Below are 121,896 nucleotides of genomic sequence, written 5' to 3' on the forward strand. Positions count from 1 at the left end.
AAGCCTATTTAGGTTAGTGACTCACTGTGACCTGCTTGTCTCATCTGGTATGGAGCGAGATATAAACATTTCTGTTAAATTGTTTGTAAAGATGTAGCCACAGGTGGAGTGGTTTGGTGAAGAAAAGCAGGTGAAAAGTAAACATTTCCATTTGACAAAAAAAAAAAAAAACTAAACATAGACACACTGTAAGGACATGTTACTGCTATCTGGTTATACTCTTTCAATGCAGGGGCTCATATAATCAATATCCCAATAAACTGTAAACCGGTTGCCTTCAAAACTACATCTTTTGTTGTCAAGAGGCAGCAAGAGGCTGTTTGGAGCAGGCCAATCTGGATGTATGGGGCCAAAGAGTGACAAAGTAAGAAAAATCCCTCCTGTGGTTCTTATCAGAGCAGAAATAAGAGAACAAGCGTGGCCCCACGAGCATTAGATAATTAACCGCAGCTTACCTAATGCATTCCCGCCCCATTCTTCTCCCTGGATGGCTTGGCAGTGTGAATATAGATATGAATGTCAATGTAAATATGGAAGCTGGATTCATTGAGTAGGCAATGAAGAGCACTCTGGTAGCCTTACATCTTCTGTTTGTTTTGCCTCTGCCCTTGGAAAGGTACTTGAATGACCTCCTGATCTCAAGTAGCCCTGCCTCACAGTCTAATCATCTTTTGTCATGCAAACATTTGCTTTTGTCAAACAGAAAGACACTCTCTGTGTAGCCTTCATGATTGTCCATGGTTCAATATTCAATGCAGGAAGCCTTAGACACTGGGAATTAAAACATCATTCATCATTGTTTCAGGCAGCAGTGCATGTCTAAAATGGTTTTGATTTTGAAAATGCAACACAAACACTTCGAAACATGGTCCCCTGGTGGGATACAATCAATTGCTAATCTTGGACATCATCATCATCTTAATAAGACAGTGTTATTAAAAATTGAGTACTCTGTTTAACACTGCATAAACACCTTTTCCGCGACAATTCTCTTGTTGTGTTTACTTGAGGAAATGACATTTTGAAATCAGCTGACCAGAGAATTCCAGCTACAATTCAGGCCTGCTCAGATTTCAAAACAATGTGGGTCTTTCCACTCTGCTGTTTTTGAACAGGGCTGTCATGCATTCCTCCCATCTTTCTATAAGTCACTACAACATACAACATTATTGTTCGTGTTGCCTGAAGGCCACTGAGGTTGCTAAGAGGGCATTCAGTTTAATAGAGACAAATCCTAGCTCTGTGTTTATTTAATGATTTAATAGTTTATGAGTAGACAGCCAGAAATATATATCATAGCTCCAGTTTGTCTCATACAAAAGGCATTTAAGACCAGTCAACAAACTAAGCCCAAAAAGTGAAAAGAACACTTAGAGACATGTCAATAAAGGGATATGAAAGCTCAGTGTTGCAATATATCTGCTGCTTAATTACAGTATAAAGTAAAAAGGCTGTAATAACAAAACGAAAGGGCCATAACCTACCAAAAAAATGAAACTAAAACCTAATACATAAGAACTCAAATTAAATGGCAGCTCCATTAATATTTGATGCCAAGATGACATGCTTCCTTTAAGAAAGACCGAACAGAACAGAGGGGCTGCGTTCCCTTCAGTGAATGCCAACGGGATGCAGAGTGGGCAGAGTGTATTACAGCTCACCTGCTGATGTGAGCAATCAAACTGACCTATTGAAATGTCAACTGGAATGGCATTCGAGGATGCTGCTAAACAGAAAAGCAAGTACCGGTAGTTTGTTTTATGTAGAAAGCTGATCTGCTTTCCTCACAGTCTTCAACTGCTCGGCTACTCCACTACATGGATGAAGTTCTCAGCTATGCTTCTCATGTCCAAGTATGTTTTTCTAGGGCAGCATTATCTTCACCTCATTGTGGTGCGCCAAGCTGGCACCCTAAAGCCAACAATTATCAACAACGATCCTGATAAGAACTTTCGATAAGCAACACAAAAGTGAGAATAAGGCTCTGTATTTTTTTTTTTTTCATTTAACAAAACAAAAGCGAACAAGGGAACTGCTATCTTGAATTGGCTATGGACAACTTTTATCTAACTTATCATTCTAAAGTAGATACTGATTGCACAGAGTAATAGCTGTAGAATAATGACACCACCCCTGTTGGGTGAAGACTGGTTCCCTATAAGGCTTGCATTCACTATGCTACCCGGTCTGCCACCGAGCCTGATTTTTCCTGGAAAAATTAAGGTGGACTTACAGCACAAAGGAAGTGTGTCTGCCATTGCGCTAACAAAACAGGAAGAGGCATTGTTTTGCCAGGTTGCTGCCCCCAGGTAATGGTGGAACAACTACACTGCAAAAGAGTAAGACCCCAGCTAATGGTGGAGGCAGAGAAGGTGAAGATAGAATCAAGAGTGAGCAGACAGGCATTCACTCGATGGAGAGCGCTGGTGTTGTGTCAAATTATGTTCCCCTATTGATATGTGTCTCCCCTTATCAAAACTGGTATTCTTTCCACAAGATCTGTTAGTAACAAAACCTGCATACTTTATTAATACAACCAGGTGTTTTACTCTGCCTTTTCAACGCACTGAGATCAGGGTTTCACGGTCAAATTGGGATTCTTACAGTTGTTTTTTGGTTTGCACAGCAGCCATGTTGCTATTGGTGTCTTTGCAACAATGGCGCCAACAGTAATACCACAGGGAAATGCTAGGAGGGGGGAAAGTTGAAAAGTTGTCTATTTTTGCTCTGACTGGTAGAACCAACAAAGCTAAAAGCTAACGCCACATGCTGAAAGCTATCCACAAATTGTCAGGGAAGTGATCCAGGTGAAGTAATCCGAGCATTTACATCCAAATTACAGATGAATGCATAACTTGTTGCTCATGAAGACAGCTTGAACTTAATGCCCGCTCAAATTGGCTCTCCGCTGCATTCAGCCAGCTACGGACAATGCTACTGCAACTGTATTGCTTAAACGCTGTCTCTGCTTCCCACATCATTAGTCGCAAATTATAGAGTTTTTTGTAGGAAGCTTCCTAAAAAAATAGTGAACTACTGTAGGGACAGTGAAGTAACTGCCCATAATGCATCTGTATTTGTCTGTGGCTCCACCTGGCCGACAGCCCACACACACTGACAGCAATTACAGCCACTATGCCAAAATTGCCACACAGCCAAGCCTAGCCGTAACTACTGCCTGAGCTAGTTGTTGGCTAATGGTATATTTGCAGCCTCTCTTGAAGCCTTCAACACATGCACACCCAAAAATATTGTTACACACAAAACTTAGCCTGAAGTGAAGTCAGGCATGCTGCTGCACTGGAGCACCTGTTCACCTTTTGACCAATTAAAAAGCTCTTTGCTGACTGTGCGTCTCCTGCTCAGTATCCTGTAAAGTCTGAAGTGAGCCACATAAAAACACTGGGAACATGAGTGCCTACAGACAACATGGGGGACACAGCACTTAACTGTGGAGCACGCATTTTTAAGCATACATGTACATGTGCAGCTCTGTTAGTGCCTCAGTAATTCTTTCCTGTAACCTGCACCTTACCTACTTTTCTCTGTTGATTTTGTCACCTTATCTTGCTTACGCTTCTACATCTGACACCTCACCATCACTGTACAAAATGTAACCATTAATGATTCACCATCAAGCAGCAACAGCAGCATTATTGGGTCCAATTCATGAGAGAAAGCCAGAATAAAGACAACTAAGACATTTACGACAAAAACTGTTCTTAATGCGATGGCATTCCTGCGCAAATGGCACAAACACGCAGGCACAAACACAGCCACAGAATCTGCACTGTCATCAAACAGGGAGACAGACACTGATACAAAGATACTCGCAATCACACAAATGAGAGCTGTGTGTTGTGAAGAGCTTCAGCTGATTAAGATATTCATTCTTACCCTCCATAGGCTCCAAAAGTAAAACTCCTCTTTCTCTGCGGCATGCCGGCTAATGGATAGCAGTGAGTCAGTCAACTCAGAGCTGAATGGAGCGAGCACTTGTGTCACTTACGCTGACTGAGCATGTGTGTGCGTGTATGTGTGTGAATGTGTGTGTTTGTATGCTTTGCCTGCCGTCTGAGTTCCACTCCCACAGCCTCGGCTAACGTGCCCTGCCTCTTCCTTGCTCACACGCCTCCTTGACAAACAGGGAAGGGGGGAGAGACGGCAAAGAGGATGAGGGAGGGAGGAAAGGGGGAGGGGGGCTGGAGTGAGGGCTGCTGACCATGCCAGTCTCCCAGGGAACCAGGAGTGTGGTGGCAGCCTTTCACACAAAGAGGCAACATCCTCTCTCTCATACGTCGAAATTACAGAGAACAAGGTGGCAGGTGTTTTTCATCTGAAACAGACTCCCTGAAACCCCACAACCCTGACACAAGTCACAAAATTAAAAAAAAAAATGGCTTCGGGCAAAACGGAGAGGAGTTCTTGGCATTGTGACATTGCTTAGAACAAGTCTTGCAACGCTAGTTCTAGTGGAAGACAGCTGGTCAAACAAGCTGTAGACATCAGACAAACAGTCTTCACAAGTCCCAATCACAGAGCCTAGCAGGTACACGCCTGCATACTGTAGGTGATGACCTCGAAACAAGTTTCTAATCTGTACATTCATCTCTGTCCTAATTCTTTCTTTTGTGAGCCCATCACCTCTGGTATGTGGACAAAAGGAGAGTTAAGGTAGCACAGAGTTATCTTGCGCTACCATTAGCTGCATTGATAAAACTGAGTAAATGTCTGGACAAAGAAAGTGTCTTTCAGCAGGCTGTTGATAAACTGGCAGCAGTGACAACAATGCATTAATGCTGCCATGGATTATTGAATAAAGAAGGATTGCAGTCTAGCGCGTTAACCTGCTATCTGATAGACTTCCAAAGCATTTGCAATATGCTGGATGAAACCTGTTTTCATGGTCAGTGTGAGGCAGGCAAGAGTCAGCTGTGTTAGAAGGGAGAAGCAAAGTTTTTTGGTTAATTTTATCCTAAATCATGAATAAAATCTCTCCAATGCAAGACCACTTTCTCCCCAAGGACCAATGAAGTCGGTATGATAACCCATCACATTAACTGAAAAGCACTCATAGTAACTGAGCAGACAAGCACTTAATTAATCAATGTGCCTACCAAACGAGCACAATCATGCTGATAGACAATTACATCACCTCTCCAGAATTACATCACCCCTTTCCTGTGAGACTGCAATTTTCTAAAAAACAGTTCACCACCGCATCACAGTCCTTGGCTGACTTTGTAATAAACCTCACTCCGTCTCTTGGCTAACACAGACATTTGGCTTCATTGATTACAGCTAAAATTGATTTGATTGACATTATTGGGCATTTGTTTTTAACCATACTGGTTGCTTGGCTTTAGGGATGCCACTGACTGTCTGTCAGTCTGTTCACCATTTGATCCAGACTGAAAAATCTCAAAAATTTCCAGAGGATGATTTACTGACTTGGCGATCCCTTACGTTTCCTCTAGTGAAATTTAAAGAACTACTGCCATTACTTTCACAACTTTTGCTTTCACAGCAGACACAAACATCGGCGTCCTGGGTGAAACTCCTGGGCTTGTTCGACCCGACCATCCATCCCAAACTTCCTCCCTCTGACCTACACTTTATCGCTCTTTATACTACTTCGCCTGACTTCCTTGACTGCAGCCATAATAATTGCTATGGCCACTAGAGGTTGGCGCTAACTAGAAATATAAATGTTGGTCGTAATAAGCTGCTTTCATAGGTGATCTACTGTATATGGATGTTCTTGTGATGAGGACCGGCTGCTTATTGATCAACAAAAAAAAGGGGAACTACTACGAAGCTGGAGTTTGCCTTCATCTGTTGTTCCTTACCAAATGCTAAAGAGTCACCCTAACATACATAAAACAACATATCTTATAAAAAATCAATAAGATAGTACAGTACCAAGTGCAATGTTTGTGGACTACCTTTTAGAAGCCTCGACTTTGGTTTTAAAGCTGCTGAAATCTTGTTTTTTTGGAGACAGAACTTGGATGAAAGGGTGGAGCTGGGGAGGATATCCTGGATCTGACTGAGAATCCAAGGACATGATGTTATTATCGTCTATTTTACATGAAATATTACTAAAAATTACAAAATTAACACCATGCTGTATTGGAGAGGACTTGAAACTACTGATTGAGACCATTAACTCCCTGGGAAACTGTTTACTAAGGTAATACATCAAGTGAGAAGAAGGGTAATTTTCTCATAAGCTTACATACAATCTGACTTTTTTTTTTTTAACCAGTGAAGTCGCCCCCTACTGGCCCATAGAAATAATGTAGATTTAAGACACTTCCACTTCCACAAATGCAGATTTAAGGCACTTCCACTTTCACTTGTCAGACCCAGTACAGCACACATGCACCAATAAATAATGCCACAATCTAGCACAGCTACTTACCTACTAAGTAAGTAAACTACTATACAGAATTGCCACTTGAGAATTGTTCATGAGTGTTGTACCAAATATCAAAACCACATATATCTTATCCAACATGAGAATAAATCCTTAACCAAACCATCAGCTCAATGACTTTTACTCAGCTGACACAATCAGAGACCACTATCTTGATCCCAGCAAACAGCCAGCTACTCAGCTTTGGCACAGCCACAGCCCAACTTTATTTAAGTGCCACTCTATTGATTCAGCGCATCAGTCTTGGTGCTACCTTCAGTCCTGTCTGCTTTCCTGACAATTCAATTAACTAAAGCAGCTGTGGCGTGTGCGAGGCATCTGAATGGCTGCAGCCCAGACAGAGGCCTTTAATCACATCACCTCAGGAACAAGGCACAGTCCTCTGAGCAGCTTTGGCTCCTGTTTTGTCTTAAAGGAAGGAGACGGACAGGAAGACTTTTAAAGAGCACAAAAGAAATGGAGTTCCCTTCCCGATATCCATGTCGTCAGACGAACAGAAACTACTGAAAGACAAACAAAACACCAACCCAAACAAAACAAAGTTAAACATATATTGTTCATGACTCCTGTTTTATTTATGGCTTAACAATTCATACCAATCAGAAATAATTTTTGTTATTGCTACACATGTAAACAAATGTGGGATATCTTCTTCAACATGAGTCTGTGAATGGGTAGCTACCATCCCATAAACTCAATAATTAATTTCCAGTGAAGAGAGGCCAGCAGCGGTAGCAGTAGGGCAGATGTGGAGGCAGAGTTGGTGTGTGATATATGAGGAGTGTATGGAGCCGAGGCAAGAAATTTGCTGCTGTGGAATAAATGACAATCATCTCTGTCTAAAGGGATGCAGACGCTGATTAAACAGGCAAGTTGTGTGAAAGCCTATGTTAAAGGCATCGTAATTCATCATATCAGTGCTTTTAAAAAGGAATCTGATTTTCTTTGTGTGGGAGTTTAATGTGTTTGAGGCTGGACAAACATCATAAATCAACTTTGCTACAAAACAACATGAGGTACAACCCTGCTGGCTGAACAAACACAAGAATAATAAAACTTTAAGTGTTATGCTCTGTGTTTATATTTCATTAATATTTGATTGTCTCTGTAATGTTAGAGTCTCAAAGATGATTCATCTCTCCTTCGTCTGGTTTCAAAGCAGGGCAATGAATAGAATAGGCGAGAATAATACAATCTTTTTTATTTATCACTTTTAAAGCAAGGTGCACAGGGTGCTTTCTCTGCAGAGGAAAATAAAAGCCAATGAGCTCGTAAGCAAAAGAGTGAAAATCTTAGTTTTTCACCTGAATTTGTAGCATCTGTTTATTATTTTGCAATATATGCGTATTCATTTGCATTGGTAAGTGCTTGGCTTGTAGCTGATGTAAAAATAAAATAAACTCCTGTGTGGTCTGAATTAATTTTGAGGATATTTTCCCCTGGTGGTTTGAAGTTATTTTGGAGGTTTTCTATTTGCTCACACGTGCCAATAAAGCAACAAAATCTAACTTCCTGGAGGAAGAGAGTTGATTGTCTCATACCCAGATCATCAAATACTGATGTCGGGTAGGCAGCCTGAGTCAGACGCCAATCCAAAACATCAGTATTTTTCGATTTGGGATGTGACTCAACAATCAACTGCTTTTCTCCAGGAAGTTCACTAGATCACTAGATATTTACTTAAACTTTGGTTTATGGTTGTTGCTGTGGTTTTGATTGAGGATAGCGGATCACAGGGCAGCCCAGTGGCCAGAGTGAATTGTTGGAAGTACACATTCTCATACGTTCACATTATATGTTTATGACCCAACTTTCGTATCAGGAGATGGAGGGGATGGTAGTGGCGTTAGAGGCTACAATGATGCCATGACAGTGACAGCAGTTTGAGACTGCGTTTCAACATTTGTAAGCGTGAGACCACTGGATATTTTTAGGGAGACCTTGGGACGCTTTCCAGCAACAAAAAATATAATTTTGAGGGGAAGTCAGGACACCTCCAGCCTTGTTTGCTTAAATCAGGTGTTTTAAGCTAAAAAAAAAAAATCTTTTCCTGACCCTAGCCAGGTGTTTTTTGGGCCTAAATTCAACCAGAGCATTGCACAGTGTTGTCACAAGATGAAATTGAAAGATTCAAAGTTTCAATATATCTGTGATTTGCAGAAATGTACATTGTCAACATTCATTCTAGGGGGGCCTGATGGGCTTGCTGCTAATTCGTTATAAGAAGGGAGCAATAATCTTTTTGTTTTGTTTTGGCGAATTAGGTCCAGCAGAATTCTTGCTGCTGCTTGGATTCATTGAGAGTTCCCTCAAACAGTTTCTTCCAAATCTGACTGTATAACAATAAGCTGTAAATGTTTAATTCTGCCATGAACTATATTCTCTGTATGTTCTTCCAAACTCGCACTGCTATGGAAAATAACACCCAATTTGGACATATGGCACGTGGAGTTGAGGAGGCACGGGCTGGCAATACTTACATTTCGAGAGCTAGTGAACAGCCCCTTAAAGAACGAGGTTAATCGTCCAACAATATTTATACTGTATCGTCATGAACACACTGCCTATGGCCAGTGTGTATATTCTAAATATTTTCCAGATACTTGACTGAACAAGGAGTACACATACACTCGGATATTTGGACAGGGTGAGTTTGCAGAGGAAGGGGTGCCATACAAATATTTGAAGGGAGTGAATATTCAAAGGGCAATTGTGCTTTGAAGCGTGAGGAAATAAGCTGGGCCTTATCTCTGCCAGCATTTCATTTTCATTACACCTTTCAAAATTCAGTAGCTGACTGAGCGTAAGAGTGCTCGACTGAAGCCACGGCAGATGTAATTATTTAAAGCTGTGGCTATTTGTTAGTTTTGGACAGTTCAAAGTGCTTCATTGCTTTCACATTGAACAGAGGAAGGTCTATGACTTCACAGGACTTTATTGTCACTTCAAAGGAATAGAAAGGACATTTGATATTACATTTTTGCAATGCAGCCCTCCTTCTAACTTCTTCCTCAGTTTTAGTAGACCTCACATCAGTTTCGCATCCTCCTGCCGGATTCGTAGGCACATGGAGGCTCGACCTCTCAAGCAGAAAAATATCACAGCTGAAAATACCACAGTTGAAAAGAAGTTACAGTACTGCTTGTTGACTGTCTGACTGGGAGGAATGGAGCGAGCCCACTGAACCGTCCTCCTCCCAATGAGGTCACGTGGCCCTCAGGCCCCTGGGAGCCGCCACAAACAGCTTCAAGCAGACACTGTGGCCTTTCATGGCTTCTCATTAGAGGGCCAGGATATTATGGGGGACACGTCAGAAGAAAAGAGGTGTTGTTGCAATGTGCTTGAATCGAACGACCCCTATCCCACTTTACGCTCCGCTCTGTTTAGGTTTGAACGCAATTGTCGGTTCTCTTTATTGTTCCCACTTTTTTCACTTCACTGGTGAGAGTCTGGCTGAAATCAGTAAGTGACGAGAGAGTGATTATGCATGTTTTTCACCTTCTTAAAACCGCTCACCAATAACTTAATAATAAATGGGACTTAGTAAGGATTCTTTGAAGTATCGGCCTCAAAACCAATGAACCACAGCAGGTCATCTTCTTCAGACAATTATGATCTGATTCAGGATGAGAAACAGCTACAGGGACATGTTGCTCATTGATCTTTGTTGCAGAGAAAGATCTATTTCAGTTATAATGGATCCTCAGTGCCAGGCTATCTCTCTCCGCTGTGTCCCGGGTAGTGATGGATGCTTCTCTGCAACTAAGGAGGACTTTGTCTTCATGCCAGGTGATCAATAGATGACTCGCCACACCAGAGACGGGCTCAACTTTAAATCCCTCGACAGGGGGAGAAATGCCAGAAAGCTAGAGGGTAAGTTTTAATCCCTTTACTTCCAACTCCTGGTGGGAATAGATCATTTGATAGCTTTCATTTCCACAGACTGTTATTGCAGTATCGACTGATTCAATGTTAGCTGTTTGTAGATTCCAGAAACGGTTGCTCTGGAAAGGTCAATAGAAAAGTTGGTTGAGAAAGTGGGTGCTCTTATATTGTGTGTGTCTTTAAATGTTGTAAGGAGTAAGTCTACGTGTGTGTGCATTTATTACTGAGTTGTGAGTGATGGTCAAGAAAGAAAAATGCAGAGTAACAGCTCCCTCTCCTGGACACTGTGATGTAAATCATACAATACTTGTTATTAAGGATAAAATATACATGGGGATAAATCCCACTGTCTTGTAATTAGCTGAACAACTTCTCATCAAGTTAGTATTGAAAACTTCGTTCTAAAGAGGACTAATAATTAAAAGGGATTTGGACTGCACAGTTAGTATTTTTTAATGTTTCTATAATCTAGTACTGTACATTATTTGTTTGGTCCTAAAGGTTGTGCTAGGATTTAACTTTTCAAAGCAATACATGTTATGTTACTATTGCTAGCAGATGGAGAGTGTTAATGTGTCATTGAACATGCTTATTTCATATTATTGAACGTACATTTTTCGCTCCTTCCATGCATCATTTAAGCGATTTTGAAATTTAGCGACCAAGAAATGATTGCAAAATTTATGGTAATCTTTAAAAAGACACTTTAAATTTTACACATTAAAAGTGTGTTAACAGGTCTTGGGGAGTAATACTGCATATGTGAAAAAAAGTTGTATAAAGCCTTTTGTGCAGAGGTGGGAAGTACAACATGTCAGTATTTGACATCCTGGGAATGAGACTCAACAATCAACTATCTTTCTGGTGAGTTTACGACCAGCTCGGATAAATACCACTGATTCTCCCTTTAAGTTTAATAGTCTTTGAATTATATTAATATGACGTTAGGTTGAGTTAGCTTTGCACAGAAATGGTCGGTAAAAATGTCCTTTTGATTTTGATTACATTTCAGAACCTGTACTTTCTTACTTAGTGAGTAAAGCAGTTGAATCAATACTTCTACTTTTATCTGTGCGTCTACTTGAGTAAAGAATATGCATACTTTTGCAACCTCTGCAAAACATTACCCACGATGCAACTTAGCCACTGGGTGATATCTCTGGAGGCAAATCATCAGACTACATGCAGCTTCACCTGAGGCCACAAAAGGCTTTATACTACTTTTTCACTTATGTGCAGTACTCCCCAAGACCTGTAAACACACTTTAATGTGTAAAAGTGGTGGAGTTACCCTTTAAGTAGTTTCACGAAAAAGCCATCAAGAGAAAACAAACCTAAAACATATTGTTAACTTCTGGTTTTTAATGCTCATGTCTGCTGTCAGGTTCTTCTGTTTGTCATCAGCCAGATATACTGTCAACCTATTGGAGAGGAGAGTATGTGTGGGGTCAGAGCCTCTGCAGGGGAACAGCAGTTGCCTCCGAAAATAGAGGCAAAGGTCTGCATATGTCACCCAGAAAACAGTAGACTGTGGTGACACTGAGGGCAGAAGTGTTGAGTCAGGAAATGTGCTTGGTGTCCTGCGATGTAGACAACCTTAACAGCAAGCAAATCTCTATCTGCAATGCCTCCGTATGTTACAAGTTACATTGCAAGTCATCATGTTGGTTTAAAAGCAATGTTTCTGCAGAAAACAACAGATTGTGTGAGGTCCCCTCCCCTGTATAGCTTTTCTCTATCTCTCTGTGATACGGCTCAGTGGTGCAGAAAAGGAAACGATATTAAATCATTATAGGAACAGCACAAAGTGTTTGTCATTTATGTTAATTTCACACTTAATCAAGAATAACCTTCTCACAATCATCCTGAACAAATGCTTCCAGATGGTGACTGAAAGCTAAATTGTACAGTTCCCTACCACAGCACGCCTGAAGTGCTACATGACTTTGGTTTGTTCTTATGATGGAGTGCTCCTCAGCCAATAGAAAACTGGAGGAAATAGTAATAATACACTACATTTAAGGAATCAAAGCCTGAAATCTGAAGCCAGAGCACTCTTTTGTATGATGATTACTGAAATCCACTTTAGTTTGAAACCATAAATCACTTTCTCTGTTAAAAGGAGAGCACTTTGGTGCCCGATGAAAGGCTGGACTTTAATACTAAAGTAATCCAGTCCCAGCATCTATGAATAGTAGCCTACTGTCTGTATTATTTACATTTATTATTACACCATCGTTCATGTTTCCATTTGCAGCAAAAGAGTGCATTTTTTATCTTGCTTTGAACAAGTAGAGAATCAAAGACTAAACAGAACGAGTAAGGAGGATAAATCAAAAGTCATATATCACATCAATCATGTTCATACAAACCCTGGACTGCAGCAACACAGCAGTGCAGTATGCCAACTTTCACAGCACTCAGCTACATGCCCTGCATTTTAAAATGCCGTCATTAAATATTATAGAGGACTAATTAGTTTTATCTAAATGCTTCCTCTGGTTTCAAACCATAAAATAGAGTTACAATGTTATTATACTGTCCTAATTTAAACCTAATGAAGAGATTACTGTGGGGCTAATTTAGCTCTATGTTGTGAAAATCTGTGGCACATTAAAAAACTAGAATGGCACTCAGTAGAGTGCATACCTTCGCCAAGGCCCAACACTCCCCTTTGATTCAATCAAGCCTGATCACCGTTGGTACATTTCTGAATCCCCATGATATCAGCTGCACATTGGTGGTAGTTGCAGGTTTCTATCCTTACTTGTTACCATATAGCAGCTGAAAAAGTGCTACCCTCTATGAAAACGTATTTAAATCTGCTACATCTGAATTTCTTCTAGGATCCCATAACTCATAGATACCAGCCACCTAAATACACCTGATTTTATTCCCTCAGAAATTAAGAAAAATGCTCTATTTCAACAAATTAATGGGCAATATTCTAGGGCAGGACCCAGCCTTCATCCAAGTTTTGTGGAAATCCTCTCAGTAGATTTGGTGTTATCTTGCTGACAAACCAACTAACCAATGGACACAGATGAAAAGATGACCTCCTTGGCAGAAGGAATAATCAACCCAATCGGCAGAATAAATGTTTGCATTGTACATCCACGCAAACCATGGATATGTTGACACTTTATATTTCTTTATGTTGCAACTAACGTTCCTTTGGGTTCAATTTTCTCTTTTATGTTATGGTCGGGTTAGGTTTAGCTGTAAAAAAAAACTTTGTTAGGGTTTGAGAATCAAGATCAGATCATGTTTTGGCTTAAAACACCTGTTTAGCTTGCAGATGGAGATGTCCCAACTTCTCATTAAAAATAGCAGTTTCTTTTTCCATAAACACAGCAGGAAATTGTCCCAAGGGGTTAGGCTTGATTGAATTAAAGGGGGCTGTTGGGCTTTGCCAGCGGTATGAGAAAAAAGTTCCTCTTCAAATTAAAACACAGTGTTGAACATCAGTCACTAGGTGTAACTCTACTACCCTCCTCTCAACCCCCTGATATGAGAGTCAATTCATAAACATGTAATGTGAACATGATATGACAGGTTTTATAGAAATGTCAATATATAACATAGGCCTATTACATACAAATGTGATCCTATCAGTGGTATGGGAAGGTTAACTGCAATCATTGTATACTGGCAACTGGGCTTTAAATTACTTTTTTAGTCATGGTTGTTTTTCAGGATCAGTGTCTCTTTAGTTATCTCAACCAAGCTAGATTTGGGGGATGAGGATGGACTTTTCATACAAGGTATTTATTCCTCAGAGAAGTAATAAAAGCCAAAAGCAAAGAGCCACCGACTCTACACCTATGACAAGATACTTCTCTGAATGTTAATAAGGTTGACAACAAAGAGTGTGGGTGTGAGGCAAGCACTGAGTAAATTAAAGAAAAAAGAGTCAGTGTTATGCCTATAGGCTCCAGTAGGCATTGAGATTACTGAATGGGCAACAGTACAAAGGCAACTTGTGATGAAAATCAAGAGGAAACATGGAAGCCTCACAGATACAGAGGCAGGGAGTGGGTGACTCATTCAAAGCCCATCAAAGAGACAGTACACTTTCGCTCTAATAAGCTGTTTGCAGTGGTCCAGCTGACATCCTCCTCTGAGCAGAGGATGCACACAAATGCAGTCTGCATATGAATTATTCAACAGGGAGGAAAATGATGCATCCAATTTCTATAAAAAGACTTTTAAGTATCAACATGAGGCTTTAAATGTTGTTTGTTTTGTTGTGCCTGCAGAAGTACCGGGACAGCTCTATAATTAATATATCACATAAGATACACAGTGACTTTTAATATAGGAGAAGAAAAGGGGAAATGTATGATTAAAAACATAATAATGAGCAGGATCTCATTAAAAATACCACCGCTGTACAATCACATAAACCATTCTCTGTTCCCATCAGTCAGGTTTTTCCGGCTTCACAATCACACAACACGCCTTCATTTAATACAGCTTCTCACCCTGTTAATTACAGCACACGCTTGTATTACAGACATCACAGACAGGGCTGTAATTTACAAAGCCGGTGTAATAACATATTAGACAGCAAACTAAAGCATGAGAGGGCGAGAGTGCAGGAGAGAGGAAACTGCGCCGCTGACAAGTGCATCTATCACAGACGTGCATGTTTGACACGGTGCCAAAGGGGCATTCTACATGTATGATGATGAAAGAGTTGGGTGTCTCAGGAGAAGCCAATGGCCTCGTATAAACCAACATATAAATAATCCATGTGAAATCTGGCAAAGCTCATGTGGAAACTGACTGGGTGAAGTTCTGAGGCTTCCCCTGCATGGTTTATTTAATATACAATAGAGGCTCATGAATGGAGAGGATGCAAGGTTCTCTCTATATTTAATAAGCCATTGAGGTGAACAAAACTAAAGATAAAGGTCCAAATTATAGGAATAAAACAACTGGAAGAAACAGAGGAAAATAGGACAGTAGACAACAATATAGGATACAATAGACCGGTAAAAGCTATTTAAAAGATGACTTTGTGGCAGAATAATTGCATGTCTGAGTCACGCAGTACAGGATCAGGAGTTCAGGATAGAGCGTTATGGACTCGCTCATAAAAGTGGAAGTAATCAATAAACTTTAAGGTCACGTCAAAAAGAAAGACACATCCAGTGAAGTGGCATTAAAAAGAGGTATGGTCTTGTCTGTTTTCAGCCTTGTTGCAACATTTTAGCAGTGCAGCCATCGTAATTCTTCATGATATAAGCAGGATAACAGCAGCATGGGTGATGAAAGATTGCACAAAATATATTAGTATGCAGTAGAACTGAAGCTCAGTGCTACTAGGATTGCTTTTTATAAATCAATTTTAAATATCTGTTTACAGGTCTTGAGGAGTTCTACAGCCTCAGACTGTCTAACAGGACGCTGTGATCAACTTTGTCATAGGAAGCGCTTAGAACAATAAGAACAAGGACAGAGCACATCTCCGTCACAATGTCTGCAATATAGGAGTTAAAAAGCTGACATCTGCTGCATTACATTGTAAACTTTGGTGTTTTTTGAACTTTAATGTAAAAGTGTCACCCATGTATTTATTTATATCAAAATGCTGCAAATTATTATGTTAAAATGATATGATGCGCACCCAAAGGCTTTTTATTACTAGTTCCCATCATAGTGGTCTTAAATAATTTAGTTTTTACCATTTAGTGTAATGTTGCATGTCTGCCTTTAAGTCCTTATGTGCATTGAAAACAAAAAGTTGCTCGAAGACATAAAGCCAATCAATGGCTCTGGCACAGTACAAGGGGCCCCTATCCTGAATGGATAGATCATGTCAAGCCAGTCAACATCTCTCTGACCCAGGAGGCCCTCATGTCAACGGATTGGTGAAATGATTGATTGAACGGTTCAATCGATCATTTTGCTGCCACAGTACAAGATGATGGTAAAAAAGAAAAATAATTATGACTTCCATAAGGCAGGTATTCCTGAGAGAGACAGAGAGCAGAAATCCAGATTCAAGTATTTGCAGAATTTACAAATGGGGGACAAACAAGTACATAAAGTTTTCCTGATCTCAACAACTCTCTAAACTCCACGATTTTTAAATGGAGTTTTGGGAGTTTCTATCCAAGTGACTAAAGATCGAATTGAGGTCACTTTTTTTGTCAAAAAAAGGGAAAATGGTGAAATCAGTTTAAACAGCGTGTTCCTGTATTTATTTATTTTGTATTATTTCCTGTATATTCCTTATGTTGGCAGGTAATAAAGAAAAGCACAGAGGAGCCTACACACTGTTATAGCAACATGCCAGGACAAATGAGGACAATATTTTTATTTGTTGCAATGTGATATCACAAAGATGCAAATGAAGGCCAATTATAAAAGATTAATCTTGATTACAAATTGTAACCTCTCAAAGTTAATTTAATTCTGTATATCTCATTGCTGCCACTCACGTAAATCAATTATCCTCCTCAAGTAAATTTATGATCAGCCTAACATCAAAACATCTACAAAAACAATTTGGGCTAATGGTGATTTGACCAAATTCATTACAGACTAATTGCTTATCATATGAGATCTGATTAATGATGACACAACAGTGTATTCAAACTGCCTCACTCCAGGACATTGGTACGAGCCAATTAGTCGCTGCCTTGAGGCCCCTCTCCATTGCTCATCCTCCCGGTCTCTATGTGTTAGAGCCAATACTAAGATTTCCAATCCCACCAAGCCGAGCCCATCTGCTTTTTCTCTGCTAGTCGGACAGAAGGAACACAAACCTCATGAATTAAGAAAGATGTTGTGGTTTTATAATGCTTTAGCGGAAGAATGAGATAATACAGTAAAACAATGCAAGTCTGTTTTCTCTTTGGGGCTTCTATTGTTTTAGATTCAAGGCGGATGAAGGAATATCGTCTTCCTACACCGAGCAGAGACCCTAACCTCATTCAGCTGTAAAAGTAAAGGTCCCGTTACATTTAATTATAGAAGAGGCTGCTGTGTGGAGGGACTGGCTGCCAGAGCACACAAACCACTGAGTGCATAGCATAGTAACAGACACAGAGGCACTCAACTGGAAGCATGAAGATATGAAGGGAAGGGAGGGAGAGATTTAGAGGTGAGAGGATGAAGGAGTGAGGATGGGAAAGGGAAAAGTATAGGGATGGAAAGATAAAAGGAAAAGGATGAAGAAATGGAGCTGCAAATGTGGCGAGAAAAATCCAGGATGGAGGCACTGAAGGATGAAGAGCTGCGAGGGTGGGGTGGGTAAAGCTCACTGGCAAAGGAGAAGACTGATCTGTGTAATCATTTCATTTTAGGGACTGTCATAAATGTTTCTATATCATTGAATGAAGTCAATATTACAGTATATACAGGAAACTGTAAATTTACTCCTTGTTTTTCAGTAAATTGAGCCTCTCTTGCTTTCCTGCCAAATTTACAAAAGTCAGCTGATACAAAAAAAAAAAAAATCCTGGCAGCGTCTGCTGCTCAGGTGCAAGCTTATTCACTGTAGGCACGTGGCCACAAAATAAACTAAAACACCAGTCAGCCCTGCAGATGCACAGATGCACCACCGGAGATCACATGAAGCATTGGAATAAAAAAAGAGAAAACTAACACCGCAGGATGAACACCTCTCCGAACACTTATCTTAACGGTGTGTTTCAAACCAAAACTACGTCATTTGATCACCAGCCACAAGAAATCAATATGCCCTGATAGCAGCGTTGGCACTGGGTATCATAGAGTTTAAAACAGGATATCAGAGAAATTCATCTAACGCTGAAATCGAACTGAAAGAGATATAATGTAACTCCAAAAAAAGACTAAAACTGAGCTGATAGCCTCTCTATTTCTAACCTCAGAATGAGATATCTCATTAATAAGCACAAAGAACGATCTCGAGTACCGGTACCTCATACAAATAGTCAGGAAATGAGATGGATCCAATTTCTAATGTCTACTCAGTCTAGATCATTCCTTTCAGCTCCTAATCTACCCTTTTCCTGATGAGGTTTCATTTTCCACAACCAAAAATAATATGTTTTTTAATGATAATGTGATAGTCTTGCATTTTCAGTGAATACACCGTTGTATCCAAGGGCAACACTTTGTTCTGGAAAATGTTAAGGGCTCAGATAAAGAGACATTTTTGAGACAATCTTTAACATGTGCGACTTTAGGCAATGTAATGTTGGGATTATAATTATAATTTAAAAAACTGCATAATGGCATATCAGAAAGGGCACAACCGAGGCTATTACAGAGCCGACAGTAAGAAAGCATCAGTAGGCTTTCTTCCCAAACATTTTAAATTAATTAATTAATTAAAATTAAAACATTTAAAGAGGTCTTGATGTGAAAAATACACAATCAGCGAGGGAACGCAAGTCCTGCAAGTCCCCGATGGAGAACTGAGAGAAAATGTCAATCTGTCATCAAATGTCACATGAATCTAAAAAACCTTGAACAGGAATGTTGATGTGCAATTAATCACTGAATGTCAAATGCTGTCAAACGGTGTAAAAAATGCAATCTATGTAGAAAGTCGAAGGCACACACGCAGGATAACAATAATATCTTAGTTTTAAATAGTGCCTTCAAGAGACCCAAAGACACTTTATATAGGGCGGGGGAAAGAAGGAAGGATCTGTCATGAAAGGTCACTATGCTGTTATCAGAACAGACACTTGAGAAACGGTGTTTGACATAGAAAATCTCAATATACTCCAATAAATACTTGAATAATACACTAAAACGGACAACAATTTGTTAAATGATGTCATACTTTATATACAGTATATAATTTCTTCTTCAAGTGTTATTATTCTTATATTTTTTTATAAAATAGGCTCAAGTTCTCCAACTTATCTTCAATACAAAAACTGTGAATCTCCACATGTTGATTAGAGCTTTGTCAAGATGTGACTTATATGGAAAACCAGTGAGTTCTTACCCAACCCTAGTTTGAGGTGCAACTCAACACATTTCAGGACATCAGGATATTTGTATTTCGCTTAACTGTTCATTCTGAAACATATCTCAATTTGTATTTTGTGTTTTGTGAATATTTCTGGTCCCCAAAAATATTGCGACACATTTCATTTGCCTTTCACTGCATATAAATGCACATGCATATATGCACCCATATCCCTGACTAATTATGAGTAGTGTATAGGGCTGCACCACGATATGGTCAAAAAGTGATATTGCGATAATTCTGACCGATATTGCGATCGCGATATAATTCACGGTTATTATGGATGATTATATTTTACATCACAATTTTCATTGTCATTGAAAAACTCTGCCAAACAAACATCAAAATGTTTTTATTACACCTGGAGAACAAGCTTTGAAGGCCAGGGCATATACAAAATTTAATTAAAACACTGTTTTGTGACACATTTTACCTTACTATAGAAAATATAATCATAAAATAATTGCAGTTCTTGTTCTAGTACTGTATATATAGCCTATATCTCATTCAAAACGCACGGATATAGTAGTCTATATATATCTTTCAGAAAAAAAGAAGTAAATATATTCAATCCAAACTTCACAATCGTCATGTAGCCTAACGCTGATGTCAGCGGTCCATTTGCAAGAAGTCTAATTGGATTTTTTCTTTAAAAATGGCGACTGTCTTTTAAGCAAACTTTTTGATCTTACAGTCTGTTACAACGGGCGAAAAGGGGCATGAAAAGAGGAGACATATTGCCATGTAACAATGTATAAATACTTTCAGCGACTTCACGCGTGTATTTATGAACAATTGCCAACATTAGCAGTACAACACGCGGTTTAATCGACACAAACGTCCGTGTAGCGAGACTGAAGGTACAACCGTGCTCAGCAGCAGCCACGCCAACGATTCCTACACGGGACAGCACGACTTAACTTCACCAAGACCGAGACGATACACTCTCCTCTCCTCCATATCTCTATTCAGCTGCAACTATATTGCACAGCACTTAATACCCACCGCCCAATGTGGACATTTAATCAAACCCCGGGTACAGAGAGAGTACAGTACCTTTGCTGTTGTCTTCAGGCGGACGGCTGGATGTGAATGAGTTTGTGACGCTGGGTGGTGATGATGAATGGATGCTGCGCTGCCTAGCAACCAAACGACCAATTTAAAAAAAAAAAAAAAAAAAAAAAAAAAAAAGGAAGACAATTTAAATGGGAAAGCACTAAATGCACAACTCTTTTTAATTAACTAAATTATTCTCAATGCTTGGCTTTAGTAATCAGTGACTTGCTTTATATTAACCTGCCTATTATTACATTAAAGGATAAGTTCACCCAAAAATTAAAATTTAGTCATCATCTGCTCAACCCCGATGGAAAGGCAGATGAAGTTTTGTGGTCCACAAAACGTTTCTGGAGCACTACAGAAAAACGGCATCCCCATAAACAGCTGAAGTTAAAAAGGACGAAACAAAAACAAAATGGCTCTTTCTATTCGTAATTCAAGTCTCCCGCAGAGCCGAGATCCCTAATTGACTTGAAAAGATGTTATTTAACCCTTTTAAAAGTCTTCACTGTAGCCGTTATGCCTTAAGTGCAAGTGTGCACGACCATTTGTCAAGGGTTTATATATTGTGTTTTAAAATCAATTTAGGATCACAGGGCTTCTGGAGACTCAGATTACACTGTACAAGCTGTATGGAGCCATTGTATTTATTTATTTTTCAGTTGTTTTTCTATTTCAGTTCTGTGAACTAGCAAACTTCGCTCGACTTTCCTCCGAATGGCTAAGGCTGAGTAGATAATGACTGAATTTTCTTTTTTGGGTGAACTTCTCCTTTAGAATGTGATGTGTCCAGTATAAAAGGATTAAAAAGAGATCAACACAAAAATGTCAGGTTTTATTTATTTATTTATTTGTTCTAATTGTGCAACTTGAGCTCAATGTTGTTATGTATTTCTGTATCACTTCGATTCAGGCAGCAACTACAGTGTCTGTCAGTCTTGTACCACTACATGCTCTCTGGATAGTACACAGATGCATAATACATTCATGGAAGAAGCTAAATCTACAGCACCCTCTAGTGAATTCACTGGGGAAGTGGGTCACAGTTTAGAACAAGAAAGCTTTGCCCTGTGAAGGGAGTTGTGCGGCATCTTCTTCTCTAAAAGGAAACCCTGCTACATCAAGGATTCTTCAGGCATTCTCAAGAGTTTGCCCGACCTGAAATATAAAATCAGTCAGTGGGGTGGGGGGAGCACAGCTCTCATCGTATGTGAGACATCTCCTCCAGATAGGGTGTCTTCATGCAGCCTGTGCAAAGCTGGTCCATCCACAGAGGAGCCTCATGCTGCAGAGGGGTGCGGCGGGGGTAGAAAGTGTACGACAGATCGTAATTCAAGAGACAGCTGAGGGAGGTCATGTAGATGTCTGAGAAACGACACAGATGTCTGGAGAAGTAGGTGGGGTTGTGACGCGTTCTGAAGATGCTGCCAAAGTGAGGGTTGAACAAGTTCTTTATCATTGCCCTGCAAAATAAAAGGTTAGGGTCTAAGTTAGAATGTTTTAAATATGAATTCATATACTTGGTGGTGGAAGACGTATTCAGACCCTTTGCCTGAGTAAAGTAGAAATACTTCTCAGTGAGAAATACCATATTAGAAGTGAAGTCTTGCCCTCAAAATTAAGTGATATGTCCTTTCATATCAAAATAATTATTACTGATGCATTAATAAGCAAACAGCATATTAATAATTGACTTTAACTTATATACAGTTGGTCGGTTTAATTTACTGTATAATAGCATCATTTTATATGTTCCTTATAGGTTCTTAAAATCTTAATCTATAAAGTTAATTGTAACAATAGCTGCCAAGTAAATGTAGTGGAGCAGAGGTATCAAGTAGCATAAAAGTTAAATTTACTCCAAGTCCTCAGAAATACACTTAAGTCCTGTGCTTTAATAGATGTACCAGGGTAAATACATGATAAAGTGAGTGGTGTTAATGAAGATGGTGAAGACTGACATAAGATAACTGCACTCACCTGAGTTCTTCTCGCTCATTCTGCCATTCCTGAAAAACCTGTTGAGACTCTGGGTCCCGATGTGTCTAGGATAATGAAGAAGATAAAATCATGAACTCAACTCAAGGTTCACTGTAGGGTCAAAAAGTCTGAGATCTCTAGTCAAAACACTTCTATTTTGCATTTGTTGTGAATGTATGTCTTATTTTCTTCCTTACAAGTTATAATTTAACCATAACAGCTTGACTACAAAGTGTCCATGACTGGCATGGACTCCACAAGTTTGTGTTAAATCTGATGACTCATGTTATCCCAGCAGGATTTGACAGTGTTCCACAAAGCTCCATATGTTGTCACACAGTGGGGTTGAGGTCAGGTGACTGTGGAGGAAAGTCCATGACAGTCTTTGGTCTTCTCTGCATTTCAAGTAGTTCTTGCAGTGCGCTTTGAGGTGTGTTTGGGGTCATGATGCTGTCACTTGACTTCAACCCCATTGAACATTTATGGGGGCACTTGAAGAAGTGAGAAAGCCAAGCATTCTGTGACATGACAAGAAGCTTTGCAAAACACTGTCAAATCATGCAGGGATAACATGAGTCAGCAGTCCATGTCAGCTCCAGTCTGTGCTGTCATTAAAGCAAATGGGGAACTTACCAAATACAAGGCAGCCAGGGCTTGTAAACAGAAGTTAAATAGACTTAGGTAGCTTAGTGACAGGGAAGTTACTTTGGCATCCTGTTTTGTCATCACACCAGTCAAGAACCAATGATAAGTGAGTGTTTAGATTGTGGTTTGCCAATTTAGTTTTAGTCAGATTATTTAGCAATTTGGGCTTTACCAAACATGAGTAACAGCTGGCTAGAAAATTCAAACATCTGTTACCTTTAACCCCTAGCATACTTTGATAGAAGTTAGTTGTGACTTGTGTTTTTAATGTGCGAGTGTATTTGTTTGGTGAGAAAAAGCTCCATAAAATCCTGGGATTAACTTCTCACCTGCAGGCGCTCCATCAGGCCGGTTAAAGCCTGTAGCCAGGTGAGGTTCAGAGCATACCGGTCTGTGCACACCAGTTTGGTTTCCTGCTCCAGCTCAGGAACTATGGCGGCCGTGCGCCAGCCATGTCGCAACATCAGGTCCTGCCACAACAAGTGAAATTCCTTTAGTCAAACTCTAGGTTGTGCAATTATGAATCATGCAAGAACTTATCAAGGATTTGCATTAAGTAGAGAGCAGCAGTGGAAAACTACAGGGGAATTTAATTTACAGCAGGTGGAATAAATAACAGGGCAGGCCAATCATACCACATGTTTACTGATCCTTAAATCTATCTAAGCAGAAACAACTAAATATGCTCAGGAGGAACATGTTTCATCCCCAGCTGTCTTTAATTTCACCATTCTGGATGGCGTCATTTCATGAGGGAATCAGTGGCATGGTTTATAAAAAGCTTTTTTCTATTTCTTGCTTGAAATCTGCTTGAAAATTTAAAAAAAGGAACCTCCCTCGTCCCATAAGTCAAAATCAGACAATTTTAGATAGGAACCAGCTAGCACCCCAACTTCAAGCATTTTTAAAAACCAAAATTTCAAAGAACATGCTGGTCCTCTGTATGGAGGACTGAAACTGCCCAAATGAAAAGTAAAAAAAAAAAGAATAAATGACTCAATAAAAAAGTAAATATGCCATTAAATGCACCAAAAATAATACTAAAAATAATGTGTATTTTTTTATCTTATGTTGTCTAATATCTAATTTTATTCTATTTTAATTGATTTTATCTAGCTTTTTATTCTGTGTTAAAGGTACTATTTATGAGAAAAGTTGATTTTTGAGTGTCATTCACAAATCGTCAAATACTGGTGCTTTGGGTTTCGCAAATCGTCACATACTGATGCATAGGGATGCTGGTCCACCCGTCCTACAATCCAAAAGGTGTCAATATTTCACAAGTTGGGAATGAGACTCAAAAATCAATTTACAAATAGGACCTTTAAATGCCGCTCTAATGCATGTCTCCACCTCACGTAATGCACAATGCAAATAAAATGCACTCCTTGCTTGTTGTGTGTCTAATCAGAGAGTACTTTAAACTAATACGTATTTGTATTATATGTTTTTGGCTACATGTTCGAATACCTTCTACACAATAATCCATGCCATTTATTCTAAATTTTTTGAACAATATCAGGCAGCAGGGTAGCACCATCTGGTGTTTAAAATTTCCCATGCAGAGCCCCCTCCTGCCCCTCCTAAATACCACATGGTGAGTTTTTAGAATTATCTGTGTTTGTATGTGTTTGAGAGGGCCTGGACCATACGTAATGTGTAATGGCAAATTTGGCTATCACTGTTTGTAAAATCAAATTAATGTCATATAAGCAATCCTGAAAAAAATGACATTTCTTGAAAATGAACAATTCTTTAGAAACAAGATTAATAATGAACAAAAATACACTGCAAATATTAATCACAATGACAACAGTCAGTCAGACACTTACAGCCAAGTCACTATAAAGATGATCTCCGAAGTAAAGAACCTTTGAACCTCGCCAGCCTGTCAGTCTGAGAAAGTCAAACAGGTTTCCCTGAAACACAAAAGAAAACCACAAACCACAGGTTATCCTCTTGACTCACAGGACACAACACGAACAAACATGTACAAAATGTAACATGTAGCAGCTTCACACAGCTATTAAATAGAGAGAAATAGGTCTAAGCTCAAACATCAGGCAATGTTTAGCTTTTAGAGGAGTCAGACAGTAGCCTAAAGTAATACAGACCTGTTTGTAGATCTGTCCTTTGTCTAAACTGTTGATCTTTTCCCACCGAAGGTCTCCATTATCATCCAACCGTCTGAAAGGTCTGTAAGAGTGACAATATTAAGAACATTTCTAAGATTGCTCTCCAAAACAAGAAACTGAAGTGAATATATAAGGTGTATCAATGTCCTATGAACATTTCTGAATCACATTATCGGATTCTGTTCACCACTTCCTCCAAAACATTTACTCACTTGATACAGTCAGTGAAGAAGTGAGGTTTGTCTGCCTGCACAATGACAACATCAAAGAAGTCTCTCCAGTTTTTTCCTACCATGTGTTTCATCCCTTTATCCCTGCGCACAGGAAAAAAAACATACCAGATTGCAACAGAACAGTTTACTATGAGTCAGAGTGGACTCACGAAGACATGTGCCACAGAGAGCTGACACTTACACAAAGCTAAAGGGACTGTTGGTGATGAGAAAGAGCTTCTTTCCATGACTGACCAGTCGATGCAAAACAGCATCAGTCTCTTCTCCTCTCAGAATGAACTTATCTATGAAGAGAATCAGGACAGAATGTTATTTCGTGTGAGACAATGTATTGGCTTGATGCAAAAAGAAGAAAGGGATTTCTTACCGAGATCTTCCATGACCCATTTGTACATGTAGCCTTTAAGGTGAACCATGCCAATTGCTTCCTGAGGATTAAATAAGTGTTACATAGAGCGGCCAATCCGTGTTATTCAACAATTTCATGGCACTTTGTCTGATCTAGCATAAGTATTTTCTGCGAAGATCTACAAACTACAAAAAGAAATGGTCCATTTTATGAAAATGCTTAAGAAGCTTATAGTTTGGATGTTATCAAAACAGATGTAATGGTGAAATAGCAGACACATTGATCTTTGTTCTACCCATCAGAGTCCATTGCAAATTTTGTCTGAGCTCAGCAGATTCCTGAGCGTCCAGCTGAAAAATCACAGTGCGTAAAAAAAAGTCTGATACAATAGATCAGTATACTTCTCAGTGTGAGCTACAGGGTGAGGCCACAGCTCAAAAACAGGGTGTAACATTTAATACCGTGAGAGTCCAGGGAAATACTCACCGAGACGTCCCTGAACAGGTGAACTGGATCGTACGGAATTTCGTTTGTGATGAAAAAATCATTTGCTACAGCCAAGAGAGTCATCTCTGGGATGGAGAAGATGTCCATGAACTGCTTCACTTTTGGTCCCTGTGATAGAAAATATATTTTAATGTTTGATATTTTGCATGATTACGAGGGATGCAGTTAATGTTTGTGAACTTGTGCTATTAACAATTTTCTACCTGTGGAATTTAGATGACTTCCTAATCCCATTTAAAAACCATTACTCACTAAGAGGCTACCTTGAAAACAGAGCCAAGTCTCCAAATGAGATTGGAACCACACCAAAACTAATTTGGACGACTGTTTCAAGGAGAATAACAAGACTGGGAGGCATACTTCCTGCAGCAGGAAAGCACTTCAATGATCTGATGGACAGAAAATTGTTTGAGCCTGATTCAAAACATCAGAGTCCAAATTGCTCCTAATTAGCATCAGGTCAGATTAGCGTTTGTGACTGTCAGACTCTATAGAGATTTCAGCTTTTCCTGACGGATGGAGTACAGCTTATAAAACGCCCTGACAAAAACAAATTATTTTGTTGGACACAGAGTTCGTCTGGCCAGCTTTTTAGGGACTGGAACACTACCTTCCTGCTGCTTCATGTCGACAATAGAACAAATGCGATTACAAGGTTCAACATCGGTACTTATGTAATAGTAAAGCCACGAATAAGCAAAGCCAGACACTTGAAATATCTCTGGACAGGCACAGATTTAATCCTGAATTACATCCCTGTTTGAGAGAGACCAGAGGGGATTATGACAGATGTGTTGAGCACACAAAGTTAAGAAGAGCTTTCCCATCTGTGCCAAACCAAACATGTTTCACAGACAAGAAACATTCAGAAAATATCAGAATGCAAAGTGAAATAACTGTAAAGAATGTCAGGCAGCACTCTGTATCCAACTGTTAAAAATGACTACAAATATTCCCAGTCCATCTGAGCTGAATACCCTGATATAGACTATTATGTTGTATATTTATACCACTGAACACTATTAGAACCTCACCTTTCCATAGAAGCCACTGTCTTGCTGCAGGGGGATATGGTAAGTTCCCCCAAAAAGCTGAAGGACCTCCTCGTCTGATATTGGGCTCAGTCCCCTGGAGACATGAAATATAAATTAATGCACAACATCTTCAAAACCCGTACAGCATCATCAAACAATACAAACCGATTATTTAATCTTCAGTGGCAGTGATGTGGATAAAGAAACTTTATGGATCAATATCAGCTTTTAAATATGATGGCCATGATTGTGGAAGGGTTCGTACAACTTTTTATGAGTAAAGTTCAAGCACATTTTAAGCATTGTCAGGATACCCTAACCAAAAACTTCCAGACTTTTGAAGCCTTTATCGTCACATCTTAATTGTTAGTATGAATGCAGTTGTGTTCCTTTATTTAAAAGTTTCAGAGGGAGGTCACTGGGGACCTGAACAGGTACAGTCTTCAGTTCTGTTGCGCCACGTCTTCCTCAGCAAGTGAGGGACGCACAGAGAAATGGTGAAGAGAAAGAAAGCTTGAGCTGGCGTCTGAGTGGCTCAGTTAGTAGAGCTTGTGTCCCATGTACAGAGACTTCGTCCTCACTGCAGTGGCCAAGGGTTAAAGTCTGACCTGTGGTCCTTTGCTTCATGTCCTCCCTCCTCTCTCTCATACAGTTTCCTGTCATCTCTCTAAGCTGTCCTATCAATAAAGCCATGAAAAGGCCAAGTCTCTAAAGTTTTCTCAGGGAGAACCCCTAGGGAAGGACCCCCCTCTCTTTGGTTTCAAAATCCTCACTATTTTTGAGATCTCAAGGTTGGCGAGTATGTTTATACCCACAGCAATCAATCTATATTGTCAACTTTGTTTATTTGACCAGTTGTTCATATTAACTCTGATTGCATGTTTTGAACATGATTAATAAATTCTTGCTAACTGACGCCAGGAGACAACAAACAAACCTCTTACCGATACACTGTTCCTGACTGAATGTAATGGAAGGCATCTATCTTCATCAGAAGACCCTACAGCGGGAGAAAAGAGTTTCACTTGTATTTGTCTGTCCAGGAAAATGTAAACACTGATCTTTCTCCAGTAGCACATTTTAGTTTGAAAAGTATTACCTTTTGGATGTCATAGTGAAGACCTCGAGCGGCAAAGTTGGGGATGTAATCATATTTGCGGATGCCTTCAGGGTACTGTCGAGCAGGAGCACAGAATTGATAAATTAACCAGGAAAGCAGTTTTAATGTCTGTACAATTAATGCAGCTACTGTAAAACACACCTTAAAGTGTTCAATAAGGAAATCTCTTGCTGTATTGTAGATCATTGTGTCGAGCGCATTTGAGTACAGAGCCAGCGTGTAGTCATAGTCGAAGCCGTAGATGTCCACTTCAGCCAGGTTGACCTCGTTGTTGGCGAAGATGGTGGAGGAGTTGAGGAGGTTACAAGCACCAGGTGGAATCAGGTCTGAGGACAGATGGGAAACTCTCATTTAAGCAAAACAAGACAAATGCAGACCAAATCAGACAGACAGCTATAATAAAGCATGATAAGGAAACAAAACAAAAGTCACATTCATATTTGAGGGAGGGTAGGATTAGGTCATTCACAATGTGCAACTCATATTTTACGTAAAAAGAAAAGCTGTCATGTTCTCTTTTATTACGAAACCTGCTGATTATTCACTTGCAGGCAGGAAAGAAGTAATTCCACTGCTGTTTTCAATCTAGCAACGCTGGCAAGCTCATCTGAGGTTGCGTAATGGAGAATATCAACTGCCTCGCCACTGGACTGAAGTCAACTCCAAAAGAACATTTTAAACAACTCTCAAAAAGTCAGAGTACTTAAAGGAACAGGGAGCAAAACATTCTGTACCTCTTGTGCTTGTTTTCATTATCACATGCAGCTAACACATGGGCACAGATTAAACAGTTTACAATCTGCCCGGGCCTCTAATACCCTGGCTGGAATATGAGCATAGAGCTGTGTCATCATCAGTCTACAGTGTAGGAAAAAATGGGTCACGGCTTTCTGTCCTGGGACAGTTCAATGAGGGCCGCAGCTGGGCATAAAATATGCATGTACCAACCCTGACGATGGTTTTCCTGAAGCTACTCTATACCTGGAAATGCCTTTATTTCCATGCTGCTGAGTCACATTTCTACGTTAGATCTATGAAATTACCAGCTTTAACGGTGCAAAAAGTGATTCTGGAAAAAGATTGTTGACCGTTGAGGCTCATTCCCTAGTTGTGAAATACAAACAGTTATACAAAGAGTATTTGATGAGCCCCTGACCCAGACCGTCCGTATTTCATGACCTGGAAATAAGACTCAACAATAATCTGTCTTTCTCCATGATCACTTATAGAACTTTTAATTGAATCCCATTACGTTTAGAAATTCATGCTTTGCTGCTGCATCTGGGTCCGTGTATTATTTGTTCATTTGATATTCAACTACTCTTTAGCAATAACCAGTGTATGTGTGTGGGTGTGTGTATGTTTGTGTGTGTGGGGGTGTATGTATGTCAGTATGTCTATGTATGTACGTGAGTGTGTATGTAACTGTGTATCTGTGTGTATGTTTATGGGTGTGGGAGGCTTGGGGTTTTTATGATGTTTTGTCTTGCTCTGTTTGTTTGTTTTTACCCTCTGTGAGGCACTTTGTGCTACAAAGCTGTATGAAAAGTGCCATATAAATAAAGTTGATTTGATTTGATTTGATTTGATTTGAGAAACCAAAATCGTTATATGTGAATGTAACAGAATAAATGTAGATTTATTACATAGTAAAAAAAAGCCCGTATCCAGTGGTGGTCTGCAACTAAGTACATTTATGCAAGGACTCAACTCATAATACAACTTTTAGGTACTTTTAACTCTACTGGAGTATTTCCATTTAATGCTTTCTACTACACCAGATTTCAGAGGCAAATATTATACTTGTTAGTTCTAGCGCTGTAAGTAATTGCAGCACTATTGCTTATATTTAGTTACATGATCATGATTAAAGGGCTTATTCTATGCACCTTTTTTTTCCTGTTATCTAGATTATAATGTCTAATTTCCCATTTGATCTAGCTGTGGTGGTAATGTTCTTACTGTGGTGGTCCACCACTCCTGAATGAATTTAGAGGAAACACTGCACTCGTATAGGTTAAGATTTTACACACACACACACACACAAAAAAAAAACATATGATCATTAATTAATGATGATGCATTGTTAATAAATCAATCCAAGTAGTTAAAATCCAGCTCCATCATAACAAGTTGCAATATTATAATGTGTGCATGTTAATGCATCAGTAATAATAATCCTACATCTGAATAGCACTGTAGGAGAACATTATACTCTGTGATGAGTACTTTTACTTTTTGCAACTTGTGTGTATATGTTGCTTAGAAGTATTACTTATACAGATTTTTTTCATTACTTGTTACCGATATCTAAATATAAATGGTTATATAAGGATCTCAATACTGTATTTTTGTTCCCCAACTGTATTAACACACAAAATATACGGACGGAATAACAACTTTCAAAATCTAAATATTTGGATAGTGGTTTTGCAATATTATATGTTAAAGGTCTGAAATAACTTCTAAAAAGTCAGAAGCTCAAGATCTTGTTTGACTGATAATTTTCATGCCTAAACAAACAAACCCTGTTTTCATGACTGAATAAACTGACCTAGAAGTACAACACAATTTCATGCAGTTTTTCTTTGTTTATATTTGGCGGACCCTGCCACCTTTCTAGCTTCAAACAGTGTTCTGGAGACGTATTTTCCTCTCATTAATATTGTAAATATTATAATCCTGCTTCTGGATTCCTTCTCAAAAACTACATAGCAAACAGGATCAATTAAACTTCGTGTTGTCATAAAGTTTAATCACACTTGTAATTGTCAAATTCCTGTATTTTTCATGCTACAGCATTTCTCCTTTGTTCATCATGTTTATTCATTTAGAGCTAGCATGTAGCCACACCGAGTCTAGCTAGTAGTTGTGTCAAAAATAACTAACTTCTCGACAAAATGAGACTTAACTAGTGGTCTGTCCTGCCCTACATAACATTTTGAGTTCTTGCAGACTAAATAGTTTAAGTTACATTAGAAAAAGTAACTTATAAGTTAGCGTTTTTGTTAGCTCGTGTACGTGTGTTTTTAGCCATAATAGAGGAACCCCGGGAGAACACATGAACCCAACTTCTTTATGACTTGTTATTGACTTTTGTTTGAAACGACATGACGTTAAAGTTTATTAAACTTAGTGTTAAAAAATGGGTTTGGCGTGGAGGAACTGTTAACTAAAACCGACAGCGTTATCTGTCGATTTGGCAGCCCGTTACTTGTACAGAGGATAAACACAATCCCCAGACGAACAAAATGTCTTCACTCATGGTTTGACATCGTTGATGCTGGGAACTTGCGATCCTGGTGACGTGGATGGTTAATTATAACGACATGGAGGAGGCGATGAGTGCTTACCGTGAACTAGCCTTTTCATGTCATTGTACCGAGCCCACAAGTATGACCTCTTGTCCACTGGAGCTGCTGTGGCGGAGGTGTACGATCGTCTCCTTACACCAGTGACACCCGGAGCACCCGCGGGCTCCTTGGGTCGCTTCTTGTCCGCAGGCGTGCATCTGTGAGCAGGCTCGCTGGAGGACCGCGCGTCGTCACTGGGCCTGTCCGAGCTGGAAACACAACTTTTTGTTTTTTCTCCGGACAGCGTGCATGTGGTAGAAAGTCTGTTCACTTTAGGGGATCCCACGAGAGGGGGAGTCCTGTTTCCTGTTGTCCACAGAGTACGGGTTAAAGCTGTGCCCACTGTCTTTAGAGACATGTTTAGGGCTGCGACGTGCACACCTCTAAAAACTGCTGCTGCAGCACTCTGCTACTTGCACATCAAAACATCCTGTACCCATGGCTTGAGTGTAACCACGCCCCTTGGTCGAAGGGGGCGGGGCGGTAGTCCCTGCAGCCAATCACAACTGCACGACCGCATGATCATAACACACAGTTTTTCACATGGGACAGGAGGAATTTAATTTGTGTGCTGTATAAATCTACAATATTGAGCTTAAAATTCAATGTATGCAAATTCATATTAGACAAACACAAGTCAACAATGACACAGGATTTTTATTATTACATAATAATAATGATAATAATAATAATCCTAACTTTATTAAAATAGCACTTATCTAAACAAGGTTACACATTTCTTCACATAAAATAAAGGTAAAAAATCAGCTTCACAGAATACATGAGAATAAAACAAATTGAAGAACATTGGCTCTGCTGCACAGAGCAATGATTTTAAGTCTGATTTGTATAATTTTTTTGTAATAATTGATTAAAATACCAATATCGATGGCTCAAGAGGCAGGTTGCGTCTTTTCTCATTGAACATCTGGAGTAACCATGAATACAAGCTACCCAGCGCAGCTTCTGACAGTCCTATCTTTCTACATGGAGTTTGCCTTTGATAGTGATCAATAATCAGTAAAGATGATGACAAGTCTGTCATCATCAACTCTGTTTGACTGTATATGAGCAAAATGTTCTATTTAATTGCAGGAGGAGGAGCACTGTGGTGCATCTCTGTGTGCGTGATGTGATGCGCAGATCTCAGTCCACTGATCAGGCAGGCCATCATTCGGATGACGAAGGGATGGGGTGTGGGTGTGTGAAACAATTCATCTTTAATGAGGAACATATTAGTTGCATAACCTGCAGCAATCCTCCAGCGTCAGGGCGCATCTTATTCCCAGCTGAAGCACAAACAACATTAAACAACCACTACTTCTGATGAAAGTCTATCCGATGTGGCACAAATGTTCACAGACAAGTTAATGTTTAAAAATGTTATTGATGTTAAGTTTAGTCTTGTTCATTGATTTTCTATCCCAAAAGTAGAGACGGCGGGCGACCTGAAGAAATGCACTGTTACCTTGAGTAAACATTTGGATTTCTCTTGGTTTAAACATTGTTGGGAACATTTTGGATAATGTCAGTACACAACTCAACAAAATATATAACAAAGGTGTAGTTGTTTTTAGACATTTTAATGCAGAATTCCTACATATTATATCTTTAATAGCTTGTGAGGCATTCACAAGTCTGAGAGGGTATCAGAAATTAGGTTTAGGTTGGATATTCGACAGACATTCACTCCAGAGACACCCAGCGGCGTCTCTTACTCAGTTTTACAGTGTTGGCAGCAGGAGGAGGGTTAGTTTGCCTCCCAGAACCTTGCGCTGCGCTGGGGGCTGGGTTAGGAAGCATCAATAAATTACTCTATTGTTTGTTTGATTTAGACAAAAACAATGTTAATTCATGCTGACTTAATGTTATTAGTGAAAATTATGATCAAAAAATAATACTAAACTGATTTCATGTAGCACACTTATTTTGATTGCAATGTGTAATATATTTATTTTGCAAAAATATTTTTATAAGACAATGGCTTCTTTTTTCAATAGCTTCCATGTCATGTGACCCAGTGACTCCAAACCAATTTCAAATTGTATTACTAAATGGGACCAATCAGACACACCTCTGTTGGTTACATTTTACTGCTTAGTCTATTTTATATGAATATTCATTACAAAAATTCAGTATTTCTTTTCAATGCTTCCATGTCATGTATGTATGTATGTATGTATGTAGGTATGTATGTATGTATGTATGTACGTATGTACGTCTATAGGTATATGAGGTTGCTTCTTTTGGGCTTCTTTTTATAGGCCTGGCTGCTTGTTTCTCTTGTGAGATTTGGCAACACTGTGCAATGCCCAGAAGAGGGTGATAATATCCCATGTAAACTAAACACTCTGCACACATTTGTAACACAATGTGGAGTACAGCCTGCACATTGTGAATACTATTACTAAACTACAGGCGAGAGGTTGTGAGGATGGGAGGGAATGTGCTTTAGTTCTGAAATGGGGCATTCAGATGATATGGGGGCTTTTCTGAGCTGAGATTGTCTGTGATTTACGGAAGCCCTAAAGGGCCATGCATTCATACATTTTATTTCCTGTTTTCCCGTGATAACGAGTTAATTTCATTTGTTTTCTCGAGATCTCGAGTTATTATCTCGAAATAACAAATGCCGTTTTCCCGAGATAACGGGATAATTTTCTCTTTTAATGCTATTTCAGCCTGTGTCAGGCCTTAATTGAAAAGATATGTGACGCGGTGATCGATATGCTCCTGCTCCTCTGACATTGCTACACTGAATGATGTTTCCTGCAATGATTTAATATACTACACTATCGTTTTGCTTTCTCAAGATCTCAAATTAATTATATCATTATCTTGGGAAAACAACGTTTCGTTATCTGGAGATCTCGAGAAAATTATCCCTTTATCTCGGGAAAACGGCAGTTGTTATTTCGAGATAATAACTCAAGATCTCGAGAAAACAAATGAAATTAACTCGTTATCACGGGAAAACAGAGGAAATAAAATGTATGAATGCATGGCCCTTTAGGGCTTCTGTAGTGATTAGATCTGCCCCTGAATTAATTTTCTGGACAAGTGACTTTTCTGCCTGGACAAGCAACAGGTAAATTTACTTTCTGAAGAACAATTATTTACATTAAAAAAAGGTAATGTCACCCCCTAATATTAGCTCTGCATATTAGCAATCTATGTCTATACTGTGTGTTTTAGGGTGCTAGTGTCAGTTGCTTGTCAGCTAATTGCCACCTAGCGAGGTGCAAAAGCTGGATAATTTAATTAACATATATTGAGGAATATTAGCTACTGTCAATTTTAAGCTTAAGGATGACAAATTGTTGTTTATATGTTGTAGTTAATGTAGTTATATGAAGGTACATTTCATCAAAGTTAGCTAAGTTAATGTCAGTACCGACATAAACGCAAAAAGCTGCGGTACCCAGGATGCGAAAGCAAAGAGTGGAGATGTGCCCCCGCTTTCATGAAAAACTGACATATTAAACAGGTGGCTTTGCCTGGCCATGAGCACATGGCACATTACTTTAACTTTGAGTTTGAATAGTTGCAGATCATATCTATAACCTTTTTCCCCAGTCAAACTCTATTGCTTGTGTCTTTTGAGTGTCATGGGCTCCGCTGTCTCTGTCTGACTATGATACACTTGAAAGGAAAATACACATCTACCCTCTTTGTGTCATTTGTTTCTCCAGCTCCACGGTGAGAGACGGTGCCAGCACAGCTCACTGAGTTGTCGGTCAGTAACCTGCAAAAGCAAAGAAGTGTAAACTTGTCTTTGTATTCACATTTCGAGAGACTGTTTTTCTGCTCCCACACAGAGTTTAAAAGCCAGCCAACTCCTCTCCAGTTAGTTAGAACTGAAGAAGCCTCTTGGATGAGAGGTGAAAAGTCCAGTTGCCTACGATACAGCACCTAGATGTACCATGACCTGGATGACTGAGAACCTTCATCAACTTCTTATTCATTTGTTTTTGTTTTTTATCATTCCTAAGATTGTTACTGAACTTTTTCACACTTAGCTATGTATAACTGTTAATGGTATTTACTGTTTTTTGATCATTTTGTAATCACCTCAGTGTCTTAGATAACCATGAGCGACGTTGGACAGTTAATATTTGACTGCAGGTTATTTCAAGGCCATGACCAAAATGACAAAACAAAACAGACAAATACTTCACAGCAACCACATTAAGTCTATTAATTAATCTAATCTGTTTGGCCTCCACAAAGCAGCACGTGCCATAGAAAATACAAGTCACAATGCACAAAGTGTTGTATTAATTTGTTTATTTTCCTCATTGAACTTCTGTTTTGTTTTGCTTGTTTGTTTACTTTGTCTGTGTGTATTTCAAGTAATGCTAAGAATGAGAGTAATCAGCTCAAGGTCTGCAGTGGGAGACAGTGCCCGGAACCAGCATAGTGACTTTTAGTAACCTGCAAAAGCAAACAAGTGTAAACCCCCTGAGGGTGAACCTGGGCATGTGCATCTCCAGGAATGACTCTTTTGTGGAATAGGGGGCCTCAGGATGTAGGACGTCATCATACAAAATTACCTTACATTCTTCACTTTTGCTTTGTTGAGCATGCTCATGCCAACACTGTGCATAATACATGACTACATGACTGTGTGGACAAATACCTTTGTGGTGCTTAGAATGCTATAGTTGATTAAAAACAAATATTGCCCAAATTGATGGCTCAAGAAGTTCTAACTGTTCAAAGAACATATTGTTTTATTGTAGAATTTGAATAAGTTGTAACCCTCAAATTTCTTTCATGTGTAATATTGCAAAGCTAGGGACAGAAAAATGGATGTTTCCAAAGAATGACCTAGTTATTCACAGCAAAATTGTAACGGTCCTGTCATTTCAGTTTATTTTCATGTGTGTGCTATGTGTTTTCTGGGTTTTTGTGCTCCTCTCCAGTCCGCTGTCCCTCCACATCTGCACTTCATCTCCTTCTTCAGCCAAGCTTTAGTGTTTTCCCAGCCTACCAGCTCCTATTCTGTTCCTAGTGTTTTTCCATTCATTACTCTCACCTGTGTTTCTCTGCCGCACTCCACCTGCAGCTCATACCCTTATTAGTGTGATAATTATGGATTTTGTGCAATATTTTTTGTTTGGTTTTGGTCTGTGTGTCTGAGTCCCTTTGCAGAGGTTGGGTGCGGCTTCCATGATTGGCTGAAGCTCCTGCTGCTCACACGCACCTGCAGCCCATCTTCTCATCAGTGCCAGCTCAAAAGCCTTGGTCTTCTCTGCACTGGCTGCCAGATTATTTTCACTCCACATTGTGGTATACTGATAGCTAAATTCTCAGCGTTATTTCTAGCACACTTTCTTGTGAATTACTTTGTTCTTTCTGAGTCTAACTTGTATTTCTCTTCACCATTCCTAGAGCCAGTACTACTCCAAGCTCCAGCATCTCCACCACCCTGCCACCCAGCCTCTCGCAACTCAGCCACCAGCCAAACCATCTCAGATTCCCCCCCTCACCTCACGCTCCCTCGAGCCTCCAGCCAAGCCTCCACCTGAGCCACCATCTTCGAGCAGCAGGATCCCAGCTAAGTCTGCAGCCAAGCCTCACACCAGCCTCAGCTACTCCTACTACTTGATTGGCTAGTAATACTGTGTTTTGCTTGACACTTATTGGTTGCATGAACAGATCTAATTTAACCCAGACCAGTTTCTTTTTCTAACCCTAACCAAGTGGTTTGATGAACAAACTGTGACTGGAAACCTACAATAATAAAAGAAAGTGAAAATAATCTTAAAGTCTTAAAGAGTCTTTAAAAAATTCACAAGTCTATGTATTAGTTTCACACAGACACAAACCCCAATCTCTTTGTTTAGACTGAGTAAAGAGCTTTTAATGTACACCAACATAGTTTCCAAGAGATTGTTAAAAAATGCAGCTGCTGTGTACAATGTTAATAAACCAAATACACTTCCATCTAGTTCATTTCCACAAACCAGTGACAATTCAGATTTCCAAACTCAATAAAAGCAGATTCAACATGTCGGACATTCATCACGTTTTGATTTTCGCTCATTTCTTTTTTTCTCATTTTTGATGATATAACGTCAATCAACATCACTATCTTGGGAAAGGGTCAGCACTGGTTAGACAATATCTTTGTTCATCAAATATTATATTTTACTCACAACATGCACGTTTTTGTGTATTTTATCAGTTTAGGTCTCTTAGTTAGGCTCAGCCGGGCCGGTCCTCTACATTTCAGTACGAAACTGCAACGTGTCTTCCTTCATCTTTTTCTTGTAGTCTTCCTCAAACTCTTCATTCTGGGCCACAGTGAAATGGTTCTTCCAGTCACCAACCTTCCCTGCAGAACCATCAGTCAGGTATTTTAGCTGAAGGTGGAGAGGGAATTTTGTTTCATTTCACGTATTAAAATCACTGTTGATTGTACCTTTTCTGATGAAGGAAGAAACTTTGAAATCCATCTTTGTGAACGTTGAGTAGTTGGCCATTTTGTCTGATTTCATTTTATCAAACTGCACTCTGTTCAAAATTCTTTCCTTTTCCTCAGCTGAAGGAGACAAACCAAGGAAGGAGCAGAGTTTGTCTATTTCCCGTCCAGTGTCCTGGAAGAACCATGGTCAAATATTATCATAGCACTATTACCAGCTCGAACAGAGCTTTAGAAAAGTAACGTGAACAGGAAGAGATGCTGGAGTCACACAAACATGTGCACAGACAAGCCACAAAAACAAAAAAATCACCTCAGCCAGATCTTCATAGAACATGTAATGAACGTTTGAGTGACTCTGTTTCTTCCTCCACCAGCCGTTCACATGGTCATACCAGGATCCAAACAGCACTACAGCAACAGAACAATAAATGAAAGCACTTGATGAGTGTGGAGGAAATCTGCGCATCTCTCATACAAGCAACTTTAATTATAGTATTTCATACATACTCTTTCCCTCCATGAACCTCTGAAGGTAACTGCTCCAGTCTCCAGGCTCTGGGTGGACCATGGTCATACGTTCAAGATGGAAATAAGACACCACACTGTCCTTTGAATTGCGGGCTGCATAGACTATCTACACAACAAGAAAACTCTTATCTGAAGAGCAGTGTTGCATTAATGATGAAATACCTCTACATATTATTAGGGTTCAAACTAGAACAGATTGCTATAATCACCAATCTCATTTTGAAATAACACAAAAATGACTGACTCTGCAGTTTTGGTCCCAGAAGGACTTCGGTATGAACTGGACTGGAAGATGAGTTTTAATCAGTCGAGGAGAGGTGGAGAGGCTTTCCACCACGTCTGTTCCTCTAAACGCAGATGGAGTTTCCCCTGGTCCTGTACATTATTAACAGGTTACATGTCAATGATTCTTACAGTGTACTAAATACAAAACAAAACATCTACACACCAACAGTTCAGATGACCAAAATTTAAACAAAATAAATAAAATGACCAGTTTGTAAACAATGTGATATGATGAGGTACACACACTTGGCAAGCAAGAAGATGTATACATTTTTTAAAACATTTTTATGAATAGTGATTTTAGTGTGCCCAAAAATCTGTCAAGTGACACTAAACATTTTCCTTGGTCGCACTGTTGCACCTGAAATTTAGCAGGTCTTATTTAAAAGAAAGTGACACTTGCCTTTGAACAAATATTAGCCTGTAAACATATTTTCTGTCGGTTATTATGTCAGTTTTCTGTTAATTTTTTTTTAGTCACTAGCTTTTTATTGTTTTTTATCATAAAAAATGCTGCAGTGCTGTTTACGCCAAAACCAGGTGTTTTTTAAGGTCACCTGGGGACATTTCCAGCTATTTTTGTGGCAGCCATAACCTGCTATTTTTCACAGGAAGTCGAACCATCACCATCCATGATCATGGCATCTATGGGTGTTTTCCTAACCCAAGCCAAGTGTTTTTCGTGCCTAAACCTAAGCAGAGCCTAAACACAGCATTGTGACAACAGAGAAATAAAAAATTCAACCTAAGCAGACGTAAAGTTGCAACATAAAGAAAGGTTCGGTTTCAACTTATCTGTTGTTTTGCAGAAACGTACTTAGCTAACATTTTTTCTGGTGATTGAGTTGGAGTGTGACCTCATTCTCTGCGCAGGACGCCATTACTGCACCATATTTTGAAGATGCAAATAGTCGTTGCTGCTACATTAATGTTATGCAATGTTAAGAAAAAGGCAGGAAACCATGGTTTGCACCTGTCTGACAAATATGGTATGTGATTGTTAATTTGACCTTTGTTTTTCAAGGGGAAGGTGACCTCCAACATTGGCACTCTATTAAAGATTGGGATGAATGTCTGACGCTTTGGAGACGTCTCATCAAAATACAGCAGGTCAAGGATGCAGCTGAGCCAGGTGTTTCCTAAAAGAAAGATGAAGTAAATAAATGAATAATCAATGAATAAATAAATCCCAATCCCTCACCTCCATACACACATCTATTCAGGAGCCACGCTATCAAGCAAAACACATCCTGTTCATGTTTGAGGACTGACCAGCTCTGGGGTACGATGCTATAAGTATATCATCTGGCCTGGCCTGAAAGTTTTGAAGGTTCTCCCAGTTGTCTGTGAAATTGTGCGTCATTGAGACTCCATGAAAATCAAACAGTTCTGGTCGTGAAGGAAAATCCACGTCCTTGAGAACCTGGGGAAAAATCAGCTTTTTAAGTGAATATGAATAAGATTATTCAGTTAAATGAAATTACATTTTAGACTGACTCTGAAAACAATTTACACTTCTACAAGTTATCTGAGAGACGACATTTTAAATTTTGTTCTGATTAGCACCGAACCCCACTGGAAAGTGATCATATTTTGAAAAAAAGCACATTATAGGCATGAAAATTGAAATCCTGGTTATTTGAAGACATACCGTGGCCATATTTAACTACCCTTTCTCCTGTTATCATACGCCTTGGCTCCGGTGTAAGTTGACAGTCCCACTCCTGGAAAAAAACAAAAAAACAACATCCTGCTAAGGTAAATATTGCATAAGTATGTTTACTGGTTCAATAATATGTTTATATGTTAATTCCCTAAATATGGACAAAAAATAACTAAAATGTGAACTTAAACCAACCACAATTTTCACTGAGTGACTAAGACTAGCCCTAAACTTAAATTCTTGCCAAAATTAACATTGACTTGTGTTTGTAATTTGCTTCTTACATCCATCATAGAATAAAAATAAGGGGTCCAAGTATTTGTCTGTTTCCTCACCCACCAGCCTGTTGCATGTCTGTACTGGGAACCAAACAATCAACCCAATTGCCAGATACTCTGACTTCCTGTGAAAAATAGCAGGTTTTGATCGCCACAAACAATGGCTGGAAATGTCTCCAGATGCCCTTTAAATATCCAATGGTGCAACTCAAACTCAGGCTGCCCATTTGGCATATAATGACGGATCACTTTCAGAGCGATTAGATGAACGATAAAATCACTGACAGCCAATCAAAATCCCTCCGAATGTACAGGGCATCACATTCACAACTCATTAAACGCTTCTATAAGCTAATATTAGGCTGCAAAAATTACACATTACAGTCAAACTGTCTTTGCAGCTAGTGGGGTCTCAGAAGTTCATTTTGTACTTACCGATCGTACTGGTCAGCTACTTACTGAAGAAAGTTCAGTAAATCTGAATTGATTGAAGCCACAAACTGAGGAGAATAGTAAACATTTCAAGTGAAAACACTGTGGACTGTGGACTGAAGGACATCATGTGAGTACTACATAACCCTTATCAGACCCATGAGACTTACTGTCTAAAATAAGTTAACTCTTCACTCATCTATACAAATGGATTCTTTTGGGAATACATAAAACATAAAATAAGCAAATACACTTCAGTCTGATTAATTTTCACAAACTATGACATAATGCAGATTCCAAAAACATATGAAAGGAGATTCAACATTTCTGACATTAATCAAGCTTTGAGTTTGATGGTTTTATCACATCAGTCGAAATCAGTGTAGTGGGAAATGTCCCACACTGTTTTTACAATATCCGCATCAATCACTTTTATCACCTGACTCAGTAACATCAAGCTTTTCATTTTGAGCCACAGTGAAATGGTTCTCCCAGTCGCAGGGACGGACTGGGACTACAATAAATAACAGCAAAATAATATCGGCCGGCCCACAACAATCGGTACGCGGAAAGTCATCAACGCCTGGCACGGGTGTCACAATACTTTAATCATGACTCATGACACTATACCATCCAAATTACAGCAATAGCACTGATGTTGACTAGATGTTGTGTTAAGAGCATAGTATTCTAGTCTTACTTGAATATTCACAAAGAAATGAAGGTCTCATTACACTGCAGGTTGAGCGAAGGTTGAGCTGGCGTGGGTGTCATCCTCTGCCCTTGGTCTAAGCTCAACCTGAATAAACAAATGATGGAATGGATTTTTAAAAAACAAACAGGTTTTATGTATCCAATTGATTATAACAGCATATTATATCATCTATTCCATGCAATCTTATGATTACTTTATTACTCAATAATCTTAATTAATGTATGCAGTAATTAACTTACTGCACAAATAATAATGAAAATACACCACTACAAATGTAACTTCTGTATTCAAAGTCTTCAAAGTTTGTAAGTATTATCAGAAAACTGTAACGTTACCAAAACTTTAAAAAGTAAAAGCACACCAGTTTTTTATATATACAGTATATAGCCTATTTCTTAATATTACTGCATGTGGCATTTTACACCTAAAATGTTTAAAGAGGAGCTGTTTTAACTACTATAATCATTATTTCACTTTATTTTATTTCATATAATTTTTTGCATTGCACTGAGCAACACAAACTGGGTATAGATAAAAATGTAGCAACACCTGAATAACATTTGCTAACATCAGCCAGCAAGTAACTCTCTTTCTCCCTCTCTCATGTCATGTTTCATACTTACTGAACATTTCACTTAGTTTGCGACATTTAGCGGTTTCACTCTCTAAATGTCGCATTTTTTCCCCCCTCGCCTTCTCAGCCCCACCCTTTTCTTTGCGTTTTTTTTTACCGATGTTATCCATATTTTTTCCTTATAAGTGCTTCACTACTACTACCAAAGATACTCAGTTATCGTCTTTGTTGCTACTGCTTCTTCTTCTCCTTCTTCTTCTTTTCAATTAGCTGGTGGGCACGGGCGGCTGCCGGCTGGCAGCCAACTTAAAGACGCATAGTTGCCACCTACCGGACTGGACTGTGAAACAGTAGATTAGCAGGAAAAAAAAACTGGTGATGACTGCGTGGCGGCCGCCGGTGTCGTGCCAATGTTGGTATCCCCGACAGAAACTGTTTCCCCTGGCCGCGGGAGCGCGCATTCCTTCAGCGAAGGCGGAAACAGCGCTGCGCTTGCTTTAACCCAAGTAAATTAAAACTAACAATAATTGCATTGTTTAATTCAATGTTCTGGTGTTGTAATTATCTACGAGGTTTTGCAACATGGCCCACCCATCAAAATAAATGCTTTTATTCTCTTGTACGTCATAACGTCGTACTACGTACTGAACGGAAAAACCAAGGCAATCATTTCGTCATGTGATTGACATATAACACGCTGTAATTCAAGTCCTGGTATGGAATTTGTCGAACTAAATAAACGTCGATATCCAAAATCAAGATCGTTGTGATTGTTTTCTGGCTTCAATTACGTCTATTAAATCTACTTCACTCGAAATGTACCATAATGGACAGATGAAGCCTGACCTTTGATTGATTTATTTAATGTGTAGGCTACTTCAGATACTACTCTATAACCTCTGTGATTATGAACAAGTTTCTTCTCTTCTAGCCAAAGATACTGGGGGATACAAATTCTGGCAGACAGGTTAACAGTCTGAAATAATATGTTTCCCCCCTCAAAATGGACAGATGAAGCCTGACCATCAAATGATTTATTTCAGATACTACTCTATAACCTCTTTGATTATGAACACATTTCTTCTCTTCTAGCCAAAGATATGGGAGGGGAAACATATTATTTCAGACAACAACCTAAAGGTCAGGCTTCATCTGTCCATTTTTTTTTTTTTTTTTGGTGTGTGTGTGTGTGTGTGTGTGTGGGGGGGGGGGGGGGGGGAATACAAATTCTGGCAGACAGGTTGACAGTCTGAAATAATATGTCTCCCCCCATATCTTTGGCTAGAGGACTTGAAACCTACAATAATAAAAGAAAGTGAAAATAATCTTAAAGTCTTAAAGAGTCTTTAAAAAATTCACAAGTCTATGTATTATGTTTCACACAGACACAAACCCCAATCTCTTTGTTTAGACTCAGTAAAGAGCTTTTAATGTACACCAACATAGTTTCCAAGAGATTGTTAAAAAATGCAGCTGCTGTGTACAATGTTAATAAAGCAAATACACTTCCATCTAGTTCATTTCCACAAACCAGTGACAATTCAGATTTCCAAACTCTATAAAAGCAGATTCAACATGTCGGACATTCATCACGTTTTGATTTTCGCTCATTTCTTTTTTTCTCATTTTTGATGATATAACGTCAATCAACATCACTATAGTGGGAAAGGATCAGCACTGGTTAGACAATATCTTTGTTCATCAAATATTATATTTTACTCACAACATGCACGTTTTTGTGTATTTCATCAGTTCAGGTTTCTTAGTTAGGCTCAGCCGAGCCGGTCCTCTACATTTCAGTACGAAACTGCAACGTGTCTTCCTTCATCTTTTTCTTGTAGTCTACCTCAAACTCTTCATTCTGGGCCACAGTGAAATGGTTCTTCCAGTCACCAACCTTCCCTGCAGAACCATCAGTCAGGTATTTTAGCTGAAGGTGGAGAGGGAATTTTGTTTCATTTCACATATTAAAATCACTGTTGATTGTACCTTTTCTGATGAAGGAAGAAACTTTGAAATCCATTTTTTTGAACGTTGAGTAGTTGGCCATTTTGTCTGATTTCATTTTATCAAACTGCACTCTGTTCAAAATTCTTTCCTTTTCCTCAGCTGAAGGAGACAAACCAAGGAAGGAGCAGAGTTTGTCTGTTTCCCGTCCAGTATCCTGGAAGAACCATGGTCAAATATTATCATAGCACTATTACCAGCTCGAACAGAGATTTAGAAAAGTAACGTGAACAGGAAGAGATGTTGGAGTCACACAAACACGTGCACAGACAAGCCACGAAAACAAAAAATCACCTCAGCCAGATCTTCATAGAACATGTAATGGATGTTTGAGTGACTCTGTTTCTTCTTCCACCAGCCGTTCACATGGTCATACCAGGATCCAAACAGCACTACAGCAACAGAACAATAAATGAAAGCACTTGATGAGTGTGGAGGAAATCTGCGCATCTCTCATACAAGCAACTTTAATTATAGTATTTCATACATACTCTTTCCCTCCATGAACCTCTGGAGGTAACTGCTCCAGTCTCCAGGCTCTGGGTGGATCATGTTCATACGTTCAAGATGGTAATAAGACACCACACTGTCCTTTGAATTGCGGGCTGCATAGACTATCTACACAACAAGAAAACTCTTATCTGAAGAGCAGTGTTGCATTAATGATGAAATACCTCTACATATTATTAGGGTTCAAACTAGAACAGATTGCTATAATCACCAATCTCATCTTGAAATAACACAAAAATGACTGACTCTGCAGTTTTGGTCCCAGAAGGACTTCGGTATGAACTGGACTGGAAGATGAGTCTTAATCAGTCGAGGAGAGGTGGAGAGGCTCTCCACCATGTCTGTTCCTCTAAACGCAGATGGAGTTTCCCCTGGTCCTGTACATTATTAACAGGTTACATGTCAATGATTCTTACAGTGTACTAAAAACAATACAAAACATCTACACACCAACAGTTCAGATGACCAAAATTAAAACAAATTAAATAAAATGACCAGTTTGTTAACAATGTGATATGATGAGGTACACACACTTGGCAAGCAAGAAGATGTATACATTTTAAAACATTTTTTTTATGAATAATGATTTTAGTGTGCCCAAAAATCTGTCAAGTGAAACTAAACATTTTCCTTGGTCGCACTGTTGCACCTGAAATTTAGCAGGTCTTATTTAAAAGAAAGTGACACTTGCCTTTGAACAAATATTAGCCTGTAAACATATTTTCTGTCGGTTATTATGTCAGTTTCCTGTTAATTTTTTTTTAGTCACTAGCTTTTTATTGTTTTTTATCATAAAAAATGCTGCAGTGCTGTTTACGCCAAAACCAGGTGTTTTTTAAGGTCACCTGGGAACATTTCCAGCTATTTTTGTGGCAGCCATAACCTGCTATTTTTCACAGGAAGTCGAACCATCACCATCCATGATCATGGCAGCTAAGGGTGTTTTCCTAACCCAAGCCAAATGTATTTCGTGCCTAAACCTAAGCAGAGCCTAAACACAGTATTGTGACAACAGAGAAATAGAAAATTCAACTTAAGCAGACATAAAGTTGCAACATAAAGAAAAGTTCGGTTTCAACTTATCTGTTGTTTTGCAGAAACGTACTTAGCTAACATTTTTTCTGGTGATTGAGTTGGAGTGTGACTTCATTCTCTGCGCAGCACGCCATTACTGCACCATATTTTGAAGACGCAAATAGTCGTTGCTGCTACATTAATGTTATGCAATGTTAAGAAAAAGGCAGAAAACCATGGTTTGCACCTGTCTGACAAATATGGTATGTGATTGTTAATTTGACCTTTGTCTTTCAAGGGGAAGGTGACCTCCAACATTGGCACTCTATTAAAGATTGGGATGAATGTCTGACGCTTTGGAGACGTTTCATCAAAATACAGCAGGTCAAGGATGCAGCTGAGCCAGGTGTTTCCTAAAAGAAAGATGAAGTAAATAAATGAATAATCAATGAATAAATAAATCCCAATCCCTCACCTCCATACACACATCTATTCAGGAGCCACGCTATCAAGCAAAACACATCCTGTTCATGTTTGAGGACTGACCAGCTCTGGGGTACGATGCTATAAGTATATCATCTGGCCTGGCCTGAAAGTTTTGAAGGTTCTCCCAGTTGTCTGTAAAATTGTGCGTCATTGAGACTCCATGAAAATCAAACAGTTCTGGTCGTGAAGGAAAATCCAAGTCCTTGAGAACCTGGGGAAAAATCAGCTTTTAAAGTGAATATGAATAAGATTATTCAGTTAAATGAAATGACATTCTAGATTGACTCTGAAAACAATTTACCATTCTACAAGACGAGAAATAAAGAAGACTCAAATCATATGGTTCTCTTGCAAAAACAATGATTGTTATTGGAAAGGATGCAAACAACATGGTTAACTTTCAGTTGTAGCAGCAAACTTAAATTGTCTTAGAAAATCATTTCTACATGTCATCTTAATAAAGAGTAAATAGTAGAGTCCATAAGAGTCTGTGGAAAAATCAGCTTTTAAAGTGAATATGAATAAGATTATTTAGTTAAATGAAATGACATTTTGGATTGACTCAGAAAACAATTTTAACTTTTACAAGTTGTCTGAGAGATATCATTTAAAATTTTGTTCTAATTAGCTCCATGTTGTATGTTAAACATGCACCAAACCCCACTGGAAAGTAATCATATTTTGAAAACAAGCACACTATAGACATGAAAATTGAAATCCTGGTTATTTGAAGACGTACCTTGTCCATATTTAACTTTCTCCTGTTACCGTATGCCTTGGCTCCAGTGTAAGTTGACAGTCCCACTCCTGAAAAAAGACAAACCATCCAGCAGAGTCTGCCAAGGTAAATATTGAATAAGTATGTTTACTGGTTCAATAATATGTATATACACCAATCAGGCATAACATTATGACCACCTGCCTAATATTGTGAAGGTTCCCCTTGTGCAGCCAAAACAGCTCTGACCTGTCAAGACATGGACTTTAGACCTCTGAGGGTGTCTTGTGGTGTCTGGCACCAGGGCGTTTTATAGTGGATCCTCTGGGTCCTGTATGTTGGGGGGTGGGGCCTCCATGGATCAGACCTGCTCCAGTACGTCTTATAGATGCTCGATCAGATTGGGATCTGGGGAATTTGGAGGCCCGGTCAACACCTTGGGCCTTTTTTTGTGTTCCTCGAGCTGTTCCTGAGCAGTGTTTGCGGTGTGTCAGGGCACATTGTCCTGCTGGGGGGCCACTGCCATCGGGTAGTGTTGTTGTGATGAGGGGGTGTACTTGGTCCACAACAGTGTTTGGATGGGTGATACGTGTCAAATGGCATTCACATGAATGCCAGCATTCATCAGAACGTCGCATTGTGATGAGATGATCAATGTTATTCATGTCACCTGTCAGGTGTTTTAATGTTGTGGCTAATCGGTGTATGTAAATTCCCCTTCAGGAGAACATATTTAATGTTTGTATAGCTCAACACTCTTCTTGAGTGTTAGCAATTAGCTTAGAGGTCCAAGTACAGAATGTCAGTTATACATTCTCAGCCTGGATGACTAAACACATAGCTCAAGGCAAAACATTGACTAAAATTAGACTGACTAACGTTCACTGATTAAGACTAGAACTAAATTTAAATTCTTGCCAAAATTAACATTGACTTGTGTTCGTAATTTGCTTCTTACATCCACCTTAGAATAAAAATAAGGGGTCCAAGTATTTGTCTGTTTCCTCACCCACCAGTCTGTTGCATGTCTGCACTGGAAACCAAACAATCGCCAGAATAAAGGTTAGCCGAGTATGTTTCTGAAAAACCACAGGGGAGTTAAAACTGGACGATACTTTATGATGCAATTTTACGTCTGTTTAGTTTGATTTTTCTTTTTTTTCTTTTGTCACAATGCTGTGTTTAGTCTCTGCTCAGGTTTAGGCAGAAAAACCACTTGGTTAGGGTTTGGAAAGCATTATGTCTTGACTTGAAATATCTGTTTTGACTGCCATACTCACGGACGGAGATACTCTGACTTCCTGTGAAAAATAGCAGGTTTTGATCGCCACAAAAAATGGCTGGAAATGTCTCCAGATGTCCTTAAAATATCCAGTGGTGTGACTGTAATGGAAATTCTCCTTGTTGAGGTAGAGAGTTGCAAATTCTCAGAAGAATTTTAGACTCAGCGTGATGAATCAGATCTCTTTAATACATGCAGCATGGAGAGAAGACCCGAAGTGTTCTCTGCAGCCTTCCAAATGTTTCCGACTTAAATACAACAGAGATGGGGTTACATACTTTTACGACAGTTGATAATCACTTCTTCAATGACCCCCTGATGTTTGTACTGATCACGCCTTCCCCAGGCCAGTGACCCTTTGACGTTTAATTGGATTGTAGATGTCATCCTATCTACCTTCCTGTAAACACCTCAGGCGAAGAGAATTGCCCCTCATATGACTTTCTGACCCTTGAAACCTAATGGGGAAATCTCCCCTCCTCTCACATCCTGATATGTTCTCTACAGTACATTGATTACAGAATTCAAAACTATTTAATTTCTCACATGACTCAAACTCAGGCTGCCCATTTGGCATATAATGACGGATCACTTTTAGAGTGATTAGATGAACGATAAAATCACTGACAGCCAATCGAAATCCCTCCCAATGTACAGGGCATCACATTCATAACTCATTAAACGCTTCTATAACCTAATATTAGGCTGCAAAAATTACACATTACAGTCAAACTGTCTTTGCAGCTAGTGGGGTCTCAGAAGTTCATTCTGTAATTACCGATCGTACTGGTCAGCTACTTACTGAAGAAAGTTTAGTAAATCTGGACGTTTCATACTGAAACATTTATTGGAGCCACAAACTGAGGACAATAGTAAACATGGCAAGAAACACTGTGTACTGCCAAACCAATTCTGAAGGACACTATGTGAGTAGTGACTTCCTGTCCAAAATAAGTTAACTCTTCACTCATCTATACAAATGGATTCTTTTGGGAATATATAAAACATAAAATAAGCAAATACACTTCAGTCTTATTAATTTCCACAGGAGATTCAACATTTCTGACAAGCTTTGATTTTGATGGTTTTATCACATCAGTCGAAATCAGTGTAGTGTGAAATGTCCCACACTGTTTTTACAATATCCGTATCAATCACTTTCATCACCTGACCCAGTAACATCAATGTTATCATTATATAATCATCGTTCAGGACTCTAAACTTCAGTACGAAACTTCAGTGTAGCATTCTTCATTTTCTGCTTGTAATCCTCATCAAGCTTTTCATTTTGGGCCACAGTGAAATGGTTCTTCCAGTCGCCAACTTTCCCTGGAGAGGACGAAAGAATCATTCAGGTCATCTGATAAAAATATTTAAAACATTGTTTCGAGCAGATTTTTTAGCGTACCTTTTCTCATGAAAGGAGACACCTTTTGATTCATTACTTGGACGGTGGAGTAGTTGGTCATTTTGTTTTGTTTCATGTTGTCAAACTTCGATCCAGTTGTGACTTTTTCCTTCTCCTCAGCAGAGGGAGACAAACCAAGGAAGGAGCAGAGTTGGTCTATCTCTCGTCCACAGTCCTGCAGAAAATGAAAGAATCTGAGTGTCAGCCTCGTGAAACATAAATTAAAAGTTCAGTGTGGTTATCATTCTAATCAACATGCAGTCTTAAAACTAACTTGTTATTAACACATCACAATCTCTGTCACTTCTCAGCTCACCTCAATCATATCCTCAAAGAACATGTAGTGAAGTTTTGAATGAGTCTGTTTCTTCTCCCACCAGCCGATCACATGGTCGTACCACGATCCAAACACCACTGGAACCACAGAATAATGTATGAGGGGACAATGGAAATGAGATGATATTGTTCCTCCTTTACAGTAAAAGCACTTTAAACCCACTCTTTCCCTCCATGAAATCGTGCAGAAAGGTGCTCCAGTTCCCTGGTTCTGGCTGGAGGGCGTTCATGCGGCCGAAATGGTAATAGGACACTGCATTGTCCTTTATGTTACGAGCCACGTAGACTATCTACAGAAAGAGAAAAAACACTAAATCACAATCTGTCAGCACCATAATAATAATTCACGTATTTCATGTGTTAAGCAATAAAATGTAACTTCCTGGAGAAAGATGGTTGATTGTTGAGTGTCATCCCAAAATCTTCAAATATTGACGCTTTGGGTTGGACGGCAAATATAGACAGCCTGGGGATGAGACTCAACGATCAACTCTTTCTCCAGGAAGTTACATTTTGTTGCTTTAAACACTGTGTGTGCACTGCTTTTACCCTGCAGTTCTGCTCCCAAAAAGACTTGGGTATGAACTGGACCGGTAGATGAGTTTTAATGAGACGAGGCGTGGTGGGAAGCTTGTCTGCCAAGTCTGTACCTTTATGAAGAGAAGCATTATTCACTGACTGATTACATGTGATAGATGGACTTGTTTAAACACATTATTCCAACATGTATACATCTAATTAATCTAAAATGCATGTTCTATGCTTTCATATGTTAACAACAGCTTTTTCATTAACATTAGGTTGGGGACCTAATTTTTCTGTTGGACCACCGACTAAAGTAAAGGAGAGCAACCAAACAAGCAGGTAGCATAAGATGTCGCTGTTGTGTAGATATCAAGGGTGCTAGCAAAGCAATATATTACATGAAATAAGCACAGTAGAAACATCAGATAGGTCTGACCAACATGTTTAACTATATATTTTTAAAGGTTACAGTTAAGGCTGAAAATGACAACAGAAATGCAAATCAGCTGCCAGTTTTCTACCTGGAAGTGACCGTTGTTGTTACTGCAATGTCTAACAGAATCTACAGAATGATAATGCTGCTCTGTAACTGCTGGATGTATAAATAAGCAGCTGTTAGCTGTTCGCCATATCAACTTAAAGGCATATTATACAGGATTAGCCGGTTGCTGTTTGTACAAAAAACATTCAGAGTTGGCTCCTCCTTCCCAACTCAATGGGCGAGACAGAGAGAGAGAGAGAGCAGCAGTGGTCGAGCGAGCTAGAGAGTGAATGAAGAGAGGGAGCGGCATTTAGCTTGAATGAAGAAGTGATATTATATTATATTATATTATATGATATTATAACATATTATATTATATAAGTCTAAAAAGAAATTACAAAAAGGATATTAAAATTCAACATCAATTCAAATATCTCTCTCTCTCTCTCTCTCTCTGTCCCTCAACCCAGCTGGTCGAGGCAGATGGCCACCCACCATTGAGTCTGGTTCTGCACTGAGGTTTCTGCCTGTTAAAAGGCAGTTTATTCTCACCATTGTCGCCAAAGACTTGCTCTTGGGGGGAAATATTGGGTCTAGACCTGCTCAATTTGGAAAGTGTCATGAGATGACTTTTGTTGTGAACTGGCACTATATGGAATTAAACCTCTGCCTCTGAGTTGGGTTGCCAGGTATGACAATACATAACCCACACAAACTAAGAAACACCCACTTGATTTGGACCACTATGAAATTGTGAGATTGGGATGAATAACCAAATGGGAGCACAGTGCGAGGAAGGGTTAAAGATAGGGAGATTCCTGTGAAAATCTTGAGTGTTGGCAGGTATGAAGTTGGTTTCTAAGGCAAAAATAAACGCAGCCACACCTCTGCACAATGCTCCAGGTTTTGTGTGAATGCAGCCGAATTGGCAGGCTTCATCCTAGTCACTGTTTGCCTCTCTGCCCTGCCTGTGTTTGTGTATAGCCCTGCGCTCTGTCAAACACACAGACTTACAGCTCATGCAAATGCAGGCAGTGGAGTGGTAGGGGTCCCTGCAGACAGATACTTTTTGTAAGAGTTTGTTTGTGTTGTTTGTTAAAAGATCTGTCATTGTTGTGTTCACAACTTGTATCTGCTGCCCTCAAGTGACCAGAAACATTATCAGCCTTTAAGTTGATATGGTGGAATTGATATTAACAAACAGTTGCCTTTTTACACATCAAGCAGCCCTTTCACCATATGACACACAAACTGAGTGCATGTGTGCAAACAAAACTGATACACGGCTTTGTCCGGTGTCTGTTAAATTTCACTCACTGTGGTTATACACACAGAACAATAATAATGAGAGATTATGGAGACAAAGTGCACCAATAAAGTGATCATGGTGTAATATAAAGATATCTGAGTGATTGCGAGCACATGATTCTACCTGAGGGTTGCAACGGGTGATAGATCTCCAAAAATGGCACCCTCTCCTGAAGAGGAGTGGACGTCTGGCGCTCTGGATATGTCTGCCCAAAATACAGAAGATCCAAGATGTAGGAGACCCATGTGGTTCCTGAGATTATATGAGATCATACTATATCAGTCAATCAACAGAACATGAATACAAGTATAACAATGATGCCCTAGTCTATACTCCTATACTCACAACCCCACCTGCTTTAGGGTAAGTAGCTATGAGGATATCGTCTGGTCTTGCTTTGAAGTTCTGTACGTTGTCCCAGTTATCGGTGAAGTATTTGGTCATAGAGACTCCATGGAAGTCAATCAGTGTTGGTCGTGGTGGCTGCTCCATCTGCAAAATGGCTTGTTTTAAAATACTAATATGCCATTGTGAATTTTGCCCATGCTGCCAGGACTGAAGCAAATTAGTGAGTAATCATCTGGTCCAGTCTAGATAACAATTTATCATATTTGACCAGTAGCCAGTGCAACATTGATTAGTGAAGAGCCATAGAGCAGTAAAAACATGCATTGGGGTGTGGCTCATACAGGGAAATGCAAAAATTGCCACATTTCCTTCTCAGTTAAGTGTTCCCCACTGAAACAAAAAAAAAATACACACTGAAATACATAAAAGAACAACGACATCGCTAACATAAAGAAATGTTCAAACAAAATAAATCATATCCCTTTAACTTTTTTTCTTTAAGGAAAAACTTGGCAGATGTACTGTACTGTAGACTGATTAATATGCTTCTTTGACTATCTGGTTCACAACTTAAATATTCACCAGATTGGGTATGAGGTATGAACCTGCACCCTTTAATCATTCATCCTAGAAAGGACTAAACATTTATGAAAATGTTGGTAAAAGGTTCATTGTGACCTGTAACTTTTGAAGCTTTAAGACATGTCATTCTGGTCAATCAATGATCTGCGAGATCAACTTTCTTAAAACATGCATATTAAAAACCATAGAATGTTGTCTTCTGTGAATATTTAAGTTCAAATTAGCCTGCTGCAAACTCACCCTGTTGAGCTGGTATTTCTCCAAAACAGTGATTGTGTCTGTATCATCCAAACTAAAGAAGTCTGTCTGTTGCGTAACACTCACTGCATCATGCTGCACAACTTCCTGAAATGAATGTAGGCGTGTACTGTACCAGGGGTCATTCTGAGTCTGCCCAAAACTCTGCACTGCTGTCAGGTCGGAGGTTTGATGGAAGTCAGGTTGAATCAGGTCATAGAGCATTATTGAAGATGTAAGTGTTTCACAAAATAAAACATTCCTCTTTGTTTGTTTGAATTATTTTATCTTTGCACGCGCAGAATGAAATGGTAAATTTTGTTGCATACATAAAAAGTGGTATTTCATCAACCATATCAAGATCAAAATACAATACCTTTGATAGTGTTGTATTGTGTCCTTTAGCAGTATCAAAGTACAGTAATAGTGGAGTCATACAGCACCAACCAGTCACTGTGAGAAATGCACTTATTCACTCTCTTTGGCTCTCTTAGGCTCACATTATTTATCTTAGGCTGTTTTCACAGCCTAAGATAAATAATTTGGTCTGGACCAAGGGACAAATACTATACAATAATGCAATTTAGTTCTGGTCCCGTTCTTGCTCACACTGACTTATAATAGACAAACCTGTAGGAGTAAACGTGAAGTAAAGAGGTCGAAAAGAAATAAAAAAAAACCCTGATTATAACCATTTGTACTGACAGGTGAATAATGAAGGAGACGGGAGGATATGGGAGTCAGGTAACCACGATTGTTTGGGTGAAGTCTGAGGGCATCTAGTGGACAGGAATGGCAATAAAACTTAACAGAGATGCGGGGATGTAGGAATGTGGCCCCGTGCAGGTCCTCTGACTGCTCTAGTAAAGAGGCAGCACTGGTAATGTAGCATATATTTTTCGGTGCTTGGTCAGGGTCGGGAAAACTGTGTCCACATTGCTGACTTTAAGTCACTTTAGCATAGCTTGCACAATGCTGACAAAGACAATTATCCAGAGATTACAGATGAAAATATGTAAATATAATAGATTTGTTTCGGAGATCATTGTGTTACACTCCTTCTTGAGAGGGTTCCTGCCTTCTGCTTGCTAAACTCAGATTCCTATTCATTGTACTGGCTTATCTTGAACATTCAAAAGAGTTCATAACCTTCATTAGAAGCTGGTTTATATATTCATTAATGAGTGTCCATGGTTCATCTAAGCCATTGTTTCTATAAAGCCAATACAGGGTTGACGCTGCGTGTCCATCATTATTAGTCATAGTCTAATGTATTATGGGTCCTCTCGCCACAGGCATTGGTTTAAATATAAAATAAAGGATGTCAAGGTTAGAGCTCAGACTGTAGGAAACCCACTGATACTGATACTTCTCTGTGTGAGAGGATTCTACCTCTTTTTCACTCTTTTGTAGGCAACGTTCATGTAGACAGACATACGTATTTTTCTTTATAAAGATATGTTTAAGTCCTGCATACCAACTTTATAACTTCTACATACAACGATTCTAAAAACTGTCTGGCTCAAAACAGGAATGAAAATGATGTAGAATCATGCTGCTACCAAAACTGTATTTTCAAAATGTTATAGTTTCTACCACAGCCCATAGTGCTGACCAAAATGGGATATTTTTCACTGGAAGTCTGGCCATCCACAGACATGTTTGTGGTGTCAAAACTGGCTGCTTTGTAGGAGAGCCCTGGACATTTCCAGCCCTGTTTGTGGCCTCCAAAACAGGTATTTTAAGCCAAACAGAAAGTTGAACTAAAAACCAACATAAAGTTGCGACATAAAGAAATGTACAGTCTGAATTTATTTGTGGTTTTGCAGAAGTGTACTTAGCTAACATTAATCTTGATGATTAACTTTAGAGGCATCCCATAAGGGCATAATGTCTTGCATGAAGGAGCATGTGGAGGTCCCGCCATCAGCGGATCACTGCTGGCCAACACACGTCCATGGATTTTACCCTGCCGTCTGCTCCCAGGCAGACTTGGATATGAACTGCCCCTGACAAATTAATTTTAATGAAACAGGGAGTGGTGGGAAGCCGGTCTGCCAAGTCTTTACCTCTGTGAAGAGAATCATTAATCACTGACTAAAAAAGACACAGATAGACTTGTTTACACACCATGAGTAAGCCAAAACAGTAAGTTGCTTCTAAATTTAAAATACCCATATGCTGGCTTGAATATTGTGCGTACAAACAGGACTGACAAAACTAAAATTGGTCAAAAAATTACAAAAAAAAACTGTCAAATAAACCTACAATAGAAGGCGCCAGCCAGTACAATAGTGATAGTATAGTAAATAGAAATCCAGTTACGTGTTCCCCTCCCAAACCAAATAAAATACACATTGCAATACACAAAAGAAAAATGACAGCCTGCTGTTTGCATTAAAATGATGTCTGATTATTATGCTTCTTTGCCTTTCTGGTTCACTCTGGTTTTCTCCATCATTTAATCATTAATCCCAGCAGGTACACAATCATGCATTAAACCATTAGAGTGGCTCACTAAAATGTTTGCTATCTATTATGTGTAACCTTAAAAGCATAAAGTCAAATGACGAAGCCAAATAACTTTAAGTGCAGCCTATTTAAAAACCCTTACATGTAGCTTACTGCACATTCCCTCTGCTGAGTGGGTGTTTAAGTTTACTTTGCCTTCTTTCTCAGGAGAAAATCTGTTTTGGTTTAAGATAATTATTGCATCAAACCAGGCACAACATTAAAAAAACACATTCATTGAGAACATATGTGCAGACTTTAGCCTGAGATAAAATAAACCAGTGTCTCAGTCATCCACACAACATATGTAACACTCACTGTGACACAGCACAACTACTTGAAAACAACATGGGCTTGTAAATACTGTGCCATGGGTCCTTTTATCAGTTTTTTTATTTGACTGTGAACCACTGTTTTATCAGGTCAGAGGTATAACCGTTGTCCTCACAAAGTCAGGTTAAAGCAGGTTTCACAACTCTATCAAAGCTATAAGTAGTTTAATCTTTGCACACACAGAATGACAAAGCAAACAGGGTGAATGACTCAGATGTGAGAGTAATATTGTTTTGTTGCGCACATAAGTTTTGTGGGATGGTTGTGGCCTAAAATGCCCTCTGTCAAACTAAACTAAATGCCTGCTTTCACAGCAGCTTGTCTAAAAAAATTGTGATTTATGTTGCGATGTTTTTAGGTTTTTTATTTTTTTTTGCAGTGAAATTGTTTTGGAGAAAGTGTAAATGCATAATTAGTTCTGATTTTTTCATATAATCAAACACACGCATGCGATCAATCTTTGGTTTTATTAGACATCCAACTTGATGTTTTCAATAATCTTTAAGCCGTGTTTCAGTATCTTTATTTGAGAGAGACACAGACAAGCAGGCAAACACCTCTATACCATACCTAATGTGATATGGTTGCCAGTGTAAAAAATGAATTTGTGGGGAAAGTATCAAACAAATATTATGGTATTTTTGGCAAATATTGCCAAAATATTTTTCAAGCTGTACTGTGAATTACTTACTGCTCAAAGTCAACAAAACCAAGGAGCTGTTTGTTGATTTTTGAAAAAAGGAGGCAGAGACACAGAGTCCTGTCTACATCAGTGGAGCTGAGGTCAAGCCGGTGAGTAGTTTTAAGAATCCCCGTCGCAGAGATCCTGCCATGGAAAATTGAGAGGGTTAAATTCCCATGCAAAGTCCATCTGTCCTTACTGATAAACCTCGTTATTATCTCTGATTATGAGCACTTTTCCAACATTTTGTCAAATTCTGCAAAATGTAGGCTACCTTTACATTTAATGCTGCATTTGTACAGCATACAGAAAAAAACTGAATCGTCCAATCTCCACATACATAGCCTGTTCAGACTTCAGTGCGGAACTGAAGTGTGTGGTCCTTCATCTTTTTCTTGTAGTCTTCATCAAACTCTTCATTCTGGGCCACAGTGAAATGGTTCTTCCAGTCACCAACCTTCCCTGCAGAACCACAGAGAATCAGTCAGGCATTTTAGCTAAAGGTGGAGATCTGATTTTGTTTCATGAGACACACATTTAACCGACTTATTTATCAGTTTACCTTTTCTCATGAAAGGAGAAATTTTGAAATCCATAATTGGAATTGTACAATGGTTGACCATGTCGTTCTTCATCTTATCAAACTGCACTCCCCCTGTGATTTGTTTCTTCTCCTTGACTGAAGGAGACAAACCAAGAAAGGAGCAGAGTTTGTCTATTTCCCGTTCAGTGTCCTGGAAACACAATAGTCACATTATTATTGCTTTATAGCCAGCTAGAGCAGAGCTACAAAAAAAATTGCTGAAATAGAAAGAACCCACAAAAAGAACTGAAATACCTCGATCATGTCTTCATAGAACATGTAATGGAGGTTTGAGTAGGTCTGTTTCTTCTTCCACCAGTTGTTCACATGGTCATACCAGGATCCATACACCACTAAAGCAATAGAACAATACATGAAAGCACATCAATAAAAATCTGTTTGTCTCTGTTCCAATAAAACAACTCAATTGTATTTCATACACACTCTTTCCCTCCATGAATCTGTGGAAGTAGTTGTTCCAGTCTCCAGGCTCCGGCTCAGCCATGTTCATGCGATCAAAGTGAAAAAAAGACACCATATTGTCTTTGGCATTGCGGGCCACGTAGACCACCTACAGAAATGGAAAACAATCTCTAACAAATCTTTAAACATCCCAACAACACTCAATAAATAAGCTCTGACAAAAAAAAGCCAAGTTGGTAACATTGGTGATGGAGGCTTAGTTTTGAGTGTCTGTGCTTTTCTTGGTTGGTTTGTTCTACAAACAGCCAGTGGTGGTGCTGATACATCGAGTTGTGAGCTGTAGTTTCCATGGTAAACACACCGACCTCTTCAGCTCTCACATCCTTCCCACAGGCCTGCTGGGGACAGGGGTTAAAAAAATGTTTTCCTTGATTTAAAATGAGTTATTTAACATAAAAAGGCTGTGGCATTTAACTTACTATTATGTTTTTTTCATTCTTTAAATGCCACCAGAATGCAGGAAACACAGTCCCTGAAACTCAAACCTCGCTTGGGTTTTGAAACTGTCCTTTTTTTGAGGTCTCAAGGTTGGCAAATATGTCTCTGGGTTAGGAAAAATGGACAAGCTGGATGTCAGCTGTTGCAAAGCGGCTTCTCCACAATCAGCCTGGCAGCAGAGGCAAGCCCCCCCATTTGCTACAACCAAGTAATGTTAGTCCTGGATGTGTCTATCATTTTACCAAGCTCTGTGTGAGTGGAGGGGCTGAGCCTGCTGGGACAGCCAAAGAAGTCTGTTAAGCAGGGAAACAACAGCAATGCAATGTAACTGTATTCACACCACCCGCTGGCTGTTTCTTTTATAAAACAAACCGGAACAAAAACAGGAAGGCCTGTGAGGAGCGGGTGGGATTCTTTAAACTGCTCTTTCAAAATCTCGTCTGCTCTTAATGTTTTTTTTCCCAGTGTTACCAACTCCAGCTATATAAGTCCGTAATGCTGCTGAAGCTACTTTGTCCGATATTTCAGCATCTTGTCATTGTATATTTACATCATGCAAATAACACACAAACCACTGACCTTGCAGTTTTGCTCCCAAAAGGATTTTGGCACAAACTGGACTGGAAAATGAGTTTTAATGAGCCGTGGAGAGGTGGGGAGGTTTTCTGCCATGTCAATTCCTGTAAGAATATTAGAGATATATTAAGCCAAAGTCTGATCTTAATGTGCTGAAGTTGTTTCTTGACTTCTACACTCTAGTGTAGACTGACGTAGTTATATATCTGACAGTATCATATTACTCTTGTGTATACTTTCCTGACTTGCTGTGATTTTTCTTTCCACTGTGTCTCTTTAGTTGAGATGGTATTAGTTTAAATGCAAAAACTAGTTGTGGGCACTGTGTGTACACTGCAATTGTCTGTATTTTGAGTTTGAGTTTGTAAGAAAGTTAATTTTTGAATCACATTCCCGGCTTATCAACTACTGACGCTTTGGGATTGTATTTGGAATATGGTGTGTATGTTTGATCATCTGTTCAACCTGGAACCATAGACGGGATGTTGATCTCCAAAAAAGGCACTCGATGTTCGATTGGGATGGATGTCTGACGCTCTGGAGCTGTTTTGCCAAAATACAGCAAGTCAAGGATCAAGGAGACCCACGTGGTTCCTAAGAGAAAGACACAGGCAGAGAGAGGAAAATAAAATCCCAACCGCTCTCCTCTATTCACACATTTAACATGAGCTGTAAAACCATTTATACTGACTGCTTATATGTACTGACCTGCTTTGGGGTATGTTGCAATGAGTATATCATCTGGCCTGGCCTGAAAATTTTGAATGTTCTCCCAGTCGTCCGTGAAATAGTGGGTCATTGAGACTCCATGGAAATCAAACAATTCTGGTCGAGAGGGTAGATCCGTCTTTTAAAAAAAGAAAGAAGCATTCAAACCATATGTTTATTGTGTGAGAGTGATCAAATCACAGCAATTTGACTGTGCGCCAAGGAATTCAAACACTGTGCACCAGATGTTGCAGACAAAGAAGTCAGATTGTCTTAAAAAGTAACTTCAACAAGTCATCTTAACAGGAGAGACAAAAACAAATTCATAGTTATTGCCTGCATTTAAAAATACCCCAGTTAATTCTCAGTAGCTCAGCATTTCATGTTTACCAAGTAATGAACAACACTTAAAAGTATAGCACGCTGAAGCATTAAAGAGAAATTCATTCAGAGACATACCGTCTTCGGATCAAAAGACATTTTGATCGCTGCTGGTTACCCTGCTGTATTTTGTGACACTTCTACTTTCCTACTGTAATTCTCAACTGTTGCCCTGCCCCTCTCTTGTTGTTGCACAACACTGTCTCTGTTGTATGTAGGTCAGATCCAGATGCCCCTGGGTTATTACCCTTTGGTCTCATTCCCCTCATCTCAGTGTGATTATGTTTACAGCGACGTCGTGCTGGTGCACATTTCAAGAATCGGAATAGGAAAGATTTGTAGACAAGCATCAACTAGAAGTTTTACTACTTCCATGACCTGATTTGTTCTTTTGAACCATTACAGGAGTCAAGTTTCCAAATTATTTCCAAAGCTTTGGGCTTTAACATACTGTGTGAACATGTAAAACATGCTTGTGTTTGCTACAGTTTAAAGCTGCTTTAAGTGTTATTTCCTTAATTAAATCAGTGTTATATAGCTCTATATTTCAACAGTAATCACTTTTATACAGTGTTTGGTCAGTAACCCATGTCTCTTCTGGTTATTTATTTTGGTATCCCTGCCCCCATTATCCAATCAGGACAGAGAACTCCAAAAAGAGGAGGTCCCGTCTGCTTGGGGAACAGGCAGAGAGCAGGATCCTCATGTTTTGGTACCGACACCGGCAATGGCGGAAAACGGAAAGCTACCAATTCCAGCGCTCAAGGAGATGGCTTATACTACCAAAGTGGCCAAGAGAAGAAAAACGCTTGAAGAAAAGAAAGAGGCAAAGAGAACTGACTTGAAAAAAAGATAGGATGATGCTTTCATACCTTGTTAATAAAGTAAGGTTCAGAAGTAAAGCAGTAAATGCATGTATTTCAGAAGTTAGGTTAATTCATAGGTTTGAGTTAATTTGCTAAAAATGTATTTACAAAATGTACACAGCAACTATTTACATGTTTATGTTTACACAATTATGTACATGTTTACAATAACCTGTTGAATTTGCCTCTCTGATTCTCTTACATTGACCTTAGTCCAAGTCCTGCTGGCTCCTGATTGGTTAGTTCAGCTTGTGAGTGAGCGCCAGGAAGTGTTGTGTTGTGTTGTGACGCTGTCCGCGCATAGAAAACAGTAAAGCAGTGCTGGAGAAGTTATCCGTCCCCGTCCTGCTGTCTCTTTTTATCAAGGAGACATATTTTATCTGTTGAGCCACAGACTTAAGAGAAGGAGAGCTTGAGTTTATCCCAAACTAGCAGTTAGTCCAAGATTTGGCTGTTGTGTAGATATCAAAGCTATTAGCAAAGCGACACACTACAAAAAAAAAGCACAGCAGAAATGTCAGATTAGTCGGACCATCGTGTTTTACTGAAATAGCTTTAAATGTTACAGTTGTGGCTGAAAATGACAACAGAAATATTGATTTTACATATCTTCAGCTAGTTTTTCTATCCAGAAATAACTGTCACAGTGATTCGGTCTACAAATAAAAAAAACAAACAACATTGCTCGTGTAGTGTACATTGTAATGACGGAACGTCACCCGTTGTAAAAATGGAGCAAATTGACTGGGTTAGATTATGTCTATACAGACAGGACTTGTTAATAGGATCAATTTGTAGCTCAGGTTAAACACCTACTAACAACCTATCCAATCCCAGACTGGCTGCAAGACTAATTATATCCGGGTTAGGCGAGGTCACTTCCTCTTCCTCTCTCCACTCACGCTGGTCGGCACGTAGCAGAGAAAATGTAACGTCCAGCATTCTCAAAAACAACTCATTGTTCTCTACATTCTCTGCACTTATCGGTGAGTTACGCTTTTATTAATCTTGAAGCGACATTAAAGAACTCCCGTCGGCATAACACTTGGTGTGGTTTGCTGGTGCTGCTCCTGCTAGCTTTGTGCTCGCCACAATACAAAAAAATCCTTTAGGGGAACTTCTAATTTAACAGAACTGAACTGAAAAGGCCAAACTTTGTTTTGTATTATGCATTTACGTTTGTTTCTGTTGCAATACAAAAACCATATCAAATTTACCCATGTGTTGTCAGTGTTCATGTTCACTTTTCCTAAACCTAAGTAGATTAGTTGCCTAGAATTACCCAAACAGTAGCTACATTAGCAAGCTAACAGGACAAAGGTTATCTGACAACTGATAATGCCAAAAGTCGACATTCAGTTTTTTCTGATCATTCTGTTATTTCATGTCTCACAGAAGACAACAAAACAAACAATATGAATGAGGTGTTTTATTGCATATATACAATATAGACATGAATAAAAAGCTTTTGATTCATTTTACTGATCACACTAATTTCTTGGTCTCATTTGTGAGTGTCAGTTAAATTGGCGTAGTCATACAGCTGCTCTTTAATTACACATTTCATTCTTGTGAAGAGTCAGAATAAAAGATATTGGGCTAATATGGTTGACACGATTAAGGCAAAACCCACATTTTGTTTATTTGAGGATTTTTGGTTTATTAAATCATTGGCTAATTTTTCTACACAATCTTTTCTTGTTATGATAGACATAACGGCCTATACACGGCCTGTTCAGTCCAGTTCAGATTTCAGTGCGGAACTGAAGCGTGTGGTCCTTCATCTTTTTCTTGTAGTCTTCCTCAAACTCTTCATTTTGGGCCACAGTGAAATGGTTCTTCCAGTCACCAACCTTCCCTGCAGAACCACAGAGAATCAGTCAGGCATTTTAGCTAAAAGTGGAGATCTGATTATTTTTTTCTTTCTTTCTTGTCACACACATTCAGTTATTTATCCGGATACCTTTTCTCATGAAAGTAGAAATTTTGAAATCCATAGTATTGACCGTTGAATAGTTGGCCATGTCGTTCTTTTTCATGTTGTCAAACTGCACTCCATACATGATTTGTTTCTTCTCCTTGGCTGAAGGAGACAAACCAAGAAAGGAGCAGAGATTGTCTATTTCCCGTCCGGTGTCCTGCAAACACAATGGTCAGATATCATTACTGCATTATAACCAGCTAAAGGAGAACATTACAAAAAGTAGGCCGAATTAGAAAAAAACCACAAAAACAACTGAAATACCTCAATCATGTCTTCGTAGAACATGTAATGGAGGTTTGAGTAAGTCTGTTTCTTCTTCCACCAGTTGTTCACATGGTCATACCAGGATCCAAACAGTACTAAAGCAACAGAACAATACATGAAAGCACATCAATAGAAATCTGTGCATCTCTGCTCCAATGTAAACAGCTCAGTTATTATTGTTCATACTTACCCTTTCCCTCCATGAATCTGTTGAAGTAGCTGTTCCAGTCTCCAGGGTCTGGCTGGGTCATCGCCATGCGATCAAAGTGAAAAAAAGACACCATACTGTCTTTGGCATTGCGGCCCATGTAGACTATCTACAGAAGAAGTAAATCAATTAAATTATAACTTTACATGAGACATTATATACTTCGAAACAACTAAGGCCAAGTCCACACGTACATGGGTATTTCTTCAAACGTAGGTTTTTCAATGCATCTCTGACTTTTGTCCACATGCAAAATGCATTTCAGGTCACTGAAAACAGACCCTTTGGAAAACTACCTTTAGGGTGAAGATATTCAGATACTCTGTTTTAAGTTTTTATATCTGAACGGGCAGAAACTGAGACTTTTGGAAACAATGACGCAGATGCCAATATTCCTACCTTATTTGGTCTTATCAGTCACAAATCACTGACCTTGCAGTTTTGCTCCCAGAAGGACTTTGGCACAAACTGGACTGGATAATGAGTTTTAATGAGGCGTGGAGAGGTGGCAAGGTTCTCCGCTAAATCAATTCCTAAAAGAAGACGTAAACATGGAATTAATCAAATCCCTGATCCTGCAAAGTGCCTAAGTAGTTTTCTTATTGACCGCCACAGTGTTGTAAATACAGTGTTTTGTTAAAAACATGATACTGATAAAAAGAATATGAGCCTTAGACTGTTACAAAAGTTAAGTACTAATTGATTGTCTCTGATGCGTGTTTGTAGAATATGGTGCGTGTGTTTTATCATTTTTGATCAACCTGAATCCATAGACGGTTTGGTGAACTCCAAGAAAGGCACTCTTTGATAGATTGGGATGGATGTCTGACGCTCTGGAGATGTTTGACCAAAATACAGCAGGTCAAGGATCAAAGAGACCCACGTGGTTCCTGAAAGAAAGACAAGATGTTCTTGTAGCATGTGTGAATACAGGCACAGGCTTAATGAAGTCCTGTTGTATGATTGAAGGGCAGCGTGAGACACACACATACATCTGATATAAATGAACTCAGACACCAGCATGCTTAATCAGTTACATATATTGTTGTTGATGGTGAATCGCTGACATCCATTATCCAAACCCCTCACCTCCAGACACGCACATATTTTATGTCCTATTGAGGATTTGTGTTCAGGTGCACTGACCTGCTTTGGGGTATGTTGCAATAAGTATATCATCTGGCCTGGCCTGAAAGTTTTGAATCTTCTCCCAGTTTTTGGTGAACTGTTTGACCATTGCGACTCCATGGAAATCAATTAGTTCTGGGCGAATAAAATCCATCTATAAAAAGAAAAAAAAGAAAAAACATACAAGATTGGACAATAATCAAACTCAAGCAATTTGATTGCGTGCAACAAAATACAAACAACATTATTTTGTCAGTTGCAGAAATTGAAAAGGAGGAGAGATATGACAAATTCAAAGCATATAAAAATACCCCTGGGCTCAACTGCTCTGCATTTCATTTTTAGCAAGTAGTGAACCACGCTTGAAAGTAAAGCACACTGTAGCTTTAAAGAGAGAGTAATTCAGAGACTTACCTTCTTTGGATCAACAGACTTTTTCTGTGTTCTCCTCGTAACAACTGTTGAATTAAAGTGTAAGAAGACTCAAAGAGAGATCAGAAACACAGGACAACTGTTAAATACATATGGAACGCTCGATACAGGGTACAAAGACGAACGGGCACTGAGATAAGGTAACACACAGACTGAGCGGACAAGGGGCAGGGGCAGTTCAAGGAGGGACAGATTAAAACAAATTTGGGCGGGGTAGAACACAAGGGCAGCGGAGGTGAGTAATTCTTAATAAAGCAGACAACAATGAATGAATGAATGAACATAACCTAGGGAGCAGGGTGGGAAGTCACAGTACAGGTTAGTCCACTTAGTCTGATCATTAAACTGGGGGTAGAGTCCAGATTGTGGCAAAAAGAGAACAGAAGGCTTTCCAAAACCGGGAGACAAACTGACCAAAATATGGCACCAGTCCTCCAGGGCCAGCAGCTCCCTGTTTCCCACACTATAATTTCTTTCCGTCGGAGCATCAGCAGCAGGAGCTTCAGTCTAATATTAGGGAGTTAATTAGTTAAATGAACAACAACCCAGTATGCACCTATAGCCTACCTTAGCTAAGGTAGGCTACAGTACTAACTAGTAACTACTCAGAAAAGTACAATTGACTTGAAAATGTTCCTCAAATACATTTAAAAGAGTAAACTTGTTCGTAACTTGTTTCTACCCACCTCTACCTATGCTTTTGACCTATTTTGTGATCATTATGTCATTAAATGACTCACACACACAAAAGACAACAATATGAAGATGAAAAGGTTTTATTGTTTTATTGCAAATATACAATATGGATATGATTAAAACCTTTGGATTAATTTGACTGATCACATTAATCTCTTCATTTGAGAGTTTCAATGTAAATGGTGTCACAGCTGCCCTTTAATTACACATGAACTTTAATTAACATGAACACTCACAAATATTTGGGTACTATGGGGGACATGATACTAACTCAAAGCAACATTTTTGGTTTATTTGAGTATTTTTGGTTTATTTGTTCATTTTTGTACACATACATTCTCCTGTTTTTACATACATATTCTCTTTCGACCTGACTATAGTAATTTGATATGCACTGTGTTTCATAACATGCATTTCATAGCCTTAATTCAGATGATAATCACAAGAGGACACCCTCTACACTGATCACATCAGAGGCAAGTATGTCCAGTCAGTCATGGACCAATCTCCACATACACACAGCCAGTTTAGTCCTGTTCAGACTTGAGTGCGGAACTGAAGTGTGTGGTCCTTCATCTTTTTCTTGTAGTCTTCCTCAAACTCTTCATTTTGGGCAACAGTGAAATGGTTCTTCCAGTCACCAACCTTCCCTGCAGAACCACAGAGAATCAGTCAGGCATTTTATTTAAAGGTGGAGATCTGATTTTGTTTCTTATCACGCACATTTAGTTATTTATCAGATTACCTTTTCTCATGAAAGGAGAAATCTTGAAATCCATAACATTGAATGTTGAATAGTTGGCCATGTCGTTCTTTTTCATGTTGTCAAACTGCACTCCATACATGATTTGTTTCTTCTCCTCGGCCGAAGGAGACAAACCAAGAAAGGAGCAGAGATTGTCTATTTCCCGTCCGGTGTCCTGCAAACACAATGATCAGATATCATTATTGCATTATAACCAGCTAGAGGAGAACCTTAAAATAGTAGGCCGAATTGGAAAACACCCACAAAAACCACTGAAATACCTCAATCATGTCTTCGTAGAACATGTAATGGAGGTTTGAGTAGGTCTGTTTCTTCTTCCACCAGTTGTTCACGTGGTCATACCAGGATCCAAACAGTACTAAAGCAACAGAACAATACATGAAAGCACATCAGGAAAAATCTGCTCCAATATAAACAACTCTATCATTATTGTATTTCATACATACCCTTTCCCTCCATGAATCTGTGGAGGTAGGTGTTCCAGTCTCCAGGGTCTGGCTGAGTCAAAGTCATGCGATCAAAGTGAAAATATGAAACCATGTTGTCTTTGGCATTACGGGCCACGTAGACCACCTACAGAAGAAGAAAAAAATTGCATAATATATAATTATAACAATACATGAGACATCACATACTTTCAAACACCTAAGCTACTAACATGGGTATTTCTTCAAACAGCTTTTTCTATGTCTTGGCCTTTTGTCCACATGCAAAATGCATTTCAGGTCACTGAAAACATACCTTTTGGAAAACTGCTTAAAGGGTGAGGATATTCAAAAGCATGGAACCATGGCTGGATCTAACAATGAAGCAAAAAACACTCGACTTCCCAGGTATAAAATTACCCGGATCTTCTGCATTAGACACTTACCGAGCCTGCTAACTTCCGGATTATGCCCGAATAACTTAAATGAGAATAAAATGATTTAATCATGCGGCTCTTCTCAACTTTCCAAATGTTATCAGATTTATTGGCTCAAATTATTATAGTGAAATTAGTCATTTTGCGGAAGCTGTGACAGTCAAAACAAATTATTCAGTGTTTTAAGGCTGTTTCTTTCACAATGTAAGCTTCTGAGCTTGCTTTTTTGGGCCCCAGTACATCACATGAAGTTGTAATTACTCGGTCTGGTCCCTACAAAAGCTGGCTTCAAAGCCCGGCACTATTCCTGAGGACTGGGGCTGAACAGGCAGAAACTGAGACTTTTGGAGATGATGCACACCCAGATTCCTCCCTGATTGGGTCTTATGAGTCACAACGAATCTTTCCCTTATTTGTCACTCCCCTATCACAGAGACAGAACATCAGCCTTAAATAACGGTGGTTACTTTAACGTGGATAACAGGTATTGCTGACCTTGTTGTCTATACTAGCATCTGCTGTGCGGTTAAATTCTGCGTTTATATTTCTATTGCTGCCTAAATGTGCAGGAGGCAAGCTGTTATTTGAGTAGGCTGGTTCAGTCCATGTGTCTAATGTTAGCCCTACATGGAGCTCCGGTTTTGGGTGAGGCAATCAAGAAGAACCACTGCATGGTTGGATAATTAGGAATGGCAACAAAACTTTAATGTCCAGATTGCCCTGATCAACCTCAGAGAAATACTACGTCCACATGTAAAATGAGCAACAACTGAATGAGGGAGCCTGTGGATTTACAAAGGTAGCATGCACGTTGTATAACCTGAGTGCTGAGGAACGACACCAGAAATCTGCTAATGCATTTGGACCTTGGACTTTGTCCTACCATTAATGCATGGCCCTTGACACTTTCCAAAGAACCCAGCTTCGATGTGTTAACACAAACCACTGACCTTGCAGTTTTGCTCCCAAAATGACTTTGGCACAAGCTGGATTGGAAGATGAGTTTTAATTAGTCGTGGAGAGGTGGCGAGGTTCTCCGCCAGGTCAACTCCTAAATGAAAAGGTAAAGAGTCAAAACCCTGATCCTGTTAAGTGCTTAAGCAGTTTTGTTTTAATTGTCTTCCACAGTGTGATAAACAACATTTAGTTAGAAACATGATACTCAGATGGACATTTCGGAGACAATGGCACAGTTCACTGAAGTTTGAGCAAAAGGTAAAACATCATTGCATGGTATACTGAAGGTTAAATAAGATAAAGAGTTTGATTGGTTCTGATGCATTTTTCTGAAATAAAATGCATGTTTGACCATCTGTTCAACCTGAATCCATAGACGGGAAGGTGATCTCCAAGAAAGGCACTCTTTCATAGATTGGGATGGATGTCTGACGCTCTGGAGCTGTTTTACCAAAATACAGCAAGTCAAGGATCAGAGACACCCACGTTGTTCCTAAAACAAAAGACACAGAGAGAGGACGGTCATATAATCCAAATCCTCACCTCACCTCTATATACACATATTTTTATGCGATAAATCATTTACACCAGCTACTCAGATGGACTGACCTGCTTTGGGGTATGTTGCAATAAGTACATCATCTGGTCTGGCCTGAAAGTTTTGAATCTTCTCCCAGTTTTCGGTGAAATATTTGGTCATTTGAACACCATGGAAATCAAAGAGTACTGATCGAGTGACCTCCATCTACGACAAAAAGAAAAGAAAAAATAAAAGAAAACAATCAAAATATACTTGAGTGTGAGAATAATCAAACTCAAGCAACAGAATACAAAAACATTGTTCACTGTCAGTTGCAGACATTGAAGACAGATTGCTTCAAAAAGTAACAGTCATCTTAAAGAAAGGAGAGATATGACAAATTTAAAGCTCTTGCAAGCATTTCAAAATACCTCAGTGTGCGCTCAATTGCTCAGCATTTAATGTTTAACAAGTAGTAAATCACGCTTGAAAGTAAAGCACACTGTTCCTTTAAAGACAGAATAATTAACAGAAATACCTTATTTGGATCATCAGACATTCTGACCGCTGCTGGTTTCTTCACTGTACAATCTATCTACAACTTTTCTCCTGGTATATAAGCACCCTACCTTCATACCTCCCTCCTCTCATTGCGTAACGTCTTCCTTTTTTGGTTGCGCAGCCTGAGAGGTAATGTGAAAGTCCAGCCCCTTCCTGATTGTTTCAGATTTCCAAGGCTTTTACCTTTTCATCAGCCCATATAATCCCTAAAACAGGTTTTAATGCCCTGGTCTGTTATTTTTAACCATTTCAAAGAATGAATGGTCTTTAAATGATTTCAAAAGCTTTGAACTTGAACATACTGTGTGCACTACAGCTCTCTTCTGGAAAATTAAAGATAAGTATTTCTATGGTTTCCTGGAGAACTTCCGCTTCCCCCATATGCTTAGATTAACAACAATACTCATGCAAGCATGTGAGGGATTAAATAGTTTTCCATTCAGTAATCAATGTACTGTAAAGTCCATGTCAGGATGTGAGAGGAGAAGGGGAGAATCCCCTTTTGGGGTAAGGATCAGGAAGTCATATGAGGAGCAATTCTCTCTGCCTGAGGTGTTACAGGAAGGTAGATAGGATGACATTTACTGTCCTAATAAAACGTCAAAGGGTCACTGTCCTGGGAAAGGCATGATCAACCTAAACATCAGGGGGTCATTGTTTTTGGGAAGAAATTATTAACAACCGTTGTAAAAGTATCTAACCCCTACTCTGTTGTATTTAAATCAGAAACATTTGGAAGACTGGAGAGAAGACTTCAGGTCTTCTCTCCATGCTGCATGTATTAAATAACTGGTAAGGGGTTAGAAGATCAGGCAAACAAAATCCGTCGACGAGATGACAAACAGACTAGGGAGGGCAGTACAATGAGGGACAGGTAAAACAAATCTGAGCGGGGTAGACAATCGCATGGCAGCAAAAACACAAGGGCAGGAGGTGAAGTATCTGAAACAGGCATGAATGAATTACATCAATCAATAAAAAAAAACTTGCCCTAGGGAGCATGCCATCTGCCATTTTCTTGGCAGAGGAATTGTTGCCTCAGGGTTGTCAGGAAACCTTATTTTCAGGTGCACACAGAACAGGCGGCCACATAATCACCAACTTTCTCTCCCTTATCAGCTGCCAGAAGTGTTGTTTATTGATTAGGTGAACTGCAGCACTCCAGGTGGAAGGTTCCTTAATGCCCCACTTGACTGCCCCCACCAGATGGCAGGATGTTGGTATGAGAATTTGAGGTTGCATTAGGGTCAAACAGGTGAGACAGAGCATCATATTTAGTGTTCTTGGACCCAGGACAGTAAGACTATTGACTGTATAATACTGAATGTTTTGATAGAGAGGCCCCTAGGGGCAGGAGTTACAGTGACTCCAGTTGTTTATTCTCCAGAGGGTCTGGCTCTGGTACAGAATCTCTACCTTGACTCACACACAGATGAGAACAATATGAACAAGATGAGAAAGTTTTTATTGTTTCATTGCAAATTTACAACACAGATACAGATAAAAAATCTTTGGATTAATTTCACTGATCACATTTATTTCTTGATCTTATTTGAGAATTTCAATGTAAATAGTGTAGTTTTAAAGCTGCACATTCTTGTTATATGAAATGTTTTTCCTTCAGACATGACTAGTCATTTGGTCTGCACTGTGCTTCATGATATGTAGTTCAGATCCTTAATGCAGATAATAATCACAAGAAGAGGCACTTTGCAATCACATCAGAAGCACACTTGCGTGCCACATGTCTAATCAGCCATGGACCAATCTCTGCATATACACAACTTGTCTGGCCCAGTTCAGACTTCAGTGCGGAACTGAAGTGTGTGGTCCTTCATCTTTTTCTTGTAGTCTTCCTCAAACTCTTCATTCTGGGCCACAGTGAAATGGTTCTTCCAGTCACCAACCTTCCCTGCAGAACCACAGAGAATCAGTCAGGCATTTTAGCTAAAGGTGGAGATCTGATTTTGTTTCCTGTCAAACACATCAGTTTACCTTTTCTCATGAAAGGAGAAATTTTGAAATCCATATCTGGGGCGGTAGAATAGTTGGCCATGTCGTTCTTTTTCATATTGTCAAACTGCACTCCGTACATAATTTGTTTCTTCTCTTCGACTGAAGGAGACAAACCAAGAAAGGAGCAGAGTTTGTCTATTTCCCGTCCAGTATCCTGCAAGGACAATGGTTAGATATCATCATTGTATCATACCAGCTAGCAGAGAATTGACTCAATAGAAAAAAAACACAAAAACAACTGAAATACCTCAATCATGTCTTCGTAGAACATGTAATGGAGTTTCGAATGAGTCTGTTTCTTCTTCCACCAGCCGTTCACATGGTCATACCAGGATCCATACACCACTAAAGCAACAGAACAATGGAAGCCCATAGGTGACTTTATGGATATGATAATGTGATCTTGAAAATTAAAAAAATGTCATTCCAAAAAAGCCTTCTAATTTTCCACATATGTATTTGTTTTTGAGTAAAATGAAAATGTCATAATTCAATTTGCATCACCATTTTCACAATTGTTCTATGAATAAAAAAGGAAAAACTGTTTGAAATTTAATTATACAGACTCAATTATATAGACTCAATAATAAAGGCTCCATAGGAATCCTTCCATCTCTGTTCCATCTCTTATTTTTTATTATTATTATTATTATTATTGTTGTTGTTGTTGTTGTTGTTGTTCATACATACCCTTTCCCTCCATGAATTTGTCGAGGAAGGTGTTCCAGTCTCCTGGCTCTGGCTGGGTCAAGGCCATGCGATCAAAGTGAAAATAAGAGACCATGTTGTCTTTGGCATTGCGGGCCACGTAGACTATCTACAGAAGAAGAAACCAATGTAAGCTTTTAGAGCTGCAAAAAGGTAAAAAGGGTTTTGGTAGAGTAATACAAGCCCTGGTATTTGTAAAACAAAATGTAAGTATTTGTAGGTAAGTAAAGAGTAGGTTAATGTAAATGTGTGTAATGTGGTATTTTCTGCTGAGTGGGTTTCCTCCAGGGGCTCCAAGTTTCTCCTACCATTAATACATGGCCCTTGACCCTTTCCCAAGGAACTAGCTTCAAGGTGTTAACACAAATTACTGACCTTGCAGTTTTGCTCCCAAAACGATTTTGGCACAAACTGGATTGGAAAATGAGTTTTAATGAGGCGTGGAGAGGTGGTGAGGTTCTCGGCCAGGTCAACTCCTAAATGAACAGGTAAAGATTGAATGAGACAAAACCCTGATCCTGTAAAGTGCTTTAGTAGTTCTTTATTGACTGCCACAGTGTGGTACTAATAGAAAGCAATCGAACCTGAGACAATAGCAGATCACGTTAATTGAAGTTTGAGCAAAAGGTAAAACCTCACCACATAGTATACTGAAGGTTAAATGAGGTTGTGTTTGAAGTGTTTGTTTCTGATGCACTTTTCGAAAATATGGTGCATATGTTTGATCATCTGTTCAACCTGAACCCACTGACGGGTCGGTGAGCTCCAGGAAAGGAGCTCTTTCATAGATTGGGATAGATGTCTGACGCTCTGGAGCTGTTTTACCAAAAAACAGCAGGTCAAGGATCAAAGAGACCCACATGTTTCCTAAAAAAACACAGAGAGAGAGGATGGTCATATAATCCAGCTCCTCTGACTCACAGCCTAGTGTCATGGAGGTCCTGCTGCCAAGTGATCCCAAGCCTCTGCTGCCCAGCATCTCCACTACACAGCGCCCTTGCTGACATCCTGTCAGTTCCGGCATGGCATCAGATGCCTCTCCAGTTTTGGCATTGGGGGTCCCGGCTGAGCATATGCATATGATCATTAGGTGAGAATAATCAAACTCCAGCATTTTGACTGTTTTGACTTGAAGTTTTCTTCTTACTTCAGATCTACAGCACTGTTCTGGCAAATGATCAGTATTTCTGTTTTCTTCCCCCTCCCCCAAATGTTAAGATTAAGATTCTTCCACAGAGCCTGTTTGGGTAGCCTGTAGCCCAACAATGTTTTGTCAGAAATATGATACTAACTAGGTTAAATAAGAATGAGTGTGCATATTTTTGTTTGACTGTCCAACCTGAAATTCTAGACGAGCTAGTGGTCTCCAGGAAAGGAACTCTCTGATAGATTGGGATGGATGTCTGACGCTCTGGGGACATCTGACCAAAATATAGCAGGTCAAGAATCAAAGAGACCCACGTGGTTCCTTAAAGAAAGACACAGAAAGGAAAATAAAATGTTTCCACCACCTCTCAGCTCTATCCAAACACACATTTTATGTCCTATAGAGCATATGTGTTCAACTGCACTGACCTGTTTTGGGGTATGTTGCAATAAGTATATCATCTGGCCTGGCCTGAAAGTTTTGTATCTTCTCCCAGTTGTCCGTGAAAACGTTGGTCATTGAGACACCATGGAAATCAAACAGTTCTGGTCGAGTAAGATTCATCTTCCAAAAAAGAAAAAAGAAAGAAAAAAGAAAAAGAAAAGAAAAGAAAACATACAAAGCATATGATCATTGGGTGAGATAAATAATCAAACTCCCGCATTTTGACAGTGTGCAGCTGAATGCAAACAACAATGTTGTAGACATTGTTTGGAGTGAAAGCACCAAGCATGTTTCAAGAATTTGAACAGGAGAAAAGTGTAGATAAGACTCAGCCCATATAATCCTTAAAACTGGTTTTACTACTTCCATACCCTGATCTGTTATTTTTAACTATTTCAAAATGAAAATAGTTTTTAAATGATTTCAAAAGCTTTGGGCTTGAACATACTGTGTGCACCTAAAACAATATCAGCCACTTGGAAATTGTCTAAACAGTGTGAATGTGTTCAGCTCAACATATATGCCATTTCTAATCCTTTTGAGTGCCTTTGTGGTAATACTACATGGGAAGAAAAACACAAAGCTATATTTGTTTCCTTTTTCTTGCAGTTTTCTTCTTACTTTGGATCTACAGCACTGTTATGGCAAATGATCAGTATTTCTGTTTTCTGGAGAACTTCCCCCTAATGTTAAGATTAAGATTCTTGGCCCAATTTGAAAAATCCTCATGTGAGCACCTGCCCAAAGACAATGTACAGCAACGAATATGTTGTAACATTTTAGTGACTTTCTGACATAAAGAGTATTGTTGTCAGCTGCAGATAGAGAAGTGAGATTGTTTTTAAAAGCAGAAGGAGATCAACTTTTTTTACACTTTAAAATACCTCAGTCCATTCTCAGTAGTAATTAACCCCACTTGGGAGGAAAGCACACTAGCTTTGAAGAGATTAGTTTAGAGACATACGTACCTTCTTGGATCAGCAGACTTCTAAGACTTCGGTGCTCTGCTACTGATGCCCTGAATCGTTAGCTAGCCTTACCTGTTGTTAGTCAAACATATACTGTATATTTGCTAACATTAAGTCAGTGTCGGCTGTGTAAACTTCTTGCAAGTTTGATAGCAAACCACACTGTCTCTGCCTGGGAGCCAGTTTTTTATCATGAAAATTTATTTCAGTTTGAGTAACAAAATAATGAGTGAATGACATTGGAATGACATTGGCTAACATTGGCTGGGTTTATGGGTTAGCTATTGTCAGTTTTGTTAGCTTCGTCTACAGTACAGGGGCATTCATTCATTCATTCATTCATTCATTCATTCATTCATTCAAGGAGATGCATGGATTCTATAAACAAGAGCTGCTTTTATGATGAGCCAACTTTGTAATTTTTATACTTTTGTGATTATCTGCTTCCCTCACTGGTCCCGCTTGTGTAGAAAAAACGTCATGGTAGGCCCTCATTATTGCCTGTCGTCTACTTCTGTATGATCATCGGATCGCATAGCGTCTTGGGCAAAATGCATGGATCAAGACATTATTTAATGCCTGCTGCTGGGTTTTATTCATTTATTTATTTATTTATTCATTCATTCTATATATTGGGCCAAGCAGCTTATAATTATGATCGATCTATTTTCACTCACTCCTTACCAAAAGAAGTGTACCGACAGCTCTGAATGTCATGATTCTTTTTTTGCTTCTGCGGTTTCCTGTTCTATTTTGAAGTTTTACCCTCATGTGTCATGTTTTGCTTTTCATTTCCTCCCATTGATTTCAAGCCCTTTTTCTATTTCCATCTGTGTCTTGTCTGTAATCAGTCCTTGTGTGTGCATATAGTCTGTGTGCTCCCTCATGTCTTTGTCAGTTAGTCCATTTCTTCTCCTGTGTTTCACCTAAGCCTGTTCCAGTGACCTCCAGTGTTTCCCTTTGGTATGTTCCTGGTTTTTTGTCCCTTGTGTTTTTACTGAGTTGTACTTTGTTCTTCTGAGTTGGTACTTTGTTTAGTTTGTGTTGCTACTTTGTGATTTTGGCATTTTGCCCATTTTCTTGGATTCATGGTTTTCAGATTATTTCATCTTTTGTAAATAAAGCTTGCCTTTTGTTTTCTTAATCCTGCCTGCCTCTTGGATGTTTTTGCATTTGGGTCCTCACCTTTTTACCACAAAACGTAACACTGAACATGGCATTGCAGTTACTGCAAATTGTTGTTTCTAAGATTACACAGCAATTTATTTAGAAGATATTTATGTACGATTTCTTAGCTCTAAGGCCAGGTAGGAATAATAATCAAATAGGTGTTTCAGCACTAGTTTATCATAATGGCAGTATTTGTAAATACAGCCTACAACAACCTGATCAAACTGTCTGTGATGTTTAAAAGAGAACTTGACAAAACAATGGAGCTGCTGATTATGCAGAATGACTTTAAAGAGAGAAAACACTAACACTTGAATGAAACGTTTAACATTTTCATCTACTAAAACTATGAGGGATAAAAATTACTAAAATGTGACTAGAGCTAATAAGCATTTTTAAAACTAAGACACAATCTAAAATAGCTGCCAAAATTAACAGTGCAAGGAGAAGGGTAGTATCAAGTGCAAGAAAGACATAATCTTTGTATTTACCTGTTTTGTGATCATTTTTTCAATAATGACTCACACACAGACGACGACAGCATGAACAAGATGATTTATTTATTGCAAATATACAATGTGGATATGAATGAAACCCTTTGGATTAATTTTACTGATCACACTAATCCCTTGGTCTCATTAGAGATAATCAATGTAAATGGTGTAGTCATATAGCTGCTCTTAAATCACACATTAACATTTATAACAAAAATAGAATATATAATAGTTATATAATAGACATGAAACTATCTCAAAGCCATTTTTGTTGCTTTATTTACATACCTCCTGTTGTTATGATGGAAATATTCTCCTTCCACATGGATATAGTGGTTTGATTTGCACTTTGCGTCATAATATGTAGGTCACAGCCTTAATTCAGATCAAAATCACAATAAGTCAAACTCCACACCTCTGCTATCACACCAGAGGCAACTATAACTTGATTTTTTACAGAAATGCCACATGTCCAGTCAGGTGTGGACCGATCTCCACAAACACAGCCTGTTCAGTTCTGTTCAGATTTCAGTGCGGAACTGAAGTGTGTGGTCCTTCATCTTTTTCTTGTAGTCTTCATCAAACTCTTCATTCTGGGCCACAGTGAAATGGTTCTTCCAGTCACCAACCTTCCCTGCAGAACCACAGAGAATCAGTCATTTTAGCTAAAAGTGGAGATCTGATTTTTTTTTTTTTTTGTCACACACATTCAGTTATTTATCCGGTTACCTTTTCTCATGAAAGGCGAAACCTTGAAATCCATGACCAGGATTGTAGAATAATTGGCCATGTTGTTCTTCTTCATGTTGTCAAACTGCACTCCATTCATGATTTGCTTCTTATCATCAGCCGAAGGAGACAAACCGAGAAAGGAGCAGAGTTTGTCTATTTCCCGTCCGGTGTCCTGGAAACAAAATGGTTAGATATCATCATCCACCACAGCTCCCAACACCTCCTTTCTCCACTGATTAAGGACTCAACCATACACTTCACTGTCTGTGTACTGTGTTTTCTGTTCTGTTGTTATTTAATATCTCAGGAACCCTGCACATTGCACATTGCACATATTGCACATTTATTATATACTGCACACATCATGTACACACAACGACAGTTCTGTATATAGTATGTTTATCTTTAATCTTATAGTTTTTTATTATATTTTTATTCAAATTGTTATTTTATTCTCTCCAATATCTCCTTATTATTGTCTCTGTTTTTTGAGACTTACTCTTGTGCTGCTACTTATTTCCCTCTGTACTGCTGTGTTACCTGTGAATTTCTCCCAAGGGGGATCAGTAAAGGAACATCTTATCTAAGAGTGTTGACTCAATAGAAAGAACCCTGAAAAACAACTGAACTACCTCAATCATGTCTTCGTAGAACATGTAATGGAGATTTGAGTAAGTCTGTTTCTTCTTCCACCAGTTGTTCACATGGTCATACCAGGATCCAAACGTCACTAAAGCAACAGAACAATACATGAAATCCATCAGTATAAATCTATACATCTCAGCTCCAATAATATTTCTGTATTTCATACATACATTTTCCCTCCATGAATCTGTGGAAGTAGCTGTTCCAGTCTCCTGGCTCTGGCTGGACCGAATTCATGCGATCAAAGTGAAAATAAGAGACCATGTTGTCTTTGGCATTGCGGGCCACGTAGACCACCTACAGAAGAAGAAAATACCTAAATTACCCGAGGACCAACCTGTCATGAGACATGATATACTTTCACACACCTACTTTAAGTGTTTGTTGTAATAACCTCCAAAGTCTCAAGTCAACTTCACTAGCAAGCGAGTGTTGCGAGTTTTGTAGGGAGGATGCATGCTGAGCAGAAATGCTCCTTCTCCTTTATCTGCTAACAACTAACACGACTTCACATGTTCAAACTGTGTGCAGTCCATACGCAGAAGTCCAATTTTGCTTGCAGGTGATGCTAAATACCAAGTATAAAAAAAAAATCAGACACAGGACTTTCACCCAGGAGACCGGTAATCGTGCCCTTTATTTTATACCTAACCAAGTACTTTTGTTGCCTTTTAACATACACAATATGTAACTTCTGCCGCTTGGGGGCTCTCCGTCAAAACAACACAAAAGATGTTTGCCGAGTGTTGTGTGAAGGGCTGCTAGGAACTGCTAGAGATTCTGGATTAGAGCCAGACCCTCTGGAGTTCAGAGGGTCTGGAGTCCAGAGGGTCTGGCTCTAATCCAGAATCTCTAGCAGGTATTTGTTGTCCAGAGTCTGGACGACCAATACCTGGAGTCACTTAGGAATGTTCCTGCTGTCAAACTCACGTCACTGTTGATGTATACACAATTAAACAACCACGGCTGCTGATAAAGATCTATCTGAAGTGACTCATGCATAAATGTTCACAGATGAGGTGATGTTTTGAAGTTTTATTCACCTTAAATTTTTTGGGATAATGTAAGCACACAACTCAACAAAATATATAACAAAGGTCTTTTTGTTACAGTACCATGTCGACAAAAGTCACCTGACAATGGATCCTGCGAGCAAAATCAGACTTTGACGAATGCACTGCACGTGAAGTCATGGTATTTGTATGCAGATTGATGAGACGGGGTTGTTCTGTGCGCTCACAGAGCAGAATCACTCCCTAGGGAGGCTGGATTTCCACTCTTGGACACTGTTCTGTGTTCTCCTTCCACATGCACGTACCAGGTTTTCATGTGCACAGGTTTTGAGATAAATTGAAAGCCATATTTGTGCTCTATTTTAGCATCTTGTGATCATGCACTGATATCATGCAGATAACACTCAAACGGCTGACCTTGCAATTTTGCTCCCAAAAGGACTTTGGCACGAACTGAACTGGAAAATGAGTTTTAATGATCCGAGGAGTGGTGGGGAGCTTCTCTGCCAGGTCAACGCCTACATGAAGATATAAAGCAAGAAAAACATTGATGCTCTGACATGCTTTAGTAGTTGTGTCTACTGTCCTGTTAGAAACAGACACTGTGGTAGATAAGGTTCATTTAAGTTTGAGCAAAAAGGCTGATTATCGCCACACAACAAACTGAATGTTAAAAGATGAGGTGTCTGCTTCGTGTAATATGGTGCGTAAGTTTGATCATCTGTTCAACCTGAATCCATTGATGGTATGGTGATCTCCAGGAAAGGCACTCTTTCATAGATTGGGATGGATGTCTGACGCTCTGGAGACGTTTTACCAAAATACAGCAGGTCAAGAATTAAGGAGCCCCATGTGGTTCCTAAAAGAAACAGAGAGAGAGAGGAAATACCACAGTATAGAAATAACAATAACATCACCCGTGGTTGTGCTGTGTGTGGAAGAACAGCGGCAATGAGTGATCAGCACCAGGAGGCCGGTATGTGAACTAAAACTTTATTCCTTTATACAAAATTCCATGCACGTTCCTGATTTCACCACCTCTCACCTCACTTCATCTTACCTCACCTCGACACCCACATATTTTATGAGCTATAAAACATTTACAAAGACTTTTCATGTGCACTGACCTGCTTTGGGGTATGTTGCAATAAGTATATCATCTGGTCTGGCCTGAAAATTTTGAACCTTCTCCCAGCTGTCTGTGAAATAGTGGACCATTGTGACTCCATGGAAATCAAAAATTTCCGGTCGGGGTAGATCCAACTTCTTTTCAACAAAAACACACAAATCACATGATCATTGTGTGAGAGTAATACTATAATAATAATTTTGTTTATAAAACCCCTTTATAAACAGTTTACAAAGCGCTTTGACAGAAAAGAAAAAGAAGGAAGAAGGAAAATAAATCAGTAACGGACAATATGAACACAACATCGAATGAGATTAGATCACGTACAGTAAACACAATAAAACATGATTAATAAATTGACAATAAACAGATAAACGCAATAAAAGATGGTAAGAAGACATTACATAAGAGGAATTAGAAACAGATAAAGGATAGAAAGACAAAAACACTTAAAAAGGGTGTCTTTACACAAAAGCAGCTCTGTAAAAGTGGGTTTTAAGATGGGATTTAAAAGAAGTTTAAGGCGTGTTCAAGTGTGAGAGTAATCAAACTACTGCCATTTGATTGTGCAGTGCAAACATTATTCACTGTCAGCTGCAGACAGGGAAGTCAGATTGTTGCAGTTATCTTAAAAAGAAGAAGAGAAACAACAAATTCATCACTTTGGCTTGCACATTAAATCCCTCAGTCCATTCTCATTAGCTCATGTTTACATGTTTTACAATTAATGAACCCCGCTTTACAGTCAGGCACAGTGAAGATTTAAAGAGAGATCTTTTAGAGACATACCGTTCCTGGATCAGACATTCTGACCGCTGCTGGTTTCACCGCTGTAGTTCTGACACTTTTCTCTTCAGCTGTGATCTTTCCCAGACAAGCAAACTGCTTTCCTTCCCCTCTCCACTGGTTGCATAACACTGTCTCCCTGTTATTGCAGGCAGGGTCCCTAATGTGGTATGAAAGTCTGGCTCCTCCCTGTCCTCCCACATTTCCTGAGCTTTCACTTTGTTGCCTTTCCCTTCAACTGTGTCTGTGTCTTGATAGACAGTTATATGCTGCTGCTTATTTTAGAGTTATCAAACTTTTGGCTAAATAGGTGTGGACGCCCGGAGTCATCTTGGGGTTTGAGCGTTTATAAACCTCTGTCTTTGTTTGCCCTGCAGGTGAGTGATTACAGTGATTTACAATACCTTTCACAGCCCACCGTTATCTAGGTCACATAAGTCCTGGCTGTAGTCTAACCACTCTCTTTGTCCTCCTCCACAGGCACACCACAGTTTTATATGAAGCAATGAAGGAAAAGAAAAAACAAATACAAAGCACAGCAGGTCTCCTTAAAAAATGGTAGTAAAATGGACAACAGAGTACGATACTTATTTCTATACTTCAAATTTGACACTTTATTTGACAAGTTTTACTTGAATGCAGTCTTCATCCTCTCACATGTGACATGTTCTCAATAAAAAAACAGTTGGGTCCAATATAAGCCCAGTATTCATGTAGCTGCATGTCATGTTTGGTGTAATCTGACTGCCATGGTCCACTCAAAGCCTGTCCTTGCCACTTAACTATCTCCATTTGTTTTAGAAATATGTTGAACTGAGTAGTTCTAGTGAACTAATGCACTTTTATAATATCCTTGACAATTGTCCTAGCGTAACCCGAGCAAAGAGCAAATACTGAGCTATATAATTAGGCCTTATCTTGTGTAGGCATTTTTTTATCTGCATGCCATGGCCTGCCCACTTTACTTTACTATTTCCATTTTCTGGTACTTTAGACTTCCACTCCATTACATTTTAAAGGGAAATTCTACAATAGTTTAATAACTTTAGTTACTAGTTACTTTTCATATTACCTGCTGCATCAGAGACAAATGATTGCATGTTTAACTTATTTTATCGACAATCAGATTTTTTTAAAAAACGCTGATTCAATCATTTGAAAAACGCTGAAAATCAGATCTGATAATTAGCAGTTATTAAATATATGTAAAACTTTTTTACTATAATTGAATTAATCTAATTTTTTCTTAGACAAATACTTTTGATACTTAAGTACATTGTACATTAATACAACAAGGAATGGGTAGGTTAATAATAATAATAATCCAAATCCAAACATAAGATAAAAACATGATAAAATAATTTAAATAGTTACAACAATTACCAGCAATTAAGAAAAGGCCTTAAGGTAAAAGTGAGTCTTAAGAAGGGATTTAAAGGTTAAGGAGGAAAACAAATGTTTTATTACTCAATACAGCCAACAAGTTAATGCAGGTCAAGTATAAGAATGGACAGGAGGGACAGTGTGGTAACAAGAAAGCTGAGACTGGGTCACTGTGCACTTAATCATGGGCTGGCAATGGTTGGTAAGCAACCTGATTTAAAATGCATTTGTGGAGAGTCATTTATTGAGATCCCTTTTCAGCTCAGAACATTATGAAACAACAAAAACTGCAAGTCATTTTCTCCATCTGGACTCTCCATAAGGATTTAATTCATTCAATGCAATTCTACAAGTGGCCAGTGGAGGGCAGCAATGCGCATGCGCTGCGTCTAGTCTGCCGGAAATTCTTTAGAAGAAGAAGAAGAAGGAAAAAACGTATACAACAAAGATGGCGTCTCCCGGCGAGGCAACGGTGAAGGATTCACACGTGGGGAAAAAGAAGAAGGTAACTACGAATAAAGAAGTAGTAAGAGGACGTCACTGTAACCGTGTCAAACGTTTGATATAATCAGCTAAGGCAGACTAGCACAGTGCTTTTCAAACTGACAGAAACGTAGCATTGGCTGATTATTTGCTAGCATCGGGCAGCTAACGCAAGTAGTGCTGGTGTACGGGGTCCTGGAGGACGACAGGCTAATACACAAAAATAATGCACTGTATCCTCGTGTTTCCTCCTGCTAACTTGTCGTTGTTTTCTCCTCTTTAACAGCCTCCAGCTCGTTACTGGCAGGAGGAACCGAAGGAGGGGAAAGATGACAACAAAGTGGGAAAAGACGAAGAACAGACTGAACAGCCTGTGCAACAAGAGGAGCAAAAGACACAGAAAACAACGAAAAGAAAGCAAGAAGGGGATGAAAGAGATGGAAAGAAGTTCATATCAGGGGTAAGGCTATGTGTGACCGACTCAAGTTGTCACTGTCAACTGAGAAGTGGGAACTCCTACTGAATATCACAGGGAATTTGATTAAATACCTGATATGAAATGGTCCTTAAGGTGTTTCTTTTGTTTTTCCTTATGATTGTATAAATCGTTATATTCCACAGTTCCTGACAATACACAATCTGTTTCTGTATACTGCTGCCCTATTCCATCCAATTGGAAATAGTGTAGTAGTTTAATTCAAATGTCCCCAAACTCCAACCTGACATATTTTAGATTCCTTGAAATAGTTAAAGGATGAGTTCACCCCGAAATTAAAGTTCAGACATCATCTACTCACCCTCATGCCGTTGGAAAGTTGGAGGAAGTTTTGTAGTCCTCAAAACATTTCTGGAGCTTCACAGCAAAACATTTTTGCAGCATTCTCCTAAACAACTGAAGTAGATGGGGACTTGTTTTAAAACATTAGAGAAACAACCAAAAACATCAACAATAAATGCCTCCGTGCAGTTTGTCCGAAGCAATGCAAGTCCCTCCGGAAGCCACAAGATCCCAAAATGATTTGATAAACCTTTATCTACATCCTTGATTTGCATTTGAGCTTGTGCACCCACCTCAGACTGAGCCCCCAGGAAGAGTGCAAGGCCTTGAAGTCAATTTTCATAGTGGCCAAACTTTAGCTTACATTAAACTTCTTGAAAGAAGCAGCTCTAAAATGGTGGATACATTTTTTGGAGTGTCACAATCCCAGTGAAATGACTCGTTTCACTGTCAAGCCATTCAGACTGATAACATTTGGAAAGTCTAGAAGAGCTACACAATTAATTAATTTAATGTTATTCCCATTCAAGTTAGCCAGGCACTAAACCAGAAGTTAGCCAGCTCGATCGACATAAGTCTCCAGTGCGCACACTCTATGTGCCCCACAACAGGTAATTTTATACCTCGGAAATCTAGCTTTTTAGCTCCATTCGCCACTGAGCAGCTTTCATAAGAATGAACAGGGCTCTGACTACGAAGCTGCATCCAGACTTTAGTTATTAAATCATTGCTTCATCCAGGATGCTTTTGGCTTAGCAGCTACATTGAAGATTTAGGCTTGAAAAAGCATGTAAATAACATCTTTTCAAATCAATTTGGGACTTTTGACAAAGTAAATAATATATTTCTTCTGATTATTGTTCATATTCTTTCAGAAAACTGACCCTTTCCCTGGGCCTGCTCCTATTCCAGAGGACAGGATAAAGAAGTTCAAGAGGAAAGATAAAACTAAAAAGGTAAGCACCCCAATTTTACTTATTAAAAAATCTCTCTAGTAAATAAGTGGGGTTTGCTCACTAAGACATTAACTTGTTCTTCTTCTCCCAGCCTCGCGGTACTCATTACAAGCTGAAAGACGTGATAACCCGCTCAGAAAAAGCATCAGAAATGGCCCAGAAACAAGCTGCCCGATTCGACCTCCTACTCCCAGAGGATGCAGGGTACATTTTCTCTTTGCTTCTCTGTGTCACACTGTATAATGTGATGGAGATTAAACTGTGAAAAATGTTACTTTAAGCCGTTCCTTCAAAGCCTGGTTGTGACACCTTTCCCTCCAATCTCAGTTTTCTAGAAGGAGACGAAGATGAGGACACATGTACAATCTCTCAGGAAGATATTGCAGATGCTGTGGACATAACATCTGGGTCAAAGGTGGGACACTGACTGGACATTCGTGTCGATGCTGGAAGATTTCACTTCAGACATTTAAGTGCCCAGGCCTTTGTTGTAAAATATTGATTTAAATACTAATACGTACTTTTAGTAAGGATGTCAAAATCGTTTACGGCAAAATAAAAAATGACAATAATTTTATGATGTTTGAATTGCATTTAAATTTAATTTAAGAGCACCTTTTATAAATTGTATTCCAGGTCTCCTGTTGTTGGTCAGATTATTTGCCTTTGATTAATTTGTTTTTCTCTCTCTCACTTCCTCCTCAGTATTTTAATCTGAAACTGTCTCAGTTTGGACCGTATCGAGTGGATTATAGCAAGACTGGACGGTCAGTATCACTCTCTAATGCTATTCATTCCAAGTTCAGCTTGATCATCACTATACAGTACACAGCTTCACTCTACAGACAGAAACTTTACAAACAAATATTACAATATTTTAATTAACATAGAATAAACCATTAGAATAGGCAATAAATTAGAAGAGAGTATTTAAAGGTGGTATAAAAGGAAGTGAATATAATGTGAATGTAAACCATATGTGTGCACTCGGGGTGTTGCGATTTCAAAATATTTTAGATAACTGTGATAATAAAAAAAAATAAATATTGATGTTAACAGTTTGTTCTCTTCTCTTCCCTTCAGTCACCTGCTGCTTGGTGGGAGGAGAGGCCATGTTGCCTGTATAGACTGGCAGTCCAAACAGCTAATGTGTGAGATAAACGTGATGGAGTCTGTGAATGATGTGAAGTAAGTCATCAGCATTACACAAAGCACAAAACATTGAATATTACAGGCATGCTTCAACTAACAACAGCTGTAATCATCATCCGTGTGAAAAAAATAAATGTTCTGTCTTTTTGTAGGTGGCTCCATAGTGAGGCCATGTATGCAGTGGCTCAGAAGAAGTGGCTGTATATCTACGACTCCAATGGAATAGAGCTTCACTGCATCCGCAAATTCAATGACGTCTTGCGAATGCAGTTCCTCCCGTACCACTTCTTGCTTGCCACAGCGGTAGGTTCATTAAAACTGTTCTTGTAGATTTTGCATGTTAATTTTTTAAATACACTCACCAGTCACTTCATTAAGTACGCTTGTACAATCTGCTGTAATCCAACGCAACAGCTCTGCCATTAATTCTGCCTTTAAGAGGATAATAATGTTCAGTTTGATTGATGCTGTCAGAGAGGTATTAAAGTTCACCCAAAAGTGAAAATTCAGTCATTATCTACCTCAACCCCATGTCAGTGTAAAGTCAGGTGAAGTTTCATAGTCCACAAAACCTGGCTACGCTAGCGATTTTATCTTAGTAGCTACAGTGAAGATTTGCGTAAATAACGTCTTTTCATGTTGTCAGGGCAGAGACTTGGATTGCACGGCGCGAGCTACATGGAGCCATTTTATGTTTTGTTTCTTTGTTTCTTTTTTTCCTGGTTGTTTTTTTAACAATGCTAATATTTGGTGAAGTTTTACTTTAATTTAACTGCATGTTAACTGTTGAGGATGTAGTTTGCAAAATAATAAACACAAAGTAGAATTATTGCTTTTCTGACAGTTTGAACAAAAACTGAAAAATGGAAGCATGTGTCGATAAGCTGACGGGGTTTGTGCAAACTCTCGAAAGTTTGGAAAATGGCTTATTTCAATCGATATGTTTTCAGGGTTGGGAATGTGGCTAAATTCAAATACATTCCTTTAAAAATGATCTGATAATAGTGTTATTCATCTACACAATTACTCATGTAATTATGTTTTCATATTTGAAATGAATCGATCCTGTCATCATCATTTGTCCCCTGAAATTAGCGAGTAGTATCTTTGAGTCACATCTCTCCCTCTGCGCCTCACAGTCATGTAGAGTAAAGCAAAAACAACTAATCTAAAAGCAAACACACTGACAAACCTTCCTGTCACTTGAATTGTCAGAGTGCTACAGGTTTCCTGCAGTACCTGGACGTGTCTGTGGGAAAGGAGGTGACAGCCATCTGCACCAAGACTGGCCGGCTTGACGTGATGTGCCAGAACCCACACAATGCCATTATCCATCTCGGCCACCACAACGGCACAGTCACCCTCTGGTCACCCAACCAGAAGGAGGCCCTTGTCAAGATGCTCTGTCATCAGGGCGGCGTTCGCTCCGTCACTGTGGACAAGACGGGCACGTGAGTCACTGAAAACAGAAGTTATTACCATTTCTTATGTAGGAAAACAAGGTTATTGGAATGTATTTAGAGGCAGGAAGCTGTGGATAGTTGTCCGCAACATTTTACTGAATTCTTTGGGAGTGTAATAGGGGTGTAACTATTCTGAAACTGAGCTTGAAGCCACAATACAAACATCCATGGTCTTGGTTCACAATTCTGGACACCCTCCAACCCCCATCCCAACCAGCTGCTACTTCTGCATCAGTAATTCATCTTTCACTTTTACTCACAAAGATGTGTCAGAAAACTCTTTACTTCCTGCTTTTTAAAGGACAAAAACTGTGAATAAATAAATTTCCCCCTCAAAACAGATGCCCCCTCGCATCCTAAATCTTCTAGTTTTGTCACTTTGTTGGACTATGTCCTGTTGTAAACAGCTGTTTGCTTCTGTTGGCTGAAAGCCTGGTCTTAAGAGAATTGGGGTTTTTTTAAGCAAGTTCATTTATGTGAACTCATTTATAAAGTTATTTTACCTTCATAGTATTTCTTATTCACCCAAAACCCCTGCCCCCCAAAACCAAACAAAAAGAAAAATTTAGGTCTGAGCCAAACCAAATTTAGGGAATTATTATACCCCTAGAGTTTAATAAGTCCTTTTAATTATTGACACTCGTTCTGCTTCTTCCTTTCTATGTGTTTAACACATTGATAAACAGTTTTATGATCAGGATGAATAATGATGACTTTTTCTGTTGTGAAAGTGAGCTGCACTTCCGTCAGTGTCCACCAGAGAGCAATCTCGAGCACCTGTCTCCTCTCTCCTGGCAGATACATGGTGACATCTGGCATGGATAAAAAGCTGAAGGTGTATGACATTAGAGCGTTTAAGCCCTTGAAGTCCTACTTCCTGCCTGCTGGAGCTTCCTGTTTGTCACTGAGCCAGAGGGGAGTGCTGTCTGCAGCCACGGGGGATATTGTCCAGGTCATTATCAACTCCATACTGTGTAATTAATGATTTGTTATTGAAAACCGATCCAGCGCAGAGGAAGTAATGCATTTGGAGAAGTTTGTTGCAAGTGAACACACTTTTATCATGAGCAGCACAGACACAATATACTGAAACAAATGTCACTGAATTGTGACAACACTCAATACAGACATGCTAGTGTCTGCGGTTTACTTTTGGTTCCTAGAAAAAGGAGGAGAGAGAGCTTAGACAAGTACCTTCACTACAAAATGACAGCAAAGCACACTGCTAAAAAAAAAAAAAGAGACAGAAAAAAGTGTTTACTAAGTGGGCTCAGCATGTATCCCTTTCAACTTCCTCAGGGTGTGTAAAAACAAATAGCTCACACACATCAAGGCTGGTGTAGGCGTAGCTCTGAACAGTTGTCACAGGTGCACTCAAGAGAGTGGGTGTGTTCATAATCAGGTAAATTCTCTTCATGTCTTTGCATTTCTTTTTCCTTAGCTCAAAATCGAGCCAGATTTGAAGGCATAGGCAAAAGACATGCAAACACAGTTTTTAAATAGAGTCTACAAGTCTATTAACCAGGCCTATTTTAAAGCTGCGATATTGAGAAGACAGGATCTTCTGCAACAGAAACAAATGAAACTAGAGAGTAGACCAGCTGTGATGCCATTGTCTGACCAAGTTAGTACGCATGCACAATAACAAGACAGCAAGACTAGTTCATCGAAATGGAATGTCGTTTTTGACTTTATCAATTACAGCTGCTTTTCCTTGTATGAAAAGTCAAGTGTAAATAAGTTGTGTGGCGACTTTTTCTTGCCAAAGATTTACAAAACAAGCAGACGCTTTGCCCGCTATAGCTTAAAACTACCTATGACACAGCAGAAGATTAGAGAAGCGGACTCGGACAGGAGGGTCTGCAGTCAATCACTGAACCGGCAGGATAAATCTGCTAATCTAAGATAGGAAGGTGTGAATGTGTAACTGTGTATTTAACCAGGGTGTTCCTGAAAAAGAGAACTTTGCTCTCAGTGAACCTGCCCTGAACCGTATATGTTTTTATACACGTGATGCCTGCTCATATAACTTTATCTGCATCTGAAAACTGTCCCTGCAGGTGTACAGGGACGTGTGGAGCACTCCAGTGACTAAACCCTACATGGCTCACAGAGTTCGAGGAACAGTTTGGGGCCTGCACTTCTGTCCCTTTGAAGATGTGCTCGGGGTGGGGCACGGTGATGGTTTCACCAGCATGCTCGTTCCAGGTCCTGCTCAATTTCACATTATACCATGTATTAAAATTTTTCTGTGCATTGAAGCCGTTCCCATCTTTACCTTCATCTCCCTCCATTTGCATTGACAGGCGCGGGAGAGCCTAACTTTGATGGTCTGGATGCAAATCCATTCCGCAGTGCAAAGCAGAGGCAAGAGTGGGAGGTCAAAGCCCTGCTGGAGAAAATCCAGCCAGAGCTTATCAGCCTCGACCCAACCGAGCTCGGGCAGGTTGACCGTGCCAGCTTTGCGCAAAGGCACCAAGACAGAGTCCAAGCTCTGGTCAGTGTCTGCATCTTGATTGGCACACATCTAATGTCATTTTAAGATATAGATCTTTACTTCGTGGTCATGAAAGTTTTATCTTATTTATAGCCTTTAAATGCATTTTTTGTCTCCCCAGGGCTTTGACCCATTGGCCAAAGAAAAGTTTATTCCCAAGTATAAGACAAAAGGTCGTAGTTCTGCTGGCGGTGTTGAAAGGCGCAAGAAACAAGTGGCTTATGAGGACCAGAGGGTAAGAAATCCAGAATATAAGATAAAGACTGATGCAGTCATTTAATGATCTTTCTGCTGCATGTGCAGTGTCAAGCTCATCTATCTTGACTTGTTTACCCCCCAGGATGTGATCAGGAAAACTGTGGAGACCAAAATGAAGATGGAAAAAGAGAGAAATCAGAGGCAACAGAAGGCGACAGTGTTCTCTAGCCAGAGTTCTGCTCTGGACAGATTCAAGAAATAGAAAAGGAGGACCCTTTGTGCAGCCCAGAACCCAGTGACTTTCTGTGGGAGTGACCTTTTACATTCATATAAAGGACACATTTTTTGGGCGAGTTGCTCCACTGAGGGAACAAAAAATGAAGTGCAGAAATCCTGTATGTTGTTGCGTCACTCAAGTTGAGACTTGAATTCTGAATAATGCTTTCATCAGAATTCAATGTTGATTGCGGTGATAGTCTGTTCTGTTTAATTGCTGCAGCCTGAAGTACTCCCTGTCTGCATGAGTACTGAGGTAATGTGAGGTTCCATGGCTGGCGTGGGTTTTTTTCTCTACTGCTAAACAAGTTTTTCACATTTGATCTTGTTGACTGACTGAGTGTTTGTCAAATGTTTTATATAAATATGTTCTAAAAGTAAGATGATGCTTTTTGAATTAATTAAGTGTTATTTGAGATTACAACTGAATGTTAAACATGCTCACACGTTTAATATATAAAGGACTATTGCTTAGAATTTAGGGGGGTCCGTTGGCAGAAATGGGATACAATATTTATGTCTGTTTTCATAAGTGTAGAACAAAGTGTGTTCTGTGGACCACCAGTGGTCTGCGAGAGCCCCCTAGTAAAATATGTTCTAAATTAAGTGTTTCTCAAACTGTATGCGATAATGAGCGACTGCAAAGCCTCATAGTGAGGTGTTGTTTTTAACATTGGATCAACTTGTATGAAAATTCAAACATTATTTTTAATTGCCATTTCTGCTATGTTGTCAGACCTCAGCAATGTAACCGAACATTTTGTGAAACTGTCTGCATAGCACATTTACGATAAATGTCAAAAAGGATCAGCCATTGACTAAAATTCTCCAGTTTGGAGCCAGACATTGCTACACTCTCCATTGTACCCATTGAGATGGCAACAGAGAAAATGCTAGCTATTTTGCAAGACTGTCATCTAATTAGGCTGTAATTTATAATATACAGTTGAAGTACGCAGATTGTTTTTTGGGGATGTTGAGAAGGTAACGTTAGGTGGTCCATGAGGTTTTGTTTTTATTGGTTAAGTGGTCCTTGGTCTAAAGAAGTTGGAGAAACACTGCTGTAGAATCATCTGAGACCAGGGGTATTACGTGTGTTTCTGCAACCTCACTACTGGATGTCATTAAATCCCACACACTGGACCTTTAATTCATTAAAGGGCTACCCTAATTTCACACATTAAAGTGTGTTTACAGGACTTGGGGAGTACTACTACATATGTGGCAAAAAAAGTAGTGTAAAGCCTTTTGTGACTCCAGAGGAAGCTGCATGTAATCTGATACATTACCTCCAGTGATGTCAGTGGCTAAGTTGCATTGTGGGTGATGCAGGCACCAGGCTTTGAAAAGCAGTCCACTTGTGTAGCATTGCACTACTATAACAGTGTTTATACTCATCATGGATGGTTTGAAAACAAATAACCAAAGTCACCACAGCAGAACCAGATAGTATCTTTCCTTTATTCCACTTCCTCTTTAAAACCTGGTACCTACATTATTCACTGTGCCGCTTGTGGGGAGTGACATATACATATATACATACATATATACATATATATATATACACATATATATATATACACATATATACACATATATATATATACACATATATACATATATATACATATATATATACATATATATACATACATATAAACATATATATATATATATGCAGTGTGCGGCGTATGGTCTGAGCACTGACAGGCTGACCCCCCACCCCTTCAACCTCTGCAGCAATGCTGGCAGCACTCATACGTCTATTTTCCAAAGACAACCTCTGGATATAACGCTGAGCACGTACACTCAACTTCTTTGGTCGACCATGGAGAGGCCTTTTCTGAGTGGAACCTGTCCTGTTAAACCGCTGTATGGTCTCGTCCACCATCCTGCAACTCAGTTTCAGGGTGTTGGCAATCTTCTTATAGCCTAGGCCATCTTTATGTAGAGCAACAATTATTTTTTTCAGATCCTCAGAGAGTTCTTTGCCATGAGGTGCCATGTTGAACTTCCAGTGACCAGTAGGAGAGAGTGTGAGAGTGATAACACCAAATTTAACACACCTGCTCCCCATTCACACCTGAGACCTTGTAACACTAACAAGTCACATGACACCGGGGAGGGAAAATGGCTAATTGGGACAATTAGCCATTAAACATAACATCACCTGTAAGCAAATCTACAAAAGTGGGTTTTAAGAAGTGATAAATATAGAGGTAAGGGAAAGGTGGAAGAGGAACTACAGCTTGAGGAATTCAGGAAGAGATGTGACAACCAAATATTTGTCTAACTAAAGTTAATTTCCAAAGTTGAATTGCAAGGGCAGGCTGGACCAGATCACAGGAGGGATTAGCTTTAAACTCGGAGGACTGGCTTCCAGTAACATCTTGGGACTGCTAAATACTTTTAAGTTAGAAATGCTTGTTCCTTCGTTGGACATTTAAGGTCGATTTACCGATACATTACATAGTCTGTGTATATTATTTATTGTGTAAGTGACTTCAGTGAGACTTGCTGAATAATTGAACTCTATTTATATAGCACTTTACACACAACAGAGTTAATCTTAAGTGCTTTACAGCAGACAAAGGAAAACGAAAACAAAAGAAAACATGCAAGAGGAGAGGAATCTGAGTTTATGGATAAATAAAGCTTAAACACAAATTTTGTTCTCTCAAACAGGATGGCTCAGACTGGTACCTGTGTGGAGCTGTGATTTGAGATTTGGGCTATAGAAATAGATTTAAAAAAAATAACTTGACTTGAAGCTCTTTGAATATTGAAGACCGGAATGTTGAGGGGAAAAGATGACTCAAGTAAGGAAGCAATGATGACTCAAACACATCCTCATTATTTATTAACATAGTCAAACTACCTGTTTATTGTTGTTCCCCAACGTGTTTCCTCATCACATCTTATGCCTCCCTTCCTTTGGTTCATCTGTCATGGTGAAAAGTGGAAGCCCCTTACGGAAAGCAGTGTATATACTGTATGTGCGTGTGTGTGTGTGTGCGTAGGTGCTTCTCTTCTAAGAAAGATATCCGGCAAACTACAGATAAGATACAGAGCAGTTTATTGGTGACAGTACATATTTTTCCTGAGTGTAAACACACTGACTTTCTCTTCGTTTACATTGTGGTTGAAGCACGACCGCCAGGACTTTATCTTGACACATTTTAAACTGCACTCAGAACATACACACCAGCACAAAGCTGTCATTCACACTCACCATTTCTTTGTTTATTATTATTGAAAAACACAATACTTAAAGGATAAGTTCACCCAAAAGTGGAAATTCTACTTTTTTTTGTTTTGCTGTGAAGCTCCAGCAATATTTTGTGGACTACAGTCTTCCCCCCTTTCCATCTACATGGGGGTGAGTAGATAAAGACTGAATTTTAACTTTTTGTTGAACTGATCCTTTAAAATCCATGAATACATCCTGTATCGAGGTGATTATTTTTCTGTTTTGATCGTAAAAGGTTTAAGCTAATATTTTTATTTAATCATATATCGGGCACTTGAAGCCTGTGGTTCGATATCTATTGTACTATTATTTGGAGCATCATGCATTTAAGCATCTTCATAAACTAACATCTACGTTTAAAGTACCTGGTGAAAGACTACAGGGGTGTTAAATATATGACTTTAGCAGCATATAGATGCAGGACTTAGTGTGTTAATTGAATACCTGTTCCAGTGCGCATTTAAACAGAAGCAGCTGTATTTCCTCACTGTATAATATCAGCATGCTAATATTGTTTGCTCGACATCTACGATACTGTATGTGTCAGTGCGAGGAGGACGGATGCTCTAACAGTCAAAGGATAGAGGTTACAGACTACTGTGACAGTTCTTCGTACCACCAGCTGGTCGTCCCCTTTTCTGCAAAAAAAAGCAGGTTAAATACATTGTAGTGTTTAAAAAAATAAAGCTACAAAAATAAAGTGACATTTTCTCAGTGCACATAGTGTAGCTTCACAGCCTCAAGTGCACTTGTGCTGTTCACAGTATTGAAGCGAGGCACAGACAACCCCACTGAGTTCAGTCTTCCTTCTCATTATAGCCCCCTCTCCAGCCCCAGAATTGAACCGAGCATCGCCCTGACTTTGCACATCCCCAGAGAGGCGCGTACACTCAGCCAGGAGCAGGGTTGTGATGAGTGGATGTCAGCCCAGTATTGCAGCATCTCCCTGGGCGAGATGTGGTGGATGGACACCATCGCCTGATAGCAGCAGCGCCCATATGGCACACCTGGACCACCGGAGAAGAGAGGGCAGTGAGAGGGCAGCACCCCAGCTGCCCGGGCACACAGACCAACAAATACATCCTCAGGGGGTAGAGGGGTGGATAAGGGTGATGCAGAGGCTGCCAGGGAAATTTTGAGCAATGCAGAGCGGGACAGGACATAAGCTGTACCACTGCAATAGTCCGGGAAGACAGAAGGAGGGTAGGCCCCTGAAGGGAGATAGTGTTTGCTGTCCGGGTCACGGTTCGGAGCCACTTGGAGATGCACCCTGCCAAGGTACAGGTCTCCTTGTTCATACGGGTTACGGCTCTTGTTCAGGAAGTGCAGGAGGGTGCTGGGATTGAACAGGACGTCATCATCCACTTTGGCCATGAAGTGAGCCTGAGGGCAGAAGCGGCGGGCCCAGCCCAGCATGGACAGGGTCTTCAGGGTAAGGTTGGAGTAGGTGTCCAGAAAGCGGCCCTGGATCAGGTCTCCTCTCTCCCTTGCCTCCTCTATCAGCAGCTTGGCCAGCCCGGGGTCAGACGCCACACCCACCATGAAGAGGGTCATGACCCGCAGGCCCCTCACCTCCACCTCCCCTCCCCAGGTGTCTCTGATGGCTTGGCGGGCCCTCTGATTGGCAGGAGCCGAGGTAACCATGGTGATGAGGTAAGGCTTGGCACGCTGACACACGAGCGGGCTGGGCATGAGCAGGAACTCCTCGGGTCTGGTGGGAGGGACGCTCTGCGGAGGGATGATGCCGGCGTGCGGCTCCACCACCGTGTTCATGCCCATGGAGGTGACCCATGTCTCGATGCAGTCCACGAAGAGCAGAGCCAACAGGGCTGCGCTCGCGATCCCCGCGCACAGAAACGGCAAAACACCAAGCCTGCTGCCACGCTTTCCAAACCGGGGCTTACACATCCACAGCCCCCGTCCGACCATGACCAACCCCCACCACCACTGCGCCGCTCTGAACACCACTGTAGCCGCTACAACTCGCCCTTTTTTCCCCTCCCTGATCCTCCTTCCCTTTGTCTCCACGAGCGGAATCACTCTATCATTCACCCGCTCCTGACCTCATCTCTGCTCGCAGGTGGAGGGGGAGCGCTGATGGTGCCACGGAGGATGCAGTAAAGCAGCTGGTACTGCTGTGTTGATGCTGCAGCCCGGTCACTTTCTACTAAAGTGGGGTACGCAGCTGCGCAAATGAAACGGTCGATCCGGCAGAAAGCCCGAGGCTGTAAAAAAAAAACCTCTCAACTGGAGCGATTCAAAGGTCGATTGCGAAATGTGTCAAATGATGGCGACAACTCCACCGCGACGTGATGGGGTTTTAATGTGTGATGCTCTGATGCTCTGCTCTGCTTCTGGGAAAGATGATGATGATGATGATGATGATGATGATGAGCAGTGTTTTTCCGACCATCGGGCTGCGTGACTGTCCTGTGGGCGAACCAGCACACTCGGATAAACACACATCGAGCTGGACATCCCAAATTCCGACCTACGTTCAACCATGTGCACACATGCTGACCTAAAACATAAAGATTTTTTGTTTTTGTTTTTTTGTTTTTTTATGTTTGCATGCGTGCATTTGGCGCAGTTTTGGTCATTTAATGGCTGTGTCTCTGGAAAATGTCCATGCGTGAAGATCTACCCAGCTATCTTAAGTCCGGATTCCGATTATTGCGGCAAAATGTGCAATCTAAATGTGCAAACATTGATGTGGGGATAAAATAAAGACTCCCTTGTTTGAAAGAAGCGAGCACACATCCCAAAAGATCATTTTAAGGAGGGTCATTTGAGTAGATATGAGGGTGTATTGTGCGCCTATTGTTCTCCTGCACACGTCGTCCGACCACACCTGATGGTGCAGGGCGACACCTGGTGGTCATTCCGAGGGACTTTTCCTGGCTGTTTGTTTTTCTTTTCCTTATTTTGGAGCAGATATTGTTTTCATAAAAGGGGAGAGGAGGGCATGTAAATTAAGGCAAATGCTCTCATGCAAATCTAGATGATTCTCGGGCTGGTCTACTACAGAGATTCAACTGACCGCAACTATGGGAAGAGACAGACATGGAAAAATGCCTGTGGTGCAGCATTTGTTCATTCAGTATGTATTTAGAGTAGTTGTTTAGTTGATGTGAGCCGTGCAAGAAACACAACTACATTAAATCCATTTTGGGGAGAAAAGAGATTTATAAATCTTGAGACCATGGTGACTGCAGACAGCATGAAAACAATGGCACATTTTTGTGACCAGGTGGCATCTATTTAAAGACCACCCTCTGGAAATGTTTAAGACATATGTAGGCCTGCAGTATAGAACTTTAAAAACAGAGTTTACAAAGTGCTTTGACAAACAAGCAAAAGCAGGAAACTCAGGAATGCAGTATTACAGAATAAATACTCAACCGTCAAGCCAAACACAAGGGAGACTGAGTCTAAGGTGAGTTCAAACAAGAAGGCAGAACTGAAAGTGTAAAAACACAAAAAGACAAAAAGAGTCATTACAAGTAAAAGCAATAAAACATGCAAAATCACAGGAAGAGAAAGGGAGAGGAAAAGTTATGCAAAATTAGAGATGAATAAAAAGAATAAAATCAAAAAAGGACGATAAGAAGACGCATACTGCACCGGGATCAACTCATAAATTAGTTATGGACTCTAAGTTCTGCTCATACGTACACGTCTTAAACTCAGATTTTAGGTTGGAGAAACTTTCAACATTTAGCAGATGATTGTGAAAACAGCCTGTAGTGTCAAACTACACACATACACAAGTAAAGTAAAAATAAAGTGTTATGTTAAAATATTACTTTGCTCGCCCATACAAATAGTACTTGAGTAAAGGCCGTAATGAATCTGGTATTAAATCAAAAGTACAAGTAACAGTAAGTTATACATATATTTACATGCATGCATATACCACCTGACAGTTATGGGATCTGATATTCAGCATTTTTCCAATGACCTGAATCAGTGTTGTTTTAATCTGATTGCAAGTAAAATAAATTAATTTAAAAAGTGCTACTTTGGCAAAGTAACTAAGTAATGAAGTGAGTAAAAAGTACAATATATGCCTCTGAAATGTAGTGGAGTAGAAGTATAAAGTAGCAGAAAATGGAAATGCTCAAGTAAAGTCTAAGTGCCTCAAAATAGTCTTTAAGTACAGTACATGAGTAAATGTACTTAGCTACATTCTTAGTTCTCTATAAATAAATACATACATATAAATACATCTCTGATCTACTTGTATGCTACAAAGCCTCCCGACCCCTCAGCACATCTGGGACAGGTTCAGTCAGTGTTCCCAGAATAAAAAAACCAAATGAGGTGAGGCAGCTTTTTGTTTCTCTGCTCCACCCGTGGAGCAAGTTTCCTGATTACCTGAGGACTGTTAAAGCCATTGGCTCATGTAAATCATTGTTACAGTTCACTGTGGCTTTCAAAGAATTAGATCCATAACTTCCTTTGAATCTGTAGCTTTGTATTAGATTGCTTTTGTTTTAAAAGCATTTTTAAACAGGTAATTAATTATTTGCTTGTTTTTGCTTTTTGTTTTTATTGTCTTTTGGATGCATTTGAATATTTTCTTAATGTTTTTGTTCTTAATGTACCTCTATGCCCCTGTAAAGCACTTTGAATTGCCTCATGTCTAAATGGTGCTATATAAATACATTTGCCTTGCCTTGTGTTTGTTATACTTTAACACTTTATGCCTGTGGAGTGCCTGGGTTGCCTTTTTGTTTGAATGATGTCTTAGCATGTTAGGATAAATGCATTTAATTCATTGTAAGTTTGCATTTAGTATCTTTACTGAACTGTAAAATTGCATAGATTTGATCAATTCATTTATAAACCTGTAGAAAATATCTTTGTCTATAAATCCTAATATTGCATACCACTTTTTAAAATATATCAGATCTTCTTTGATCAGACTTCTTCAGTTTCTAAATGCTTTTTGACAGTGTAGGAGAACAATACCCTGTAATTGTTTGTTGTTTCAGTAAAAAAACAAAAACAAAAAAAAACAGCATATTAAAGAATAAAACATTTAAAAAAAAAAAAATTTTGTTCAATTTTGAAATGCGTAAATAAAAGCTATGGTATTTTGACAATATCTGCAAAGTGTGACCCCTCTTTCTACTAGATTAATCAGTTTAGATAGATAGATAGATAGATAGATAGATAGATAGATAGATAGATAGATAGATAGATAGATAGATAGATGGATATTTCTCTGTCTGATTGTTGTTTCGTTAAAGAAGGCAGAAACTGTGACCGAGGAGAGGAGACCCCATTTATTATTTATTAACTTTTTCCTTTTTTACCATATATATGTATATATATGCTGACCGTAATCTATCTTCATCACTGTTTACACTGTGTTCTTTGTCTTGTGTGTCCTATCATGTCTATCACTTGTCTTGTGTTGCATTACCTAATAAAAAAAATAAAAAAAATAAAAAAAACAAAGGCGGCTGTGGCTCAGGGGTAGAGCCAGCGTCTGGTTATCAGAAGGTCGCTGGTTTGATTCCCTTGGTCTGCATGTTGAAGTGTCCTTGGACAAGATACTGAACCCCAAATAGCTCCTGATGTGCTGGTTGGCACCTTGCATGGTAGCCACCGCCATCTGTGTATGAATTACTGTAAGATGCTTTGGACAAAAGCATCTGCTAAATGTAATGTAAATGAGACCCTATTTATGTATTTAATTTTTCCCCTTTTCCATATATATGTATATATACTTGCCATACTCTACTTATTATTGTTACACCTTTACTTTCAGCTGTCCCCCTTACTTTCAATCCCCACTCCCCCTTTTCTGCATCCAAACACACACACACAGTGTCCTATCGTGTCTCTCACTTGTCTTGTGTTGCACCACCTAATAAAAAAAAAGAAGAAATGGCTGCACTAATAATGCAGAAACAGTGCTAACGCTAGTGAGTTTGTCTGTTTTACATCTGTTATGACACTTTTTGTGTACATTTTCCAACATCATATCTTGACAGCAGCATCCCTAGACAGTCAGACACAGTGACGTCAGTCCTGTCTGGCTTGCGCCAAGAGGGTAAGGGAGGGGGGGTGGGGAGGGGGTGGAGGCGCGCGGGGACGCGAGAGAGGAAGGAGTAAAAAAAAAAAACTGAACCATCACCGACGCGCTGGCGGAGCGGGGTCACGAACTATGACCTTTAACAGAAGAAAACCAAAACAAATATTTTATAAAATAGCCGAGAGCCCTAAATCCGTGACCACCGCTTCTCGGAGGTAAGTCTCAGTCCCGCACTGAAAACCGTAGAAAGCTCTGTGAGATCCTGGATGATTAAAGAGCGCAGCTAATCATCCAGCTAGCTTGTTAGCCTGCCGATGCGGAGCTCCCTTCCTGGCCGACTCTGGCTGCTCGGGATCCGGGCAAGGAGCGTGAAGCCCTGGGCGCTGTCCGGCTACACTGATATGCTTTACAGACAGTTAAACTAAGTATTAATATCTGACACTGCTGTTGACGTAACCTGGAGGACTCCCCGCATGCTAGAAAGGGGAAACACGGGCAGAGTCGGCTCTTGCTGCAGCCCTTATTGCTGTTGCGTGAATAAAGCTAGCTTAAACAGCTAACAGTGAAAAGCTACAGCTGCTGCAGATGAACTCGACCCTTTTACCTTTGCCATCCCGGGGACAGAAGTGGGTTGAGATGACAGGGACTGTTACTTAATTCACCAGAGCTGCATTTTTACATTTATCATCAGCACATCACGTCTTTCACCGTAACTCACAGTTTGGATAGAAAAATGCTCCAATATATTTATCAATAGGATTCGTCTCCAGTGTTATTGGCTGACTGCCAGGTTCTCCATTTTGTCCTGTGTTGTGATGCGTTTGGGGAAGGAGGTATTGATGATGGGCACTCTGTTAGACCAATCGGTCCACAGCGTGAGGCTGCGTGCTCCTCCCTTTGGTGAGTAAGCGTGTGGAGCCACTGCAGTCACATAAATCAGTTTTCACTTATGCTGTCAGGATGCATTAGTAGTTATGATCCCAAATTAATAAGGACAGGGTCAGTACTGTCAAGTGCAGGGAGGTCATTAATGGTGGGAGTAGATCCTGTCACCTAAAGGATGATGCTCAGATCAGTTGTGTCACCCACAATTTAAATATAGATCTTCAAAAATCGTGTGGTATTGTCTGTGGTAGAGGTCAGGAACTCAAGGAGACTGAGACCGATACTCCAACAACCAGTGATGAAATGAACCTAAGTACATTATACTTAAGTACTGCCCTTAAGTATAATTTTGAGGTACTTTGCTTTATCACTTTGCTTTATCACTTTGATACATTTAGTGACTAGTTACTTTGCAGACTCAGATTATTCACTCTTAATAGGCTATTAATTGTGACGTGTTAGCAATCAGATATTGTTGTCGGCAGCACATTGTGTGAGAGGATGGTGCATCAGAGCCAATGTTGAACATTTTAAAATTAGTTTATTTTATGGGCAATCTTAGAGAAAAATCATCAATATCGATAATCGGAAAATGCTGAATATTGGCCCTGATAATCAGCCAGGACCAATAATCTATCTACGCCTAGTCTATAGCTCTGATTTTGACTATGTACCTTATTACATATATACTGCATTGAAAGGGATCCTTAAATAGAGTACTTTATAACAGGGTTTTTTACAACTGATTTGATGCACTTGGTCCACAAAGGCCCTGATCACAACTTCAAATGCATTCACATAACTTTGAATGATTTTGTGGCATTTTTCATGCAGTTCTTACACATTTAACAAAAGTGCAGAGGTAACAAAGGTTTGTAATGGTATGCGATTTTCATGGTATGATAACCATCTCAAACAAAAGTGTTATTATAGTTTCCAAAAAAATGATGTCCTGACAGACATGAAACATGAAATATAAGTATTTTTAATGATCACATATATACTGTAGATATGCACATATCTACAGTAACCCTTTTCCTTGGTGTCTGCTCATCCTCTGTGTGTCAGTATGCTGGATTGTGTGATACAATATGTCTGACACCATAATCACTGAAGTCACATGTAAAGGGACATGCCAGGTTAGTAGCCTGCTATTCTCTAAAATAGATAGAAGCAATGACAGTATGAAAAGCAGCTGGGATATGGGGATGTGCACATCTAAGGTGGTTAATTTATATGGAGGGACATCAGTTGTCCTGTGTCATATTGGTCGCTGTGGGGTTCAGGCTGCAGTGTAATCTGGTTATCAACGGTCTTTCAAATCTCATGTCCAGGTCACACTCAGAGGTCATGGATTTGGCTTGTGGTGGCATCACTGCAGTCATGTCAAGGCTGGATTTTTCACACAAAATATTTATCTAAGGTGTCTGAACAGGAAGAATATTACAGTAGGTGTGATGCGGAAGAAAATCTATTATCAGATCTTAATGACAGGGAAGATGTGGAGCAGTAAGCAGGTGTCTATTTAGTGTATTTTATTCTCTGTTTTATTTATCACCATTAAATGATTGCATGTGTGAATGTATAATTTGATGTACAATGTTTTTCATTTTCCTCTCTTGATTGAGAATTTTTAACCTTTATCTAACTAGGACTGAAGTCTCAAGTCTTAAAGTGCCCTGGCCAAAACAGTCAGCAGCAGAATTATACAGTTTTAGACCTAAAACCTAAACTAATTTGTGACAAAATTGTCATAATGCATCCGCTGTGATCCACCAGCACAACATTATATATGTAAAACCGCCCCAGCATTGGCCTGCTCTTCTCTGACTCTCTGACACTTTGCACCTTTGTGGTTGATTAATGTCTGTGGCATCTTTCCAAACAGACTTCACTAATGACCTTACATCATCATGACGACCAACCTCAATCTGCTCGCTCAGCAGAAAGTGGAGGAGCACGAGGCAGAGGTGAGCGTGCACTGGGTGACCTTGATGATGTACTGTTTGCTCGCAGTCTGAGTTGTTCCATTTAACCTAAAGTTGATTTTAATTCAAATACTGCATTGCCTCTGTCTGGCTGTCTGGTTAGTGGATGCTGCCTTTATATATTGCCATAGAGACCTACCTGCTGTAGACAGCTGTTCTGTAGACGTGTTACATAATAACTTTTCTATGCTTTAAACAGACTCAAGTAAAATATATTTGTGTTGCAGACTTATTGATCATAATTTGTATGTGTTTACAATGTGCAGGTGTCATCCTCTCCTTCAGACTCAATGATGAGTGAGTCTCCACAGCGCTTTCAGATCATCTCCACTGAGCCTGCAACAACACCACAGCGAATACAGGTAACTGCTTCAGATAACGTGACACTGCTGCTACCTGTTGCTGCCTGTTTCAGCACATTTGCAGAAGCAGCAGCGATGAACAAGTTGATGTAAAAACATGTGACTTATCTCCAACCTTCCGTCTCACTCTCTTCTCTTTTTTTTTTAGCACAACCTCATTGGTGCATGTTAATTTCCACCTCCCTCTATTTCTGTCTCCTTCTGTCAGATTGTAACCGACCAGCAGACAGGTCAGAAGATCCAGATAGTGACAGCGATGAAGCCGTCCAGTGCTCCCAAGCAGCAGTTCATTCTGACTACGGCTGACAGCTCAGGGGCAGGCAAGGTTATCCTGGCCTCACCAGACAGCCACAACACTAAGCAGCTCATCTTCACTGCTGCAGACAGCCTGATGCCAGGAAGAATACAGGTACAGTCCCCCCCATAATATCATCCCCTGGTACATAGTGTGATGATACGATTGGAAGTATTTGTTATTATTTTCAGACAGTGTTATAACCTTGATATTGACATTGTGTTAAGGTGAAAAACAAGATAAATGGCCTGTCTTTGACTTTGATTCTCAGATTGTCACAGATCCAGTGTCAATGGAACGGTTGTTAGGGCAGTCGGGGGACTTAAATCGACCACAGCCAGTGGAGTACTGTGTTGTGTGTGGGGACAAGGCTTCAGGTACTAAAGTTTCTTTACCAGGTGATGTAAGGATTTGTTTGTGTTCTTACTGATGTATCCTGATGCCAAATCTGACTTTGTGTTTGTCAGCAGTCGAACATGCACCCACACACACAGTGACTCACACACACTGACTAGTTTCTTTGTGTGCAGGGCGTCACTATGGAGCGGTCAGTTGTGAGGGATGCAAAGGTTTCTTCAAGCGGAGCGTGAGGAAGAACCTGACCTACAGCTGCCGCAGTAAACAGGACTGCGTCATCAACAAACACCACCGCAATCGCTGCCAGTTCTGTCGGTTGAGGAAATGCCTTAAGATGGGAATGAAGACTGATTGTGAGTTAGCATTGAAATCTAGAGCATGATATGAAAATACGTAGAAAAACACAATGCTGCTTAGAAAATAGTCTGGTATTATCAGGGTGTCTGCAGGTCTTGAAAAGTATTGAAAAGTTGAATTCAATTCCCTCAACAACAAAAAAAAGACTTAAATCTTAAACTTAATATACTATCATTGGTGGTCACACTTTACAATAACCATCCTCAATAAATGGTACATTTATAGTTATTTAAACCTGTTGTTAAAATAACAACAATGAAGTGCTTTATAAACCATTTATGAAGCAGTTGCAGAGTTCAGCAAAGAACATTTGCAGCTATTAATGGCCAGCCAAAAAATGTTTATAGATGAACTACAGAGTATTAATTAACCATTTACAAAGTGTAAGGAATATCAGTCGTAACTTTACAATAAACAGTTGCTTAATAATGACCTAATAAAACGTCTCATTGTTTTTTAACAAAAAGATCTTTAAAAGTTTTAAGTCAAATTTGGTCAACACTGCAAAAACCCTAATAATGCATCTGTACAAGAATATTACTTTGGGATTATTTTTATTGTTATAACCATTAGAAAAAAGTAAATACAGTTTTTATACTTTCTATTTATCCTCAGCTGTCCAGAGTGAGAGAAAGCCCATTGACGTAGTGCCCAGAGAGAAGCATGCCAACTGTGCTGCCTCCACCCAAAAGATCTACATTCGCAAGGACCTGAACAGTCCACTGATCGCCACGCCAACCTTTATTTCTGATACAGAGACAGATGGCTCCAGGTCAGTGGTAATATGAGCTACAGACAGACCTCAGGCCCCAGCTCTCTTGATGTTATGTGAACTGTTTCTTGATGATGCTCTTTGGTGCCGTGCAGATCCAGCCTGCTGGACCAGGGGATGCTAGTTAATATCCAGCAGCCGGTCATCCAGAGTGATGGAACTTTGCTGCTGGCCACCGACTCAAAGGTACAGCTGCAGATACTACAAATATAACATCTGCCTGCTCTGCTGCTGTCTGTCTCCTTCTGCTCCTTGTAATATGTGTGATCGTTCAGACGGAGATGTTGCAAGTTTCTGTTGCTCTTGTAATATGAGGCTGTTATATTTGGTGCTTAGTGTTAGAGGAGAAACTAAATAAAGACATTTGCGCTTAGAAATCTTTATAGCTGGGAAGACACTGTGAGCTTTAATTTATCTTGTACATTGTGTGAACTCACTTTTCCTCAGCCTTTCTGCACGGCCAGAACAGACAACATTTATGGTCTGTGCAGATCGATTGACTGTCCATGACGATGCTGCTCACACTGAACATAAGCACGGAAACCCCAGGCTCTCTTGTCTATTGACATTCGTATAACGTTTATTCAAACTATTTAACTGTGTCAATCTGGCCAAAAAGTTCTATTTTGTTTACAGTTTACAGAAACAATTGACTTGTATATAGACATTGTATGTTGTTGATCACTGTTGCTTTTACACACACCTGATTCTTCACTTACCTGTATGTACATAATATGTTTACTTTGACCTACATTACCCATCTTAGTTGTCCTTGTTTTTAGCTATATGTTTATAATAAATTCCTGTAAACTGTGTGTAAGTTCATTGTGAGCAACTTAAAACCAGAGTCACGTTTCATGTGCACATGCTCGGCCAATAAAGCTGATTCTGATTCTGATACTTATATTGATTTTGGACGTCAAGTTGGAAGAAATGAAGAAAAATATGGAGCTGCAGATGACTGGAGTGTAATTTCTAACCTGCCAGAAATCCTTATCATTGATCTGGCAATGATACCTGGTAGCACTTTATAACTAGAATGGCACTCAGTAGAGTGCATACCCTAGCCAAGAACCAAGAGTCCCCTTTAATTCAATCAAGCCTTATCCAATATCAAAGGTGCCACTCTGTGTCACTATAAATTTTAATCCACCCATAACTGCGTAACCATTATTTAAGATCACAAGATCTAGGATCCACATCAAATTGTATTCACTCATAGATAGATAGACCAGCCATCGAGTAGATTTATTTATTTTTTTAATCAAGATTCATGCATTATTCCCTGAGAAATAAAAAAAACACGCTGCCTCGCAATGTTAAAGAAAAGTGAGACACCGAGTTTAGACCCATTCACCATCCAAGTTTTGTAGAAATCCATTCAGTAGTTTTTGTGTAATCCTGACAACAAACTAAGCAACAAACCTGCAAATGGACAGGGGTGAATAATTAGGTAATAACGGTCATTAATAAATGGTAAATCTATAGTTGATTAAACTTAAAATTTATAAAGAGACCTTTACAAAGGCTTAATAATGACTTATACACATTTCATTGCTTAAGTACAATAATTATTAACTTAAGTTCAATTAACCATGAATTTACAATTTATCAATGATGGTTATACAAAATGTATTTAAGGTATAAGTGTTACTTTGTACCTCAAATTGAACATTAAGCAAACTGAAATTCATACCTGATTTTAAAATAAGTCAGGGTCTAAAATCAAGCTCAGATTGTCAAGTATCTTCTCAGTTTAAGGCAGATTTTTTTTTTTTTAGAGCAAAATGAAAGTTTTTCAGTGTATTTTGAGCGTTGGTCATTTATTTTTGTTGCAGACGACAGATGTTTGTGTTTCATTTTGTGACTATAGTGGATCCTGGTTCAGGTGACCTATTTGATGAACAAATAATCTGCATTGTTTTGTTTGTCTTCAGATGGAGTCTGGGCAGGGGGACTTGGGGACACTAGCCAATGTGGTGACATCATTGGCCAACCTGAGTGACTCACTCAAAGAGAATCTAAACAATGGTGATACCTCGGACAGCCAACATGAGGAGCAGTCTGCCAGCGAGATAACACGGTCAGCAGTGCCATGCAATATTAAATGAACATCATTCACATTAAGTTTTGGATTGTATTATCTGCAATGATTTTACCCCTGACATTTGCACAGTCATTTAGATAGCTATTCTGTGGTTTTCTTTTTTTTTTTCAACTCATGGTCACTCTGTTTTTGTTTGTGTTATGCACAGTGCCTTTGACACCCTGGCCAAAGTTTTCAACCCACCTGAAGTTGGTGTCGGACAGAGACTGGCAGAGAAGTCGCAATGTGTTGGTGGAACAACTATCCAGCTGATTGGTCGAGACCAGGAGACCCCCATCATTGAAGTGGAGGGACCATTGCTCACAGACGGCCATGTTGGCTTTAAGGTGGGTAGAGTCAACACACTTGACTCACATTAGGGCTGAACAATTAATCTAAATTTCATGAAAATTGCAATATGGACGACTACATTTTCCAAATTGTAGGGGACAAAATATTTGATGTAGGCTAACTTTGAAATTTATCTGTCGCCAAATATGTTTTAATAATTTCCTTTGTCCTTCATCTCCGCTTTTTCCTCTCTGTGTAGCTGACCATGCCCAGCCCCATGCCTGAGTATCTGAATGTACATTACATCTGTGAGTCAGCATCCAGACTTCTCTTTCTCTCCATGCACTGGGCGCGCTCCATCCCTGCCTTCTCAGCTCTTGGGTAAGAATGGATTACATTACTGTCTTAATGACTACAGACTACATGAATACAGTGCATTATCTTCTATCTACACGCTCACACTTATCTATGGTTTTTTTTGTTTTTTATCTCTGTCTCAGCCAGGAGGCAAACACAAGTTTGGTGCGAGCCTGTTGGAATGAGCTGTTCACTCTGGGCCTCGCTCAGTGCGCTCATGTAATGAACCTGTCGACCATCCTGACTGCCATCATCAACCACCTTCAAAGCAGCATCCAGGATGGTATGGACCTCGTCATCATTTCTCAGTGGGACACAGATATAAACAGAAATCAAGAAATGTGATTCATGTTTAAAGTTACAATAACTTAGTAATTCTAAAGCATAGAAGACTATGGGAAGAGGTTTTCTCTAATTGCTTCATTCACTTGACAGCCCTTGTAGAATCTGGACATTGTTGATTAGATGGTTATGAAACCAATGAAAGGTTGGTTGTACCACTCTGATGTTACACATTCCAGTATTACACTTATGAGCCCCAGATGGTGCTACATCATTGATTATTTGTCCATGTTATCTTTTGATGATGACACCATGTTTTTTGTTGTTTCTCAAAGTCACATTCCTGGTTAGATACAGCTTAAACAACAAGAAGCAAAGTGGGCATTTTCTTCTCTTTCAGATAAGCTTTCGGGGGAAAGGGTGAAGCAGGTGATGGAGCATATTTGGAAGTTCCAGGAGTTCTGTAACAGCATGACAAGGTTGGAGACTGACAGCTACGAATATGCCTACCTGAAGGCTATAGTGTTGTTCAGCCCTGGTGAGTCTGCTTTTCTTAATCAAGAATCAACTTTCAGTAATTTATTACCCTGTCTGGTGCATTAAGAAACCTGCTAGGAGACACAGTTGAACTGATGATGAGGAGTTAAGGGCCCTCACTGCTTCAGCATATGTGCTGTTACGCAAACAAGTAGTTCTGGTCTTAATTCTACATAACCATTTTCCTGAAGGAAGGGGGACAAAAAGTTCATTAAAAGACCTGTATTCGCATTTTGGAAAACAGCTGTTGTATGTTTGACCTATCAGATCACCCAGGTGTGGACAGCAGCGGGCAAATTGAGAAGTTCCAGGAAAAAGCATTAATGGAGCTGCAGGACTACGTGCAGAAAACATACCCAGATGACTCCTACAGGTACATTTATACCTCCAACCTAACCAGTCAGTTCAATGATGGACTGCTCTTAGTGTACATCTGTACCTCGGTACCATTGTAAATGAGGGTTCTCCCTTAATGTGCCACACTGCTGTCGCTGGTAAAGATTACTTTGCAGTACTTGTTGTGTGTTCGTTTCCCCAGGTTGACCCGTATCCTGACTCGTCTCCCGGCCCTGCGCCTCATGAACTCCAGCATCACGGAGGAGCTTTTCTTCACCGGCTTGATAGGTAACGTCACTATTGACAGCATCATTCCCTACATCCTCAAGATGGAGACGGCTGAGTATAACAGCCAGGATTCTGAACCCACAGAATGACAGCTCATCACTGCAACAGCCAGAACTGTCTATTTAAAGATGGGTGAGGTACTCACAGTAAGCAGCAACAGTAAACAGTAAACCCTTACTGTTGAACTGTAGTCCAGAATCCTGCAGCTACCCCTTGTTTCCTAACAATGCATGGTGCAAAGTCATCCAGGAATCTAGCATTGGAGAGCCAGGATGACACTTGGAATGTTTTTGGTATTTTTTTTCCCTTCCTGTCCTAAACTCAGTCACTATGAACTGATTGAAAAAAGGAATCCTCTGCAGCTGCAACTACACTCATCTCCTTTAATGTCTTTATAGCACTTAAAGCTGATTACATGGTAACTTCACCTTCTGAGCTAAGCCTTTCAAATTATTTTTGTTTTTTATAAGCCTTACCATGCTCTCGTGTTGATCACATACATAAATCAGCACTAGCTTTTGTTGTAGACATCAGATGTCCTTAATCTAAAAATCCGAAGCATAAATCTTACATGTGGAAGGAGTCATTTAAGACTAAAAACATCTGAGTAAGTACTTTTAAGTGTACTTAGAAGCCATATAGTACTTGTATTTGTTGGTATTTGGGCACATTGGCGCAGTACAAACTGATATTTTTAATGACCTGTTAGTGCTCTTAATTCAGGCTTTTGCAAAGACTCAGTTGGACTTCTCTGAATATCACACAAAAACTTCAAACAAGCTTTGTAAAAATGTTCTCCCTGTTCAATTTTTAAACCAACACATTAAGATAGAAGGTACGAGACATGAATCTGCAATTCTTTATGTGTATTATTTATTAGCTTTTATCTAGTTTGCTTCTTTACTCTGTTTCCAGTTACATGTCTTTTATTTAATTAACAGAGAGAAGCCAGACAAAGTCTCATTGTACCTGGGTATAATGAAAAAATAAAGATAAATATTTAAATACATTTTTAAAATTGTTGGAATGGGTCCTGCGATCAGGTACTAGAGAACTAACTTAAACCTAAATTGATTCATCCTCAATCTTTATTCATGTGGACTGGCTATCATCGTATGTGTTCATAGCCAGTTATAACATGACCAACGTCTTTCAGTTTCACTTTCATGTAAGCCAAATTAGCCGCTTTAATTGACCATATGTCCTTTTTTATACGGAATGACACCTCAGAGATTTTAAGGTTTGGGGGTGTTTTCATGTTTAGCTAAACTTAATTCTGGGTCATCATGAGTTTGTTGTTAATATAACCTGTGCAATCACCTCATCACTTTTCCCTTAATGACAATCAATTCTATGTTATTTCCCTCTGCCCCGTCAGTGTCATGACTGTTCTTCTCAATCCTCATTTTGTTTGCACATTTATCAGTTGCAATGATATCCTTTAAAGAATTAGATTATCGTTAAGATTTTCGGTTCAGATATGTTACTTATGTGTAGCTATGCTACTGTTTTTTTGTACGTGTGTTTGTATTTGTACTCTGCACATCATCAGCTTTTGTGGCGTTCCACTGTGTTCATGCTGACTAAAACTTTGTGTTTTGTATGTTTTCTAAAAACTTTTTAATTTGTTGTGAACAATTTTGCGTGTTGCATACTAAGTGTACTTAAAGTACTTTTGGGCAGGTTTCCCTTGATTTAAAAAAAAAAAAGAAGAAAAGAAAAACAAGACATTTTCTAGAAGCCAGTCTCGAGTGCACGGATGTCTTGAAGAACATATGGAGATGTGCATCAGCTAACCCAACTGTAAAAGTTCAGAATAAGCATCCACAGCAACATGAATAGTAACAGCGATGTAAAGAAATAAACAAGGATTATGTCTTGTGAAATAAATGTCAATTGTAATATTTGGGTTTAAAACCCTTTCAGACTTTGTAAAGGCACTGTCGTGAAATGACCTTTGTACATGTAATTTCATAAAAATGAGTGCATGTTGTTTTTAAGCGAGGTTTTATAATCTCTGTCTGTCCCAATAAGGAGCATTGTTATAATTTTTATAGTGCATTGCAGTGCATGATGAAGTTGCTAAAGTGCATTTTATTAAATGCTGTATGAAAAATGTTAATTTAAATGTTGTGGCTTTAAAATATTTACCATGAGAAGCTCCCACATTAGAGGAAATTAGATCAGTTGTGTTTTTTTTTCAGCTTTGTGGATGGAGTATCCTTTGGTTGAAATTTTATACAATGTAAATGTACTTTGTTTTTCTGCTCATGTAAAATGTATTTCTTCAAACACAGATCGAGATATTCAGACGGCATTCACGTTTTATCACAACCCTACATTTCTACCTCACACCGATGACAATATAAAACAAATGTATTAACGACTGAGCTCCTGTATCAGCATTCCAGTCTCTGAGGCTGGCTTCTCTGAAGCCAAACATTATAAAAAATAAACAAATATGAATTATGACATGACTGAGTCTGTTCATGCTGAAAAAGCAGGAGTGTTTGTGTCACATACACAACACCTGGATACTGCAGATTCTGCTCTCATATTAATAAAGCTGTGCTAACAATATGGACCACCAGATTTCATCAATTAAGCGATGCTGCTTTTTCTAGAAATAAAAAGGAAAAATTGCTAATTGGCCGCTCGGGTGACGACAACATCCGTAAACGTCATCAAAACGCGCCCCACCGTGTGCTTGTGCGACTCCTGCAGTTGCAGTCTTTTCAAATGCTATCCTGTAGATTAAAAAAATAACACTTTAAAATGCCTATGAAAGGACGGTTCCCGATCAGGAGGACTCTGGAGTACCTCCAGAAGGGCGACATCATCTTTAAAAACAGAGTGAAGATCATGACGGTCAATTATAACACACATGGAGAGCGCAGCGACGGAGCAAGGTCAGAGCTAACAACAGCTAGCCAACACATGTCCTGCTAAAAAAAAAAGCATCATTTTGTCTTTCTCAGTTTCACATTGTAATATTTCATAGGAACCATTTAACTACATAGCACTAACTATTGCTATCGAAAGTGCCATGGGTGCCAGTGCTGTACATATAGAGCAATAAAAGGGCTCTTCACTATCTATCTATCTATCTATCTGACTATCTGACTGTCTGTCTGTCTGTGTGTCTGTCTGTCTATTATTGTTGCTATGGCGGCTAATAATGAGAAGGTAGTATGGGAGGCTGTCTGTTCATTCAGAACCAAGAAGAATCTTAAAAAGTTGTCCTTTGTTGTTGAAGTTTGCCAAAGTTGACCTCTGTCAGACTGCCAGTTATGTGATTAAATTGTGTACCTTCTCCTTTTGTTTTGCAGGAAGTTTGTCTTCTTCAATATTCCCCAGATTCAGTACAAGAACCCATGGGTCCAAATAATGATGTTCAAAAATATGACACCATCACCGTTCTTGAAGTTCTACCTTGGTGTGTAGCCTCGCTTGCACTGTTGTTTTGCCTTTATTATTATTGTTGTTGTTGTTGTTGTCCTATCAAGCTTGGCCTCATCTCCTCGGTCTCCTTGCAGATGATGGGGAGCAAGTTCTGGTGGATGTGGAAGCGAAGGACCACAAAGAAATATCACAACACGTGAAGAAGATTTTGGGCAAAACAGAGTAAGATATTCAGAGTTTATTGTGATCTAAATGTGGACACCTACATGACTATATTCAGTTATGATTAGAGCTTAAATAAATCAAATATTAGATACTATTAACTTTATATGTTGATATTTAAAATGTGACAGTGCTTGTGATATTTACACAAAACAGTGCTCAAAGATTGTGAGTAATGTGGATATATTTCTTTATTTCACTTGGAAAGATCAAGTCACTTAAGAAAACTGTATATCTCAATTGGAGACAAAGTGTCTAGTCTAATTACAACATAATTGAAGAAAATATATATTGGTAATATTTATAAACTTCCATGTATATCTGACAGAAAATGACTGCCATTAAGTAACCATGACAGTATGGTAATAATAACATGCATATGAATATCTTGATTTCCCTCCCTCTCTTGTTTACAGCGAAGTGTTACAAGCTGAGGCTCGAGCGAGGATGCAGGCCTCCAACCCTGCCAACTTTGGCCCAAAAAAGTACTGTCTGAGGGAGTGTATCTGTGAGGTGGACGGCCAGGTGCCGTGTCCTGGCACCACACCGCTGCCCAAGGAGATGACAGGCAAATACCGTGTCAAGATGGCGGCATCACAGGAGTGAGAAGAAGAGGAGAACAGTCGAATGTTGTCGATTATCTGGACAATATTATGATTAGATTTTGTACGATTATGCAAAAAAAAAAGGACTACCACATTGCATACTTTGTTGTAAATATGTCTAACTTAATGGATCATGACTGGCTGGACTGAGACCTTTTTAATCCTCCATAACCAGCAGGAACCTATGAAAACTTGACCTGTCGTGGGCGGTCAACCCACACCTGGTGTTTGTATATGATGTGACCTGGTTGAAGTATCCACACATCTGGATGTGATTTACATTCAGCACAGTGTCGATGCTGTAATGTGAACATTCAAATAAAAACTTAATTTGCCTGTCGCTCTATGTAAATATCAGGAAAATCTCAATCCTAATAATAATAATAATAACAACCACCCTTTAGAGACGGGGTCACTGACAGGAATGAGAAACAAACATTTTTCATTAGACAACCTTTTTTTTTATTGGTGATGAGATGGATTTTTCTAAAGGTATTAAATCGATATCTGTGCGTCAAAAATGTTTAGGTTTTGCAATTGTTGCTAAAATCAACTGTTTACACACATTAACAAAGCTCCTCAACTTATTCACAATGTCACAAAACATACAGTGTCACATGTCTTGCTTAAAATCTGTGGATGTCATAGATGAGCAGTGAGATCAACAGACTGCACAAAACACTGTTATGTCTATGAAGAGAAATATGGACATTCTGACTGACAGGAAAGCACTATGAAACATCCATGTAAGGACTAGGCAGCACTGTGAGTGATAATACTTGCTGGCATTCATGTAGTGTTAATTAATCTGAGAAAAAAACCCAAATGTTTTGACCCAAGAACTTAGTCGATCTTTACAAGTATGGATAAATGTCTGTGCACACTGGGGTTTCAGTGAATTCTGGTGTCTTGTTTCTTCACTTAAGTTGCCTACGATGTGCCTTGGTAAATAGTGTTTTGTATGTTCATGGTGAGTGCTGGGTGGATGAACTCTGAATGGACTTACACTACTGGACAGATAACATGCTTTACATACAGATCTTGCCTGACAGCATGGAACAGTAGCGATACGTTGAGAGATTTTATCATTTTGTCCAAATGTATAAAACATGAAAGCAGGATAACGAGCTCAGCCAATAGCTAGATAGAAAGTCCTGCGTTAAACAGTACTTTCAAAGAAACACAGACACACGATTCATGCAACCCAAGTGCTCAGTTGGATCAATAGTGCCATTGTAAACGGTGAGATCACAACCTTTAGGGGTCGAACAGGAGGACGAGGAAAATGTTTTGCTCACTTGGCTCACTGTGGCATTTAAAATGCAGCCATGCCAAGGCTAATCACATAGACAAGATGCAGAAAAAAATTAATAATGAAGTGAATCAGCTTTAGTAAAACTTTGATCTAAACCATGCAGACAGGACGAGAAAATATCACTGAGCATGAACAGGTTTCCATTCTCATTTGAATTCATTTGTACAGATAAAGCAACTTTCACTGAAACAGAAATAATCAGCTGTTATAACAAATACTTTGATTTAAGGTGTACGTGGTAATTAACAGTATGATTAAAGATTAAAAGCTTTTCCTTGCCATGTCATCATAGTCAACACCTAACAGGAGCAACAAGAATGGCTTGATTCTGTGTTATGTGCCTTTAATTTCCCTATGACACAAAGCCAGCCGCTGCAACAAGTGGTGCAAATCATGTGACTGAGTCATTTAAGCCTGTGATTAAATTTTAATATATAACAAATTATTCAATGAGTAGTTTCTTTCAAATACAATCATAAAAGTCTAATTTCAACTGTTTCTCGTTAAATTATCAGATGGTTATTTTGTCTGAGAGTAATTCATGGCCCAGTTAGAACAGAAATGTATGGTCTGGTTCTTTGGTATTAGTTTAATGAACAGCAGGGTTTTCAATTACCACAAACTTAAAGAATGAGCTCACCCAAAAATTAAAATTCAGTCATTGTCTACTCACCCTCGCGCTGATGGAAAGTTTCACAGTCTGCAAAACATTTCTGGAGCTTCACAGCAAGACAGTGTTGCAGTATTCTCCTTAACAAGTGAAGTAGATGGGGACTTGTTTAGTGGACTATGAAAATGTTTTGTGGACTACAAAACGACTGACTTTTCATTTTTGAGTGAGCTTATCCTTTAAGTTGTAGACAGACGACAAGATTGAAAACAAATAAATCTGGGGGTGTGGAATAGAAAGAAGTGAACTTACCACACTCCTGTCGCCAGACATAAACTGCTTCTAGTATACACAATAAATCTCTGACCTAACCATCGGCCGTTGCATTGTGGGTAATGCAGGTGGTACATTATAACAACTAAGAACCACAAGAAGTGTGAAATAAGAAAGACAATATCTCTGGTTCTGCTGCAATGATTTTTTTTAACCTTTTTTTTTAAATAAAAAAAAAAACTTTCCGAACTCTTAACTTTTTATATAACCATAGTTTTAAAACATGCATCGCCTGCTTCATGGCTCTCGTGTGTTTACCCTTAGCCAATAATACATTTTGACTTTGTTCATATCTTCTGCCAAAGAGCCAAACCAGACATTCTGACTTCTGTACAGCCAAACTCAACTCAAATAACCATCTGACAGTCCCATTAAAAATCTTTGAAGTGGCATCCTTGTATCTTCCATTGTTCATGTTTGCACCGATACAACAGGGTTAATATCTTCAGCAACTTGCCTGTACGAATGGATTTCTACTTGCAGTGCTTATAAACTGTGCTGGGCTAGGCACCAGCCCTCTGCGCCCCTGTGCAGGCTAAGTAGTTTCTCCAGACTACTGAGCTCTAGTACGTATTTAATTTTGGGACTTACCTAACCTTTTCGTGGTGAAGCAGACCTCACCCAAACTAAAGCAGTGGGCTCATAAGTCATGTAAAGTGAGCTAGCCTTGCAGGACTTGGTAAGTAGTGGGTAATCGGAGTAGGGGAGTTGAAAGAAATGTGTCAGTGCTTCTTTTTTTTCTGGTCCTGTAGGGTGTGCTGTAGCTCTCTGAGGTTCTCTGACAGGAGCTCCACCTCGTCGAGACGGCCGCTGAGTTTGGCATCAAAAATGTAGGCCCTAATGTTGTCAATCTGCTGCAGCAGCAGTTCCTCCTCTATCATGTCCACATCGGGCAAAACCTCATCATCATCGTCCCCGTCAAAGGGGTTGGTCGAGACTTCTGGAGAATTCCCAGAGGCCTCAAGAAAAGGATTACCTGTGTCAGTGTCGTCCTCCTCCTCAAAGGGGTTTCCAACTACAGTCTCAGCCGGTTTGTCCTCCTCGATGTCTTCATCTTCATCGAAGGGGTTGTATTCTTTCTTCCCATTGGTTACCTCTTTGTGCTCCCTTTTGATGTCCTCAAAGAAAGGGTTGGATGGATCCTCCTCAACGGGAGTAGACTCTTCATCGAAAGGGTTAAGGGAGGTGCTGTTCTGTCCTTCACCACCAGGGGGGGTTACATGCCCACCTAAGCTCCTCAGCCTGGGAGGTGACTCCTCCTGACTTGTGAGAGCAGGGAATGCTCTTACAGAGGATGGACTCCTGTCAGCTTTAGGAGTCAGCTCCTCCTCTGCTTCAGCTTCCTCCTCTTCTTGGAAGCCCTCAGCCGGACTGATATCCAGTAACTTCCCCCAGGTGATGGAAGGCTGGGTGGACCCCACAGTGGGGCCCCAAAGCTCCCTCTCATCCCTTTCCCGGGCCTCCAGACGATGGAGCTCGCCCTGCTGCAAACTCTCTTCCTCAGCCAACTTCTGGGAGAGCGCAATGGCCAGGCTGGTCTGCTGCTGGTCGTATTCATCCTGCAGCTGTCGCAAGTTCTCCTCCAGCATAGCTACCTCATCTGTCCGCTGGGCCTCTCGTGCTTGACGAAGGAATGACTGGATGTTCTCAATCTGCTGCAGGAGGGGATCCTCCAGCTCGCTGCGTGCATTGGCAGAGTCTGCAGAGGGCAGCCAACCACCAGCTTTGGTCATGCGTTGAGCTCTAGGGGCCTGTGGCAGCTCTCCGTTAGTGTTGGGAGGTGGACGGTTCTTCTCAGACTCCTGCCTCTTCTTCAGGGCCTCCTGGGATGCCTGTTGAGCAGGGAAATTAAGAATAAACATTTAGTAACTCGTAACATGTATGAAAAGTCAACATAGAAGTACTTGTATACAATCCATGTTGAGTCTCTGTAAAAATATTAATTAAAGAGTATGGTCTAGACCTGCTCCAACTGAAAAGTGTCATGAGATAACTTTTGCTGTGAATCGGCATTTTACAAATAAAAATTGATTGACTGAATCTTACCAGTCTCTCTTGCTGAAGTCTCTTCTCTTGTTCCTCCTTCCTCTTTTCTTTGAGCTCTTCATACTTCTCCTTTGTGGGTAAAGACATAAGACCCAACAGCTTCTCCTAAAACAGGAAAGATACAAAGAAAGGGTAAATTCAGGTGAAGAAATCATCAAAGCAGGAGACATTTGTAGCAGAAATGCTGTGTAAGTGTAACAGGGAAGATAGTGTGTAGTCTAGTTCTGACAGGATGTATTTCTCAAGGAGAGGTGGAAACATTGTGTTACCCCCCTTCATGTTGAAGGTGCAATATGTAACAACTGTTGAATTCATAGTCAAAACAGACAAGGGGCAGTATATTACCATAGTCACCGCTAACTGCCATTAGCTAGTTAGCCATGCAACTAGCAGCCTGGTTAGCAGGCTAAACAAGCTTTCCAACACAATGTCACAACATGAAAACTGCTATTCTTCTGGGAAAGTTGTCTGTTGCCACTTTAAGTTTTGGATGTTTGTTTGTTTTTTAACCAAAATTCTTACATATTGCACCTTTAATATTTATTCTGTCTGAATGTGGTTTATGTCTTTGTCATTGGTCTCACCTGGACGAATAGCGTGGCTGTATAGCGGATCATTTTCTGCAGCTGAATGGACTTTGGATGCGGTGGTGGATCAGCTTTTGCATTTAGTGTTAAAATTTTCTTACTGTGAATAAAACACAAAACCGTATTTGATCATCTTAAAAAAGACAAATCATGACAGAAGACTTATGTTCAATTTGGAAACAGTGATTTAGGACTGATATCTACCTCAGGGCATCTATTAGTTCGTAGTATTTCTGTACTTCCAGTCTCAGTCCACCAGCAGTGTCAAGATTGTATGTGGTTTCTCCGGCACTGTGAAAGCATAGAACCACTAAGCAACAGCCTCTCAATTCAAAGATCCGAAGATTATTTCTCATATCAGAAATGCTTTTTCATGGGGCTTACTTAAGAGACTCGGCCATTCTGATGTATTCTGGAGCCTTTTCATCTACCTTCTCCATGCACATCCTCAGCCTCTGACAGGAAGACAAGTTTAGAGTAAAGTGAACAACAGGAAACCCCAAAAGAAAAACTTTGTATGACAGGAAGGATACTACAGTGTAAACTCAAGACAGCATGAAAAGAAAACCCCGAATCCACTGCACTACTGGGAACAGAAGAGGAGACAGAATGAGAAATCTGTACTTTTCATTTTTACCTCGTAAAGTTTCACTATATCTGGCACATGATCCTTCTCCTCCAACTTCTGCTGCCTCTTCAGCAGTGTGTCCATACAGTGGTGACAACAGCGAATCTTCTCATCATCCTTTTCCTCCAGCATGGAGGTAACACTGCTCAGGCTGCTGATGCTGCCCCTCCTGGAGCCCATCCCGCTGCCGCCACCTCCTGCTGGGGGGGACTGGGTCTGACCTGGGCTTCCAGGTACGCACAGGGCCTCCCGGGTCCCACTGATCAGCTTTTCTGTGGACAGAAACCAGTCAAACATTTCATAAAACTTTAACTTGATATCTAATGATTTCCTTGTTTGCAGGAGTTTTGTTTATACGTACGGGCCAAAGGCAAGGGGACGAATTCCATACACTTCCTACACATGATGGACCCACAGAGACGACAGTGGTGACGCCTGTTCCGGATGTTGAACTTGTTTCCACAGTCGGGACAGAACGGGACATCCGAGTCATTCACCCATGACACCACTGACTTTTCAATGGCTATAAAAGAGGACAAACTCTCATTAATTAACAATGTTAAATGAACCATATCACCATACACTGAGAGGAGTCAGAATTGTAATGAAAACACATGTGGACAAACCTCTGATCTTGGCAGCATCTGAGTTGGTCCTGTCAAATGACGTCAACTGAAACGACAACGAAACATTATCTTTAACTTTGTTACTGTGTGTCTTGTCTCTTTTTTTGGTAAATAACTAACTCAAAATACGAGTGTAGGTAGAGAGCGTCTGTAACCATAACTTGAAAGTGTTCAAAAAGAACAATTACTATAAACTACTCAATAATTAGTGAAAATGCAACCAGATGAATTCATAAAGAAAAGATGCACAAGGCGGAACATGGATGGATTATTCAGACGATATCATCATCTATGTATTATTAACAAAATATCAATATTTAATTTTTTAATATCACATTTATCCTGTATATCACAATATTGCAACACCCCTAGTTCCATAATTAAAATAAACAGATGATTTTACTTCAATTATCTTTGCTCAAGCACCCTCTCTTCTGCAAAATACACAATTGCTTAATAAATGTTTTATAAAGTATTTAATTGTGCTTTTAGGAGAGAATTGCGATGCAGCAAAGAATTGACTTTTCCCCACCCCTACCCTCAGTGCAATTTTAATAACAGCAGGAAAAAATGATGGTGTGAATGAGTTATGAAATCCTATTGTTAACAGACCTTTTCCAGTCTGATGATGAGCTTGTTGACCTCAATGACATAGTGATCTATCCTGGCTGCCCGGTGCTTTTTAAAGAAGTCCAGGTGACTTTTGGTCGCTCCTGTAAAAACAGTAAGAGTTCAACATAGGGTTGCCGCTTTAACAATTCTTATCACTAAATATCAAATATATACAATAGGTATGAGAAGCAGTTTTTCAGTCTCACCCAGTTCCTGAGGCTCCCACATGTAGGGGTCCACTCCACCATAATAGAAGGACTCGTAACTGCCTGTATCCGGTCTGTCCTCTCCATCCCTTTTCAACAGCTTGTCTTTGGCTTTCTTTGCCTTCTGAACCAAACCTGTGCACAAAGAAAATTAGGACAGCTGCCTCCATGTGTCAAAATGCAGAGGGGATATTACATACACTGAAGCTGATGTACAGTATGATTCATTTGTGTATGCTTAGTTCCTGTTTCATCTGCTGTCCCTCCCTGAGAAGCTGCAGCAGAAAAAGTTGCCAATTCATCCTGGCAACAATTCACCGTCATCCAACACTGCAGTGCCCTCAAATTTAAATTCTTCTCCTGAAACTGCATTTTAAGAAGGCCACACTGTCCTCATGCTGACAAAACAGTACACATAAGACTCAAAGGCATCATGGTTGTGAATAAATGGGGCTTACTTTTGAGCTGTCCCCGAACGTGTCGGTCATCCCCAGAGTGCTCCTCTTCATAGTGGTCTTGGAGCTGGTAGAATGACTGCAGGTCCTTCAGGCACAGCGGGCAGAGAAAGCCCTCCTTCACTTCACCTGTGCCCTCAAAGGGGGGTGGATAACTGGAGGCCATGACAGCAGTCGGCCGTGTGGTTGGAGAAGAGATGCGATGTGCAGGAGTCTTGCTTCGGTCCACATGTCACGGGGTGGGAAACCCACCCCATATTAGCTCCATCACACCAGAGACACTTAAGAGCAGGAGAAAGCAGATACAACAAAGTCAAAACATAAAAATTCCAGATTAAAGTGTGTACTAACTTTTTCATACATGTTGTCATGAGCATGTTTTTGTGTATTCATACACAGGTAAAAATACAACATTGTCTGCCATGACACTGTGGCTTTTAAAGGATTTCTATCCGTCACACACAGATATGAAATACATATATTTAACTTCTAACTTGGTATGGGCGTATTATAATACAGTTGGGGTTATTACACGTGTACAGATTCAGCTAATTATGGTGTAATATTGCTCTCATAAGCCCAGTAACAAAGGTTCAGATGTTCACCCACTCCATTTCACTGCTAATCAGTTGCAGGTCGTTTTCATGTAATTCCAGCTAACAAGCTAACCAACAGTTTTATGACTCATACAAATCTTGCACGCCGATTATTTCACAATGATTTCAGTGACTCAACGCTGCATGTCTCTTTTTTTTTTATCTCATGCACTCACAGTTAACATGACTTACGGTTTAAGGCTACCTGATACATTAGCTAAGAGTTTATACACCTAACTAATCCACCAAGTCAGCTTGTATATGCCACACACGCAGTCAGTGCAAAACAAACCTAACTAAACGAAAAGTATTTATTTTTTTGCCTGTAAGTGAGCACTATTTCATTTGTTGTGTGATGTAAATATATTAGTTCACAATCCAACGGCTAAAGTTACATTGTTTAACATTTTGGCTGACGTCGGCCGCCGTTGCACTGAGCACAGAGAATGTAACGTTAGCTTGAAAATGCTAACAGCAGCTCTCGCTCTCTTTCCCCAGCTCGTTGTTCAAAACGCGGGAACAAATAACTTCCAACTTCACAAACACAAACACTCGCGGACTTATCAACGCGATGCACGGTGTCTACTTACAATTTAACACAACAATAACTGTTCGGTTGACACTTGGTCCTCCCTTTGACAGCTCGACAACACCAGCTGCAGCAGCAGCAGCAGCAGCAGCCCTGCCTGGTCATGTGATTAGCATTCAGTCTGTACGGGAAGCGAAGAGGGACAAACCACACGAAGCACACACGAACGGTTTTCAGGGTGTGAAACTGTTATCATACAGTGTTTATTTGCTTATCTACGGTATATACAGTACTTCCACCTTTAGTGTTATTGAAAAATAATATTTCATGTTTAGATCAAGTTTCATGTCAAGGCTGTCATGGTATAAAACGTCAAAATGATGTGGTGAAT

General features: G+C 39.6%; 14 protein-coding genes across 14 annotated transcripts; 3 read left to right on the plus strand and 11 right to left on the minus strand.

The window, feature by feature from the left end:
• Positions 1–21,191: 21,191 nt before the first annotated feature.
• Positions 21,192–32,117, minus strand: nt5dc2 (5'-nucleotidase domain containing 2). The gene is made up of 14 exons (XM_073470122.1): positions 31,720–32,117; positions 28,508–28,692; positions 28,346–28,420; positions 28,191–28,246; positions 27,247–27,340; positions 26,192–26,320; positions 25,724–25,784; positions 25,538–25,640; positions 25,336–25,437; positions 25,103–25,184; positions 24,821–24,907; positions 23,318–23,458; positions 22,344–22,408; positions 21,192–21,826 (listed from the first exon to the last, which is right to left on the minus strand). Exons 1-14 carry the CDS (start codon positions 32,075–32,077, stop codon positions 21,565–21,567), a joined length of 1,800 nt encoding a protein of 599 aa, XP_073326223.1. The 5' UTR covers positions 32,078–32,117; the 3' UTR covers positions 21,192–21,564.
• Positions 32,118–37,559: 5,442 nt separating this feature from the next.
• LOC140999473 (cytosolic sulfotransferase 3-like) lies at positions 37,560–41,427 on the minus strand. Its single transcript, XM_073469882.1, has 9 exons — positions 41,339–41,427; positions 40,614–40,686; positions 40,235–40,385; positions 39,973–40,101; positions 38,922–39,052; positions 38,657–38,783; positions 38,460–38,557; positions 38,147–38,321; positions 37,560–38,059 (listed from the first exon to the last, which is right to left on the minus strand). The coding sequence occupies exons 2-9, from the start codon at positions 40,620–40,622 to the stop codon at positions 37,947–37,949; spliced, it is 933 nt and encodes a 310-aa protein (XP_073325983.1). The 5' UTR covers positions 40,623–40,686; positions 41,339–41,427; the 3' UTR covers positions 37,560–37,946.
• Positions 41,428–44,026: 2,599 nt separating this feature from the next.
• Positions 44,027–46,835, minus strand: LOC140999437 (cytosolic sulfotransferase 3-like). The gene is made up of 7 exons (XM_073469809.1): positions 46,702–46,835; positions 46,440–46,568; positions 45,388–45,518; positions 45,123–45,249; positions 44,926–45,023; positions 44,614–44,788; positions 44,027–44,526 (listed from the first exon to the last, which is right to left on the minus strand). Exons 1-7 carry the CDS (start codon positions 46,790–46,792, stop codon positions 44,414–44,416), a joined length of 864 nt encoding a protein of 287 aa, XP_073325910.1. The 5' UTR covers positions 46,793–46,835; the 3' UTR covers positions 44,027–44,413.
• A 1,974-nt stretch (positions 46,836–48,809) lies between these two features.
• LOC140999436 (cytosolic sulfotransferase 2-like) lies at positions 48,810–53,935 on the minus strand. Its single transcript, XM_073469808.1, has 8 exons — positions 53,871–53,935; positions 53,054–53,192; positions 52,824–52,952; positions 50,935–51,035; positions 50,549–50,675; positions 50,366–50,463; positions 50,050–50,224; positions 48,810–49,970 (listed from the first exon to the last, which is right to left on the minus strand). The coding sequence occupies exons 2-8, from the start codon at positions 53,190–53,192 to the stop codon at positions 49,858–49,860; spliced, it is 882 nt and encodes a 293-aa protein (XP_073325909.1). The 5' UTR covers positions 53,871–53,935; the 3' UTR covers positions 48,810–49,857.
• Positions 53,936–57,159: 3,224 nt separating this feature from the next.
• LOC140999630 (cytosolic sulfotransferase 3-like) lies at positions 57,160–60,708 on the minus strand. The gene is made up of 9 exons (XM_073470129.1): positions 60,641–60,708; positions 60,182–60,320; positions 59,939–60,067; positions 59,477–59,577; positions 58,421–58,547; positions 58,232–58,329; positions 57,956–58,127; positions 57,734–57,855; positions 57,160–57,537 (listed from the first exon to the last, which is right to left on the minus strand). Exons 1-8 carry the CDS (start codon positions 60,659–60,661, stop codon positions 57,743–57,745), a joined length of 900 nt encoding a protein of 299 aa, XP_073326230.1. The 5' UTR covers positions 60,662–60,708; the 3' UTR covers positions 57,160–57,537; positions 57,734–57,742.
• A 2,134-nt stretch (positions 60,709–62,842) lies between these two features.
• On the minus strand, positions 62,843–65,598 carry LOC140999773 (cytosolic sulfotransferase 3-like). Its single transcript, XM_073470301.1, has 8 exons — positions 65,427–65,598; positions 65,031–65,166; positions 64,646–64,774; positions 64,317–64,417; positions 63,867–63,993; positions 63,674–63,771; positions 63,392–63,566; positions 62,843–63,286 (listed from the first exon to the last, which is right to left on the minus strand). The coding sequence occupies exons 2-8, from the start codon at positions 65,164–65,166 to the stop codon at positions 63,174–63,176; spliced, it is 879 nt and encodes a 292-aa protein (XP_073326402.1). The 5' UTR covers positions 65,427–65,598; the 3' UTR covers positions 62,843–63,173.
• A 606-nt stretch (positions 65,599–66,204) lies between these two features.
• On the minus strand, positions 66,205–69,866 carry LOC141000083 (cytosolic sulfotransferase 1-like). Its single transcript, XM_073470711.1, has 8 exons — positions 69,784–69,866; positions 69,335–69,470; positions 69,090–69,218; positions 68,719–68,819; positions 67,353–67,479; positions 67,167–67,264; positions 66,886–67,060; positions 66,205–66,790 (listed from the first exon to the last, which is right to left on the minus strand). The coding sequence occupies exons 1-8, from the start codon at positions 69,802–69,804 to the stop codon at positions 66,678–66,680; spliced, it is 900 nt and encodes a 299-aa protein (XP_073326812.1). The 5' UTR covers positions 69,805–69,866; the 3' UTR covers positions 66,205–66,677.
• A 1,739-nt stretch (positions 69,867–71,605) lies between these two features.
• Positions 71,606–74,241, minus strand: LOC140999357 (cytosolic sulfotransferase 3-like). The gene is made up of 7 exons (XM_073469710.1): positions 74,106–74,241; positions 73,269–73,397; positions 72,906–73,006; positions 72,513–72,639; positions 72,070–72,167; positions 71,802–71,976; positions 71,606–71,718 (listed from the first exon to the last, which is right to left on the minus strand). The coding sequence occupies exons 1-7, from the start codon at positions 74,239–74,241 to the stop codon at positions 71,606–71,608; spliced, it is 879 nt and encodes a 292-aa protein (XP_073325811.1).
• Positions 74,242–76,799: 2,558 nt separating this feature from the next.
• Positions 76,800–81,185, minus strand: LOC140999576 (cytosolic sulfotransferase 3-like). Its single transcript, XM_073470048.1, has 8 exons — positions 81,062–81,185; positions 80,271–80,409; positions 79,874–80,002; positions 79,561–79,661; positions 78,301–78,427; positions 78,118–78,215; positions 77,483–77,657; positions 76,800–77,387 (listed from the first exon to the last, which is right to left on the minus strand). The coding sequence occupies exons 1-8, from the start codon at positions 81,077–81,079 to the stop codon at positions 77,275–77,277; spliced, it is 900 nt and encodes a 299-aa protein (XP_073326149.1). The 5' UTR covers positions 81,080–81,185; the 3' UTR covers positions 76,800–77,274.
• A 1,657-nt stretch (positions 81,186–82,842) lies between these two features.
• Positions 82,843–90,625, plus strand: wdr46 (WD repeat domain 46). The gene is made up of 14 exons (XM_073471082.1): positions 82,843–82,946; positions 83,211–83,384; positions 84,578–84,658; positions 84,750–84,862; positions 84,986–85,073; positions 85,364–85,425; positions 85,742–85,846; positions 85,963–86,113; positions 87,026–87,261; positions 88,072–88,225; positions 89,334–89,481; positions 89,580–89,770; positions 89,892–90,005; positions 90,111–90,625. The coding sequence occupies exons 1-14, from the start codon at positions 82,890–82,892 to the stop codon at positions 90,228–90,230; spliced, it is 1,794 nt and encodes a 597-aa protein (XP_073327183.1). The 5' UTR covers positions 82,843–82,889; the 3' UTR covers positions 90,231–90,625.
• A 2,826-nt stretch (positions 90,626–93,451) lies between these two features.
• Positions 93,452–95,633, minus strand: b3galt4 (UDP-Gal:betaGlcNAc beta 1,3-galactosyltransferase, polypeptide 4). The gene has a single exon (XM_073470983.1). It carries the CDS (start codon positions 95,421–95,423, stop codon positions 94,308–94,310), a length of 1,116 nt encoding a protein of 371 aa, XP_073327084.1. The 5' UTR covers positions 95,424–95,633; the 3' UTR covers positions 93,452–94,307.
• Positions 95,634–99,629: 3,996 nt separating this feature from the next.
• nr2c2 (nuclear receptor subfamily 2, group C, member 2) lies at positions 99,630–110,428 on the plus strand. The gene is made up of 15 exons (XM_073470964.1): positions 99,630–99,755; positions 102,314–102,395; positions 102,680–102,775; positions 102,984–103,184; positions 103,342–103,447; positions 103,601–103,780; positions 104,400–104,556; positions 104,652–104,742; positions 106,494–106,639; positions 106,812–106,989; positions 107,193–107,314; positions 107,434–107,573; positions 107,973–108,110; positions 108,377–108,482; positions 108,648–110,428. Exons 2-15 carry the CDS (start codon positions 102,339–102,341, stop codon positions 108,820–108,822), a joined length of 1,893 nt encoding a protein of 630 aa, XP_073327065.1. The 5' UTR covers positions 99,630–99,755; positions 102,314–102,338; the 3' UTR covers positions 108,823–110,428.
• Positions 110,429–111,450: 1,022 nt separating this feature from the next.
• mrps25 (mitochondrial ribosomal protein S25) lies at positions 111,451–113,048 on the plus strand. The gene is made up of 4 exons (XM_073470037.1): positions 111,451–111,642; positions 112,063–112,169; positions 112,270–112,357; positions 112,774–113,048. The coding sequence occupies exons 1-4, from the start codon at positions 111,509–111,511 to the stop codon at positions 112,961–112,963; spliced, it is 519 nt and encodes a 172-aa protein (XP_073326138.1). The 5' UTR covers positions 111,451–111,508; the 3' UTR covers positions 112,964–113,048.
• Positions 113,049–113,406: 358 nt separating this feature from the next.
• Positions 113,407–121,657, minus strand: rbsn (rabenosyn, RAB effector). Its single transcript, XM_073470036.1, has 12 exons — positions 121,567–121,657; positions 120,384–120,661; positions 119,926–120,060; positions 119,720–119,820; positions 119,108–119,153; positions 118,843–119,004; positions 118,491–118,753; positions 118,238–118,308; positions 118,058–118,144; positions 117,851–117,953; positions 117,267–117,371; positions 113,407–117,052 (listed from the first exon to the last, which is right to left on the minus strand). The coding sequence occupies exons 2-12, from the start codon at positions 120,544–120,546 to the stop codon at positions 115,943–115,945; spliced, it is 2,346 nt and encodes a 781-aa protein (XP_073326137.1). The 5' UTR covers positions 120,547–120,661; positions 121,567–121,657; the 3' UTR covers positions 113,407–115,942.
• Between the last annotated feature and the right edge of the window lie 239 nt (positions 121,658–121,896).

Source organism: Pagrus major, chromosome 7, assembly GCF_040436345.1.
Source record: "Pagrus major chromosome 7, Pma_NU_1.0".
Taxonomy (NCBI): Eukaryota; Metazoa; Chordata; class Actinopteri; order Spariformes; family Sparidae; genus Pagrus; species Pagrus major.

What these genes read in the sequence shown, in the direction of transcription:
- nt5dc2 (XM_073470122.1), bottom strand. Translation starts at nt 32,077, where the DNA reads ATGTCTCTAAAGACAGTGGGCACAGCTTTAACCCGTACTCTGTGGACA. An exon ending in ACCTGTTCAGGGACGTCTCG is followed by an intron (nt 25,785 to 26,191) that starts GTGAGTATTTCC and finishes TTTAATCCTCAG; the next exon opens with GAAGCAATTGGCATGGTTCA. An exon ending in AATGAGCGAGAAGAACTCAG is followed by an intron (nt 21,827 to 22,343) that starts GTGAGTGCAGTT and finishes TTTATTTTGCAG; the next exon opens with GGCAATGATAAAGAACTTGT.
- LOC140999473 (XM_073469882.1), bottom strand. An exon ending in AGCATCGTACCCCAGAGCTG is followed by an intron (nt 40,102 to 40,234) that starts GTCAGTCCTCAA and finishes TCTTTCTTTTAG; the next exon opens with GAAACACCTGGCTCAGCTGC. An exon ending in CTTCCCCTTGAAAAACAAAG is followed by an intron (nt 39,053 to 39,972) that starts GTCAAATTAACA and finishes AATAATGTACAG; the next exon opens with GACCAGGGGAAACTCCATCT.
- LOC140999437 (XM_073469809.1), bottom strand. Translation starts at nt 46,792, where the DNA reads ATGACGCACAATTTTACAGACAACTGGGAGAACCTTCAAAACTTTCAG. An exon ending in CTTCCCCTTGAAAGACAAAG is followed by an intron (nt 45,519 to 46,439) that starts GTCAAATTAACA and finishes AATAATGTACAG; the next exon opens with GACCAGGGGAAACTCCATCT. An exon ending in GAGGTTCATGGAGGGAAAGA is followed by an intron (nt 45,024 to 45,122) that starts GTATGTATGAAA and finishes CTGTTGCTGTAG; the next exon opens with TGCTGTTTGGATCCTGGTAT.
- LOC140999436 (XM_073469808.1), bottom strand. Translation starts at nt 53,192, where the DNA reads ATGGAGCAGCCACCACGACCAACACTGATTGACTTCCATGGAGTCTCT. An exon ending in AGCTACTTACCCTAAAGCAG is followed by an intron (nt 52,953 to 53,053) that starts GTGGGGTTGTGA and finishes ATATAATCTCAG; the next exon opens with GAACCACATGGGTCTCCTAC. An exon ending in GTCTCCTTTCATGAGAAAAG is followed by an intron (nt 49,971 to 50,049) that starts GTACGCTAAAAA and finishes CGTCCTCTCCAG; the next exon opens with GGAAAGTTGGCGACTGGAAG.
- LOC140999630 (XM_073470129.1), bottom strand. Translation starts at nt 60,661, where the DNA reads ATGTCTTTTGATCCGAAGACG. An exon ending in CATCCCGTCTATGGTTCCAG is followed by an intron (nt 59,578 to 59,938) that starts GTTGAACAGATG and finishes ATATTCTTACAG; the next exon opens with GAATTGACATGGCAGAAAAC. An exon ending in CAGATTCATGGAGGGAAAGA is followed by an intron (nt 58,330 to 58,420) that starts GTGTGTATGAAA and finishes CTATTGCTTTAG; the next exon opens with TGGTGTATGGATCCTGGTAT.
- LOC140999773 (XM_073470301.1), bottom strand. Translation starts at nt 65,166, where the DNA reads ATGGATTTTATTCGCCCAGAACTAATTGATTTCCATGGAGTCGCAATG. An exon ending in CAGATTCATGGAGGGAAAGG is followed by an intron (nt 63,772 to 63,866) that starts GTAAGTATGAAC and finishes CTGTTGCTTTAG; the next exon opens with TACTGTTTGGATCCTGGTAT. An exon ending in TCTACGAAGACATGATTGAG is followed by an intron (nt 63,567 to 63,673) that starts GTATTTCAGTTG and finishes TTGTGTTTGCAG; the next exon opens with GACACCGGACGGGAAATAGA.
- LOC141000083 (XM_073470711.1), bottom strand. Translation starts at nt 69,804, where the DNA reads ATGTCTGATGATCCAAATAAG. An exon ending in CAGATTCATGGAGGGAAAGG is followed by an intron (nt 67,265 to 67,352) that starts GTATGTATGAAA and finishes CTGTTGCTTTAG; the next exon opens with TACTGTTTGGATCCTGGTAT. An exon ending in TCTACGAAGACATGATTGAG is followed by an intron (nt 67,061 to 67,166) that starts GTATTTCAGTGG and finishes TTGTGTTTGCAG; the next exon opens with GACACCGGACGGGAAATAGA.
- LOC140999357 (XM_073469710.1), bottom strand. Translation starts at nt 74,241, where the DNA reads ATGAATCTTACTCGACCAGAACTGTTTGATTTCCATGGTGTCTCAATG. An exon ending in CGACCCGTCAGTGGGTTCAG is followed by an intron (nt 73,007 to 73,268) that starts GTTGAACAGATG and finishes CTGTTCATTTAG; the next exon opens with GAGTTGACCTGGCCGAGAAC. An exon ending in TTCTCCTTTCATGAGAAAAG is followed by an intron (nt 71,719 to 71,801) that starts GTAAACTGATGT and finishes GTGGTTCTGCAG; the next exon opens with GGAAGGTTGGTGACTGGAAG.
- LOC140999576 (XM_073470048.1), bottom strand. An exon ending in TTTGGGAGCAAAATTGCAAG is followed by an intron (nt 78,428 to 79,560) that starts GTCAGCCGTTTG and finishes CTTCTTCTGTAG; the next exon opens with GTGGTCTACGTGGCCCGCAA. An exon ending in TCTACGAAGACATGATTGAG is followed by an intron (nt 77,658 to 78,117) that starts GTAGTTCAGTTG and finishes TTTTGTTTCCAG; the next exon opens with GACACCGGACGGGAAATAGA.
- wdr46 (XM_073471082.1), top strand. Translation starts at nt 82,890, where the DNA reads ATGGCGTCTCCCGGCGAGGCAACGGTGAAGGATTCACACGTGGGGAAA. An exon ending in CCACGGGGGATATTGTCCAG is followed by an intron (nt 88,226 to 89,333) that starts GTCATTATCAAC and finishes CTGTCCCTGCAG; the next exon opens with GTGTACAGGGACGTGTGGAG. An exon ending in AAGACAGAGTCCAAGCTCTG is followed by an intron (nt 89,771 to 89,891) that starts GTCAGTGTCTGC and finishes TTGTCTCCCCAG; the next exon opens with GGCTTTGACCCATTGGCCAA.
- b3galt4 (XM_073470983.1), bottom strand. Translation starts at nt 95,423, where the DNA reads ATGGTCGGACGGGGGCTGTGGATGTGTAAGCCCCGGTTTGGAAAGCGT.
- nr2c2 (XM_073470964.1), top strand. Translation starts at nt 102,339, where the DNA reads ATGACGACCAACCTCAATCTGCTCGCTCAGCAGAAAGTGGAGGAGCAC. An exon ending in ACAGAGACAGATGGCTCCAG is followed by an intron (nt 104,557 to 104,651) that starts GTCAGTGGTAAT and finishes GGTGCCGTGCAG; the next exon opens with ATCCAGCCTGCTGGACCAGG. An exon ending in TACCCAGATGACTCCTACAG is followed by an intron (nt 108,483 to 108,647) that starts GTACATTTATAC and finishes TCGTTTCCCCAG; the next exon opens with GTTGACCCGTATCCTGACTC.
- mrps25 (XM_073470037.1), top strand. Translation starts at nt 111,509, where the DNA reads ATGCCTATGAAAGGACGGTTCCCGATCAGGAGGACTCTGGAGTACCTC. An exon ending in GTTCTTGAAGTTCTACCTTG is followed by an intron (nt 112,170 to 112,269) that starts GTGTGTAGCCTC and finishes GTCTCCTTGCAG; the next exon opens with ATGATGGGGAGCAAGTTCTG. An exon ending in AAGATTTTGGGCAAAACAGA is followed by an intron (nt 112,358 to 112,773) that starts GTAAGATATTCA and finishes TCTTGTTTACAG; the next exon opens with CGAAGTGTTACAAGCTGAGG.
- rbsn (XM_073470036.1), bottom strand. Translation starts at nt 120,546, where the DNA reads ATGGCCTCCAGTTATCCACCCCCCTTTGAGGGCACAGGTGAAGTGAAG. An exon ending in ATATAGTGAAACTTTACGAG is followed by an intron (nt 118,309 to 118,490) that starts GTAAAAATGAAA and finishes TCTTCCTGTCAG; the next exon opens with AGGCTGAGGATGTGCATGGA. An exon ending in GACTTCAGCAAGAGAGACTG is followed by an intron (nt 117,053 to 117,266) that starts GTAAGATTCAGT and finishes CCTGCTCAACAG; the next exon opens with GCATCCCAGGAGGCCCTGAA.